At 37.9% G+C, this 137,786-nt stretch overlaps 7 protein-coding genes and 1 long non-coding RNA gene across 14 annotated transcripts; 4 read left to right on the top strand and 4 right to left on the bottom strand.

Annotated features, from left to right (window-relative positions):
* Nucleotides 1–6,676: 6,676 nt before the first annotated feature.
* On the bottom strand, nt 6,677–21,068 carry LOC109038951 (nose resistant to fluoxetine protein 6). The gene is made up of 12 exons (XM_019054229.2): nt 20,820–21,068; nt 19,634–19,851; nt 16,773–16,984; nt 16,363–16,481; nt 15,084–15,277; nt 14,468–14,619; nt 13,459–13,627; nt 12,431–12,624; nt 11,392–11,533; nt 10,681–10,870; nt 9,517–9,662; nt 6,677–8,891 (listed from the first exon to the last, which is right to left on the bottom strand). The coding sequence occupies exons 1-12, from the start codon at nt 21,031–21,033 to the stop codon at nt 8,739–8,741; spliced, it is 2,103 nt and encodes a 700-aa protein (XP_018909774.2). The 5' UTR covers nt 21,034–21,068; the 3' UTR covers nt 6,677–8,738.
* A 13,985-nt stretch (nt 21,069–35,053) lies between these two features.
* LOC109038952 (luciferin 4-monooxygenase) lies at nt 35,054–42,430 on the top strand. The gene is made up of 7 exons (XM_019054230.2): nt 35,054–35,258; nt 36,619–36,994; nt 37,584–37,746; nt 38,209–38,484; nt 39,520–39,747; nt 41,201–41,366; nt 42,256–42,430. Exons 1-7 carry the CDS (start codon nt 35,165–35,167, stop codon nt 42,417–42,419), a joined length of 1,467 nt encoding a protein of 488 aa, XP_018909775.2. The 5' UTR covers nt 35,054–35,164; the 3' UTR covers nt 42,420–42,430.
* Nucleotides 42,431–43,391: 961 nt separating this feature from the next.
* Nucleotides 43,392–54,886, bottom strand: LOC109039016 (nose resistant to fluoxetine protein 6). The gene is made up of 13 exons (XM_019054335.2): nt 54,678–54,886; nt 53,196–53,458; nt 52,226–52,443; nt 51,518–51,729; nt 49,828–49,946; nt 48,624–48,817; nt 47,765–47,916; nt 46,864–47,032; nt 46,104–46,297; nt 45,539–45,680; nt 44,491–44,680; nt 44,041–44,186; nt 43,392–43,547 (listed from the first exon to the last, which is right to left on the bottom strand). Exons 2-13 carry the CDS (start codon nt 53,437–53,439, stop codon nt 43,395–43,397), a joined length of 2,133 nt encoding a protein of 710 aa, XP_018909880.2. The 5' UTR covers nt 53,440–53,458; nt 54,678–54,886; the 3' UTR covers nt 43,392–43,394.
* Nucleotides 54,887–63,888: 9,002 nt separating this feature from the next.
* Nucleotides 63,889–75,816, top strand: LOC109038953 (luciferin 4-monooxygenase). The gene is made up of 8 exons (XM_072298335.1): nt 63,889–64,198; nt 68,623–68,830; nt 69,369–69,711; nt 70,886–71,054; nt 71,633–71,908; nt 72,572–72,799; nt 74,627–74,792; nt 75,311–75,816. The coding sequence occupies exons 1-8, from the start codon at nt 64,127–64,129 to the stop codon at nt 75,493–75,495; spliced, it is 1,647 nt and encodes a 548-aa protein (XP_072154436.1). The 5' UTR covers nt 63,889–64,126; the 3' UTR covers nt 75,496–75,816.
* A 143-nt stretch (nt 75,817–75,959) lies between these two features.
* Nucleotides 75,960–93,220, top strand: LOC140224253 (luciferin 4-monooxygenase-like). 4 transcript variants are annotated; one of them, XM_072298332.1, is made up of 8 exons: nt 75,962–76,102; nt 77,080–77,287; nt 83,965–84,340; nt 85,511–85,673; nt 86,574–86,849; nt 88,113–88,340; nt 91,650–91,815; nt 92,709–93,220. In XM_072298332.1, the coding sequence occupies exons 2-8, from the start codon at nt 77,194–77,196 to the stop codon at nt 92,915–92,917; spliced, it is 1,512 nt and encodes a 503-aa protein (XP_072154433.1). In that variant the 5' UTR covers nt 75,962–76,102; nt 77,080–77,193; the 3' UTR covers nt 92,918–93,220. The 4 variants fall into 4 exon arrangements, with proteins under 4 accessions (XP_072154434.1, XP_072154433.1, XP_072154435.1 ...); XM_072298331.1 differs by having other exon boundaries at nt 75,973–76,160; XM_072298333.1 differs by lacking the exon at nt 86,574–86,849 and having other exon boundaries at nt 75,960–76,160.
* On the top strand, nt 77,295–81,172 carry LOC140224254 (uncharacterized). Its single transcript, XR_011899555.1, has 2 exons — nt 77,295–79,847; nt 80,442–81,172. It is a non-coding gene; the product is annotated as an uncharacterized lncRNA (long non-coding RNA).
* Nucleotides 92,958–111,773, bottom strand: LOC109039015 (nose resistant to fluoxetine protein 6). Of its 4 annotated transcripts, none has more exons than XM_019054334.2 (13): nt 111,648–111,773; nt 108,004–108,299; nt 104,473–104,687; nt 103,206–103,420; nt 102,820–102,938; nt 100,791–100,984; nt 99,679–99,833; nt 98,671–98,839; nt 97,533–97,726; nt 96,700–96,844; nt 94,276–94,459; nt 93,832–93,977; nt 92,958–93,164 (listed from the first exon to the last, which is right to left on the bottom strand). In XM_019054334.2, the coding sequence occupies exons 2-13, from the start codon at nt 108,245–108,247 to the stop codon at nt 93,009–93,011; spliced, it is 2,136 nt and encodes a 711-aa protein (XP_018909879.2). In that variant the 5' UTR covers nt 108,248–108,299; nt 111,648–111,773; the 3' UTR covers nt 92,958–93,008. The 4 variants fall into 4 exon arrangements, with proteins under 4 accessions (XP_018909879.2, XP_018909875.2, XP_018909878.2 ...); XM_019054330.2 differs by lacking the exon at nt 111,648–111,773 and adding an exon at nt 111,147–111,627; XM_019054333.2 differs by lacking the exon at nt 111,648–111,773 and adding an exon at nt 109,968–110,212.
* A 1,629-nt stretch (nt 111,774–113,402) lies between these two features.
* LOC109038997 (uncharacterized) lies at nt 113,403–123,400 on the bottom strand. The gene is made up of 4 exons (XM_019054300.2): nt 123,362–123,400; nt 117,296–117,559; nt 114,852–115,235; nt 113,403–113,590 (listed from the first exon to the last, which is right to left on the bottom strand). Exons 1-3 carry the CDS (start codon nt 123,371–123,373, stop codon nt 114,879–114,881), a joined length of 633 nt encoding a protein of 210 aa, XP_018909845.1. The 5' UTR covers nt 123,374–123,400; the 3' UTR covers nt 113,403–113,590; nt 114,852–114,878.
* Nucleotides 123,401–137,786: the final 14,386 nt, after the last annotated feature.

Here is a 137,786-nt window from a genome sequence, read left to right as displayed (position 1 = left end):
GAGAGAATAGTTATCTATTAAAAACGCACATTTACCCCGCTCCGTAAAATTTGATCAATCTGATAAATGATTCTGGGAATTTAGTTGGTGCAGGTATCACCCATTTGAAGTTTACCTTCTATTTCGTAACATATGTAACGAACCTACTGGTGACTACGAATAGTTGTTTTTTCGTGATATATACTAAAGCTTTGAAAGAACAGGACTGAAAGTTTTTCATTCTCTTAATAACTTCTAGAGGAATTGTGACTTGATTTTGTTTGCAATTCAGCAATGTTTTTTTTCGTCAAAAAATATTGAAATAAAGAAAAATAAGGAGATTTCGTGTGACAATTAAACTCAATATAATATTAGCGGATTATCTGCCGCATGGTAAACTATAACCCCATACTGTGTTCCAATGTGATACTAATACACTGTTCAGTTTTCTTTTCTTCCACTCTAAACGGGAAAAACAGAGCCGATTTACGACTTGTTGAGTGACCAAAGCTGCTAATTACTCACTCTCAACTCGTAAAACGGATGAAATTACTGGCTGTGCCTCCAAAAGTGACTAGTTCAATCTGATTTTTCAAGTGCGTCGCGTAGTCGTTGCGAAAAATGGATTCAGGAATAATTTTAAAGATTGGATTCTTTATAGCATTTTTTTTGGAGCCATTTGCGGTAAGTTATCTATAGTTATAGGCTTCTTGTACGGTTTATAGATTTATCTTAACGATTTTTTTGGAGGGGGGGGGGGGGAGGGTCACAAATTATTTTTACGTCGACATTTTCAATCTTTAGAAGGAAGTCTAAAATTCGTTTTTACAAGTCATAAAAAAATAGGAGACAACGATGAAAAATCAATGATGAGTGATTGAGTGGAACACGAAATAATTTTTTCTGCAAGTAAATCTATTTCTAGTTCAATTTTTTGTTTTCATTATAGAAGAAATAAAGTTGGTTTGTCTCTCTTTGAAGAAATAAAATATGAGCGGAAATTTTTAATCACCGTAACGGAGATACGTTGCTCCTCATTTTGATCATTGATGTTAATAAAGGAGAGAAGGAATCGTCTCAACAGAATGAATAAAAGAGAGAAGGAATCGTCTCAACAGAATGAATAAAGGAGAGAAGGAATCGCCTCAACAGAATGAATAAAAAATCCGATTTGTGTAAAAATTATTAACAGTCAGGCAACGGAACGACAAATATCCTGTGACGATATGATTTCTTTTTAATGTGTGCTCACTGCCACAAATAGGTCAACTTTCCAATTTTTTGTTTTAATTTCGTCGTTACGAAATTGACCATTATCATTTGAAATATGGAGAAAGAAATTATGGTTTTATCCGCAAGGACATAGTTAGAGTTGCATCACTAAAAACTCAAATTAACTTTGGCTACAATCTAATATTTTCATAGTAAATAAAAACATGTATACAGTTATGCTTACCACGAATATCACGAATTCTGTTATGAACCATAATGTCGGGTCATATGCAAAACATGGATTTGGTTTTTGACTCGGCAAGATTTCGCCCATTACAGTTAAAGCCACATCATCTGTTTTTGCACGAGGGAAGGTTTTCGTTAGAGTTTGACTAAAATCAACCTGCTCATATTGATGCGATTATTGGTAAACGCTGCAGATTATTATCTAAGAATAGTTTTTGTATATTCGAAGAGTAGTGTTTCACCAAAATGACGTCGTCCTTCAGTCTATAATCATACTTTGGATAGCGATTTAAAGTTAATATCATTTTATTATAACTCTCTTCATACTGCTATCAATTACCATTTTCTCACACATAGTCCGAATTCGGCTTTTCAATTTTACTTTATATTGCTTGAGAGGAAATTGAGGTGGGATTTAAATAATATCATTACTGAAGTATTACAACACGTCATTCTACGTCAAATTACAGCATTATGAAGCTCGACCCGGCTAAGTATAAAATTCTAAGGGCAGTTAACAATTATTGCAGTAAGAATTAAATGTTCCGAATACTCTCCACTAAAAAACTAAAAAATGGTAAGTTTGGAAAATATTCGTTGGGTACATTCATGTCGTAACTTGTTCAAATGACTTTTGCAGATCAGAACAAGGTATACTGTATTTTCGAGGTATGGAGGAATATATCCTCATAGAAATTTATATTATTTTTCTTTGGACAAATTCTAGGGTTCAATAGTAATTCATGGAAACGTTAAAGGATTCTCTTTTTTCATCGGTTAGTAAGCTGATTCAAAAGAAGCATATTTTAAATTTTGAAAGTTTGCGTATGAAAGTACAAGGTAGGCTCTTGGTAAAAAAAATTCACTATTTTTCAGATCTTTCTCATCTGTTCTTATCATCGACAAATAATCGTCTGCATATTATATATTCAGCATTATATAATTTAAAAATTATTGCGTTGAAAAGAGCGAGCTTTATGATAAAAATAAAAATAAAACATCAGGCACAACATTTTTCTGATAATATTAAAATGGCGGCCGTAACAACGGTGGTTAACGAGGAGATAACGAGTGCACAAGCTTTTTTACCCATGGATTTACATCATAGTCGGTGTCCGAGATTATTCGGCATGAGAAAATCGAATACGGCATTGGTTTTTAAAAACGTCATTTTTTTCTAAAAATGGCATACGAGTATATTGACGAATACTTCAGCCATCTATCGATGAAATCCTGTAAAACCACTTGAGGCTTGTAGGCACAAGAGAACCAAATCCGCATAGCTATCCAAAATGTTTCTTTCTTTACACAAAAAATAAAACTGCCTTAAAACAGCCCAAAAAGGCATTCCGCTCTTCGTAATCTGCAACCGGGTGGTCTAAGAGAAATGAAATCTGAAGGATGTTCGTAGGTCAGAAGGAAGTGCTTTTTGCCATACCGAACATTTTGAGGGGGCTACTGAGCTTAACAGTTGGGGTGCATTGGATTCAGTTCAGTTGAACCTCTGTCCTTTTGGCTTGAAATATTCTATCCATACACGGAAGGTGACAAAGTAGACCGTACATTCATAGCGATTTGTCTAATTATAATACGTATGCGTGCACTCTGTAAAAATACTAAGAGGTCCAAAGCAGCGATTCCTATACACAATGGAGAATTTGCATGCAAATTTATTATTGCTTCATCTAAAAATACCTGATTTAGCTGAAAATACCCGATTTACCTGAAAATACCTAAAATGGCTGATTCACAGTATTTTTTATAATTTTTTTCTGATACCTATGGGAAATAGTGTAAAAATAGATTTAAAAGTGAGAAAATACACCGCTTAGTGACGTCATCTGGCGGCACTTCCCATTAAAACACACGTACCTATTTTAGCATATTAGATCATTTTGTCATATCTTCTCCAATAATTGTTCAATTCATGAACTAAGGGTATCCTTGTGTTCAGTCCAGTCAGTAGTTTCCACTTAAATACGAAATTCATCACATTTTAGACATGTGAAAATTCTCTATTATTTCGATCATTATCTAATAATATTTTAAATCTTCTCTGTTGCAGATTTCCGGCGCAGCAGTAGCTTCACACGAGGATACAAGCGAAGAGGGACATGCCCAAAAAGTAGCCCAACAGGGGACCCCAAACCTCGACCCAGGATCATCACAGTTTTCGAACGAGCATGGAGAGAGTGCATCAAGGGCCGCTCGACGGTCTGTTGAATCACCTGAGCCAGGCCTGACGGATATATGGGAAAAACTAGAAAACAGCCTAACGCGAGAATCTCCAGAGACCGTCTCTGAGCCTGCGGCAGATGTAACACACTTCTGGGAAGAACTTACACAAACATTAGCTCGAATTGCACAGGACGACACAGACGCAATATCCAAGGCATCTGTCTGGCAAGGCATAGAGGACAGCCTGACCAGGGTCTCCCGACAAGTGGATCCACCACACGATGCGACACATTGGGACAGTTTCGTACAGAGTGTCTCAAGAGTAGCCCTTGAAGATCCTCAGCCCAGTGATGTGGTCGAGTTTTGGAATGAATTGCTAAGGATGACACGGCATTCCGCCCCTCAGCAGGCACCCGGCTTGCAACCCTCGTCTGAATCACAGGATGCTACAAGAGCAGTCCGACATGCTGACGAGAGCTCTGCACCTGGCACCTCGAAACTCCGGGAGGAATTCAAAGAGTCAATCTCGAGAGCAGCGCGAGGAGTTGGTCAGACAAATTCGACGGGTCTTTATGAGGGTATGGAAAAAAATGCCTCGAGGGTGAGCAGACAGGCTAATCAACATCATAAAGAGAGAATATCCGAAGCTTTCGAATGAGGTTGAGGACTCCGTTTTAGGTGAAGTCCAAAAGCGTGGTTTACCAAATCCATCGTCAAGTGCGAGAGTGCGTCGGCAAGCTGGCAAACACTCTGCGTCTGATCCGACGACAGGACTGAGTTTCTCCCACCTTTGGCAAGAACTCGAAGAGTCTGTTTTAAGGGTGGCTCGAGAAGTTGGTCTGGACAACTCAACGAGTCTCTGGGAGAATTTAGGAAAGGCTGTTTCGAGAGTGTCGAGACAAACTGACCGCCAGTATGAAGAACTCTGGAATGAGTTTGAGAACTTAGTTTCGAAAGCAACCCGAGAAGCTAGCTCACCAAATGTAGCACCAAATCCGAGAGTGCGCAGGCAAGCCGACCACCATTCAGTGCCTGAAGCGATTACAGGACCGAGTCTTTCTCAGATCTGGGAGGGAATTAGAGAGTCTACCTCAAGAATAGCTCGAGAGGTAGGTCTATCCAATGAAACGAGTCTCCTGGAGGACTTGGGAAAGGCTGCCCCAAGAGTGACCAGACATGCTGACCACCAGTATGGTGAGAGTCTCTCAAAGTTATGGAATGAGATTGAAGACTCAATTTCAAAAGCAGCCCAAGAGATTGAGCTATCGAATGCGTCGGCAAATTCGAGAGTGCGCCGGCAAGCTGAACAACACTCTGCATCTGATACGACAGCAGAATTGAGTCTATCTCACCTTCTGAAAGAATTGGGAGAGGCTGCTTCGAGAGTGACCAGACAGATTGACCACGAATATACAGATAGCCTCTCTAAGCTTTGGAGTGAGCTTAAGAACTCTGTCTCAAGAGAAATCCCCGAGGCAGATTCATCAAATGCATCTCCAAGGACAAGAGTGCGCCGACAAGCCGATAAAAATTCTGTGCACGCCACGCCGATAGAATCAAGTTCCTCTCAGGTTAGGGAAGACTCTGAAGAGTCCATTTCGAGAGTAGCCCGAGAAGTCGGTTCTTCAAACTCAACGATTGCCCGGGAGGACCCAGAGGGAGGCTCTTCAAGAGTGAACAGACACACTGAGAATCAACGTGAAGACGGTGTTTCTCAACTCTGGCATCAGTTTGAAGAGTCTGTTTCGAGGATAGTGCGAGAAGTCAGTTTGTTTGATACAACAAATATCTCGGAAAACTTAGAAAAATATGCTCCGAGGGTGGCGAGAGAAGTCGTTGACCATCTCTCAGAATCGAGTCTTCCTGAGCTCTGGCGAGAGTTGGGAGAGTCTGTTTCCCAGGTAGCGGGCGAAATTGGTTTGCGGAATGTACGGGATGATATAGGCAAGGATACCGCGAGAGTAACCAGACAGGCTGATCCGAACTTATCATCGATCGCAGAGGAATGGGAGAAGTTTTTTGATCACTCGAAGGAAATATCACAAGAGGGCACGCCGATTGCATCTGATTCGGTGCGAGAGGGTTCGAGAATCACGAGAGACGCTGCCTTCAGAAAGAAGAAGAGGAGGGAGTCCCAAGAAGAGGCAGAGGAAATATCACAGGAAGACATGCCGATTGCGTCTGATTTAGAGCGAAAAAGCTCGAGAGTTACAAGAGACACTGCCTTTCGAAAGAAGAAGAGGAGGGATTCTCAAGGAGAGGAAGAGCAAACATCAGGGGAAGGCACGCCGATCTCGTCTGATCCAGAGCAGATGAGTTCAAGGGCCGCTAGAGATACTGCCTTCCGTAAGAAGAAGAGGAGAGAGTCTCAAGAAGAGGAAAGCGTTTCTCGGTTTGCCCGTGCGATCAATGAAACTGAGACTGATGGTTCAGGACCTGAGAAGTCGCGAATCACTCGGCAAACACCGGAGGGCCAACCCCACAGGCCGAGCGGTGCAAGATGTATACCGTGTCTCTTCGATTGCTTGCTGAATCCGGGCAATCCTAGTAGCACTCCTAGACCGACTGCCCCGGCTTCCAATCCAATTCTCGGCCTCTTCGTACAACAGGCACCTTCAAGACCGCCCCCGCCACCACCGCCAGGAGGCGGTAATTCCGGTGGCGGCCTCTTGATGTTGAAGTGCTTCACCAATTGTGTTATCTGGGACTGTCTCGCTAGCGGAGTAGAGTAAATATCAAGAAATACAGCCTCTCTCCAGCCTTGTCTCCACGTGACGTTTCACGGGATTTTTCCCAAGTTCGAGTCGCAGGAATGAAACTTCTGGGCTTGATTCCCGTTAACCAACACGACAACGTTTTTTCTTACTTTTAAATCGTTCCTGGAACTCCACAAGGACTCTTAGTTGGTACTGTGAGTAGTATTGACCAACTCAATATTTTTCCGAACTTCGCGAGTGAAATTTTTCCCGGGAACAAATCCTATGAAACGTCCCGTGGAGACAAGGCCTCAGGGAAAAAATACCACTTTTGGCCTAAAAGTGAAGATGTTGGGACTTTAGGACAAAGTGCAAGTTTCAACACTAGGATGATTTTTTTATTATCAGAAAGAGAAGGAATAGAATGGAAATTATTAGCATAAGCCTCTTTTGTTTGACGTAGTGTTTATTATAAACAGTAATTAAACATAAATTGATATCCCCAAGTCCATCGATGCAAGCGATAATATTAATACCTCCATTATCAGTTAAATTCCCGCCTTGGGCATTCTCTCTGGAACTGCAGTTCGAAAAGGAAATATGGTATCGTGAGGCTTTAATCAAGGGATTTTTTTTCCAAATCCTTAATGGACGTGGATCGACGGAGAGCATTTTATTATGCCGCCAGAAGCTCGTGCAAAAATTTTGCAGCGAAATTGACATGTCGACGGTGTAAGTCCGTAACCACGTATTTCGGTTTGCAACGTCGCAGACTTACTGTCATACTTCATTTTTTAAATGATAAACTGCTCAACGGCAGTTCTTGAAAACTGCTGTGATTTTTCTTCTCTGCGCGAGAAAAATTGTGCAAAAATCTCAAGGAATGATGTCGATTTGATCATCTTTAAAAAAATAAAGTAAAAACGGAGATTTTCAAACACCGCAAACAAGATACGTGGTTGCGGACCTACACCGTCGTGTACGTTGTGTTGCTGTGTGAAAGAAACAATCTTAGGACCAACTGGGATATCTTAAAGCAACCAGCAACCTAAGGTTAAATCTCAATACTTCTTAGATCTGAGACGATGATGTCATTACTAATGTTCCATTTAAACACCGAATTCCGACTTGATAGTTGCCTGAGGAGTTTTCCTGCTGATTGGGCGGATTTTGAAGGTGTTGCGTTTGACATGATTTTTTTTTATTCAACCCTTATTTATTATGAATTCTTAGGATCAATCCCTTTCGAAACAGCTCGTTATGCTAATAAATATGACTGAAACCATCCCATTTTTGCGTACAATTTCTGCTCATAGACAGTGGCCAGGGGTCAGGGTGGTATTATAATGCCTATCGATTCTATTCTATAACGATGTTGACATGACAGTGTTGTTTATATACTGTATATTGCTTATGAAATAATCATTTTAGAATCGACACTGGAGTCGATGACCATTCAAACTTCTTATTCGTGGCTCTTTTAACGTTATAACATAAATGGGAGGTGACGAACGAGAAATTTCGAACTACATTCTTTTGGTAAGTAGTATTTTTTTTGTTAAGGATGTCACAATCAAAGGGTTTGAGTTTCACGCGATAACAGTTTTTAAACTTCTAATTTTGTAGCAAAGAATTTGGAGAGTTAGCAAAGAAGGAGATGTAGGACTATACGACGATGTGTTCTTACATGTAGGTGAAACTGCAAAATTCATGTAAGTACTTTTACTTTATTTCGCTCTGCCTACATGGAACTATCAAATTCTTGTAAAGATGGCTAATGGAAATCTCCATGAATGTTGTGTACATTCAGAAATTGCTTTTGCTCAGAGTGAGATATAATAAATTAAATATTATTTTGCAACTTAGGAGGTCTTCATCACAGATTCAAAGTTAAAAGTTTGCGAACAGAGAGATGCAATTTATTACTGAAACGTAACATTCATATAATTTAACTCATGTCAAAATTGTAAACTAGCGTGCACTTTTTAAAGTCACAAACGATTAAACTACGCAAAAGCTTTAACACTAACCGTTCAGAAATATTATCATTACTAAGGGTTCTTATCATAAAAACTGCAAATCTCAATTTCGAAAAATAAATAATGTATTATGAATCTGAATTTTCATTATAGAATTTTGATTACAATGTAATTTCTCTTTCCTATAACGGAATCACTGTCTCAAAAATGTGTTTCTCTTTTGACATCTAGTATTTTTTCTACAACTTGATTAATTTCAGTTACGTTTTACCTCCCCCCCTTTTTTTTCTTTTTTCTTCCTTTTTTCCCCTCTTTTTTTGACTAATTTAGAACACTTTGGTTTGGATGTAAAAATTGGTTACAAAGAGATCACCAAAAATTGAAAGATGAATGAGTATGCATGCCTCGAGTCCGCGAAGTGTTTCACAAAATTTTGCCTTCTCCTGCATCATTCTTTTTTGTCAACATGCAACTGCTTTCTCGATAGGTACTTCAGGATAATCGGTTTTATATAGCTGATGGGTGCATCAATCAGCAAGTGACAATAAAGTGAAAGAAAATATGCCAGTGGGACATCACCCCAATGCTCGCCTCCATACACCTAGAAAAAGGGCCAAAACATTGATATGAGAGACGTGTGGAAGACAAATTAAAAGAACAAAAGGACAACAGAAAAAATTCAGCGTATGTGGCATTTGCGTTAAAATAATTAAATTATTCAAAAGTAAGTCAACGCCAACGTTATTTATTGTAGAATAGGATACCCATTTTCAACACCATTACACACATTAGACACGTAAAGTCTTCGTTGAAGTGAATTTTAGTTTCCTCTTGTGCAGTCCGAAAGGATTTTTTCCAGATTTACTGATTCTCTTTTTTGTTATTCTCTCCTATTACTAGAATGTCTCTATCCTGTTTCTCCAATTAAAGAAGGATTAAATTTAATAACTGGACAAAAGTTATAACCATCTAGAGATTTACCAAGCAGAAAATGATGAGCCTTAAGATATTGCATCATTTTAAATTTATTTATCGGTAATTTAAAAGGTTTTACACTGCTAGACGGTCTGGTATTGCCTGTCCCTCAATTTTTTCGTAATTACATTTAGTTTTTAATACTAAACGAATTCTAAAAGCTTTCGATGAAGGGAGAAAAAATTGATTTTAGTTGCATTCTTTAAAATGTTTAAACAATTAATCGATAATTACGTTTTAATCTGACTTACCATGTCTTCATGAGTGATGTGGATATGAGTTCTGTAGGAGCCAACTCTATTCATAATCAGTGGTATATTGATGAGGAATGCCCAAAAACTAAGTCTACTGATCGGCGGGAAAAGGTTTTGCGTCAGAAACAAAGAATCCAATGCACCTTAAAACATGAGGAAAAATTCGGCATTTTTATTTTTAGGGACTGAGCGATGTTAATAATAAATTCCATCGAATCTCGAAAATCTTACTTATGATCACTACTTGTTTTTAATTACTACTTCTATATGCCTTATATATTTGAGAGTATTCGTATTGATTAATCCCAAGGATTAAGAATTGTTAAATTTTGTATTAATCGATTTCTTTGAATAGTATCTATGAGCGATGGTTTTCTGAATAGCATGTTGACCTCGCACGTAAATATGCTTATGGGTGCTAAAATGAATTAATTACAAACAGTAAATGAAATAAAAATCGAAATCGAAAATCATTTCTCACCTCTTAATCTTAGCCAATGAGGAGACAAACATGGTGGAGAAAAAATATCGTGCATAATATTAAATAGTTTATCGTGCGGTGACGTGTTACATACAGTCGAAGTAAATGCATCCCATCACACGCCATGTTTTCAATTTCAATGGGAAAATAATGAAAGTGAAAAAAACACTCAAAAATTGATTTTGATTTTCACATGATATACGCCTAAATGAACAAACTAGGTACGCAACATCTTGATTCCTTGAATGCGGAAATGAGCATCAATCATAAATTTGATTTTTATTTTAAAATCTATTTTTTTTAAATAACAATTTTTTTTGACATTATATTATTTTTTATAGAAGTAGGGCTGAATTTTTGTGTATAAAATGAATCTATCAAACAACACGCGCAGCATGGAGTTAAAAACTTAACTTATCATGAATTTTTTCCCCGCCACGTGTATTTGCCCAAGGTTCTATTTAGGAGGAGGGGCCCAAAAGTGTGATGCCCTCGTTAAATTGAATTCACACCACCCTCAATTCCACACTACACAATATTTCTGAATAATTCCTTATTTTCTTTTTACATGGGATTTTTCTAAGAAAATTAAAGGGGTAAAATGAAATTACATATTTTTAATTTCTGACCGTTCTTGTGATTATGACTTCTTTGACAAGGTGCTATAATTTTAGTCTTACCAAAATCTGTAGATATTTGGATCACAGCGATGGTGATGACACCCGCACATAGAATTTGAGTGTTCAGACCAGCAAATAATGCATGTATGGTAACATTATATTCGGTAGTGGGAAGATGGAGCAAATGTCTGGCGATTGTGATGGCAGCAATCATTATGACACCAATAAAAACGCCTGCCCAAGCTCCAGCCTGCAATCAGACATACTTCAAGTCACTCATACGCACAGTCATTTTGAAGGCGCATCATAGCTTTGCCTCATAATGCTCTGGCGGAGACCTTGTAGACTTAATTCCTTGGTTTTGTGATTAAACAGTCATTTGACTAAATGATGTTTCAAAATGACACAGTTGACACAACCATTTTTAATTAAACGATACCTTTATGCTGATTACATTTTTGGATATTTCGGAGTGAAATCAAGAGTGAATTTCACTCTGAAGTTTATATCCCTAAAAGGCGTCCAGTGGACGTAATTGTGCTACACAGAACCACAGACAGGTGGAAAAAAGGGGAGTGCTCATTAGTTAAGGGCCTTAAGAATGAATCAGGATTATAAAGCGTCAGCGACGTCAGCGGTAACGGATTCGAGATCAGGGACGAGGCTCTTTAACTCATGAACCCCGTATCTTGACCTAAAAAGACATGAAAAACTGTGCTAAAATCCTGCTGTACTCATCGATGTTTTTCTATGAATTGTTAAAACACTCACTTTTGAAAGCGCGCGCCGTTCTGCCTGAAGATGTCTCATCCAAAATGCGCCTGCGATTCCGATCATGTAGCCTCCAAACCGGTTGTGACTTTTCATGTTGACATCCGTAAGCATTTTATGATTCCTCATGTTCCGATAAAAACTAGAAAAATATTATGAGTAAGACGTTATCTACTAAATAATTAAAAATCATCACAAAATCGAGAGTGTGGGAGAACGCTTTATTTGAAACCCGAAATCTGAAAGAACGTTAGAGCATCCGTCGGCATAGTAAAATGCATTAGTATTAAAGATTCGTCTATGTTAGGCTGAAAAAAATACATTGCAGGTCGTCAGCATTGAAAATTACGTCAGGCATGTGTATACATTTTTACATTAGTGTATTAATGGCAGCATGTTTTTGCCCTAGGTCGGAAAATGCTTTGATTTCTCTTTTTCATACATACCAAATTTCTAAAAAATCTAATATTTTCTAAAAATTGACTTTTCCAGGGAATACTTTAAATTTCTCGAAAATCTGGCGCATGATAGAGAAAAACCAAGGTCATTTCCAAGCTTCGCAGCCAAATATACATAAAAAGGCATAAGTTGCGTGTCCAGACAATATACATTATCCTCACTTTTCTTGATAACGAGGTTTTTCTGATTATGTACCATTATCTACTCTTATACCACAAAGTAAAATTGATCTGATTGCTTTGTTTAAGATAGAATGGAACATTTTTGCTTCCTAGGTCTATGATAAGGACACTCACTTTTTCTTTTTGCCACCGAGGTTGAAAAGTATCCTCAGATTTTTCTAGTCTCTTACTAACTTTCTGGAAAATTTAATTCTCCAAAGAATTCCTATTATATCTGCAAAAAAGTTGTATTTTTATTTTGTGAAAGTCGATTCAATTAAATGTAACTCGTTCTGATTTCGACTAAAATATTAGAACACAGATTGAACAAAATTAGTACTAACAGAAGTAAACAAGAGTAAATATTCATGAACAGAGAAGTGTTAATTTCATACACGAGGAATACGTTTTCTTCTTACTCAGCATAGATTTTCACGAGTCCCTCATATCGATTGAGATAGGTGATTGTGAATGGAATTAAAGCACTCAAAATGAGAGCAGACCCCAAGATAATCCACTTGAGTGACTTCCAGCGCCAACACAAGAAGACGATGATGGAACCCACGATGAAGAAGTGAACATCGGCGGCAATGTAGTAAAAATGCGGGAGACACTATAATCAAACGCGACAATAATTCGTGTTGAGAATCCGGTAAATACATGTATATCACATAAAGTAAGAGTGGAATAATCAGACGTATCAAAATTCAAAATTATTTCCCTCCAAACATCCATTTATTTATCTCTGATGATCAAAAAGTAAGCACCAAACACCGAAATTTGAAGCTCTTTAAACAAGTAAATCTTAAAATTTAAGGTAAATCCCTGGTCCTCGACGTAAATGGCCTCCTTGCTGATCGTCGTAATTAATTAACTAACTATCTGACTAATCAGACATACATTTCTGATTGGCGTATGCTACAGTCACAATGCATACCTATGTGGAATACCTTTATTTGATCGAGAAGAACCAAAAGACTTCGTCCTCTTTAACGACTTCGTGTGTATGGAAGGAAGAATTTCTCAAACTGGCTAATTCATTCTCATGGGTAAAAAAATGAGGTACCTACATATTTTTTGGAAATCGATTTAGTTCCTCTGCTTGTGTGGTAAGAGTTTGCATTTTACGTGCAGAATGCCATTTTGTCTGTCGACCAATTAAAATCTGTCAAAATAATTTTCACTTTAATACCCTCTCAAATAGAGGTAAAGTGTTGATTTAGCAATAGCAAGAAGTTAATGATTCCATACAGCAAAACATGTTTTCTAATTGCAGGAAAGTAGTAGAAAGAAAACATCAGGCCTGCCGAAACTCTAGGGTAAAATTGTAAGACTAGCTCGTTCCTGTAATGGAAAGGATAAGAAAATAAGAAGAATAAGAGAAGAAAAAAAATATCAAAGATTACAAACATTGGCAAAAAGCGAATTAAATTATGTAATTTTATACCCATTCGCCTAGATTAAAGTAGTTATTAATGAACAAAAGATTCATCCACCAATTTTTGCGACAGTATTTCAAGTCTGCTGCGGTTGTAGTTTTCCATAAAGGACCATCGCCTGAGTGCGGAAAAATGAAGATGAAGTAAGCCAGCACGAACATGTACGCAGGCATAACTCTGGAAAATAAGTCAAACGAGCGTGTTCAAAAGAATTGATTCTTTCAAAATTTTATTTAACATTCTAGTAAGAATTGCCGTTTCGTGTATCCAGCATTGATTAAAAAATCAAGTTATTGAGAAGTAATGAAAAAAAAATGTTTCGATATAAATTTGATCATGATGGGAATAAAAAAGAAAAATCGTAACATCAAGGACTTTCAGTTAGCATTTACACTGGTCCTTCAAGGGCAAAAATTAACGAGTCGCTAAGGTCTCTCTAGTTATCAAGAAAACCTAAACTTGCTAATTCATCAAGAGCTCAATCTTTTTCCTGTCTGTCAGTAGTTGAAAGTCCAGTGCCTAAATATGTATACTATTTTATGAATATCCTCTAAAACTCTTAAATTACTCCAATTTTTGGAAAAATATGTGACGTTGAAATCGAATTGCAACTTTTTCTTGCAATACTTTTTAGAAGCGTTTGAAGACATCACAAGTAACATCCATGTCTTTTTCCATACTTTTTTACTCTGGAGGTTGACGTAAACGGTGGAAAAGATGGCCCTCTCTATCCTGCAATTTCCTATTACTCTCTCTGCTTTCAAGTAGCTTTACCGTTATACACTTTCGGAATATATCGGGTTATAAAGTTAGTCTATACTCTTTTCTCAATTTCTTTCCTGGCCAATCATCTGTTATATACCTCTCACGCTCATTCTAAAGTTTTTCCCGTCACACATCATAAGGTTAATCCTGCTTCTCCAACTGTGCTCTTCAAGGTCACATACGTGTTTCAATATTTGCTTCATATGAAAAAAGTTCTGCGAAACTCCTCTGTGTTCACACATCAATACGTACCTGAGAAATTTATTGGTTGCGTGAACCCACACATTGAAAGTTTTGTTCTCCAACTGTTTCAGCATTGAAAGACACAATAAGAAGCCAGTTATTGAGAAAAAAATGTCTGGTATTGGCATTGCAACGTAAAATATGCTGAATTCGTGAAATCTCTGGCAAGGAAAAAAAGGAACGACTTGTTAATTAAAATTTCAATTGATTAATCAAACGTAGAATTGAAAATTTGGTGTACCCGTGCACGGTGTATGAAAGATGGATATCTGTGAACTTATTTGCACTGTCTGAAACTGCAGTTAAATTAAAGATAAAGTTGAGGGATTTATTTTTCTTAACTAAACATATAGATAAGAAAATAATGAGGATAGTTTAAAGTTCAAAATAATAGGGAAGTTAAATTAATTGATGTGACGTATAGATTTTTGCAAGATTTTACCAGACATGCTATAAGTGGCTAAGAGAAAAAGGGTTGATAAGTTAACATTAAATGAATCATAGATGTATGATTTTTTTAAAATAATATTTTGGTCTTTGATTTAGAGCATACTTTTCGCATAGATAGTAAAAAAGACTTGAGCCATTGACCAACACGTGACATCGTATACAAAAAGTACCTTACTTTTTCAAAATAGGACCAGTTTGTTAACGCCGCTCTCTCGGCGATGAACATGGACCGGTGCCCCACTATTGTCATCACCAGCAGCACGCATTTGATGCCATGAAGTATCTTGTAATCGTCCGAAGATGTGGGTGCAGCCAGCAGCTGACTCATATTCCGGTAGAAAGAGAATGGAATCAGCCATTTTGCTACCCCTGTCCATGAACAGAACATAGACCACTGTGTCAAACAGATTAGTTAGGCGCGCGACGTCCGTCCATGTACATAACCTATACTGCCGTGCTAAGGAAGAACGCCGTATGAACATCCGAGAGTTGCCAAATTTCCCCGAATAAAACATGTATTCTTGAGAAAAGTTATACATATTTTTCCTTGAAATTTTCAGATATTTTAGATTAAATCGTGAAAAAAATTGACTGAAAAATTTGAGGAAAAATATTCACAATTTTCTCAGTAAATTTCGTTTTCCTTCAAAGAAATATTGCAACGTCTGGGGGCTCACACGGCGTTCTTCCTTAGCACATAGAGTACATAGAGTCGTAATGTAAATGGGAGAGCTGGCACCATGTTCTGCTCGACGAGTTCCGAGCCCGGTGTGCGCAGAGTTCGGGTCACTTTTTCGATACATGTATTCGATCCAAAATGGCGGTGTAGAATACGTGGTAATTCCTATCTTCTTTCTTTACATCGGATGACCGGTTACCCGTGTATCGCAAACAATCGATCATGTATCGAAAAAGTGACCCGGCGTCATACAGGAGGCTCGGAATTCGGGACCTGGAAAATGCTTAAAAGTGGCGCCAGCTTACCTTCTTACATTAACACTCAATGTACTCTATGCCTCAGCGCGGCAGTATAGTGTTGAACTTACGAAGACGAACTATTGTGGCATGTTTAAATGTAAATGACAAAGCCCCCGGAACCCAGAAGGTAGTAGACAGTGGAGTGGTGTGCTTTGCGATATATCGATTGATTTACCATTTAAACCTTTGGAAAATGATCGACAAGCAGGATTAAACCTTAAAAATCCATTTTTTACCAGTTTCAATTAGGGAAATATCGATAGTCAATCATTCACGCCTTGCTACTGGTAGGAGGTACGTAACAGTGCCAAAGTAATATTTCAAATGTACAATTTGCGGTACAATTCTTATTTTATTCAATTTTTTTTAAACGTGATAGTTCCAGTCCTAGCAGCGTTACAGGTAACGCTCGAGAGGGCAAAGCTGCTGATTCATGACTCACACAAAAGTGACCCTAAGTTCGTCTAAAATCTCACCTGAGGCTTTCGTAAATGAACAGTTATTGAGATCATACTTTCCATCTTGTATTACTGCCAAAACAATGTCAGCCACAGAACAGAATATCAAGACAACTGTTGCGACCACCAGGAAAGACCTGAAAAACGATTGCATGGGTCAGAGGTACCTTTATTAATAGAAACAAAGATAAATAAAATTGAGGAAACCGCTGTGATTGTATTGAGCTGATACTCTAAGGTGATCAAGATTCATGATGAATTTTGAAGCGCGAAGTGTGTAAAGCATGGAGTCAATAGTTTTAAGGCCTCTTACAGTCAATCCAAGCAAGGGAGGCTTTCGTTGAAACAGATTTAATTGCTACAAAATAACTTTACACGTTCCGTTTTATTTGAATGTCTAGTGGCTCATAAATTATTCGAATACTAACCTCATTATCACATAACCAGCGGATTCGGGCCGGTCTCTTCCTGTCGTACAATGAAGATCATCAACGGTTACATTAAGATCGTACCCGAAAGGTTTTGTCACATTATAAAGCAGTACTTGTAAGGACGTTTGCAAGTCGTCTGGAGAGCAAGTACTCGGTATACAAAATGATAGACTGAAACGATTCTTTGGAACCTTGATCCTGCTTTCGGCCTGACAATAAACATCACAATATAAAAAGAGCTTAGAGAATGATATGGTTTTTTTTTATAATTCCAGAAGCTGGTAAATATTCCAACTCCTTGAAATTATTTTTGACTTATTTTTGATTTGGCATAAAATTGTATCAGGAGCTTTTGATTTATGGCAAAATTTAACAAAATGGAAACATTTCAAACTTTTAAACATAAAAGAGTGTATAGGAAACATTCTGGTGTAGAAACTAAAGAAAATTTTGGTATGCTCGAATAATTGTTGACTTATTTCCCATGGGTTATTTGGTAGTTCTAGTGTCTAGGATTAATCGATAGTTCGACTGTGATGGGCGGAAAATTTTCAGAGGAGAGTGAACAACATCCAGTTATTCATGAGCGAATTTTAAACGATCATGTTTTAAATCTTAATGAGGTGGTGTAAGAGCATGAGCGTATAACAAGGTAAAATCATCCACTAAAATCTAGCTCTTTACCCGCAGGGATTTTGTAGAATCGTTCAATGTTTTCAGTGGCATGCGTGTGCTTTGCGATGTATAGATTGATCTGTCATTTAAACATATGGGAAAGAATCGATAAACAGGGTGTCCGCAACGAACACCTTAAAAATCGATTTCTGCCACAGCTTCAAATGGGGAAATATCGATAATCGATCATTCACGCCTCGCTACTGATTCTCATATTAAAAGGATGAAATGAACAGCTTTGACCGGAATCCTTAGCGTGAAATGCAGCGTTTGACAATAAGTTTAACGATAAACAAGTTGGTTTTTGCAATCGCTAGCGATAGCAATATTCGTCATGGGAACTTTTGCTTCTGGGATATGAAAATGTTAAGGTACAGTTCGTTTGTAGTATCTTCAGGATTGAAGGGGCTATGTAATTTTGTGTCGACATCTCTTTTTTAACATTTTTAATTTTTTTTCTTTGCATACAAGAAAGCTGTTATATTTACCAATTACTTATTTTCGTTGGATTATGTATGGTTTTCGGAAGTTAACGCATTTAACTTTCAGTTTCGTTTTTTCGGCGTAAAGTATGATATTTTTACTCTACGCATATGCCCGAATACGCATCATAAGTGACCTATGTGCTTCCTAAGTTGCCATTTTTTTCATTCAAATAGATGTAACTGAAATGTTAGATGTGTACTACCTATACTACTTTCATGTCATTGCTTTATTTATTTATTTATTTACTTTTTGCGTAGGTATAAATTGTTATTTTTTGCTGAATTTTGGAGAAAATATTGCTTTAAGAACGTGGAATGTAAATTAATTTTATTGAAAAAAGAAAATACCATCATTAATTTGGGCGAACAGAGAAAATATACATCAATATTTGGGTCAACATCTCCCTGATTATATAAAGGATGAATATATTAGTATTTCTGTATCAAAAAACTTAGCTTTTGTCTTCAGAGATACAATGATTCTAGTCCCAGTCAATTTGTTGTATTGAAAAAACAAAAAAACAAAAAATAAATAAAAAAAAAAAAACAACTGAAATGTTAGACATACTATTTTCATGTCTTTCTATTTGTATCAATAGGTACTTTTTGCTTAACTTACGAACGTTGAATGCAAATTAACTTTATTGAAAAAAGAAAATAACGTCATTAATTTGGGGGAACATGTGGCTGATTATATGAAGGAGGTATATTCCAGTATTTTTGTTTAACATATTAACTCACGAGAAAATGTTCGTACATTTATCATCTAGTATTAATTATTTTTTGATGATTGGTCTAAAACATTCAATACAACCATTAAAAATTAACTCCCATCGTCGGGTATCGAACTCCCGATCTCCTATTGCCCGCACCTTATCAAAATATGAGGCGCCTCAGTCAACTAGGCTATCACAGATCAGCGACAGTACGAGAAAAAATAGCATTTAAAAGACTCGGACGATGGGCGGGACTTATCACAAGAGTTGTCCTTGAGCGATTCGGCGATTCGCGTCTTCGTAGCTTCTGGAGAAACGAGCTAAGCGCCTTTCTCTGTGAGACATTGTTTGCCTATGCTATCATGTGTCTCAAGGTTCATATCAGCAGGCATTTGCCATCGCGGCAGTAAGCTCAGGCAATATTTCTGTATTCATGGAATAAATCAATCAATCGAGTTCCGATTTTGGCTCATGTATCCGTAACGGGTCCTCCAGAGCAGTTTTCCACCTTGCACAATAGTTATAATTTCTTTATTTCTATGTTTAAAATTTGAGGTGGGATAATGGCGGCTTCTCAAGAGCAACGAAGTAGGCGATCTTTTGCACCAACGAACAGAAAACTGATGGCGAAAAATAGCCAATGAAAACCTCCCAAAAAAAAGAATTTGCCTAAAAACGGAACTTCGTGGTTCTGCGCAGATTTACCAGTCAGACACGACATCTCAAGGTGGAAAAAAACTCGCTGAAAGCGAATTTTAGAAATCAACACAACTTGACGTAGAGACATGATTGGCTAAAAAATACAACGGTTTTTGATACATCGGAAAATCAACCAAAAATCGGAGACTGGGCGAAACGCTCAAGGTCGCAGAGGTATAGGGAATCCCATAGCGAAAGCAACGGAACGATTGTAATATCATGGGGAACTCCGTTCCCATGACAACAACTTAACAATATAAAGCTTGACTACATATTTGCGAACCTGAAGCCTTTTCCATATGGGCTCTCTCCCATCATTAGACGATGCAGCAGGATTCTGAGTATCTTCTTCTTGAAGGATGGTAAAAGAGGGCAAACAGTATTGTGGGAAGAACCCCAGTTCGCTTGGAATGTTCGTTTGAAGGCATTCGTCGAAATTGCCTAGGCGATAACCATCTCCGACAAGAAAACCAGTCGGAATCAGATCAGATGCATCTAACACTGGAAGAAATAGATTTATTTATAAAATTTAATTTCAGTTGATTATTATAGGGGATATGCCTTCTGGCCGCTACGCGGCCCAACCCCCGGAGCGCTGAGTGCCATCAAAGGCCACCTCGCGGCCAGCGAAATCGTCCAAATCGCCTGTTGGCGATTAATGAGCAAATAATTTTAATTGAATAACAAAACGGCGTTTCAAAGAAAAATTCTCTGCCAAGCAATATTCTGAATGACTTTCTCCTTAAGCTAAATTTAGATTCCTTTTTTGGAAGTCGACCTTGACAGTGCCACATATAGCTGTCCATGACTAAACAAAGGCCTCAGAAAGAAAAGACCCACTCTATTAAAACTCTGACCTTTAAACTCTCCATCCTCAGTCCTACTCATGGACCGTCTTACTTCCCTTCCTCACCCCGTCCATCAAGCGTCTTAAAAATGATTTTATTAGAATAGAGAGGATTTTTGAACAGACACGCTACTTGACTCTACATTTAAGCACCAGCATACTTCAGTAAAATGACGTTAAAACAAGTGACTCACCGAAAAAATAAGGCGAGGGCACCTTTTTTTTTTTTTTTTTTTTTTTTGAAAAAACATCATATACAGATCGGACACGAGTCATATTTAGGACAAAAAAAGAGTGCATTGGTTTTGACTTTGAATCAGCCGCACATTCTCTACTGACGAAAATTCCAAGTAGAGTAATGCTCTTATAAGGTCATGGAAATAGACGTTAAAGTAACTAAAACGACCGCTCTATGTATTCATATTGTACAAATGCGGATCTAGCCCACTGCTTGAACGGAAAAGGTGAATTACTTCCTTGCTTAAACCTAAAATTGGTCAGTTATATATTTCTTTTTTCTGTCTCTGTTATTTTTTTATTGTTTGGAAAATAACGGGAAAGCCTCAAGAATCTAATTTCATTCTTTTAAATGACTTCAAAAACTAATGGGGAAACTACTTACTTTGCAACGCCCATGTGCTGAAATTTGCTTGATGCTGGCGGAAAATTTTGAAGTGCTGCATACAGTCTGGGTTATTTCTTGCCGTCATGGTGTAGTTCCATATATGATCGGAGAAAATTCTTGATATCCATTTTTCATGATTCTTTGTATTCAAAGAAGATTTCAGAATATTTTCCGAAGTTATAGCATGGACCGATACAACCAGAAAAGTCATAACAATAGGAAGTTTTACTAAGACACCTGCTGTCATTTTTCTCTTGCATGTATTGCTGAAAATTAAAGTTAAAAAGTGAAAATTGATGACGATATCTACTTGGGGGGGGGGGGCGGAGGCGTCACCTCATTCTACTGTTATTTGTTTCAATGAATGGAGATATATAACGTTTTTGAGTGTAAATAAAAAAACAGGCAAGTGTTAAAAATTTAGTAAAAAATTAGTTAAAAGAAAATATGATAATCTTACATCCCGTGGGACAATCTGAAAATTGAAATTGAGTTTAAATTAGTGGTATGGGAGAATAAACTGAATCCTCATGTTTATATTTATACCCCACTTGGTTAATTACATCATTGATCGTACCCGTAGAAAATAAAGAGTTTCATAAAAAAGCCAAAAATTATGCAAAGGTCTCGGAAAAAGTTTTGAATATATCTTCCCGTAATTGAACTTTTAAATACTCTAGATTGAATTGCAAACAAAATCCTTTTTAAGATTGGAAGAAAAATACTCACCAGAAGCCCCAAAAATTCGTCTTTTGTTACAGTTGATTTGGCAACGCTTAAAGGCTTATACGTTGTTCTTCCCTGGCATGGTAGTTTTGGTCTATTCCAAAAATTGTAGGCGAAATAACCATGTACGCAGTCACTTGCGAACTTGCGAGTCAATTCTGCATCCCCTAAATTTTACCACAAAAAATTGTGGGTAACTCACCGGGCGCTTCCTCACGATTCTGCTCCAGAGTTTTCAATGATGTTAATTTCTCCGAGCGCGCCTCATGATAAATAAAGTTGGTCACAACAATCCAAAGATTATAAAACGCCACTGGAAAAAAGTAAACAAAATATAATCAGAGAACCTACCCCCTTCTTCAGGAATTTGTTCCCGAGTTCTACACGTGTTTATCACAGAGAGCGTTTGATGATGAAGTTATTAACAACAATTCAAGTTATGCCACTGGATGTGCATGAATGGAGAGTCGGTATCACGCCGAGATCACTGGCCTCGGCGATTCCATTGACTTTTTCATGTCGGCAGAAAAAAGTGCGTTCGGCATTGGATAGGTTAATATTAATAGCTTTATTTTATCACTATTATTATTCACTATTTCGCTATTTTTCATTACTATTATTGTTTTGTATAGCTTTATTTTTATTTATTTATTTTTGTTTTCGCTTTTTTTTACAAAAAAAAGGGAGAAAAAAGATTCAAGTGATGGGGTTGGTACTCTTTTACTGCCAAAATAAGACAGGTATAGACATTTCGTTCCTTTTTAAGCACCGGGGGCAATCCGCCGGTGCTGCTCACATCAAATCCAACATTTTTTAGTTCCACCTCCACGCTTGGCTCTATTTTTTGCGTGTGTCTCTGTTTTTTAATGATGTTTAAATTTTTAAATTTTAATTTAATCAACTAAGAAGGGCGTTGGTGAGCGCCATAATATTGTGTGTTTTTTAGTCTCGCTCCCCGAAGTGTAAATTTAACTTTATGAGTAGCTGTTTACACCACGAGTGGGAAACGGAAGGAGAGATACAAGTAAAGGCAAAGAATAAAAAAAAAATATAGAATGAACTTTGGCCAAGCTTGGGACATGCAGAAAAAAATGAGGGAGAGAAAGCAAAAAAGTAAAAGATCCCCAGGCGGTACAGCCAGCCTACTCTTCTGGGTGATCATCGGAATACCGTAATTGCGCAGGAAGATAGCTATTTTTTGTGCATTTATTGAGAACTTCCCCTGTCATGTTTACAGTGCGTGATGACCTCACAATTTCTTCCGAGGAAATAAGTAATGCCATGAGCAATACTTTCATTGAGTTAATTTGAAGAAAGATTCTCAGTTTCGAGATGAGTGTTAAGTGTGTTGCCACAAAAAAACCAATTTACCAAAACTGAAAAATCGATACTTGATACATTTTTACGGCGTAACTTTTTAAACTTCCGTTTGAAGTATTATATTCCTACATTTTGTCAGTCGACATCTATATCATCGAATATGTTGATGTTCGGCAATAAAAAAAATGATAGGAGAACGTTCGTTGTACATGCAACTAAATAAATAAAAATAAAACAAATATAAATTAAGTAGGGCGCATCAAAGCACGTTCCAGAGGAATTCTAAAAAAAGTTAGACTTAAAGCTATCTTTTTGAAAATATTTTGTTTGAAAATGACAGACACGAATGCTAATTCTGTTGGAGAGCCATTTCCACTATTTAATATGTATGAACAATTCAAAAAAGCAGTTGTTGACATTTTGAAAAACAAAAAGAGCGCTTCGACGTTTTTCAGTGGCAAAATGCCATTTTGATTATAACATGAGTCATGATGATTTATTGGCAATAAAAACCTATTAACTTCATACTGATCGAGACAATTTGTTTCGTTCAAAGTGCACTTGTAAATCATGCAAATCACATATAATATGCATGCGAGACACCTTTGAATAAACCGATTAACCAACCAACCGCGATACTTTTCACTGTTCTTTTCGCAGAAATGCGCCCTCTCCTGAATCTATAATTCCTTCTTCACATTCCCATTCTCCATTTCATTGACACTCTCACTTTTACTCACATTCTCGTCCTCGCTGTCATCTTCACCTACAGTATTCAGGCCAACAGCTTCATTTTAGGATTAGACACTCAGATGTTGACATGACATCACGGTCAACGGCGCTTGTTCCTTTGAAATAGAAATACTCACCGCAAAGGAATGAACTCATTAAAAGTAAATTTTCCCGTTTATAGTTACACTGTTGGATCGGTATGTTCGCTTGCTATCGCTCGTAATAACCTCGACGTCGTGTTCTCGACGCACAGTGGATCGAGTTAATTAGAGAGGTTGAACATGAAATTTTCAACTAAAACTGCAAATTTTGACGTTTAATTCGTCACATTTTAAATTTTAAGGGGTGCTTTTGAATGAAAATTTCACGAGGAAACCAATGGAGCCACTTTTAAAACCTTAGAGTTTTATATGAATGGAGTTGTGAGCTTTTCAAGTTTCCAAATTTTGTCCGACCTCTTCCATTGACTCGATCCACTGTGCAACGTCACCGAGCTTAGGAGTAAATATCAGAAGGCTGCGCTGCACTTATGATGCCGATGATGGATCCAATTAGATCCGAAACGCGTCTACCGCTGCCTTATTGATTGGTTGTAACTAATGTTTCTCTAAACAGCTTAACTCTAAAAGGGAAAAATTATGCTAATTGAGTTTTTTTTAACTTCGTGATGAGAATTTTTCTCTCGCAGAAACGAATAACCGAGAACTGTGAGGTTGTGCATGTCAACTTCTTAGTCTCAGATCTGATATGTTATTTACACTATTTTACCTTCATTTTTAGAGTTTTTGAACGGACCATTTGAAAAGCACCATAAAAGTGACGCACTTCAATCAATATATCACACATATATTGGGATATTCAATTTCTCGCATTAGGCTACACTATTAAAAATCAATGATTTACTCTGAGTGAATAGCCGGCGAGAAAGAAAAATCTAGCGCGGATATAGCGCCGCACTCTGAGTGAATATATCAGAGCATGAATAGCACCAACGATGTTTGAATTAGTTGAGCTCTCTCAAGTAGCGTGAATTCACAGATCCCTATTTCAAGCGTCGAATGGCAAAATGATAGCCTTCTCGGGTTCAAATCCATGCTACGGCAGTTCCATTTTACATTTGCCCGTAAGATTTTCACTCCCGCCAGAGCGCGAATAACTAATTTCGTGCCGGATCCATTAACTCAGTGTAACTTGTGGCCAAAATAGCAACTGAGCAAGCTTGAATTTCGCACCGGGATTTTTAACAGTGTAAAAATAGGTAGGTGCAGTGTAGGTCCAAAGGTAATGGGTAGCCATGTCTGATTGTAGCAAAATGGGAGCTAGATCATTTCCAGTAACTCAGGCGTATGCACCACGCATGACTTTGATTATTTTATGTAACAGTGTGTGATAATTATGTGCTGTATTTTATTTCCGCGATGCGCTTACTTTTCTACTTTTGCGTTAAAGTCTCCGTTAAAAATGAATGGCTCTATGATTGTCAAGATGCACGATAGAGTTTCCTGACCGTAACGCTCTAGGCAGTCATTGATAATGTTGGTCTGGGGTCAATTGAGGAATATAGGAGGTTTATTTGAATCGCATTACTTTTTTAAAAAGTGGTAAAACGAAAATGAGATGAAGGTAAATAGGACTGGTGTCGACTCGACAATAGATTTTTTTTTAGAATCAGATTAAAAGACTTATTCTGTGCTCATCCCGATTTTCTTTTTTTGTAATACTCTCTTCATTCCCATTGATTCGGATATAGATTTTGGCGGTAATCAAAGAAATTAGGGGGTACGCACCTTGACTACTTTGCGGTACAACCCCCCGCGTTGCGCCTCGCGTCTCAGGCATTATGCGTTACGCGTGTTACTTTTATGATTCTATATTATAGAGTAAGATTTTGCTTTTTTTTCGGATTGTGTACCCTCCCCCTTTCGATTTTCTGTTTTTGTCCATGCTAAAACCGTGCCCTCCGGGCAGAGTAACACAAGTGCAATTCAAGCTTGAATGCTATGTTGTCGGGCGTCTCAGAGTTGTTTTGCACTTTTTTCATCAAAATTTTTGCATGTAATTTCATAAAAATTGTAGGAATTAGTCTCGATCACAAAACAAAGATTAGGTAAAATTTTTAAGTGATTCTTCTCATTATTTTCCCGTAATTTGGCACGTTTGAGAAGCGTGGCAACATTGTACCAAATTACAATCGGCCCTCCACATATTCTGCCCGGAGGGCAACGGAATATTCTCTCATGCGGAACCAGTGGTGAGGCGTGAATTATCGATTATCGATATTTCCCCATTTGAAGCCATAGAAAGAATCGATTATTAAGGTGTTCGTTGCGAACACCCTACATATCGATCCTTTTCCATAGGTTTATATGGCAGATCAATCGATATATCGCAAAGCACGCCACGCCACTGTACGGAACATTCTAGAACTGATCGAATATTCTAGTGATCGTGATCTTGTTTTAAACTCCGCGTCCGTGACAACATTCTGTGTCTCTCACCTTTTTATCTCTCTTCAATTTTATTTAATTTTAGACCCACGTCAATCGTCTTCGTTTGGCAAAAAAAAGTGCCGTGCTCTAAAATTGAGGGAATTGAATATAGATACATCGATTATGTGCACATGTCATATACTTCATTTTTTAAATGGAAAACTACTCAACGTCAATTCTTAAAACTTCCTGGCTTACACCTCTCTACGCCAAGAAAACTCTGTGAAAGTTTAATGAATAATATTGATTTGCTCTCCTTTAAAAAATTAAAATGCGAGCGGAGGTTTAAGCACCGCAACTTATAGGTACATAATTAGGAAGTTTCACTGTCGATATTTCTTTAAGTATGAATATTTAAACCTGACCCTCTTACAACAAACATTTAACTCATAATGCTTTCACATGAAACGTGTCACTTACGCCTTTTTGCATTTTTACCTATGCAAGCGTTAAAGTCTTGAAGTAAATTTGAGGACACCTGTTCATTTTAGGTACTCCGTTTACCTTTATAGCGAGGAAAGTAAAACGTATGTGTTTTTTCACAAATCGTCGAGTGAAGTCATATGCGCTCTAAATTACAAAAATATGCTTTTTCAGCTTCAAAAGTATCAATAAACAAATAAAAATATTTGTTTTCCTGTGTTACTTTAAGTTAACATAGGAAGTAAAACGCACAGTTTGCGGTGAATTTAGCGCAGAAAACAATGGAGGGACTGGGAAAATGCATTCTCCCGATTGCGACGTTGATTTTCACCACTCGTTTTTTATTGAATTTCTTCAAGAAAACTAGCTGGCAATTTCTCTTAAAATTGTCAACCGAATGGCTCGGATTATTTTCTGTTTTACCCCTCGTATTAATTAAACGTTTGTGTTGAAATTTCTCTCTGTGTATCATGCAATTTACACCATTGATGCAGAATTTGCGCACTCAGTTATGTACAAAAATCAGATTACCTGTTAATGGAGCTGTCCTAAAAATATAAGTCAAAACAGCTTAAGATGCGATGAATAACACGATTACGTTGATGAAACCCAGCAATCAAATGAATTCACTCATGAAGTAGTCCATTATACGTCAAAACGAATGATCCAATGGCGGTTGAGCAGCTACCGGTATTTTTTCTCATAACAATCACTCAGGTGGGAGGGCGAGGGGGCGTTTCTACCAGTGTCAGATTAGCAATACATATGGCTAGCTCTTGCTTGCTTGTATTGGTTGTCATCCTCATCAATATTATTCATATAACGCTGTAAGTTGCTTGAAAGTGAGATTGACGTCTTAGTTTTATAACATCTGAGAGGTCTTGAATGACTTTTGCACCGGTGTTCGTAAGGTGTAAAAATGCGAGTGTCGGATTATATTTTGAATATCATCGAGTCTTATGGAGCAGATACCGCTCAGGTAAATTACATTTATATAAATGACTGTCTTGCAGTCAATCATATGCGTACCTACGTCATTTTGCTAGAAAGGTCATTTTGCTAGGGGTTGAGTCCCCCCCCCCCCCAACTCCGTCCAAAGGGAGGTCCGGAAATTTTTGAAATTATACATCTATTTGGACCCATTTTTAAGCTCCCATGAAGAAGATTTTCCATCAATTTCTACGGAAATATTAAGTTTATTTTTTTACTTTCAGCAAAGAATACTTTCAAATTGTTGCGTATCATAGATCCGTAATTTTTTGACATTTTAAATCTACTTGGACAAATTTTGAAGCTTCATTGATAAAAGTCTCAGGAAATACTAACTGAATGAAAACGGTGTTTTCATTTAACAATGTGCATTATGATAGATAATTTTCCTCGACGAAGGTTTTTTCTCACCATCCAGATTTTTTTTTTTTTTTTGGAGAGGGAGGAGGGCAGATAGTGCTATTTTCAATTCTAGAGGGGCCAGGCCCCCTTGGATCCCCCTTTCGTACGCCCATACAGTCAATGCTTTGTGTACTTAAAAAAGAATTTTTATAAACCATAACCTGAATTTAACTAATTTATTTTGTATGTTTAGTTTCCTTCATTTCTAACTATGCTCTTGGGCTTATCCACTGCGATTTTTGGTTTCGTTCAGCAAGTCTATCAATTAGCTCTATGTAGTTCGCGGAGAATGCTGCCATTCTCTTCTCCCACAAATATGCAATCTATGAGAATGCTTTGTAATTTTACTATTGCCATTCTAGAACGATTTTACAAGACAAACTTATCCGTTTTTATGACGGATTTCCTTTTGTACTTCAAAGTGGTGTACTTCAGGATGAATGTCCACTTCAGTTGTAACGTCAATGTAACTTCATGTAACGTGCAACGACTCAAAATCATTTACCCTGTGAGAGCTTGTCCTTATTTGAGGTATTCTTGAAAGGTTTTTGCCAGATTTACCAGCGCAAAGTTGTGAAGTTTTGCAGTTCTCTCGAATAATTGCTCATTTTCGGTCCTAAATTATTTTATCCACCTTGAAGGAAAACAGGATATAATTAATGTATGATACGAGTTTTACATATATATCCAAGTAAATTACAAGAGCAAATATGTATGAAAATAAGATGATAAATATGAGGAAGATCATGTGTTCAATCGCCGATGAATCGTCTCCATTTTATTTGTATATCTATTATTAATTCACTTATTTCTTTTTCTTCTACTTGATTATATATTCAAAGCGCCCTATTTTCGTGAAACGACGATGTATCAATTCAGTGAGTGACACATTTTGTTATCACAAACGGGAAAAATTGTAGGCGTTCCGGCTTTTTGAATGGCTAGGTCTGGATACAACTATTCGTGTTCTTGGGATGTCCGTGTTGCATACCAAACGAATTGCAGGCGCTCTGGCTTTCTTTAGCAGATCGCACGACTGCGGTTGTTAGTTCTGAAGGGTTTTCCACGTTGAATTTACAGTCGTGTTTACCACGAAGTCCTCGGTGTTCGTGTGGCATAACAGTAACGTTGTCATATGGTTGAAATTTTCCACCAAAAACATTTCCACAAAGGCATTGCGGACACGTAATTTACTGCCAATGATGTTTCCGCATATTGCACCATGTTGCAAAGTCATAGTGCCATACGACTTATCAGGCCCGGATTTACATATTTGCCGCTGGGAGAAACGGGAAAATTGCTGTCGTTCCTAACTTGCGTGGAACGTGAATAAGTCGGGGGGGGGGGGAAGTTTGAAAATTACTACTAGCCACCAACGCAAAATTAGAAAGCCATTTTCAACAGAAAGAATGTTTTAAAAAAGTAGAAAAGTTTGAAAAATGCACTATTGGAATATAATTTGCCGGCGCCTCATCAAAAGTTCACATGGAATACCTACTGTCAGTTAAACAAGCAGTAACTCCAGCGCACTGCCGCTGGAGAGCGGCTCTGGACCGCTCATACCCAAGAAACATACTACTAGCCGTGTTCAGCGAGCTGTGCGAGCTGTCACGCCTAGCCGGGGAGTGCCCCTGGACCCCCAGTTCCTCGCTTCGCGATGAACTTGCGACTCGTTCCGCGAGCCGCCCCTCATAGCTATTAACTTTTAAAAGAACGAATTTACTTTTTTTTAACGAAGTATGGTGAATAGTGGCGAATATGTTATCTTGACTTAGCATTTTAGGCCACGGCCGCCATCTTGGATTTTGAAATTTCGAAAATCTGACCAAAAATTCGAGTTCCCCGTTGAAAAATACCCCCGAACACCGAGTTCCACGAAAATCGAGTGAACAGGAGCCGACTTAGCATTTTAGGCCACGGCCGCCATCTTGAATTAGGTAATTTTGAAAGTCTGACCGAAAATTCGAGTTTTCCGTTGAAAATTACCTCCGGATACCGAGTCTCACGAAAATTGAGCGAACAGGAGCAGACTTAGCATTTTAGGCCACGGCCGCCATCTTGGATTTTGAAATTTTGAAAGTCTGACCAAAAATTTGAGTTTCCTGTTGAAAAATACCTCTGGGTACCGAGTTTCATGAAAATCGAGTGAACAGGAGCCGACTTAGCATTTTAGGCCACGGCCGCCATCTTGGATTTTGAAATTTTGAAAATCTGACCAAAATTTGAGTTTTCCGTCGAAATATACCACCTGACACCGAATTTCAGAATAATCCATCGAACAGGAGCCGAGATAGCATTTTAAGCCACTTCAGTCATTTCGGATTTTCGAATTTTGAATTTTTTGAATTTGGACAGATTTTGATTTAGAACGCGTAATACTCAAAATCAAAGCTGAGATTCGGATTTCTCGTGAAAAATCGATGCGATTTCATGTATCATACCCTGACACCGAGTTTCACAAAAATCCATCGAACAGGAGCCGAGATAGCATTTTTAGCACGTCCGTCATTTCGGATTTTTGAAGTTGGAAAATGTGACTTAAAACGCATGATACCCAAAATCAAAGCTCAGATTCGGATTCCTCGTTAAAAATCGATGCAATTTCATGTATCATACCCGAGTATAGCGTGAAGGAAAGACACGCAACGAACGTAGGCATATTGATTCGAGCATATGAATGCAACGTGGCAACATGGGTAGTGCTCAGCGGATCAGCGGAGGAGGAAGAAGAAGAATTTATCGTGAGGAATTTCTCGGGACGAAACCGAATGCTAAGCGCCGGCCGGCGCCTCCCCGTTCGGTTGTATCCAGTTAGACAGCAATATTTTTAAAAATATTTTAAAAATATGCACCTTATTTCAAAAATATTTACAGAAAATATTTTCTTCTTTATATTTTTAAAACATTTCAAGAATGTTTTAAAAGTATTCCAAAAATATTTTTCAAAATACTTTGAAAATATAAAATATGACATATTTTTGAAATATTTGTGGAATATTTTTAAAATATAAAATGTAAACATTTTAAAAATATTATAAAATATTATTTTTAAAATGTTTTAAAAATATTTTAAAAATATTAAAAGTAAACGTTTTAAAAATAATATCTTATAATATTTTTAAAATATTCCAAAAATACTTTAAAAATATAAAAAGTAAACATTTTTAAAATAATATTTTATAATATTGTTAAAATATATCATAATTATTTTTGTTAATATTTTAAAAATAATATTTCATAATATTTTTAAAATATTAAATTTTTTAAAATGTTTGAATTAATATTATAAAAATTATAAGAAAAAAAAGAAATAATAACAATAAATAAATAACATAAATACATCGACATAAATTCAAACTAGAAAAAGGCCCAAATAATTAAAACTGGAAAAAGACGCAATTATAAAAAACGTTAATTTGGTTTAAAAAAAAATAAATAAAAAAAAAAAAATAAAAAAAAGAGAAAGTTAAAAAAAATGAGAGTTAAAAAAAAAGAATGAGTTAAAAAAAAATGATACTTTAAAAAAAGAGATAGTTAAAAAAAAATGAGAGAGAGTTAAAAAAAATGAGAATGAAAAAATTACATGATGAAATAAAAAACAATAAAAAAATAATAAATAATAAAGTCTGGTAAAATATCATAAGAATCCGTCAATAAACAAACATATTACGGACTCAGAGGCCTGCGATAGTTAAGAGATTGAATTTAGGGGCCCATCTGTAGGAAGCTGGCTGGTCTGGTGGTAAAGTACTGGACTACGGATTGCAACTCCAGCCCGAGGCGTGGGTTCTAATCCCGACTAGGACGGCGCGGATTTTAAAGTAAGTCACAACTCTACGATGATCCACCACCTGGTAGCAACGCATATGCACGTTCGGAAGAACATTAGTACCAAACATATCACCTAGAGAGCGCGCACTCTAGGATGCAATACTTGTGCAATATTTTTAAAATATTCTTACAATACTTTGAAAAAATTCAAGAAATATTTTGAAAATATTCAAAAAATATTTTTCAAATTAACTGAGGTTAACATGAGTAGATTTTAAAAATAATATAAAAAGTTTTTAAAAATATTTTGTGAAAATATTAATTTAATATTTTTAAAATTTCTTAAAAATATTTTTTGTCTAACTGGGATCTCGGGCGACCGACGCGGCGGCGTACTTCAAAGGGGCAGTACGACAGAATCTATACGCGTCGTTAAACCTTTTTCCTTCACGCTATTCTAACATATGATACATGAAATCTCATCAATTTTTCACAAGGAATCCGAATCTGAGCTTAGATTTTGGATATTACGCGTTTTAATCTATTTAAAATCGTAGGAGAAATTACAGAATTGTCCTTGAAAATTGATCACACATTAGTGTTTTTTTACCCCGTTTTTCCTCTGCGTTCACGTAATGAAATTAGACCAACAGTTGACACATTGACTAGTCTAGTCTAATCCCCCAGAATCGGTCTAAAGGGCGAACGATTTTATCAGATAAGATGTGCGGTCCTAGTTTCCGGGCAATTGCGATTTGATGGAAGCTGCGATGAGGAGAAACGGAAGATATGCGAAACTCCGGCGGATATTAAGTGAAAAACAGGAACGGGAAAGTTTTTCTTCCCGAAAAATTTGTGCTCGGGCCAACTTATGTGGTCACTGGAGCATTGTATCGGAGGTTGCGGGAAACTACTTTTTTTGCAGCAACAACCAATTGGATTACATTTTGCAAAAAGGAACCAAGAGCATTTCAATGTTGCTGGGATTGTGCAACTTTGGTACAACAACCGAGGTACATTCTTTGCAAAAAGTAAACTTTACGACGGTAATTTTCGTCTTGAATTCATAGTTTACTGGGAGTAGAGGTGAAACTAGTTTAGATGATCGTTTATGTTTGCAAGGTAAAAAAAGTTGCACAAGCTTAGCGACATTGGAATACTCTTGGTTCCTTTTTGCGAGATACAATCGAAGTATTCAAATAGTTTTAGTCATAATCTTGGCTTTTATAAGTATTTTTTCAAGGTGTTTTCTCTTGATAATAGATGTATAAATGTTAATTTTATTTCAAAATTAAGTTTTTAACTTAGTCAAAGGGACAAGTTTTCTTGGATTCAAAAATTCCCCGAATTTTCAGATGCTGAAAAAAAAATCGGATTCAGAAAAAAAAATTACAATCGAGAAAAGGTGAAAAAATCTCTTATTTTCTGAGTGTATAGAAATGTCTAATTTTTTTGTCTTTCGGTGATATTAGAGACAGCACCTTTAATTAGTCGTGTAAAGAGAGGAACCAAACACGGAATTTGGCCTGTAACGGCGCGGCGAAGAGAGCAATAATGACGAGGACTTAAGATGAAAAGGAGTAGCCCTCGGTGCAGCGGTTGTCATTTAACACATATTAACGCCTACAAGACTGCATGAATACTTCACGCATTGCGTCAAATACAGTGCGGTCAGCGTGAAACGCATAGCGCCTACAAGGCTGCATGAATACTTCGCGCATTGTGTTAAACACAGTGAGGTCAGCGAGGCGCGGCGGCGAACGTTAAAATAATTATTAAACCACAATTATGTTTGTTCTTTCATAATTTTCTCGTTCATCTCTCAAAAATAGAAGGCCTTGACCACATAGAGATAGGTTTACGGAACTTAACTTCCGCGCAAAGTTCCTTGAACTTTTGCTAGTGGTGTTGACAGGACAGGGTTTTCGCAAAAAATGTTTCCGACACGAGTGAACGAGTCTTAATGCATGAGACGCCGTCTTATGCACCCCTCCTCCTCTGGCACGTTCACCTAATATTTTTTATTGCTGTTTCAAAACGAATGAGAAGGGGGCGGCTCACGGGCGGCAAGTAGGTAAATCCGGCCCTGAGCGGATCGCAAATTTCGAAATTCCAACGGTCGTGATTTGCGGGGCTAACATCCTCAATGCTTTCGCGGAAATGTTTGCGGCCAATGGTGTGCGGAAATTTTCACTGATTTTGGCGACTCTCCCGTGACCACGGTGCAAAACGACTGATTCGAAGTTCAGAATCCGAGAGTTTAACCGTTAACACGGTTGTAAATGCATCATAGACAACTCTTGAAACCAACGGTCGCATTCATACGTTGTCCGTAAGAACGCCAGATCGCCTGCAATTCGTTGTGTATGCAACACGGGCACCCAGAAGACACGAATAGTTGCATCCAAACTTAGCCATTGAGAAAGCTGGAGCGCCTTCATCTTTTTCGCTTGTGATAACAAAATGTCACTATGTGTTGCATATTGCATTCGTGAGTCGTCGTTGCACGGAAATAGGGCGCTTAGAGTATTTAATCAAATGGGAACACGAGCATTTTAAGGGTTTCTTCCCCTCTCACTTATTCCACGAGTGCGATCACAAAGAAACTATAGAGCATAGAAAGATTAAATGCTCCAAAAAAATTTAATACAACAGGTAAAAAGGTGGCAGAGGGTAAGTCGAGAAACCTCGGCTCACAAAATGAGTGAATAAAAGGGAAGGATGCCGAGAAAAAATTAAAATAGAGGACGGGCACAGAGAAAATTTCTCAAGGAAAGCAAGGAAATAGAAAATAAGAGGACACACAAGGAATTAAGGCGCATGGGTCGTTTCAAATAAGCTTTCATATTCCACGTTACTTCCATTTTTTTGCATCTAGTTAATCGATTTTTTTCCCCTTCTTCTTTTTTCCTATTCAAAATTTTACCCTCTATCTGATTCTGACCTCATTCTTCCCAAAAATCTTCCATTTCTAATATTTTTTGGGCCCCAAATGTCCAAAATGTCATTACCGTAACCTGTTACTTTTCTGATTTGGTATATTTAGTTATTTAATTTTTGAATAATATCTTTATCGCCATACAGGACTTGGTTATATTCACTCGCATGGGTATTTCATTTTTTAAATTACATTTTCATAACAGTGTAGGACATCACCGCAATAATATTTCTGGGATTTCCTTTTATTCTCTTAGAAAGAAAAAAAGGAATTGGAGAATGATCGACATCGCGATATTCTCCAAAAGGAGTCCTCATCTGAGGTTTGGGGATACATCTTTTTTCATTGCGAAAATAATGTCCCAACAAGCGTTTATGACACAGTTTTTGTGCTGTCGATGTGTGAATACTAGTCATTTTTTAACTATTCCTGTTCAGGTTGACGCTGAAACTCACAGGAGGATAAATTTCAATGAGATTCGGTGCAAATGCGCCGCATTAGCAAGATGGTTCCACGCAAAAAACATCGGCAAGGGGCACACAGTTGGCTTGATGAGTTCAAATAACGATGACTTCGTTTGGATTTTATTAGGTGTTTGGACCAGCGGAGCAATCTGTCATTTAATCAGTCGAAAGTCAACATTACGTAAGCTGTATCCCTTTACATTCGTTCGAAAAATAAAAACTTTTCTAGTCGGCTGGATTCATAACTTTATCAGGTGTTTGTTAAGGTGATTCGATGGACGCCATATTTTGTGACAGAACGGTATGCGATATATCGCATCAATTGGTTCCATTTTTCCAGCTATTCGTCATTATTTTCCAATTTTGAGATCGCAATTCTGTTGTCAGGAGACTAAAGCACTCAATAACCAATTTTAACAAAGAAATTCAACTTAATAAAGGTATGATTTTTTTAGAGAGAAAATATCGCATTCGAGTGCAGTTCCAATATCAGTATCGAATGCGATGTTTCCTCTCTAAAAAAACCACGCCTTTATTACGATGAATTTCTATGTTAAAATTGGTAAGTGCGAGTGCTTCAGTCTCCTGACAACAGAATTGCGATCTCAAAATTGGAGAAAAATGACGAGTAGCTGAAAAAATGGGACCAATTTATGCCATATATCGCATGCCGTTCTGACACAAAATATGGCGTCCATCGAATCACCTTAACTTATTGTTTCATTCACTTTTTAATCTTCGGTCCTGATTTCTTACTCTTCTTCTAACTTGACTATGACGTCATTTCGGGCCTTCTTCAGGTCGTGGCGGTCGCGAACAAGTTCGTGTGTTCGCGACCGCCACGACCTGAAGATGGTCCAAAGGCCCGAAATGACGTCATAGTCAAGTTAGAAGAAGAGTAAGAAATCAGGACCGAAGATTAAAAAAAGTGAGTAAAACAATAAAAACTTCTCTAATTTTGTGATATATTTATATCCAACTAGGGTGTGACTCACCCTGGCCGCTGCGCAGCCCATTCATTGGGTCATTGCGCTCCCCCTAAGGCTGAAGGAAGTGGCCAGTGAAATCGTCGAAATCAGCCTTTGGCGGTTAATGAGCAAATAATTTTAATTTACCAACAAACGATACCTACGATGTCTAAGAAAAATTTTCCGCCAAACAATATTCTTAATGACTTTCTCCTTGCTCTGAATTTTGATTTCTTCTTTGGAAGTTGACTTTTGGACCGTCTTACCCTCCTTCCTAACCCCGTCCATCGGGTGTCTTAAGAATGATTTTATTATATAGAGGGGTTATTTACCACGGTTCAAAACTTATCACTGGAGGGTTCAAAATTCTGTAAAATCAGAATTACGGTGACTGTCTCATTGAACTTACGGCCTCTGACGGCTGGTGCAGAACGGCTGGTAAGCACGTGCATCTAAGTATCTGATAATTCCGACGATCAGAACCATATACTTTTTTCTTTTAAAAAAATGAAGAAGAAATATTAGTAAACTCAAAGTAGAACTAAAGAAAAATTTGTTTTATATTTCTTGTAGATGAGGTCATGCATAATCTTGACATAGCTCCAGTTGATTGCTTACTGTTGCCAAAGGGTGAACTCAAGAGACTGGCCTGCCCAAAAATAAATGCAGCAAAGTATATACTCGAATTTGGAGAGGACAAGACACCATGTAGCGAGGGAGCGATTGCATTGGAAGGTGCGCTGAAAGAATTTCAAATAGACGAACAGTGTATTCAATTTCCGCAGGTGAAAAAAAAATTGCAGAATGAGACTGAAAATGAAGGTATGCAAAGCAAATCCAGCAATATTCCCGATGATGTTGCTCTCATTCTAACCTCTAGCGGGTCTACAGGTCTACCAAAAGGCGTTATGCTTACACATGATAATATCATAGCGGCTCTGAAATTAAGGTAATGATCTTTAAGCTTCGAAATTAATGCTTTCCCTGAGACAGAAATGGCATTTTAGTTGAGAAAAATCCTTGTGCATGCTGCGTCTATGAGCTCTCGTTTTCACGGTTCATTAATTGAGATTTAATTTGATCAAAACTGAAATATTTATTGATGTTAAAGTAATTCTCAAATGAGGCTAGAAGACAGCTCAAAACCATACCTCAGATACATTTTAAAATGATGACGCACCGTATTTTCCATGAGAAATTACTTAATTTTTCTTCAATAATACCTACACTCTGTGTTGCTTGTATCCTAATTCTTTTTAAAAGACAACAGACGTCGACTCATACAAGAAGTGCTGTGATATCCGGAAAAATCATTTAAAATTGCATAGAGTAAGTAGTGTTTTTTTCACATTTAAAAACAAGAGGTCCGCAACGTAGCAAACTGAGATATATTTTTTACACGGAGTGAGAGTAATTGAACTTGCCCATCGCGGAAAGTTTATATTTTGATTTTTCATGAGTCATCTTACGATGGAGATTTTAGGGTCGGCTTTCTTTTCGTATGAAAACTCCAATTCTTTAAATTTCATTATTTTCAGTCATCAATACATCGGAAAAAGTACCATCGCACTTGGTTTAATGCCTTACACCCATGCCTATGGCCTGATTACAATGCTCATGTGTTTATGCGAGGGTGCACTTATTGTAAACATGGCAAGTTTCTCTTTTCTCAGTTGGATCAACACAATTAAAGAATTCTCGGTAAGTCATCGTTTTAAAGTGTGTTCTACTTGTCTTTATGATAGTTAATCATTCTGAAATTTTATACAAGTCTGCTCCTAGCCAGGACTTTATTGCGGACTATTCTGCCATTATTAAAAAAATTTACAAATTCTAAGATTACATTCAATAGCAAATGCTTAGCTCAAAATTAATATCGACCCTGGATATGAAATATTCGTCTTAAAATTGAATTCATCACACAAGTAAATTCCCCAATTATTACATTGGATTATCAAATAATCATTGTTTCACTCTTCAATACTATAGATTCGTCAAAAACAAGGCTTCAGAAGCTCCTTTATACGTATATACGGTCCTCTAATGATTATTTTACATTTTGATTATTCACAATTGAACATCAATTAACTTCTAAACACTCATGGAAACCCCGATTATAACCAGCATGAAATCATTTTCACAAAAATTCCATATGTTTTGCAGGCAAGTCATCTGCATTTAGTGCCATCTCTATTGCTGTCCTTACTGAAGTCTAACTCGGTCAATTTTGGTGACTTGCAATCTGTGCGGAAAATTTGGTTGGCTGCGGCTCCTATTCTGGAAGAAGAATGCTCAAAGCTAAAGAAGAAATTTTTGCAGCCGGTTCAAATTTACAGGGCGCTCGGTCTCACCGAAACAACTTATATCACTGCCGTCGGGGAAATCGTACCCGGAAAACCAAGGCGTATCGGAAAAATTGTCGAAACTATGCAATGCAAAGTGAGATTCGTGCTATAAAATTATTGTGCAGAAATTAGAGCCAATCTGTAGCACAGAGCGTATGCACAGTCTGCTTGTTCACTGCCGCATGCATGCCGGTCAGATCTTGCACATTGCAGTAGAGGAGAGGTTAAGGAAGTCAAAACGCCTTCACTCTTGGGTATATGCAACTTACACACTGTCAGAACACGAATAGTTGCATTTGAATGCTTCTATTGAAGTGATTCGATAAACACCATATTTTGTGTCAGAACAACATGTGATATATCGCATCGATTGGTTAAATTTTTTCAGATATTCGTAACTATTCTCGTATTTTGGGATCGCAATCCTGTTGTCAGGAGACTAAAGAATTCACGTACAAATTCAACGTACTATAGGCGTGGTTTTTTCAGAGGAAGAATATCGCGTTCGATATACTGATATCGAAACTGCACTCGAATGCGATATGTTGCCTCTTAAGAAACCACGCCTTTATTACGTTGTGGTAAGTGAATTCTTTAGTCTCCTGAAAACAGAATTGCGATCTCAAAATTTGAGAAAAATGACGAGTAGCTGAAAAATGGAACCAACCAATGCGGTACATCGCATGCCGTTCTAACACAAAATACCGCATTCATCGAATCACCTTAACGCTACACGTCGTTGTCACTTGTCTGCAAACTATGCACATGACGTTTCATGCATGTGTTTCTTTAGCTATAGGTTCGTTCTGTAATGCAAGCACCATAGAATGAATAATATTCACACAACCACTCTGATTATTTATGAATGACGTCTAGTTAAGTTAAGAAATGGAGTTTCATACTATTCCATATTGTACTTGAACTGCATTTTATAATGCAATTACAATTTATGGCTTATACGTAAAAACACGTTCCTAATTATAAAAACTAATGATACGTATGTTGCATCCATAGTGAGCTAGAGATTGTTGTTCCTGATCGCAAAATGTGATCCCTTTGTCGCTGTGTAAAATGTGTGTGTGGCATGGCTCGCTTCGTTTCGCCTTTCTTAGTGCTAGCACTGTTTCAGATAATCGATAAGGACAGTGGGGATGATTTGCCCATGAATGCAGTCGGTGAAGTGTGCTTCAAGGGACCAATGGTAACTAAAGGCTACGTGAATAATCCAACAGCTACAGCCGAGACCATCTGCGCGAGCGGCTGGTTGCGAACGGGTGATCTCGGGTTTCTCGACGAAGATGGATGCTTGAACTATGTTGAGAGAATGAAAAATATCATAAAATACCAAGGGCAACAGGTAAGAGCAAACTTCCGAGACATAGTTTCATGAATTGTATGGAGAAATTGTCTCTAAATTCTGTTTACCCCTTCAAAAGAGAACTTCCAGTTGAGGCTACATATCGACGGTGTAAGTCGGCAATCACATCACTCGATTTGCGACGTCGCAGACTTCCTGTCATACTTTATTATTTAAACGGAAAACTATACTCGACGGCAATTCTTTGAAACTGCCGTGATTTTTCTTCTCTATGCGAAGAAAATTCTGTAAAAACTTCGAGGAGTTATGTCAATTTGTTTTCCTTTAAAAAAATAACATAGAGGCGGAGATTTTCAGACACCGCAAACGAGTTATGTGATTGCGGACTTACACTGTCGATATATTGCTAATTTCAAGGTTTCATCCCTGAATTACCTGGAGATTTCGCGCAGGTTAAAATTGACTTTTCGTATCTAATTAAAAAAAAAAAAAAAAAAAAAAAAAAAAAAAAAAAAAAAAAAACTTATCCGGGGACAATATGAAGTCAATTTTTAAAATAAATAACATTCTTTTCCGCACCCACTTGTGCGTAGGTCTATTATTGAGGTACGCGAACGGCTGATGATGCGGAGGTGTAATTACTCCGAAAGGCGTCCCCAAATAATAACCCTATATGCAAGTGAGTGCGCAAAAGAAACTTTTTCATTTTACTTTTTTATTACTCCTAGTAGTTATTGGTTTAATGCACAAATTATAATAGTTTATTTTCAGATCTTAAGGATTTTGATAACAGGAGTAATTAGAGGTTTTTCCCGGTCTCTAGGTAACCTTACCCAGTCACCTTCATGGACCGTTTTTGAAAATTTGAAGCTAGCGAGCTCATCTAGAGATACTTACAAGCTGATAGTCACACAATCATAGAGATCAGCCGAATAGATCTCTACATGTAAACATCTATGACAAGATACTGCAAATAATGGGGTTAAAGAGCTGAAAATAAGGACATTGTGAACCTATAGCTTGACCATAACCAGCTTCATTGAGTGTCAGGTTACCGAATTTTTTCTGATATTTAATTTTGTAAACAAAAATCTAAACAGCTATATACCTTAAAAATTTGTATGAAATTTCCCCCAATTATGGAGAACTTTTTTGAAAAATTTCAAGTCAGAACGTTGCTTAGGTTTTTTTTGTTGAAAACATGAGAAATGACAGGGAAACAGACAACTCGTGTCGTATTTGGACTGATTTTATAGTTAAATCCGCTCAGCTGATTTTCTGCGAGAAAAATTTCTCTTGCAAAAGCTTCCCACCACAAAATTGTTAAAAGTATTTTCTGAATGGCTATCCGTCATGTTGGTTTTTCTCACGATTGAGAAGCCCCGGAGATGTTCAAATCCTCATGCTGATCAGTGCTGGTACATGACATGTGTTCGGTGTTGAGGTTCTGATTGAGACTGTACACCTGCATAATTTCTGACGGATTTTTCAGATTTCTCCTTGCGAATTACAAACAGTTTTAAACTCTCATCCGGAAATAAAAGATGTTGCAGTTATTGGAATCCGTCATGAAATATTTGGAGAAGTTCCTCGGGCGTTCATTGTACCACAAGATCATTCTAAGATCATCGCCCAAGACATTCATGATTACATGAAAGGTGAATTTGGTTTTTGCTACTTACTTACCCGTTACTTTTGTTAATTAATTTCACTCAAGATGAAAACTCAGGCGAAACTGGTGCCCCTAGAAATTTGTGAGTATTTCCGTAAATTTTTCGGAAAATTTAATTTGCAATATATTCAATCTAAAGTATCTAACTGAGTCTGTCGTATCTCAAAATGTCAAGGTTTATTTACTTAATACAAAAAACACGATGAGTCAGCAGAATAGAGACGACAAACTGGACAGACTATTGGAGGTCACCGAACTTTACGTCGTCTTTGCCTAGCTATGAATTCTTTCTATTTTACTCTGTAATAAAAAATCCTGAAATAATGCGTGACGCATAACGCTTGAGACGCGAAGAGCTTCAGGGGGTTGGACCTTGTAGCGGTCAGGAGACGCATCTATTATTCCATAAAATTGTCATTTTGCAACAGTTAGAGCACCGGCCGTTTCTTTAAACTCGTATTTACGGAAATGCGCATCAACATGAGGAAATATAAAAAATGTAGGACAGTTATGGTGGTTTGTGTTACTTTGTGCCTGTGGACAACCAAAAATTATGAAAACAGACATTGCTGGAGCCATCAATGTTTATTCCGCTAACAGAACTAATATGTGACATTATTATGAGGCCACTTTTCGCACCTTCAACCCATTGCTGCAAAGTAAAGTCGTCGACTGTCGTATCATTTCAAAAGCTCCATGTTAGTCTCAAAGCTATGACATGAAAACTTTTGATTGTATTCAAATATTTCTGAGTGCCTATGGAAACATGCTACTTTTTCAATTACAGGTATGCTCTGAGGTTGTTAAAATTGATCGATATATGCATATTGTAACTAAATGAGTGACTAATTTATGTTTAATGATTATTTTTACAGAGATGGTGGCTCCGTCTAAACAGCTTAGGGGAGGCATTGTTTTTCTCTCAGAGCTTCCAAAAATCACAATTGAAAAGTTTAATAGAGGAGCGCTACTTGGTTTGGAGCCTGAGACAATATTTTATGATCAAACTTCACAAGAAAGAAGTGCATGCACACCATGATTTTTAGTCTTGCAAAAGTTGTGCGAGTGTGGGAAAGATTCAACAAAATTATCATTATAAGGGAAGCCTTCCTGCCAAAAATCAGCTGATATTAATTATTTGAAAAATTGAAAATAGTAACTCCTGGATAAAAATGCCCTTTCAGTACTTATTCTTTGAACCAATAAATGTTAATTTCCCTAGCATTTAGAATCCCTAAAAAATTGCAAGTAAATTGCATTTTACCCTCCTATCAGCATGTTTTTATAAGTACCACTCCTCAAAATATTTCAACACAATGGGAATAAGTTAATTAAAGAATACAATCACAGAATTCAACATTCTGTTTCATACATTTCAACGTCAGCTATTATCATAGAGGAGAGATTCCAATTTGACTGATTGACATAGAGTCAAATCATCATTATTATATGATTTTGTTTTCTTCGCACAAGAGTATTATCTGAAGCAAGGAACAACAGCAAAAATAACGTGAATGACAATAAATCGTTCATTTTCACGATCAATTAATCTGGAAAACGATTCTAGATTTACTTACAAATAATTAAGATAGGGATAGGTACAGTCGATGATTGATAATATTTGTGTCGTGGTATATGGAAAAGTTAGAAAAAAAACTTCTACGTCAAAGCATGACAGAGGTAATGTTGTCCTAGAGTATGAGCTCGGACAGAATATCATATACAGAGTGTGGTTCATCATGTTCGGACATTTTAGACAATTTTGAAGCAAAGAGAACAGACATATGTTTTATTGTATTTTAATTGTGAAGTAGGATATAGGACTGAACTACTTTCAAAGATCAAAATATGACATTGCACTTAAAGAATGTATGGGATCGGTGTTTAAAAAAGTATAGTTAGTGTTTATAGTGATGAATTAGAATTGATTATGAAGAAAACGCTTCAAAAAAGTTTCCCAGAATATTTGGAATCAAAGAGGCGTAATTCTCCCCTTTAAATTTTCCCCTCCTTATCACTCCGTCTTCTCAGTATGTGGCTGCTTCCTTGAGAGATGTTTCAAGATAATCGGTCTGACATAGCTTATGGGAGCATCAACCAGCAAGTAACAATAAAATGATAAAAAATACGTTAGTAGCACATCACCCCAATGCTGGCCTCCATATATCTAGAAGAAAACCAAAGGAACGGGTTAAAAACTGACGCAAGGGATTTTGTGTGGAAAAATAATATGAGAATATGAAAGAGAAAATCTAAGCATATCCGAGATTTTTGTTTAAAAATTGGATTATTCAAAATATTGTTTTAACAAACCTCATAGGTGTTAATGGACGGTTATTTCACCATCGCACAATAATCGCACGCATACACAGGTGACAATGGGGGGGGGGGGGGTGTCCAGTTTTTTAGGTCAAAGCTTCAGCAGATTTTTCGTAATTTATAAGACGTTGAAATGATAAACAAAAAGGGATGCATGAAGAAAAAGCCTTAATTTATAAAAACACCTCTTAATTAAATGTTTCATTGTTTAATTTCTATAGTATTTGGCGAAAGGAAAGAGGCGAAAAGAAACTGGACTTGAAGCTGAATATGCATGAAAATGTAAAAATTTAATCCACATCAGTGGAATTTTAATATCAGAATGTTATTTTCTAACTTACCATGTCTTCATAAGTAATGTGGACACGAGTTTTGAGGGAGCCAATCATCGCCATGATGAGTGGCATATTGATGAGAAATGCCCAAAAACTGAGTCTACTGAACAGTGTGAAAAAGTTTTGCGTCAAGAATAAGGAATCCAAGGCACCTGAAAAATATCAAAAAAATGTCGAAATTCCTGATGACTTTAATCCTATTAGAAACCTCTACATAATTATGTCTTGATTAAATTTTTCGGAAAACCCAAAGTTTTTCTCTTTTACGCTTCCCAAAATCAGCTTTAAGAATAGAGAGAAATCTCTCAGGTTATCTCAGGAAACTGGCATGACTTAACATTTGCTGGCCTATGAAATCAATAAAATTAAGGAGTCGTTATTTCGACAAATTCTTCATGTATTCCGTCCTTGGCATATTGGCTAAAGCTTGCTCTTGAGATATTATGTGAATCTTACCGAAATCTGTAGTAATTTGGACCACAACAATGATTATGACACCTGCAGATATTATCTGAGCGTTCAGACCAGCGAATAATGCGTGCGCGATCACATTATACGCAGTAGTTGGAAGGTGGAGTAAATGTCTGACCCATGTGATGGTAGCAATCATCGCGACACCAATAAAAACGCCTGCCCAAGCTCCAGTCTGCAATTAGCCGAACATTCAGTAAGTCACATACAGTAATGTATGAAGGCGCATTGCTGTATCTATCACAATGCTCTGATCATTAATTGCTGGCTCTATATATTTCTTTGATTTGTGAGTTATCTGCTGCCTGGTTTAATTCAAACTTAGTATGACATGACCATTTTCAGTTGATTTATATTTTGGTAAAGGGCAGTTAACCACCTGATCCTGCGATTACAACTTCACCCGTTCGAACAAACGAGTCTATCTGTTCTGGAAGGTTCTAGAAAAAATCTACCTGTTTACATGATTTACTGTGTTTTTGTATCATATATCAAGAGGGTGTGGGCGAATTTTTTTTCTAAAGCGCTCTCATAGATGAATGACTAAACGGTGCAAATGACATGACTTGACCTCAGACAAATAAACTATTTTTTTTACAGCCCCTCACACTTTTTTAAGTTTCTAGTCTTGTAAAGTGCTTTCTTCAGAGGTCTATAGCCGCCGTCAAGAAAGAGAGAATGGGAAGTGAAGTCGGCGAGGCTACGACTTAAACGTATACTCACAAAACTTACGATCTGCAAATCGATTTAACGCAAATCATTCTATTTGTACATCTTACATGTTGAAACCCGTGACTGTAGTGCATTTTTGATAGCTTTATGATGTGAAGAGTATCACAGTTATTTAGGTTATCGGCAAAGTCAATTGTAACAAAGCAATAACCCACATACATTTAGATTCATTGTAAAATTAATAAATTGGCAATTTATAATGTTTAACCTTTTGACTCTCTGATAAAAAATATTAAGGAGGATTAAAAAAAATGAAAATCTACAGGTTTGATTAAATTATGCAATAATTGTTAACACTCACTTTTGAAAACTTTAGACGTCTTTCCTGAAGATATCTCATCCAAAACGCTCCCAAAATGCCAGTTATATATCCACCAAACCGATTGTGACTCTTCATATACACATTTAACAGCATATTGTGATTCCTCGGACTCATAGCAAAACTGGAAAAAATAGACAGTTTCATAGTCTACCAACGAGAATACTAAGACAATCGAATGTTGGCTGAATCGTCTGAAAGGCTGCTATTAAATGTAAACCCAGCATTTGGATGAGTACCGACGAACCGACGCATTTATTAAAATATTACTAGATTTATTTAGTATGATTATGACTCATCAATGTGATAAACACATACTTAAATGTTTGTCGATTTTTAGCAAGTCAGCATTCAGAGTTAGACATTGTCTCTTTGAGATGTTTTGGCTTTTGAGAATTTTTGCAAAATAGGGACTTTTTCAATTGACAATTTCTATGTTGATTACACTAACTCGCACTGATTTCAGTTCGCATTCATGCAAAATAAAGCGAGAGAAAATTGTTGCTAATAATACTTTCTGCGTAAACGTGATGCGTTTTGTACTCACTCAGGATAGAGTTTTAAGAGTCCCTCATAGCGATTGAGATAAGTGATCATCAATGGAATCAAGGCACTCAAAACAAGGGCAGAACCCAAGATAATCCACTTGAGTGACTTCCACCGCCAACAAGAAAGGACAATGAGCGAACCCACGATGAAGAAGTGAATATCAGCGGCAATGTAGTAAGAGTGCGGGAGACACTGAAATCAAATTAGACTGTATTTCGTGTTTAGAATCTGGTGAGTGTAGCGTAAAAAATTACACTAAATCGATATGGAGTCACTCGTTGAAATATGGTAGTGTCATACTGTTTGTGTGGAAATAAGCCATTTTTCGGTCTAGTTGTACCGTAAGACAACGTCTTAGGCGACTCCATCTGTGTGCAGGGATGCGGGCGGACTGCGGAGGCCATCTTTAAAAAAAAGCTGAATGCGAATAAATTTTTAGAGTAAACGAGTTGGAATATTTAATTTTTAAAACTGTTTGAGCTGCTTAAGATAGTTTTTACCAATAATTGCTAAAGACGATCACCTAGATGCATTAAGTATTAATTTTGCATTGTCTATATGCCACTTACTCGATTAGTCGAGAAATGTACATTTTTTTAAATTATGGTTACACTTACGGCGTCTCAGTTTGGAAATACTCTCGGCGGTTTCTGGGGTTAAAGTTGCTCTACCGAAATGAGAAAGAAAGAAAAGAGAAGGAGCAAATTCACAAACTAGCATTATTAATAGACATTATATAAAAACATGTAAATTTCTACCCATTTGCCTGGTTTGATATAGTTGTTGATGAACAGAAGATTCATCCACCAATTTTTCTGGCAGAATCGTATGTCTGCCTCAGTCGTCGTTTTCCAGAACGGTCCGTCGCCTGTGTGCGGGAAAATGAAGATAAAGCAAGCCAGGACGAACATGTAAGGAGGCATCACTCTAAAATATATTTCAGAGGCAAATCCTGTTTTAAAAATTATCATGGCAAAAAGAAAGAATATTTAAACATGCTTGGAGAAGCAGCAAAAATAAAAATAAATTTAAAAATAAAGAAAAGAATTGAATTTCTGACCATTTTGCTGCAAAATTATTAAAATTATTATGCTGATGATGGCGCAAGTCCGAAAGGCCTCAGGGACAAAATAAACATTAATAAATAAAAATGGCAGCATAATGGTCATAAATTCAATTCTTTTCATTATTTTTAATTTTAAAAACAACAAAGGAAAAAGTTAAGTCCGAGTCAAAGTTACATTTTTTTTACGCTTACAGTATTTTTTCTCGAGTTACTTCACTTTTGGAGTTTGATGATCCATGAAATGTATTTACATGCCAATTTACACGATTACTTTACACGGGTTAATAGTTTGTGAATACTTTTCCAGATTTATGCTGTTGACATATTTTCGCTTCACATTCATTATAAAGTAGGCCTCATTTTGCAAAAAGGGACCAGTATTTCTGGCTCATCTAAAAGTACCCATCTGTACAAGGAAACTAATGACATATGCATTGTTTCTAAAATGAGCCTGAAATGATGGTTCCATAATCCAAAATTTAGTGGACTTGTGCCGCCTCAACCGCGCATTTATTCGGAGTAATATCAAAACTTAAACATTTGATCCAAGACAAGACTTGTAAAACTCTTTTGTGTCAATACGTTACGCTTACCTGAGCAACTTATTTGCCGCGTGTACTGACACATTGAAAGTTTTTTTCTCTAATTGTTTCAGCATAGAGAGACAGAGTAAAAAGCCGGTTATTGAGAAAAAAATGTCTGGTATGGGCATTCCAACAAAGAAGATGCTGAATTCATGAAATCTCTGGCATGAAAAGAAAAAAACAAATCAATTTTGGAATTGAAAAATATGACGCACAGCTCTTCTACAGTCTACTCTGGAAGAATATTCATGAAGTTATTTTACCGCAGGCAAGCTACAGTCGTAGTGTTGAGAAATTAATTCTTTTATTCGCTATGCGGTTTAAGTGGTGATGAATTGATAATGAATTTTGAAAATTAATTATAAAAAAAATGAGAAAATTTAATTTCCCCGAATTATCATTTTTTTCCACGATTTGGTAAGACTAGATTTAAAAAGATGCAAGGAAAGATCATCGAACTGCAATCAATGCATTGCCAGTTTGTGACATTAATAACTATTGTCAAACAGGAGTGATCACGGAAAAAAGGACTTAGGGGTTGTTGGTTGATATGGACATTTCCAATTAATTGTGGTAGTGCTCCAATAAATTAGGTTGCTAACCCAAATGTTGTGGCACTACCCAAACTTGAGTTACGGTTCCACGACAATTCCATATCATCCAAAAATTCATTCAAGGGGGTACCTTCTAACACTTTTTTCCGTGATTTATTGCATGAGATCTTGGATAATCATATTCCCTAAACTATGTATGTAGTATCATATGTAAGATATATAATGTTCTAATAAATTATATTGCCTCGACTGAGGATGCACATGATGTCTCTAGTGAATTAAGTTACGATTTTGGTCAAATATATGCACTTTACCCTTTCAAAATAAGACCAGTTAGTTAACGCCACTCGCTCAGCAGTAAACATGGATCGATGTGCCACTATTGTCATGGTCATCAGTACTGTTTTGATGCCGTTAAGTATCTTGTAATCGCCCGAAGATGTGGGTGAAGCCACTAACTGACTCCAGTTCCTGTACATAGAGAATGGTATCAGCCATTTTTCTATCCCTGTTAATGAGAAACAAAAATGAAAGTAGGGTAAGAGAATCAAAGTCATAACTTTCAAGATATAGATGTATGTCAGCATTTCATAAAAATAAAATATAATTTGATTTTGATATATTATTAATTTCGGCACATTCAATTGCGGTTTACTTAGGAAAATTCTGAAATGCATATTTGCTTATACTCGCGTACTTATACGACTCCATTAGTCAAATGAGTTTTATTTTAGATCACTTCATATGAGAAATGGGAATACCTAGAAACCTTTCTACTGAACGAGATTCATTTTCAAAGGCGTGTACAGGAAGGCATCCTCAATCAGTGTTGGAGGGTGAAAATCTCTAAATTTTGAGTCTGTGTACTTTTGACTTGCTCGTGCTGTAGATTGCGCTTTATCGCTGTAGGATATTTTCTTATCCGCAGAACGATAAACCCTCCAAAACTTCCAAGTTAACAAACTGTACTGATTACTCTTTAAGATGGCGAAAAAGAGGAGGCGGAGGCGGAAGAAGAAGGAGAAGAAGGAGAAGAAGGAGAAGAAGGAGGAGAAGGAGAAGAAGGAGAAGAAGGAGAAGAAGGAGAAGAAGGAGAAGAAGGAGAAGAAGGAGAAGGAGAAGAAGGAGAAGAAGGAAAAGGAGAAGAAGAAGAAGGAGAAGAAGGAGAAGAAGGAGAAGAAGGAGAAGAAGGAGAAGAAGGAGAAGAAGGAGAAGAAGGAGAAGAAGGAGAAGAAGGAGAAGAAGAAGGAGGAGGAGGAGGAGAAGAAGGAGGAGAAGAAGAAGAAGAAGAAGGAGAAGAAGGAGAAGAAGGAGAAGAAGAAGAAAAAGAACGAGAAGAAGAAGTAGAGGAGGAAAAAGAGAAAGAAGAAGATGAAAACGAAGAAGGAGAAAGAATGTCCACTGTTCTCGTATCAGCTGCGAATTATGAAAGATGCAATTATTTAAAGAGAAGACCCATAAGTGAATCCATTGAGTGAAACGATACAAAGTTGTTACCAAAGTCGTCAGAAGTCTCACCTGAGGCTTTCGCAATTGAACAATTATTAATATCATGCTTTTCTCCCTTCGTCACCGCCAAGATAATGTCTGCTGCAGAACAAAATATTAAGACACCTGTTGCGCTCAACAAGAAATACCTGTAAAATGATTTTAAGGGAGATAATATAAGCGACAAAACAGTCTTTAATGGACCACTAGACAAAGGACGAAATTCAGCATTCTGATGCAAGTTTCTTAACCAAAATTTTACGTAGAATACGATGCGCACAACGAAAATTACTGAAATTAACTCCTTACGAAGATATTTAATGATTCTTGATGCGTAAATTCAAACCACCCGCTCATGAAAACTCAATGTTCTACGTGATTCACATCGCGCGCTAAACGTTATCATGACAGTATCTGCGATTTAAAAATCTGACAGCCTCAATTATGACGCTTTGGCTCAGCTATAGCAAATTGCTCATAGTTTGAACAACACGTGGTAGGAAATGAACATTGCTCGATTGAGAAGCTTGCTGAAACCGTTGTAGTGCGCGATTTGACTCACGTAGAGCTTTGAGTTTCTTGTCAGCGGGCAGTTCAAATTCCTCGTAACCAATGTGAAATAAAAACATTAATATCTTCGTTAGCAGTTGGTTTCAGTAACTTTTGTTGCGCGAATCGTGTTCTACGTGAAATTTTGGTCAAGAAACATGTATTAGAATGCTTAAATTCGTACCCTGTCTAGTGGTCCATTCATGAGGATCATTAAGCCGTTGTTGAAACTGTTGCGTTTTTTATTTACTGTTAAGCGGTTTTTTTTTTATTTTTCTTAATGAGAGTCGCACGAGGTAGAGGTTTTCTTGACTTACCTGATGAACCACGCAAGTTCATAGGTCATATTTTGAAAATCATTGGAAATATACAAAACAAAGTTGGAATAGATTAGGTTTGTTGAAAATTAATGAGTGACACATCTGATGTGCTTTTTTTGCTAATCAAAAAAAAAAAAAAAAAAAAAAAAAAACAACAGGAATAAGGAGATGCCAGTATAAGGCTTTTGTTCCGCAAAAATCGAGATAATTGGCTATTCAGAGGACCCAACCGATTAAAACAAACCCATATGCTAATTTTAATTCAGCAGAGACACGTTAATACCGCTCGCAAGCACAGCATTGGCAGGTTGTGTGGGATTAAACTTTTTTTTTCTCTTCAAGGCTAAGACGTGCCTCACGTTGAGATCGAGATTCTCACGAACTTAAAAACATTGAGAGGGCACAGCATGGAGTTAAACAGTGAAGAAACTTACTGAAAATTAACTGAACTGAAGAATACAATTGAAACAGGGACAAATATTACGCGTCAATAAAAACTGTTTTATTCCAAATGAAGCGATCCCAAGAATTTCATTACTTTATGGTACACTGCCGTGCTAAGGGAGAACGCCGTATGTACATTCGAGAGTCACCAAATTTCCTTCGATAAAATGTTAATTTTTTAGGAAAGTTATGAATATTTTTTTTTAAATTTTCAGAATTTTCAGATAAAATTGCGAATTAAATTATCTGAGAAATGGGGAGGAAAATATTCATCAATTTACCGGGAAATTCGCGTTTTATCGAAGGTTATTTGGCAACGCCTGAAGGTTTTTACGACGTTTTTCCGTAGCGCAGCAGTATAAAGGTATTGCAATTTTCGGCGACTCATGATTCATCCGCATACAAACCTCATTATCGCATAACCAATGGATTTGGGCTGGTCCTTCCCTGTGGTGCATTGGAGGTCATTAACAGTCACATTAAGGTCGTACCCAAGAGGCCTCGTCAATTCGCGGAACAGTCTTTGCAAGGAAGTTTGCAAGTCGTCTGATGAACAAGTGCTTGGTATACAAAATGACAGGCTGAAACGATTCCTTGGAACTTTGGTTCTGCTCACGGCCTGAATGTAACACCACATACCAAAACAGCTGTGCAATTATTGTGAATTCCACACTGCAAAAAAAGTCTCTTGGATCTAGAGTCCAGACTCTTAAAAACATTGAAATGGAAAGATACTTTTGATTCAATCGGACTTTTTGCTTGAATCAAAAGGAAATTCGCCTAAATGAAGGGTTCGGCTCTTCGATTCAAGGAAAAATCGGATTGAATCAAGGTTTTTTTATCTTGTCAATGTTATTAAGAGCCTGAACTCTAGATCCAAGCGACTTTCTTTTTCAGTGCACATTTCCAAAAATGACGACAAAAGTTTCAGAGGAGATTTCAGCAAACATTGCAGCAAAAACTTTATTTTTTTTTTTTTATTTTGCTACAACTTGTTCCGATTTGACTTAACGTAGATTCATGTTTTTTGTTCAATGCAAAGTTATACATCAAAATTTTGATACTGCATAACATCCCAGATTTATTGACCGAAGAAGAAAAACTATTCTTTATACCTGAAGCCTCCTCCATACGGGCTCTCTCCAATCGTCAGAGAATTCAGCAGATTTTTGAATATTTGTCTCTTGAACGATTGTAAAGGAAGGTAAACAGTACTGCGGTGAAAACGCTAGTTCTTCTGGAACGTTAGCATGAATGCATTCATCGAAATTGCCAAGTCGATACCCGTCTCCAACAAGAAAACCAGCCGGAATCAGATCAGATGCATCTAACACTGAAAAATTAAACATTTTCAGCTACTTGCAGTTTAGCAGTTCGTTGTTACCAAGAAAACATTTTTTCTAAATTTCAACGGAGCAAAATTTCCTCTCGCAAATTGTTTTTTCTACTAAAAAACTGTGGAGAGTTTCTGATTGAAAATGTGAAATTTTTTTTTCGGAAAACAACAAAATTATTATCAGAAATCGCTTGTAAACAATTGCATTGCTTGAGACAATTGTGTAACTTTGGAGTGAAGTTGTATATTATTGTTATATATAGTTACCTTCAGCATAATTTTTCTGGGATTTGTGGGGATGAAGAAAGCAATATTGCACGTTTTGCGAAAAATAGTATAATAATGTCAGATGACGGAAAACTGGATTAAAGCATTGACAAAATGGTGCCAATAGCCTCAAAAGTGCAATCATTAGTTACACTTGGAATTTTTCCCCTACAAAAAAATGGTGAAAATTAGAGTTTCATTTTATTTGAGTCTGGGGGGCGGGGGGTTGTTGTGTAGAGGCTAAATCTTCCATGAAAAGGAAAAACTTTCAATTTTTAGAAATCCTTTCAAATCGATAATTTTTTTTATCAAATTCCATAGGCGGCGTAGGAGAATTGATTTTCTCTCATTCCATATCGACACTCCTGGTTAAAACACGAACGCACTCTTAGATTACAGAACGAATGCTTCAGGATTGTATGACATTAATAGAATGAAATTTTAATGTTTATGATCGCAAATAGTAATGGAAAATATCTTACTCTGCAAAGCCCACGTGGTGAAATTTGCTTGATGCTGCCGTAGAACGTTAAAATGTTGCGGGCAGAGCGGATTTTTATTTGACGTTATATCGTAATCCCAAATACGTTCAGTGACTACCCTCGATATCCACATTTTCGAATCAAAATCACTCATCTGCCTATCTCTTGAGGTTAACGTAAGCGCTGCTGGTACAAACAGAATAGCCATCAAAGCTGAGGAAAGAATAAAGGTATCGTGGGCCATCTTTCTCAAGCTCCTAATGCTGAAAAATAAGGGTTTGAAATTTATATTTATGGCAAGTTTTTCTGTGGGAGAGGTGGATGGAGAGGTACAATGTCATCTAATTGTCTGTTCAAATTACCGCAATAAATCCTTTACTGTCTCGTTTCATTTGGTTTTTAAACGGTCAAAGTTTTTTTAAGTATAAAGGACATTAATGAATAAATTGAAGTTTGGAGGAGTAAAACTAATCCAACGTCCCCGGGTACATCTCAAAATTTCAATTTCTGCAAAAGGAGCAAAATAACATTAAGTGGATCAAAGGCCTTATATTTTTATGTATGCTCCCCCTGATAAAAATTGGCGATAGGAGCTGCGTCTCAAAATACCATAGGAGTTCTTATAGCCGACTAAAGAAGGCTATTGAAAATCATATAGCTGGCTGTAGAAAGTGGAGCAAATCATATAGCCGGGCTATACGAAGCTATGAAAAAGTATACTGTCGGGCTATAGTTCCTATCGCCGGGCTTTACACTTTATTGCCATTGGCTATAAAAGGCTATAAAAAATTGTGTAAAAATTCGTGTGCTTTGGAAATCATTAAGTTTGATACGGAACTACCTTTATACTTACAAAACACACATTATATTTTCCTTTAAAACATATTTTTTTTTTCATCAATTAAAATGAGAATAGTCCATACAGAGTGTGCAAACATTTCAAAATCATGAGTTGAAAAACGCTGACTCCGCGAGATTAAATATTAGAGCCTAACACAAAGCGGAGCGGCGACGCACTGGCGCCTACAAACCTAATAGGGATACTTCACGCATTGCGCAATGCGTGAAGTATCCCTGTTAGGTTTGAAGGAATGAAGGCGCCAATGCGCGTTCCGCGCTGGCTGCCCGCCCGCCGCGCCGCGCCGCGCCGCAGCGTACCACGGCGCTTGAAGCAACTAATTCACACCAGAGGGATTGCACAGTATCATAGGCAATTGAAGGTTCTCCAACATATTAAGAATGACGGGCATCCTTCACAAGTACGAAACTTTCTAAAAGTAGGTCTATAGTATTTTGGAACACACATTCTACTGCCAATTTTTACCAGGGCCCAAAACACAAAAAAAAAAAAAAAAAAAAAAAAAAAAAAAAAACCGCTATACTGTTCGATTAAAATTTGTATATTTAAACGATTCTTGTAACGATTCTCCGATGTCCTCGGCAATCGATTCTGCGTGTCATAAATAAGTGAATGTAACTTACACATAGGGGAACAAAAGGATGTAACGTCAATTTTGGCACGAGCGGCAACATACTTGTCTACTGATTATAGGATTCGAGACCCGTACGACCATCACTTGGATTGTTGTGCCGAGTAGGTATACTCATGTAAGAGAGTCCGGAAGTCAGTGGCACTTGTCGTCCATCTGAAACGCTAATTTATTAGCAGTTTAATCGCTGAATACAACTGCTAGCTGGTAACAATTTGAATATTAAAGCATTACTTTGAATAAACTCCAGTTTAAAATACATGTCTTATGATCGGAATGAGCTGATAAAAAAGAGGAAGGAGAAAACGACAAAAAAGAACACGATGTGACGAGATGCAAATTCTCTTAATGTGCCTGGACTAGGTATTCCACTCCGAATGTAAGGATAGTATTTGAAATCCAGCATTGTGAAATTTTCGCCAAAACAGCCTTCCATGGAAATGCTCGGTCATGTAAAACCTTTCAGGTAAACTCGAGACAGATTGAGTGTAACTAGTCATTTTTGGGGAGTCATAATTTTTTGACTTAAATTAAGCGTTCACACATCAGTGCTGTTAACATCAGTGTTTGAAGTCGACTTTAAATTTCGATTGATGCTTCCCTCTTCTTGACTTAAAATACTTACAATACCCCCCCCCCCCCCACCCCCTGGTAACTTTTGAACGGTTAGAGATTGAAAAACGAAACTTTGGGAATGTTTCTATCTCAAAGTGGACCATCTTCTAAGGGGGTCCAAATTGTTGTCCTTCCGTCAGGGGGAGCGGGAGGGGGCACCCGACTTTCTTTTTTCAAATGGTAACCCTTATCTTGTGATACATCATTGGCAAGAACATAAAAAACTAAGCATTTTGGCGCGAACTCTTCAAATCCGTTTTTCGATTTTCGCTGATAGAAGGGGTTGCGATTTGGGCCGAAATCGGCCCCTCCACGGAATTGAAAATTTTTTGGGTATATGGAAGTTGACGGTGCAAATTTGACGGAAATAATCGAGTTTTGCCGATACTCAAGTTTTTTGGCTATGAAACAGGGGCCTAAACATGGCTCCGGAGCCGAAAATAGCTGAAATTTCGAGTTTTTCGCGGTTCTACCTTAAATTTCGACCTGCGCCCAAGGGCGACGGGTGATGAGCTTTGAATATGGTGTGAAGGACACCTAGACGAGTAACATACTTGAATATGATCAACCGTCGCCCTTGGGCCCAACTTCAAAATCGAACTTTTCCAAATTTCAACCCGAAATATCTGAATATCAATGTTTTCATACTGCATATACATTTCAAGTAAGATTCTTGAATATGGTCAACCTTCGTCTATAGACATAGGTAAAAATTAGCCTACAATTGCGATATTTAACCTTCTATTTCGGTATTTTATCTGCGTCTAAATAGGACCGGTCATAAACTTTGTTTATTTTTTGTTCGGGACTTGATAAATTACTTTCTTTTGAGATCGTGGCCACGTGTTTCCTTTTCGTCCAATGGGCCTGTTGCATGCAAGAGATACAGCCGTGCGAATAGACTTTTCATAGGGTAAATGACACGAAAATTACGATGGTCACATTAAGAAAGTCTGAAATACACTCCTTACTGCGCAATTTGTGTTGTTAAGAACGCGCTTTTTCAAATTTCCCGCGTCTAGGGGCAGTTTTCTAACGGAAAGTAACGGCAACTCGCGGCTATTTCCGGTCAACTAAAACTGACAACATAACCTGAAAATCGGAGATCGTGATATCGTGAAATGAAATGTAGAAGGATTGCGTTGGATATTTAAAAGTTGATTAATTTAGTTACTGCATAAAGCGTATGTGGACCACTATGAGAGATCACGTTGGGTTTGTAAACAAACTGAAGGAAAAAAGAACAACAACAACAACGACTCGGCATCTTCCGGAAATCACCGAGCCCGCCGTTTGCTCGTTTCCGGTGATTAGAAAACTGCCCCCAGACGCGGGAAATTTGAAAAAGCGTGTTTCTAACAACGCAAATTGCGCAGTAAGGAGTGCATTTCAGACTTTTTTAATGTGACCATCGTTATTTTCGTGTCATTTAACCTCTAAAAAGTCTATTCGCACGGCTGTATCTCTTGCATGCAACAGGCCCATTGAAAGAATTATTTCATTCCTACTCTAGTAAAAGAATACATTTTTGGCGTATGATTAGAATTCGTAGAAACATGGTCATGAATTTTTTATTATAAAATGTCGAATCACTTATACCCCTCAAGCAGAATCACGAGCAGCTATTTCGGCCTAAAAATTTGGAAAAGTTCGATTTTGAAGTTGGGTCCAAGGGCGACGGTTGACCATATTCAAGTATGTTACGCGTCTAGGTGTCCTTCACACCATATTCGAAGCTCATCACCCGTCGCCTTTGGGCCCAGGTCGAAATCTGAGGTAGAACCGCGAAAAACATGGATTTTCCGCTATTTCGGGCTAAAAAGTTGGAAAAGTTCGATTTTGAAGTTTGGCCCAAGGGCGACGGTTGATCATATTCAAGTATGTTACGTGTCTAGGTGTCCTTGACACTATATTCGAAGCTCATCACCCGTCGCCTTTGGGCCCGGTTCGAAATCTGAGGTAGAACCGCGAAAAACTCGAAATTTCAGCTATTTTCGGCTCCGGAGCCATGTTTAGGCCCCTGTTACGCGGCCAAAAAACTTGAGTATCTACAAAACTCGATTATTTCCGTCAAATATGCACCGTCAACTGCCATGTATCCAAAAATTTCTTAATTCCGTGGAGGGGCCGAATTCGGCCCAAATCGCAACCCCTCCTTTGAGGACTTGAAAACGCAATGTTGAACTAATGGACCAATAGACAAGGTACGAACTTAAGCATTCTAATACATGTTTCTTGACCAGAATTTCACGTAGAACACGATGCGCACAACAAAAATTACCGAAATCAACTCGTGATGAAGATATTTAATGATTCTTGATGCGTGAATTCAAACCAACCGCTCATGAAAACTCAATGCTTTACGTGACTCACATCGCGCGCTAAACGTTATCATGACAGTCTCTGCGATATACAAATCTGGCAACCTTAATCTTGACGCTTTAGCTCAGCTATTGCAAGTTGTTTATAGATTGAACAGCACATGGTGGGAAATGAACATCGCCTGATTGAGAAGTTTGCTGAAACCGTTGTAGTGCACGATTTGACTCACGTAGAGCTTTGAGTTTCTTGTGAGCGGGCAGTTCAAACTCCTCGTAACCAATGTGAAATATAAACGTTAATATCTTTGTTAGGAGTTGATTTCGGTAATTTTCGTTGCGCGAATCGTGTTCTACGTGAAATTCTGGTCAAGAGACATGTATTAGAATGCTTAAATTCGTAGCTTGTCTATTGGTCCATTTTGAACTTACCGCGATACTGTTGAGGCAGAGTCAGGAGAAATTGGCTCATTTCGCAGGAAAATCGAATGACCTTTGAACTGCCTTATTTGGGGGTCTAAACCTCCCCTTACAATTAGTTTGAAATGATTTCTATGATTTTTACTTTTACCGTAAATTTTCCCGTTTTATTTTTGTCTCTACGATAATTGACTGTCAGAAACAACATATTTTCCCCTGAGTTGTTTTCTCTTTTGGTGCTATGGGAGTCTATCCGGCAAGTGCTACGAAAAGTGGGATTGTGTGTGTAACACACACATAAGATCCGATTTTCCTTTTAATTTCCGCCTAAATTAATCCGGCCAAGATACGACGTGTAATTTATCCACAATTATTCTCATGAGTTAGTGTTTTACCGTGTTTAAATATGCAATAATTCTAGTAAAAACCACTGTAAGGAAAGAGATTTTGAATGTCACTGCAGCTCCAACATTTGGTCGGATTAAATATTTGAAATTTTAATTTTATAAGGAAAGCTATTGAATTATTAGAAGCTATGTTTCATGTATGTCTATCTTCATGCCATCTAATATTCGGTCTACAAGACATTGTGTGTAATATTTCTTGTTTATAAATAGTAAATCTGTGAAACTTCTTCTCATTGAAATTTGAGTTGCCAAATGAGAATAGTACTACCATTAGTATAGAGAAAAAGAAACAAGGCAAAACAAGTTGGATTTTGCAATCGCTAGCGATAGCAATATTCGTCATGGGAACGTTAGCTTCTGGGATATGAACATGTTAAGGTACAGTTCGTTTGTAGTATCTTCTGAATTGAAGGGGCTATGTAATTTTGTGTTGACATCTCTTTTTTAACATTTTTAATTATTTTCTTTTTATACAAGAAAGCTGTTATGTACCAATTATTTATTTTCGTTGGATTATATATGGTTTTTGGAAGTTAACGCATTTAAGTTTCAGGTTCGCTTTTTCGGCGTAAAGTATACATAAGGTGTCCCAAAAGCACCAGGACTTGTTCTGTAACTTCGAAAGTAAGATAGATACAGACATGATCTTGATCTCATTTTAAAGATCAACTCAATACCTATCGATTAAAACCAAGATCAGCTCAATCGGATAAAAATTGACCGAGTTATGGCAATTTGAAATCAGCGAGGAAAGTTTACGGCTACGGTTTTTAAGGAAGATTCTTCATCGCCGTAAATCGAAAAGTCGGCCGATAAAGTGATGCTTATTGTGTTTTTTTATTTTCGAGGTGTCATTTATCAACATTTTGTACCATAAAACACAACGGTCGACAGTGCGTATTATTGCAAAGTACTAAAGGAGTTGAGAATGCACATTTCCCGGAAACGGTCGGACTTGAAAGCTTCGTGGATACTCCATCAAGACAATGCGCGGCCTCACACATCGAGCTTAACACGTGAATTTATGAGTAAAAATGGAGTTGAAACAATCCCTCATCCCCCTTATAGCCCTGACTTGGCTCCATGTGATTTTTGGATGTTTCCTACGCTTAAAAAGGAGCTTCGCGGACGAAGATTCGTATCGAAGACCGAAATCCAGAATGCAATTCAAAACTTCTTCAACTCCATCCCAGAGGAAGAATTCAGGAAAACAATGTTGGATAAGTGGCAAGAGCGCATGAAAAAGTGCATCCGGTTTGATGGACGGTACTTTGAAAAGCAAAAGGAAGTTATGGAAGATTCGGAGGAAAGTGGATACGAATATTAACTTGTTGAATCCTGGTAAGCGAAAAATCTTCCTAAAAACCGTAGGGGTAAACTTTCCTCACTAATTTCAAATTGTCATAACTCGGTCAATTTTTATTCGATTGAGCTGATCTTGATTTTAATCGATAGGTATTGAGTTGATCTTTAAAATGAGACCAAAATCATGTCTGTATCTATCTTACTTTTGAAGTTACAGAACCAGTCCCGGTACTTTTGGGACACCCTACGTATGATATTTTTACTCTACACATATGCCCGAATACGCATCATAAGGGACCTATGTGCTTCCTAAGTTGCCAAGTATTAATTATTGTTAGATGATTGGTCTAAAACATTCAATACAACCAGTAAAAATTAACTGTCCCCTACGAGATTCGAACCCCCGCTCGTGTAAAATGGAATACCGACGAAGCGATAGAGTGATGTCGAAGACGACTGAGCTATCTCGGCACCCGTTGCGACCGGGAGAAAAAAGAACAATTAAGGGATCTCGGACGCTGAGCGGGGCTTCACAAAAGGCGTCCTTGAAGTTTCGGCGCGGTTCGGCCCTTGCGGTAATATGAGACAACGGATTAAGCGCATTTCTCTGTGAGACATTGTTTGCCTATGCTTTCATGTGTCACAAGGTTCATCTCAGCATGCATTTGCTATGTTTTATCAGATATCCTGCCAGCTGATCTGCTAGTGCGACGAGTGGCAGATAGATATAATTTATGTGATCCGGTGCGCGCACAGGTGAATCTAATGTGACGATGGCATCGGAGGTGGTCTGAAAACCCAAATGATGTGGCAAAATGGACAAGAATACTGATCCCAGATCTAGATGTGTGGTGTCAGCGATCGTTCGGCTACCCTAATTATTTTACGACACAGCTATTAACCGGTCACGGGGTTTTCGGTAAATATATGTGTAAACTGCACCTTTGCGATTCGCCTATGTGCGGATACTGTGGTTTGATTGACTCAGCAGAACATGTGTTGTTTCACTGCCAGCGATGGGGTCGGGCGCGGCGTGATTTGTTTTCAGTGATTGGTGGACCGTGCTTGCCTGGGGAGCTGATAGGGGTTCTCCTGGAGGAGCGGAAATACTGGCGAGCTTTCGAGAAATTTGCAGAGACTGTTTTGACGGAAAAGAGACGTGATTTTGCGCCTAAGCGAATTGTGGTTGGCCCGAACATTTGATTTGATTATTGTATTTGATTCTGTTCCCTGTATTACTGACACTGTACATGCTTCTGACCACCTACAATGTTTGTCTGTGGTTGGTCGGATCGTGAGAGATACCGAGATTTTTCCCACAAGGTTTTTGCTCGCTCTCATGGTTGGTCCGCCATAAATATAAATATTTAATACTTACACAAATGTCTACACAAATATTTACACACAGTATTATTATTCACAAGTGTTTGCTCGGGATTGCGTCTTCCGTTCCTCCTGGAGAGCCCCGGTTGGTACCCAGGCTTACAATTTGTAATAAGTTTTGTGGATGAGTTGTGGAAATAAGTGTTGTAGTAAATGACTTGGAAATACACATACAGACATAAAGTCGCGATTATAGCGCCGCCTCGCGCTCTGCGACGCCCAATCGCCATTGCCCCCTATCCTCCCAGAGATCATCAGGCAATTGGCACCTTCTGATCTCCTCCTCCACCCCTTGTCGCCAACCTTTCACAGGACGTCCACGCCGTCGCCTTCCGGGAGGAACCCAATCGAAGACCTGCTTGGGCAACCGATCATCTGCCATCCTTCGCACATGTCCATACCAGACCAACTGCTTGGACCTGATATCGTGCACGATGTCCTTTTCCACACCCATTATCTCGCGTACCCTTTCATTGCGGATACGCTCTCTTCTCGATATCCCAGCAGACCTTCGCCAAAAGTCCATCTCGGTTGCCCTAAGCATGTCTTCAGTTCTTTTCTTAAGTTGCCAGACCTCACTCCCGTAAGTTACGATACTCTTCACGATGACGTTGTAAATTTTCCTTTTGGTCTCCTTGGAGATACTCTGGTCCCAGAGAACCCCATTTAGCATCGCGATAGCTTTCCTGCCTTGCACATTCCGATCTTTAATGGCCCGATCCAAATTTCCGTCCTTAGTTAACCAAACTCCGAGATATTTATACTCTTCACAGTCCAGGATCTTCCGGCCATCCTCCAGTTCAATGCTTTGCTGATCACCACCGATAACCAACTTCTCCGTCTTAACCACATTTACTTCCATTCCCCACTTTCGGTATACTTCCACTAGCTTCCGCGTCATGTAATTCGCATCTACTTCGTCCTGAGCTATTACCACCTGATCATCAGCAAAGCACAGAGTATAAAGGGTGCCATCTTCACGTAGCGGGACGCCCATTCCCGAACAGCATCTTTTCCATTCCTTTAAAACTTCTTCCAGGTACACTTTAAATAAGGTTGGCGACAAACAACACCCTTGTTTCAGTCCTTTAGTAATTAAAAACCCCAACGATAACTCCCCATGCGATTTAACCCTAGAGAAAGCCCCACCATAAAATTCCTTAATAGCACTAATTAGTCCCCCACTAAAACCCCTTTTGTTCAAGGCTTCCCAAAGTTTCATCAATGGCACACTATCGTAAGCTTTCTGGAGATCCACAAACACTAGATGTAATTCCTGGCCAACTCCCTTCTTTTTCTCTATGACGTGGATGATGGTAAATAAGTGATCAATCGTTGACCGACCGGCTCTGAAACCTGCTTGCTCTTCCGCTTCATGTTCTTTCCACTCCTCTTCAATTTTTGCTTTCAAGATTTTTCCATACACTTTGCTCAGGGTACCTGCAACCGACAGTCCTCTATAGTTATCACACTCATCTTTTCTACCCTTCTTCTTGTATATAGGTGACACCCAAGACTCTTTCCATTCTGTCGGTACCTTTCCACCGTCCAAGCAATCTTGCATCAGGTATCTCAACCGTTGAAACAGCTTGCAGGTTCCACACTTGATCAACTCAGCAGGGATATTTCCCGGACCTGGAGCTTTATCGTTCTTCAGCTCTCGTACGGCCTTTACCACGTCCTCCATATGGATCTCCAAGTTATGATTATCGTTAGTATACTCCAAGCTTACGCCTCCATCTTGAAATTCAGGTCGCCTTTCTGTCAGTAAATTTTTAAAATACCCCTCCAGTTTATCAATGGATATCGGAGATATTAAGTCACGCTTCATGTCCCTTCGCAGCCCTTTCAGCAACTTCTAGCTCTCAGTGCTTTTCCTTCCTCCTATGTACGTGTCTATTTTGTTACAGCTCCTCTCCCAAGATTCGTTCTTTTTCTTGGTTATGAGCCTTCGTACCTGCGTCTGAGCTTTTTTATACGCCTCTTTGTCTTCTGTTTTTTTAGAGGAAAGGAACTGATGATATTTTTTCCGTTTCTCCTGAATCTCCTTCTCAATTTCTTCGTCCCATCAGTAAGGTTTTTCGCTAACTTTCCTATCATCAGCGACACCAAGAGCTTCCATTGCTGCCGAGTGAATGCAATCCTTCAGGAACTGATACTGCTGTTCGGTATCACCGTCCCTTGATTCGCCCAACTTCTCATCCAAGCGCTTTCCATATAAAGCCCTTACACTTGGATGCTGCAAGCTGTCAATGTTATAGTTTACAAGCTTGACACGATCTTTTTGTTGGTGAACTTCTTCCTGTGCTTGCCTGGTCTCCTGGCTCCCTTTCACTGGGAAAGCTATTTTCGCCCCGAGGAAATAATGATCACTGCCGCAGGAAAGACCTCTCCACACTCTAACTTGCTGAATCTTCATTCCCGTGTCTTGTCTGACAACCACATAATCAATGATTGATTTCAATCCGCGAGTAGACTGAACCCAAGTAAATTTATGGATATCCTTGTGTTGGTAGAACCCATTGAGCACCTTCATGTCCCTTTGCTCACATACGTCAATGATACGGGCTCCAGTTTTGTGGATGAGTTGTGGAAATAAGTGTTGTAGTAAATGACTTGGAAATACTCCCGGTTTAAAGTGTGTGCGACTAACGGATGTAATGCGTCATCATTTAAAGAATCTCTTATCAGTTTTTGAATCCGGGATTACTTTTGCTCCAGTTCCGACTACTTCCTACTATCGATGTGACATCAGTGCGAACTTCAGTGCCTCACGATGTACACGCGTAGTTCAATTATTTTAGAGTACTTGACTGTGATCCTTTAGAATGGGTATTTTGGATAATCGTGTTGAAAGTAACTACTCTGAGCGAAATGGTAACATCTATCTACAGATAGACTCGTTACCGTACAAGGATTTTTCATAGTCGCCCTTTCCGCCTTGTTTATATTTTATTTGGTACGTAAGTGGTGTGTCCGTAACGAACAACAGCATGTGCAAAGTGCTACGGCCCTGCGGGCCCTGTCGGCGAACGGGGTCTCCTCCGCCTGCTAAGGTTCTTTCGGTGAGTTCTGTATGTAGTGTCTAACAAAGTTTGTGTTAGTTTTTTTAGATTGGCAGTTAGGGGGAAGGGTAGAGGTTTTCTCTTCCCTTCCCCTTGTTAACGCAGGGGATCTGTCTGTGGATCTGGGGCTTGACGCTCCCCCGTACCCGAGTTAGCCGGCAAATTGCTAGAGATAGTCGGTCACTCTATACCCCCGTAGACTGTCACCTAGGTGACTTTCTCGGGCTTCTCCCCCCGCCTTCGGGCGGGTTTGGCACCCCCTGATGACGCCGCTTCTCTGTGCCTGCGTCCTCGGTTGTTTGCCCATATCCTGTCTGATCCACGGCGTACAGATCAAGCGGAATCGTTGACGTGTCTGGCTCCGTGATTCCCGCGCCCCCCAGGATTTCGGAATGCGGACCTTGAGTCCGCGCATCCGTCCCTGGTGGTTGGCGGGGGCTGAAAGCGGGCCGGACCGGAGGAGCAAGTCAAGTTTTGACTAGTGCTTCGGAAGGGGATGGCCGGCCGCGTCCCTCGCTACTAGTAGGGAGGGGCGCTGCGAAGTCTGGGTCCCATGGGTGGAGTGGGTAGGACTTGGAGTGTCGGCGTATAACAGGACTCCTTGGAGTCCTGGCCGAGTGCCACCTGGAATCCCCCACACACTCACGGGAGGTAACCTTTCCGCTTCAGAGGTTCCAGTGCTGACGGACCCCTAGGGGTACGGATTCCCATCCTTAGAGCTACTGGGAGGTTTAAATCCCTCCTGGCGGGGGTTAGGTACTCCGGAGGCATCGGGGTACTCCTATGAGGATGGGGGCCCGGCTGGACATTGTTGCGGGGGCCCTCTCGCCTGACGAGGTAATGACCGCAGGTTGACCGTTGGGTGGGAATTCAACTCGGACAAAAGGGGATGCGTAGTGCGGATGCATCTCAAGGGGAGTGTTGTTAGTGTTTGGCGGCCCACCGTCATAGGCCAAACCCACATAACCATTCACACTCCCAGGCCGAGGTCTCCGGGCAGCATATTCCCAAACCCCGCGTTGAATGTGAAATCCAGTTTAGACCCCAACCGCAGCCCCTTGTGCGGGCTCCTCCGCACCAGCCGCGGCTCGGCTCGGCTCAGGCTGATCCCTCATCTTTTGAACAAACCAAGGTTCCACTTTTGGCTTCTCTATGCAGCGAAAATATTTTTAAAAGCAGAATTTGAGGACTTTTTCGGCAAAAGGGCGAATGGAGCTTGCTATGCTGCTATGATTATGTAAGTTTCATAGCGTTCGCGGCAAATGAAATTCATTCACAGTGAATGTACGTTCTTACAATCGCCAGGAAAAACTCAGAGCAGATTCAACGAAAAATTAATAGCAAAACAGTCGGATAGAGAACTACGTTACACAATCTTAGCAGCATTGGACGTCTCATACGCCCTCTTACCGAAAAATGCCTCAATTAAAAGCAGTGACAATATTTTTAATGCAGAAAATTTCGCAATGCGGAGTCATGCCGTCACCTTCGTTGATCGCATGATGAATAAACTTGTCTATTGACTATGCCTGCCGTTTTGTTCTTTGTAAAAACATTTCTGATGGGAAATTCTCGGAACATTTTTAGAGCAGTACAATGCATATGCATCTCAGAAGCCTCTTTAATTAGTGGAATTTGCAGAGCTTCTGCACTGGGAAAAAAATGATTATGTAAGAAGAGATATTCTTGAATTTGCCGCTATAAGAGGAGATTTCTCTTGACTTACGCTGCAAAATGCGTACTTCGAGAAGAAAACCGCTCATATCAAGCAGGATTCGGCTTTATTCAAGTGATCTTATTCTTAATTCAAGGGCAGTATTCTTGACAGAAAATTCAAGTAATTTTTTTTTTCTTTCTTTCTTTCAAATGTTTCCTTTCTTTTACTTATAGTTCTGCGCAGCACCTATCACCTTGCTTGAAAGGATAAACAATAAACAGGTGGTGAAGATGAGTTATAAAAAAAGTCGTCGCATTTGCGAGGATGAATAATATGCACTCGGTGTATCACCCGAACCAATAAGAGAGATATTAAAACCCCATTAATGAGGAATAGAAATTTACATGAAAAATAAAAATGTTTCCTAAAAAAAGTCCATCATTCAACTTCGTTATTTGAGAGACTGGACATTAATATTCAATGAATGAAGGCAGAAACCTATAAATACTGAAATTTCAAATGAAAATGATTTTTTAAAGCAAGGTTGATCAATTTTTTCGCGGTATTTGGAAACATTGCAATGAATCAAATCAGGTACGAACATCCCTTGGACACTGACAAATTAGGAGGCAACACGCCGCCTGCATCAATATCATCGATCTTCGGTATTTGAAATCCATTTCGGAAGAGACACACGGTATGATTTGACTCTGACCTGAAAAAATCATATCAAGTGGGTCGAATATTCACGGTTTTTCTTGAACAGGTCAATGGTACATTTAAAAATGCACTCAACATGTGACAACTCTGCGAAGGGCTTGTTTTGAGGAGTAAGACGATGTTTTCTAGAAAACAAAAAGAGTGGACCGCGACGTCACCCCCATTCATTTCGGAGGGTTGAAGAGACAATCAGACGGGAGAAAGGAGAAAGGATGGCCGCAGTGCCCAAGGCCACTTGCTGAAGAGCCTCATGCCGACCGCGGGAGAGCTCAGAAGGCAGCGGCTGAGGATTTTGAAGACAGGCTAGATATTTCACATTTCACGCGGGGTTTGGGAATATGCCTCCGGGCAGCGGTGCCCGGGACGTTACACTCGGTCTGGGCCGCGATTGGTATCTGGTCTCCCGGGAGCGGGTCTGGAAAACCCCCCCGGGCCCACCGGATCTGGGGGCACTGGATCCACGGATCTGGTTCCCCCTCAATCCAGTGCGGGAGAAAGCAGATTTTCACTTCCGTTTAAACAAAAAAAAAAAAAAAAACAAAAAAAACATGCATTTGCTATCGCGGCAGTAAACTGAGGCAATATTTCTGTATTCATGGATTAAATCCATCAATCGAGTTCTGATTTTGGCTCATATATCCGTAACGGGTCCTCCAGAGCAATTTTCCACCTTGTACGATGGTTATTATTTCTTTATATCTATGTTTAAAGTTTGAGGTGGGATAATGGCGGCTTCTCAAGAGCACCGAGGTAGGCGATCTTTTGCACCAACGAACAGAAAACTGATGGCGAAAAATAACCAATCGGAACCTCCCAAAAAAAAGAATTTGCCTAAAAACGGAACTTCGTGGTTCTGCGCAGATTTACCAGTCAGACACGACATCTCAAGGTGGAAAAAAACTCGCTGAAAGCGAATTTTAGAAATCAACACAACTTGACGTAGAGACATGATTGGCTAAAAAATACAACGGTTTTTGATACATCGGAAAATCAACCAAAAATCGAAGACTGGGCGAAACGCTCAAGGTCGCAGAGGCATAGGGAATCCCATAGCGATAGCAACGGAACGATTGTAATATCATGGGGAACTCCGTTCCCATGACAAAAAAATTGAAGGAGGGACTGTAAGTATCATGCCGGAATTACTGTCTAATTTAATGTAAAATGAGCGTGACAGATTGAGCAGAATGATGTATAAATGACATACGGAAGATCAGATCATGAATATTCTACCGCCAATGTTATATCTTATGAGATTGCTTTGCATAATAATCCGGAAGATGAGTTTCAATCGCTTTGAAATCATAAATATATCTTGATTATTATTCTCTAACGGTCAGTTTGATGTGAAATTTCTATCCATACATTGTTAGTTAAAATGCGTGCCTCTAGGTATGTTCTTGAACATATTGTTTCCTATGGACTTAAAACTGCTCAGGTACTGTCAGAAACTTATTGACTTTTTGAATCTAAATCTCAACCAATACTCACAGGTAACATGGGTTAACGTTGGATAGGAGACAAGCCTTCCAATTGAGGGTAGTAGGGGTTTTTCATCGCTGAATTTAATAACATCCGTTGTTCATTTACGCAAGAGTTTTTGGAAAAAATCCTTACGTTCTGCGGAAAAATGAAGGCATTTGTCGGATTTAGCACTAAAAGTTTATCGGAATACATTCTTGTCTCTATCCAAAACACATTTTTTTCACAGCTCTACGTAAGAGTTCGCATACACCCTGAGAAATGTTAAATTTCGCCCTTACGGTGAATCAACCAGACAAAGTAAAATAGGCTCTCATATGTATATCGTCTCCAATTTTTTCATGCCTCGATATTGTTTTTCTGATTGCCTTAAAATTTTCCAAAATTATAGATATTTTTCCATGAATTCCATGGATATTATCTTTGAAAGCTCGAATAATTTACATTTCCTCGTTACAAAATTACGCTTCTCAAGAGACTGGAAGCAATCGAGCAGCTTTTTTTCAACGGGAAATAACTTTTTATGGTTAAAGTAACGGTCTCGTAATACGATTAAATTTTCTAGGTCGATGCGGAAACAAGGCGAATCGTGACTTTTGATGAAATTCGGAGAAAAAGTAAATCTCTGACAAAATGGCTCCGCTTACATGGGTTTGGGAGAGGTTGCACGATCGGTCTGCTGAGTAGAAACAGTTTGGACTTTGCGTGGATACTACTTGGAATTTGGGAGAGTGGAGCTGTATGTCATCTCATCGACTTCAGATATACTTTACGTAAGTACGAGCAAATAAACATGCAGTAGATAATTGCAAGTGAAGCGAGAATACGGGTCGGTCTTTTGAACGACAAGCACACTTACTCTACCGCTCAGATTTTCTTGCGGAAAGTGATCCCCCCCCCCCCCCCCCCCAAGAATTATTGAACACATCTAGTCTTATGACTGTGCAGTGAAAAATTTCGGTATATCAGTGTTTTGAGCATAATTTAAGAAGATGATTTGGTGAAAGAACGAACGACGTTGCAAGAGCTCATTAGAAGAAGTCAGGTAAAAATGATGTGCCTTCAGCATAGCTTAAAAATTCATAGCTGTGGAATGATTAGTCGATGTCAATTGTTTCCCCCAGGGTATTTGTATGTAGCAGCTTAGAAAATACTTACTGTCGAAACGGTCCCTACATAAACATTTATGGTCATTAAGAAAAGATTTGACGAATTTAAAGGGAAAAATTGATCCGAAACTTTGAATTTTTCCTGACTCTCCACTTACATCTTCTGCAAAGAGATTCACATTAAATGACCTTATGTCTACAGGTGAGGTCATCCATGCCCTTGAAACGGCCCCTGTTGATGTACTTATACTTCAGAGAGGAGTATTCCAGACCCTAGCCTGCTCTGAGACCGAACAAATCAAGCATATTTTTGAATTTGGCGAAGAAAATGTTCCATACAGTGAAGCTGCCACACCGCTTGACACTATTTTTAAATTCGACATTAGTGTCAATTGCATGGCTCAACCGAGCGAGGACAATACAAGTCCGGAAATGGAGAATGAACCAGACCCCCTGGTTCTGATTCTGAGCTCAAGTGGAACAACAGGACTTCCTAAAGGTGTTATGCATACCGAAGATAGTATTTTTGCAGGCTTAAAACTCGGGTAAATAAAATAATAACTTAATTTTTGCCACTTTGAAGATATGAGGTAAATAATAATATCGAGAAAATATGATTTAAGCCATAATTGAATCAGTGAGATCGAAAACACATCAACTCGGTACCTTGAATATGCTCATTTTTCTTTAAAGACTGTCAATTTTTATAAAGGTCATTGAAGTTAGCGCATCTGTTCCAACTTGAGCCTCTAAAATGTCCTTGAGTGCTTGTATTTCGGCACCAAAAGTTTTCTTCTTGGACTAATTCTTTCATCCACTGTGAAGTTTTGTGTGTGACTTGATTATTTTCATTTTTCTGAGTTTAGTTGAGTTAGTTCTGAGCTTTAGTTGGTGCGTTTTCGTTCTCACTAATTCAATTAGGTATTCATTTCTTCGAAGTCAGGATTAGCTCTCTTTATGACTGCTTCAGTGCAGCCAACATATCCTCTCTCTCTGTATCGATCTCTCTTTTCTGAGGTGTTAATGACTTTTTTTGTTATGGCGCCTTTAAATAAATGTATTTAACAAAGGACCATGTCTTACCAACCAATAAACTCTGTACTTTTGCATTATTCCAACGATCACTGAGACTGCTCATGCTCCAAATACTAACGAGCTTTAAAAGCGCAAAACTTTTCGCCCCGCAGATTGATAAAATGGTCAAAGAGTCAAGATTGAATCAATAATGAATGAAACCAAATACAGATAAAAGTAATATTCAAACGCATTGTGTAAGGTTTTGAAAGAGCGCATATTGCATATAAACTTGATTGGGAGAGAGTAAGGTACGCCAAGTAGATGCATAAAGTACATTTTATTTACACAGATGCATTTCGGCCCATGGGGCCATCTTCAGTGGTAGACATATGGGAGCTTAGCATACAAGCAGATATACATGCAAAATCGAAAGGTATGCAATTGAAAATAAAACTACGCATACTAACTACATTATAGGTGGCACAGGTGGAAAGTTAGTAAAATAATTTACAGGTTAGGTGAAAAAAAAAGACAGAGAAAGCCAAATTTCAGCATTAATTATTAATGAAGCAACAAGCATCAATAATTGGAGTGGCGGCAAGATTCAAATCCATTTGGGCATCATTCAATAAGTTACTGTTGTTATGAACTGCTTTTCTAATTACAAAGGATTCAGAGGATTTTTTTCTCCTTGTGTAACAGTTCTAGCAATATCCTGGTCCAGAATTATGATAAAACTATCGGGTTATTGCCATTTCATCATGTGTACGGTCTCTCGGTCATGCTCAATTGCTTGTGTGTAGGCGCTTTAATGGTTGTGATGCCCAAGTTCTCGCTGCCTTTTTGGATTGAGACGATTCAAACTTTTTCGGTGAGGAATTTTGGTCGATGATCACTTTAAGTTTGAACTTAAGAGATGAAAGAAGGTATATACTGAAAGTTTAGGGCTGAAGGTTGAAAAAGGATTCAAAATTTCAATCTTATAAAATCTATGTCTTTCTATTATCTCCGGTAAAATACTCGAACACCATCGAAAAAGGCATTTTTCCAGAGCGAACTTTAATACTTATTTTTATTTGTCTGCTCGGTTGTTTTTTCATACGCATCTTTTTTCGTCTTTTTTTTCTTTTTTTACGAGAGACGATCAAAAATTTTACAGTTTACACAATATTCACACTTATAAAGGAAATTATACTTTCGATTTAGGGTATAGTCGACTTTTTTTGTTTAAAAGAGTTTAGTATAAGATTAAAACATATTTAATCCAAGCTGTTGCAAGCTGGCAGCTTGAGTTCCATGTGCCTTGAGTACTTCTGTAAGGGGTATATTTTAGACCAAAAGCTATATATGAGTGAGGTCATTGAATATTTTTGGAGTATCAAAAGATCATCATTTGCTTATATTTTTTTACTGTCTAAAATATACGCATAATGTGTACGTTAATTGCAGATCACCCGGCTACATTTGGTTCCTTCCTTGCTCTTGACCCTACTGAAGTCAAACACCCTCGATTTCAGGAACCTTTTATCAGTGAAACACGTATGTGTTGGTGGTGCTCCAATGTTCGAGGATAGTATTGAAAGATATATGGATAAATTTCTACAGCCAGTCGTGATACAGAAAGTGTATGGCTGCACCGAATGTTTCCACTACCTATTTTCTCAGGTGTATGATGCTAAAAGACCAGGACCCCTTGGGAAAGTCACTCCATCGTTGCATGTAAAGGTGAGCAAAATCTCAACAAATCAAATGCTGAGCAATTTTGAGATATTGCCAAGAGACGTTGCTATGAGATATTAACGGCATGTTGTTTAACATAAAACGTCCGACTCTAAATTTAAATTACTTAACTCTATCATACTTTTTTTAATGAGCAACCTGGCAGCCCTAAAATTACGGAACCTTTTCATTTTTCGGCTGAGCTGCTCACTGTCCTGGCGGAAGTAACTGATAAGTTGCCCAAATCATGAAGTAATCCAAAAGGGTTGGTAAAAAAATAAAATGTGACAACTTAATCATACTACTTGAGGTGAAAATGTTTTTATATTGTTCGCAGGATTAAAGATATTCCGCATTGTGATTCTTAGAAAAATGAAAACATGAAAGACCTTAGATCATCAAAACGTAGAAAAAACTGATTCTGAATTTAAAAATTGGTTTGGCATGAGAAACTATTTAATTCTTATTTGCATTTGATTTCCCTGTTATCTTACTACATAATGTATGACGTCACCAATTCGATCCTATTTTAACTTCATTTCTCCCTAGTCGCGAGACCAAGCCTTACAAATGCACGTAAAAAATGAGAACTACAAAAATCTCGGAATGTCAGCTAAGTTGTATGACGTGTGTAATCAATTGCAGCAATTAATATTTTATTTGTTTTAGATTGTAGACTTGAAGAGCCGAGAGGTTTTGGGACCTAATTCTGTGGGAGAGATTTGTATTAAAGGCCGCCCTGTTGCCAAAGGCTACATCAACAACCCAAAAGCCAATGCTTGTGCTTTCGATGCGGATCGTTGGTTTTTGACGGGAGATATTGGCTACTTTGATGAAGATGGCTACTTTTACTTTGTAGATAGGTTTAAAAATATCATCAAATACCAAGGAAATCAGGTACATACTGTGATAATAGACGCTGACAATGAGTGTATAAAAAGGGACTACATTTTACAATAATCAACTATATACTAGCATTGGAATGTTGCTAATATTATGAAATGTTTATGTTTTCAATAAACCAACTACAAGGAGGCTGAGACCTATTTTTCATCCGATGCACAAATTTTAGTGCAAAAATAGAAAATTTTTAAATTTTGAGTTTTTTCTTCGTGATGGAAGAAGTCACACATAAAGTTGCAGCATTCCAATGCATATAATTTCTTACGGGAAAGCACGTAAAGCTAATCATCCTTGTTTTTGTTTTAAAATAGCTTTACTCTTGGGACAATTTTGTCTTGTTGAAAATTCAGTAAGAAGTATTTAAAAACTGACGGATCTTTCCTTTATGATTGATAATTTGACAGTGCTACTTTACTAATGGAATTGAGACTAACTTTACACTATATCTTTGCCATGTCCAGGATTAAGCGCATATTTTAGTTTCGGTAAATGTGTTTAACGACTGGAAAAAATGCCCTCCTAAACTCTAATTTTTTAAGATTTATATTTCTTTTTTTTCTCCAAGTACAAGAGAGTGACTAAAATAACACACATTACATATTAGCTCAAGAATTCCGGTAAAAGAACGTTTCTTCCAAAAATTCAAATGGTTAGCAATTCCCTCTCTCAAATTTTCATGAGCATGTTCCTGTACTTCGTTTATGAGAAATCGTACTCTTCTTTAGCAGGGCCGGATCGACCTACTTGCCGCCCATGGAACGCCTGTATTTTTCCATCCACTTCTCATTTGTTTTGAAACATCAATAGATCGTATTCGACAGTGGTTCGATGTATCGTTTGGTTCAAAACAATAGGACATAGCCTCAAACAAAAATTTTAGGATTTAATTTGGAAAAGTTGAAAATGAAAAAAATTCTTAATAATTTCACTTTTCATTGCCATTTGGTACTCGAGAAAATGTAAATAAGATCACATAAAACCCGTTACCTCAGATTTCTAAATTGACTTTTGAGGCTGTGGTTATATATTGAAGCAATCGATATAAATATAATCTCACCTGTGTGATCTGTCGAATACGATCTATAAAATCTATCAAGTGAACGTGCCGGTGGAGGTGGGGTGTATGAGACGGGTTTACTCGTGTTGGGCACATTTTTTGTGAAAGCCCTGTCAACACTAACAAAAGTTCAGTTCCTTAAACCCATCCCTGTTTGGACAAGGCCTTCCGTTTGTAAAAAACGAGCAAAAAATTATGAAAGAACAAACATAAATGTGGTTAAAAATGTTAACTTCCACCGTCGTGCCGACCGCACTGTGTCGGTGCAATGCGTGAAGTATTCATGCAGTCTTGTGGGCGCTTGCGCTATGCGTTTCACGCCGCGCCGACTGCTGCTGACCACAATGTTTGCTGCAATGCGTGAAGTATTCATGCAGTCTTGTAGGCGCTATGCGTTTCATGCCGACCACCGCGACGCTCCGTTCCAGGTCGTGTTTGGTTTATCTCTTAACTCGACTAATTAAAGGTGTTGTCTCTTGTATCACCGAAAGACGACGAAATTAAAAATTACTATACTTTTGCTCTCAGGAAATGAGAGATTTTGTCGCCTTTTCTCGTTTGTAATTTATTTTCTGAATCTGATTTTGTTCTCTCTTTTTTTGATACCTACATTCAAAAAGATTGCAAAATTTGCCACCCCCTACATTTTGCCGACATAGGCCGCGGCCCATGTGACCACCCCCTTAATCCGGCCCTGTTCTTTAGTGATTCAACCACAAAAACTTGTCTGTAGTTGCCTTATTAATCGAGTGATTTTGTTACAGGTGTCTCCAAGTGAGCTGGAATTCGTTTTAATCGCCCATCCAAATATTGTCGAGGCAGCAGTTATAGGAATAGAACACGAAATCTTTGGACAGGTGCCTCGGGCATATGTTATCCCTCGAGAATGCCACGATAACACAGCTCAAGAGATTCATGATTACATGAGGAGTAAGAAAATCCCAAAAATACCAGGCGTATATTTTTTATCTGCAATATTAATATAAATTAAATGGATTCTAGTAACAAACCAACAAAACCAAGTTCAGCTTAACATATAGACATATAGACTGAGATTGCTGACGTGGCAAATAGCATTATTTTTGTATAAACATGGATACCAAAAATGAAACTAATGAATACAGGAATTGATTCAATGATGCACCTGAAAACGTTTTCCTGACAACAATTGCAGTGTGCCTTTACTTTAAAACTCGAAAACAAAGTATCATTAACGATATATAGTATACTACAATGGTTCAAAGATTTTGAGAATACTTACTCTATTCGAATTCATCCCATTCGTAAGTGGTTAATAATTTCTGCAGACTCCTCTATTTTCATTGTTAGGTAGAGCTAATAAAACAGCCACAAGCTTCTTAAATGATTTTACATTGTATGGAAATCTGACCGTAAAATTTCTCAATTTCAGTATGAATAATAATATTTGGTGTGTATCGTCTTTCCAGGTGTTTTGGCTCCGTTCAAGCTCTTGAGAGGAGGGTTGGTCTACACTTCTTACATTCCTAAGACGAGTACTGGGAAAGTGCAAAGGCACTCATTGCACAGTATGGTAGTGCAAAAAATACACTTTGATCTCAAAATGAAAACATATGATCAAGCTGAAGTAGACAAGAAATTACAAAGAGCTTGATATCACAAGCCGACAGCTTGAGTGAAAAGTAAAAACATAATAAGATATTTTCTGCCTTCATCTCGTTATGTTTTCCTATTTATATGTTTAATTTTAATGTAAATGAAAATAATATAAAATATTTGCTTTTGACTATGCTCGCCATTTTTTTTCGTACCATTCAACTAAGTACCATTCTTCTGAATTGAAATTTTCTAAGTATATTTTTGATAATCGAAAGGTTATTGATAGAGGTTTTTAAGGTATTAAGTTTTTAATCATGGCTTTTTAAAACAAAATGAAGTGAAGGGGAAGTAGTATACCTAGGTGACGTGGAATGCAGTCAGACTGTTCCTAGTTAAATCTATCCAAATAACATGCGATTACGTAAGCAGCGGTTGTTTCTTTTATTCCGTGAGGTCTAAATGATAAGAGTTTAATGTAGTAATCTATGTGTTGATCTTACGATTGGAGCCTATTTTGACAATTATTTTCAGGACTATCAATAAGCAGCAACATAATACAAATATATGTATATAAATAAGTCAGAGAGGAGTGACGTCTCAGTTGTATTGCACCTCAGAGGTCTTGACAGAACTACAAATGTACGTCCGTAATATGTAAAAATGCAAGTGTCAGATTATATTTTAAATTGTATTCAATCTTACGGAGCAACTACTGCTCAGGTAAAATGCATTTTAAGTATTTGTCTCGCTACTAAATAGACTGTACGTTTTAAAATTAATTTTTTTGAACACTTCACTCACATACTGATTGCGGTGGACGCACCGGTCGACAGTAAGATAGTATGTTGGCTTCTTTATTTTAGCTAACTCTTCATCCTAATAGTCAATAATTTGGTAGCTATAGCTGTCAGCGTACAATCCACTTAAATTTTCACTGGTCATGGGGCTCTTGTATTGCATTCACACACCTTCAAAATTCAATTCTATCTCATCTGTCTTTTCTGCGGAAAAGTAGTTACAGTAATCAATATCCTAAATTTACCAAGGAGAGCCGAAGAGTTGAATGCATCCTAAATGCTGTATTCTCCTTGAAAACGTATTAGAATAAATGCTCAAAACAACGAAGGAAAAATGGAATTGTATAAACCGATTTACAAATCACGTCTTTGACTTTAGGCATAATTATCTAAGTCCTAAACAATCCCCTGAAGTAGTGCTTTTTAGCGGTATTAATGTCACATCCTGAACCAAATTTAAAAATTAGGTTAAAGTTAGTTTCAGCCAGTTAGTTCCCCTATTTTAACCCATTGTATGGATTATGCATAGTAAGAGCCAAACTGGCACCTTAACTAGTACCCGTCTGTTTTGCTGCGGTCCGGACTCCGGAAAAAAAGCATACGAATGATGCATGTATTAAATTGCATCAAGTTTCACTAATTTCTTCCAAAATCTCGCCGAAATTTTTATTCGTGCGCAGATAGTCTTTGATTGGGAACCCACGGATTTGGGCGTTTCCTGGGCAAGTTTAATACAACTTTGTCCGAAGTATCAACGGGACAGTAATAAACCGTCGCGCCAATGACACTGCTACTATAACCATCATGCCTATTTTTGATTTTTTAAAATTAATTTTTCTCAGGTGGACGCTGAAACTCATAGAAGGATATCTTTTGATGATATAAAATGCAAATGCGCTAAATTAGCAAAATGGTTCCGCTCGCACAACCTCGGCAAGGGGAGCACTGTCGGTCTGATGAGTTCAAATAACATTGACTTTATTTGGATTTTATTAGGCGTGTGGACCAGCGGGGCAGCCTGTCGCTTGATTTGCCCAAAATCAACTTTGTGTGAGTGTTATCATTTTGTATTTGTCAGAACAATGATAATTCGTTCGTTTTTTACCCTTGTGTATGGGTTATTTTTTTGGTGGCCTCTATAAAAAAAAAATGTCACTGTTGAAAATCTAATTGGACGTGGGCGAAACCTGTACTTCAGTTTTGACCTATCACCTCTAATTCATGTAGCCCTTGACATTTTAAGGGTCATCTTTTTTTTAAAGAAAATGATGCTATCAGAATTGATAATTTAAAACTTGTATACAACTATCTGTTGAAATTCAGCCATACATGATAGGGCATAGAGAAAAAAAAGGGAGGTGTTTGCATCTTGAGGTTTGTTTACCCTGTGACGTAGGTCGGTCAAAAGGTCGGTGCAACCTGGCAAGCGAAATCCGGAAGTCGAAGTGTGAACAACGGACCATAATGTCCTATTGTCCCATTTTTTTGCTTAAATCAACTCATGATATAATTTCGAGCACTTTTTGTAGTCACTGTGCCGACCTGCGTCATCAAAAGAATTCCAAGATGCCCGAAATGCAAACACCTCCTTTTTTTCTCTACGATGATAGGGTATTTACTCACAGCCGCAAAAGTATCGATATGCAAATAAGTATAGTTTTAGTCATATGTCTGTCATGAAAGTACACTGAAGCAAAAATGGTTCATGCAGCCAGAGCCACGGTTAGAGTTTCAGAATAAAGAGCTTACAGCCGCTGAATCCGAAGCGGACAGAGGAACCTTACGGCCTGCATTTATGACTCTCAAACTCGGAGTCTTCTAGGTGAATACAACGAAATATGTCGTTTTATGTCGTTTAGTTGTTTACTGTTCTGTATAACCGTGTAGGAGTGAATTTAATGTTTTTTAATCAAGAGTGGCGGTAGCCACCCCCGGTCGAGGAAAATGACGTCCTACTAAAGTCCCGATAACAAACGGGTGGCCGACACTCTTAGTCACAGGCAACTCCCTTAATCTGAAAATTGATTCGATTTAGAATGGAATTCAGAGCAAACGGCGGCACGGATTCCAACGATCTTGGTGTCTATGGACGCAGCTAAGTTAGCCGGATGGCGTTTAAGGGTTTCATTAAGATCCATTAGGTTTTCAAAAAGTTATAAGCACTTAATGACCCAAAACGACGAAAATTTTACTTTTCACTTTGCCGGGAAATTTGAATTTCAAGAATCCACGGTCCTGAGAAAGTCACTCAAACTCCGCGATAACGATAAACCTTAGACCCATAAAAGTGGGTACCTAAAGAATCACCATGTTACCGTGTCCACGGGTTTTTACAGTTTTTTAACATTCCTGGTGTTCTAAAAGAGAAATTACGGAAAATACGACTAAACTGCCCGTCATGACCATCTTTAACAACAGATTTCTCGCTTACCCGGCCGCAGATCGTAATGGAGCCTATATAAAGGGCACTCCGTGAAGATGTGAGGATTTCATTTTGCCACATAAAAAAGCGCTTTATCTCACGGATAATCCAGCATCCGCTTACATCCTTCAAAATTTTAGCTATAATTTTTGAATTTAGAAAAAAACCAGTATTATAATGGTTCAACGCCATTGGTTCATTCTGTTCAGGTTCGTCCGAGTTTCGGGAACGAAATTCCTGTCGTCGTTATCAACCTCCATCTACTGTATTTATTTGTGAATAATGAACAGATTTAATTTAAAAGTTCAATTCATTTTAGATCCTAACTAATATTACACACTTATATTATTACGCCCACTTTGATCCCGATACACTACTTCATTGGTTTCTTAAAAATCTCAAGTGATTTCTGGTCGGTCGTTACCAACCTCTTTAACTAGTTGTGAATAGATTTACCTAATTTGGATAAGAGTTTAATTCTTTGTAGATGCTAACTACTATATGTACGTACTCTTATTATTACGTCTCACGTGTTCTACTGGAGCCCGATATACCTTAATTTCTCTTAAAATGTTCAAGTGATATCTTTATTTTATTGAACGATATGTGACAAAATTTTAAGTGAGGTTATGTCGTCATGTTTATGTCAGTACCTGACCGAAGCGATCGATGTAATTCCGGTAAATTACGTCAAAGAAATTACACCGAAATTGTGCCAAACTCTCCAAAGGAAGCAGCATTTACATCACAGAATGTATTCTCACTACTAAAGTCTAAAAATTACTGGAATATGAGCCTCGGTCTTCACATGCGACTGTCACTGAACTTCGACCAAAATTTATTCGCTCTATATCTTGCCATCAACCTATGTGCTCTGGAGTGATTATGCTTCTCTGAAGTGTATGTTATTTACATTAAGAACATGTTTCCTTCATGATTTATCTTGGAATCCTCCTATCTCTTCTACCGTTCTTGTTACGCGCGGCTTGCGTACCTGAGTATGTGAGGCACAATTCCATCCCTTTTCGGAACAGTTCAATCATAGGTCAACTGAATGTCACATAATCAAAGGTCTTTGACTGTGAGCATTTGCTCAAATTGGTTTCTTCTGAGTCTCTTTGATTTTGCGTCAGGAGTTGTTAGAAACATCATTTTGCCCAACTTTAGTAACAAGGTCTTTAATGAAAGGTATGTACTCGTATTATTCTCATAATTTCATAAGTTGATGATGAAAACACAATGAATGCTTCATTTTCTTGCATCGATTACCGTGTGAAATGGGTGCGTCCATTCTTCCTCCGTACAAAAGCGACTTTCCGAGCAGTCCAAATACCGAATTACACCCCCAGTTCCTACCTAGTTCCATTGGAATAAGTGCGATTGTGTCAATCAAGGCTGAATACAATTATATTAACAATTATCTTTTTATCCAGCCAGAAGTATGTCTTCATGATCCTTACTTTGTCTATGAGCCTTGCCTGATCGCATCAGCCCCAGTAAGTGAGAGGATATACCCACCTAAATCGGAATGGAAAGCTTTGTTTAAATCGCCGCCCCTCTTTCTTGCTGCTTATGTGAGGGGATAATCTCCACCCTGTTAATGGATATTTAATCTCAGTTCTCTGTTTTAAATGAGGACCAGTTTGCTAGAGGGAGCCTCTGTGTCATTCACGTATTGAGTGTTTGTTTACATCAAGTCATAAGGTTATGTTTGCACCCACTTATTGCTATTTATACTTATTACTAGATGTGTTACTGAAGTATTATTCCATTTTGACCTAGCGAGTGCTTTCTAAGCTCAGCTCCCAGCATGTAATTACTCCAGTGAAACAGTGCACGTAAAATATCAGGTGTTCGGAGTTCAGTATTGACCTACCTAGTTTCTGCACCGCTAATCTTCCAAGGCTGAATGTGATTAGATCAATTGGTATCATTTATGAGAAGAAATGGAAAGCTCGCATATCACCTTCCATATATTAACTAAATGCTCTTATCAAGAGATTGCCGTTTCGGTTGATGTCTGTCAGTGAACCTTAAAAACTCAAGGAAACTAAGAGGTAAATTTTGCAATATTTTACCCAAAAAATACCTGTATTACGACCAAATACTTTCTTCGTGGCTATTGCATTTTTTAAAATAACTTAAGGCACTACCTAGGTGGGCAAGTATATGATTTGACAAATTTTATGGTGAAGCGATATTATTCTAAATGAATCCAAGAGAAAGACAAGCTATTTCATTGCATGCGCAGGTATTTTTTTGCAATGGCCGATACTTAATAAGGTCAGTGAGAAATTCTCTTAATAGGTATTCATTGTCAGAACCTGCAGCCTGATTGTCGAAATTGTGTGTTTCTCGGGTAGACATAGATGACATAGGTCAAAAGGCGGTACGTGATTGGTCGGCGCTATGTCTTGTCGCTGTTTTGTCGTGCCTCTGATGGGTGGAACCCTAGACAAGCTAAAGGCATCTCTTAAGTTTCTGACAGTATGTTGTCCATTCCACCAGACAAAGGCACGATAAAGCAGCGATAAGACATATTTGATCAATAACGCTCCACCTTTTAACCAATGTCATCTGTGTCTACCTTTCAAACACAAACTTTCAACAATCAGGCTGCTGGCACCCTCAAGTTAGGAAGATCATTTTATGCGATAAGTATGCCTGTTGCCAAATTTTCAATGAGAAATTAAGTATTCAGGGGAAATGAAAATATTTCTCATTTCATTGCAATCATCGACAATTTTTCTTTTACAATGCTCCTTAGAGTATGGTGTACCTAGAGTCTGTAGGAACAAAGTTTGGATGTTCGGATGCTCTAAAGAATAATAATCCCAAAAGTCATGAAAATACCTAGCTGGTTTAAAGTCATGCCACACCAAATAGACTCATTTTGGTAAAATTTGTGCTCTACTACTTCATTCACTGGTTGTTTCATGAATAATTCATCATTCCATACAGAGTACCTATGATTTATAAGGCAACGCTCTCATGAATTTCCATTATCATCTGATAGGTTGCTGAGTGATCAAATTCAGTATCGAAAAACTTGCTGCTAGCATTAATACAAACATAGGTGCGCTTAAGAGGGATGATGTGTGTAGTTGAAACAAATGAGCAAAATTATTTTATCACTTGGAATAAGCTAGCAGTGTAATGCCTATGACAATAAGTTATACTCTTTTTCCATTAATTTTCTCACGCAGGTAAATGAAAACTCGATAGCTATTTAACCCCTCCCCCTCCCCTGTCACCCTTTTCCTGTGAGCCTTTCCAATAGGTACTGATACATTTGACTACCTTAGGTAGCCCCACTACTTTCAACTACCTATTTCCAGACTGATCACAAAGTCAGTGGGTGCTATTAAAATTTCCGCTGAATGTATTAGTGCTTTAGCAGATGTTGTTTACTTTCCATTCATTCAGGATTTTCAAATAGCCAATAGTACCTACTTAATATTTTATGGCCACACCTTTCTCCATTCAAAAACGAGCTGATATAAACTACAAAAACCCTCAAAAACATTTTCGGGCAAAAAATCCGGTCGAGGAAATTGACGTGTTACATCTTATTAACCAAAAAAAATTCCCTTTCACCCCTCCAAGAAGGTTGATAAAACCAAGTAAGTAACTATGAGATGGCAAAAAGCTCTCTTTTAAATTCTCAGGGTCCATCAAGGCCACATATGTCCAAAAACTTACTCTATATGGTTTAAAAAAAAGAAACAAAAAATAATCCCTTAACAATAAGAAAATTTTAAAAAAAAAAAACAAAAACAAAAACCGATTATGTGGTTCACAGATATGTACATAAATCCTTCGAATGAACTTGAAATCACAAAATCGGTCGAGAAAATTTAAATGAATTTTCTCCTTCAATTATGAGTTCCACAACAAGCACGACTCGCTTGAAGCTTACCATACACGAGCCGCAAGAAACTAATTTCTTCTTTCTTACCTACTGATTGTGAGGAGAGCGGGAGCATTTACTTTTTCCTTCATTTATACAGGATGCAACAAGCATGACTCTTGCGTTTGCAGAAACCCTTTCATTAAGGAGATCGCGAGAGCCTTTACCGCGTTCATTTCCAAAAGGGATTACTCCAGAATTTCATGCATTTTAATAATTTAAACGATTCATCTGTTCTTCTCTTCTCTCCTTCTGTCCATTGACAGAGATACACAATTTTTCCGACTCACTGACGCGACCGGCTCGATGCGTAAACAAGTGTGGATTACCTCTAAGGTATAAAAAAAAAAAAAAAAAAAAAATCAGAATAACACAACACAGCATGGGTGTGAGTTTTCTTATATCGAAACTTAATTCAATTTCTTTAAGTAACTCCTCTTGTCAAATGGGACCCATTTCGTGAAAATGAAAAAAAGGAAAAGTAAACGAAAACTTTTAGCCTTCTCACCATCCAAATCATATGGTAAGCTTACAGTAAAAGCAACCATGATTTAGATGCAGCGAAGTTAATCGAAAGAGTCTGAAATGTACCTATGTGGTAAAATGGGTCCACTGGTAAAACTGAAGCTGGCGTCAGGGATAAAAAGGCATCGTTTCACTGAGAGCATCGAGCCGGTCGCGTCAGTGAGTCGGAAAAATTGTGTATCTCTGTCAATGGACAGAAGGAGAGAAGAGAAGAACAGATGAATCGTTTAAATTATTAAAATGCATGAAATTCTGGAGTAATCCCTTTTGGAAATGAACGCGGTAAAGGCTCTCGCGATCTCCTTAATGAAAGGGTTTCTGCAAACGCAAGAGTCATGCTTGTTGCATCCTGTATAAATGAAGGAAAAAGTAAATGCTCCCGCTCTCCTCACAATCAGTAGGTAAGAAAGAAGAAATTAGTTTCTTGCGGCTCGTGTATGGTAAGCTTCAAGCGAGTCGTGCTTGTTGTGGAACTCATAATTGAAGGAGAAAATTCATTTAAATTTTCTCGACCGATTTTGTGATTTCAAGTTCATTCGAAGGATTTATGTACATATCTGTGAACCACATAATCGGTTTTTGTTTTTGTTTTTTTTTTTTAAAATTTTCTTATTGTTAAGGGATTATTTTTTGTTTCTTTTTTTTAAACCATATAGAGTAAGTTTTTGGACATATGTGGCCTTGATGGACCCTGAGAATTTAAAAGAGAGCTTTTTGCCATCTCATAGTTACTTACTTGGTTTTATCAACCTTCTTGGAGGGGTGAAAGGGAATTTTTTTTGGTTAATAAGATGTAACACGTCAATTTCCTCGACCGGATTTTTTGCCCGAAAATGTTTTTGAGGGTTTTTGTAGTTTTGTTATTTACAGATGAGCTAATCCATGCTCTTGACATTACTCCCGTCGAGTGTTTACTGATGCAAAAAGGTAAACTAAAAAGATTGGCCTGTCCAAAAATATCCGCAGTAAAGTATGTATTAGAATTTGGAGAAGAAAAGACACATTGTAGTGATGGAGCGATTACATTAGAAGATGCGCTGAAAGACCTAAAAGAAGACGACCATTTTGATCAAAGTCTGCAGGTGAAACCAACTGTGCAGAATGAGACACAAAATGTAGCTGCGCGAGACAAATCTAGCAATATCCCTGATGATATTGCTCTCATTCTGACCTCAAGCGGGACCACAGGTCTACCAAAATGCGTCATGCTTACGCATGGTAATATTATAACGGCTCTGAAAAAACGGTAATATTTCATGAAGTTAAAATTTAATGATTGTGTGAGGAAGTGTGGAAGTTTCTTACGGAATAAAAGAATTGATTCTCAATAATTTGTAACAATTTAATTTGTTGGCCAAAAAATATTTAGAACTGCTGTTCTGCCGTGCTAAGGAAGAACGCCATATGAACCTTCAGACGTTGCCAAGTTTCCTTCGATAAAAACCGAATTTACTGGGAAAATTGTGAATATTATTTTCCAGCATTTTCAGACAATTCTATACGCAATTTAATGTAAAATATTTGAACATTTCAAGGAAAAATATGCATGAATCTTGTCACAAATACATGTTCTATCAAGGGAAATTTGGCAACTCTCGAATGTTCATATGTTCACATTCTTCCTTAGCACGGCAGTGTTGGCGTGAGCCTGCAATGTGGTTTGTGGAAGCTCTTTGGTATAACTTGGATATATTTGAAAAAATGACTCCAAATTCAAATTCAATGGAAAAACATTTAGTAACTTTAATATAGCATGAACTGCATTTTCTCCTATATTCCGTAGACGGTGATACATTTTGATTCGAGATTCTTAGTATTGATCTGGGTTATATTGGAAAATATCTGAGTTTTACTTCTTTAATTCAAGAGCGAGTAATTTTAAAAACAATGCTTGTCTTATCCTACCATGATCATCATGTGCTTTTAAATTCGACAAAAATGACATAATCTCTCAGCCTTTGAGCCCAAAATTGCTACAATAAAACTAAAAGAACAGGTATCTTGACTGCAAAGTTCCAAAATTTCTGCTATTGATTCATTTTTTTCAAGAGAAAATTAACGGATATTGACAGATATATGGACATTTTACCAAAAATTTTTCTCTTAGATAAAATTTTTTAATTGAATTGATGATTACATTGAAGAAAAGTAATACAATTTTACGATAAAAACGGCCAGTCTCTTTTTATTGAATCGAATGTGTTGAAAAAACTGTGGCATCAAAACCGAGATATCTGGCTTCCGATATCGTTTCACTAATAAGTAGGTAAAAATAATCACCTGTTAAAAAAACCGTTTAATACCTTTCATCGTACGGTAATTGTGGAATTCACTATTCAGAGCTTCTCCGTAATGTCTGTTTGTGTTCTTGATATCTCTTTCCTGTAAAAATTCTTGCATTTATTATTATTTTCAGTCATCTATTCGTTGAAAAAAGTGCAGTAGCTCTTGGTTTAATGCCTTTCCGCCATGCCTATGGTCTGATCACCATGGTCATGTGCTTGTGCGAGGGCGCGGTATTGGTAAACATGACAAGTTTCTCATTCCTCAGGTGGATCAATATAATTAAAGAATTCTCAGTGAGTTGGTTTTTCAAAATATTTAACTTCAGCTAAGATAAGTAGCCAAATTACGCTCTATATGATTATGAGTTGAATCAGGACCGTAGAGAATGGAAGAATTACGAAGGATCCTTCTGAGCAATTGCATGAGGACATAGAAAATAAGCGAAACTACAAGTTTTAATGGATGACTCGAGGTCTACTTAATCACTAAAAACAGTAATAATTTAAATATATCGTTTAAGTTAGTTAGTTAATTTTATTTAACGACGATCAGCATCTAGGCTATTTACGTCGGGGACTAGGCAATTTTAAATTTTTAAATTTAGTTTCTTGAAGAGTTTTAAAATTTCTGTTACTGATTCAAATTTCTCTCTTAAATCAAGGGAGATAACGGTTAGTCATTTATACGCGTGCATAACTTCTGTTTGATGTATTAATTTTCTTGATCTGCTTTTAGACGGCTTTCAGTGACTATGCATCATCAGTAACTTTTAGATCCCATTCGCCCTATATCCTTACACGACACCAAAGTTTTGGCAAAGTTTGTGAGTGTGTCGCACTAGGTGGTTTTAAAGTTTCCAGGGAGACAACCAGATCCGTAGACACTTTTTCCTAACAAGAAAATTGCACAAGAAGAATTTGGAAGAGCTTAAAGAAACTAGACAAATTATTATTGAAATTAATCAAATAATTTTTTATCATAATGTATATATAAACGCAATCCATTCCTCTAAAACAGGCAAAATGTACTTCCTATTCCAGTACAATCCACATGCCTGACTAATCGACAGCGATCTTATAGCTGTTCTGATGATCTTATGTACTTATTGTCACTTAATAATTGATTCTCTTACTAACATCTTATCAGAATTTATGAATTTAACTAGTATTAGATCATTTCCAAACTTTTTGCAGGTGAGCCATTTGCACATAGTGCCATCTCTCTCCTTGTCCCTGTTGAAATCAGACATAGTCAACTTCGAGGACCTGCGATCAGTGCGGCAAATTTGGGTGGCAGCGGCCCCCATTTGCGAAGAGGCTCATGAGAAGCTCAAAAAGAAGTTTCACCAACCGGTTCGAATTTACAAAGCGTATGGCCTCACCGAGGCAACTTTCATCGTAGCCTTCGGGGAATTCGAGCGCCAGAAACCGGGGTGCATTGGAAAAATTGTCGAAACGATGCAATGCAAGGTAAGTTTGATGACTCAAAATCATTGAGTGAGACGAAGTGAGAACCGTTTGGTGACATAGAGTCAGGAACAATATGTTTTAAAGACCATATGCATTAGTTAACTTTCTAGAGAACGTAAGGGGGTGAGGCAAAAGCTGCTGACTTGTTCCTCCTCAAAAAGTAAACTAAGAATGGAGATTTTGAAACGCCACAATGAAAATACGTGGCGTTGCACTTTAGCCAATGATATGTTTTCTCTGGGCAGAGTGCCCAATGTACTCCTTCATTGGCCCAAAATCTTGCCGGCGACGTCAAACCCGACTGGCCGCACCGAGATGTAGGCCAAGAACGCCAGATCGCCTTAACTTTTCTGAGTATGCAACGCGGACGTCCATCGAGCACGAACAGTTAGTTGCATGTAGGTGCTACTATTAAAACTCCGTCATGTGGGTACGAAGTGAGCACGCACGCTCTCTGCGTATCCTTGCTAGCACAGGAATATATATATATTTTTTTTTTCAAAATGAAAGAAGTACGTTTGTGCGAATCCGTATTTCATAACGATGAATATCATTGAACATTAGAAGCTTAAGCCCTTTATACTTAAAAAGCTAAAAATAAAGTAGTAATATCAAAAGGTACAGATAGGAATATTAAAAACAGCCAAAGGCAAAAAGAGCAGAGCGAACGTGTTATTGTACAGTTCACGGGTATTTTAGGACATTGTCTGAATTTTCTTTTATATTGAACTTCAAAGGATATCCTTTAGCACAATGGACTTACATTTCTAGTATAGGGAAATTACTGTATAGTAGACAATGTCCTCTTCAAAGAATTAAAAGTTTTAGGAGGAGCATGTAAAATTAGAGCGAAGTAGAGATATCTCCCTTTTCATTGATTGTCTTTTATTCTAATCTACAAATATTAATGGAAGGAACCTTTACTTGGGGATTTGATACGTATTTTTCATGAATTGCAACAATTTTTTTCATATCCTTGTTGCCTGCTAAACTCCGAGTTAAACAGCAGTACACTCATTTCATCAACAGTGTCAGCGTCAACAGTGCTTCATTTTAATTAAACATCGCATTAGTTGCTTGCTAAAATCGTTATCCAGAGCGTTACTCTACAATTCTAAGTAGGAAATTATCAGGGTTGAGAGGTAAAGCTCCGAAAATAGAAGTTCCTCCACGTCAAGAGGCTAGTAAAGGCTCTTTGTTTGTCCCTACATTTAATTTTATGTCATGACTCCTTTGATTCTGGCCATCTTATCAATGTTTTAGATAATCGATAAGGACAGTGGGGATGATTTACCCATAAATAAAGTAGGCGAGGTGTGCTTCAAGGGTCCAATGGTGGCTAAAGGCTATGTGAATGACCCCGAAGCCACAGCTGAGATCTTTTGCTCTGGTGGCTGGGTGCGGTCGGGTGATCTTGGTTCTCTCGATGAAGCTGGCTGTTTTTACTATGTTGACAGGATGAAAAATATCATTAAATATCAAGGACAACAGGTAAACGCGAGTTTAAATTTTTTAAATATTTTAAATTGAAAAAATCTTCTTCCTTTGATTGTACGAGGGGCGTTCGTAAAGTAAGTATATATCTTTATTTTCTCCGGAACTAATGAAGATAAATTAAAACGGTAAGAAGTGTTTTAACCGTCATACTTTCAGCTTTTCAAAAAACCTTCGTTTTTTAAATTGGTCCACCCGTTCGCGAGTGACGTCATTTTTCCCGCGCCCATCTCTCGTCACCGCGTGTCCAAAATATTCGAACGCGGCGGAGTTCCTCAGACGAGTGAGTACGCACGTTTTCACTTTAAAAAAGGTTGTAACACCATTAATTGGATAAATATGTGAAACTTTCAGGCTTTGAATTGTCTTACCTTGCTTTTCGACATGATCTCCACCCAGTTGAACACATTTCTGATTATATGTTAGCAGTTTGTGGATTCAATCTTCAAAAAATTGTGCATATCCTGTCGTTGGAACCATTTTTTTTACAGCCTCTTGCAACTCTGCGTCGGTGGAGAACTTTCGGCTACCCAAGCTCTTCTTTAACGTAGGAAAAAGATGAAAATCGCATGGAGCAAGGTTCGGTGAGTACGATGGATGAGGAAAAAGGTCCCATTTGAATGAGGCGAACAAGTCTCTAGTCACATGAGCCACATGAGGCCTAGCGTTGTCTTGAAGGAACAAAACTTGACGAGACAAAAGATCGGGCCGTTTTCGCTTGATCGCTGAATTAAGTTTTTTCAAAACTTCACAATATTTTGCGGCATCGATCGTTTTTCCTCTTCCTAAGAAATCGATCAGCAATATTCCTTGAGCGACCCAAAATCCCGGAGCCAAAACATGTATTCGTCTGAGGAGCTCCGCCGCGCTCGAATATTTTGGGCGCGGGAAAAATGACGTCACTCGCGAACGGGTGGACCAAATTTAAAAAACGAAGGTTTTTTGAAAAGCTGAAAGTATGACGGTTAAAACACTTCTTACCGTTTTAATTTATCTTCATTAGTTCCGGAGAAAATAAAGATATATACTTACTGTACGAACGCCCCTCGTATATTAACGCCGCATCAGAAAAAGAAAACAGCGATTCGCTAAACTTTTTTTTGCTTATTCCGTCTGAGGAAGATAATGTAGGATCAATTAATTCAATTTGCTGACTTAATGACTGTATACATTTTTTGTAATCTGGAATTAGAATTCAAATGACTTGTATAGGGAATTTTGGCCACATACACATATCAAATTAGTTTAATCGAGGATTTGAAGAAATAAAGCAACGGTGAAAGAAAGGCATTATCCGGTTACTACGCGGCCGTACCCCCGACTAGCTCCTCGGAGCAATGGAATTTTGGTCTTGATCAAAATTTCAAAATTTGATGTTGGTGAGCGCAAATCTAGAATATTACAGCATGTAATATCCTGTAGTTCCAATAGGTATAGATATATACTTATTGATGGTAGAAAAATCACGGAATTCTGTGAAATATATCTCTTTACACAAAAATAAAGTTACAGAGCTTAAATCAAGCATGATATGTTTTACCCAATGGATCGTTTGGCCACAAAATCTTGTCATCACAAGTTTGTTCAGCTATTCTCCTTCAGTATGGCTGGTTTCAGGACAATTTGTCAACGATTTTTTGTCCGCGCTTCTTTTTTGTCCAGTGGTTCACGCCCGCACGTAAAATAAGCAACGGTGACTTGGTTCAAGCGTTATATTTTAGTCAGTATGTAAAATTATATTGACAATATCGAAATGAGAAATTGAGAGAGAAGGAGGTATTGTTATGGTTGCTCATTTTCTAAAGGAAATTTTATTACTTTCTCCTTTTTAATCATCTTTTTAAATTGTCATTGGTGAATATTTGGTTTTATTTCTATCCTTAAAATATTCGATGTACAATATACCTTATATATGTATAGGTACTTTTTTTATTTTTTTAATATTTTCCATACGAAATTATTACTTCATTTTGAAAACATATATATTTTTAAAACGTGACAAATATTTGTACAACCTTTTCCAAGCGACATTAATCTCAATAAGGTGTAGTTGTGCCGACAGAAACTGCAAAAATGAATAAAAGAGGGGAAAAAACCAAGAAGCACGGAGTTTTAACCCATTTGTACATCGATCTTTTAGAGTTAAATACGTCAAATTTTGAGCGTTTGGTTGCGCGCACACCTCGCTGCAGCACGATGAAAGCACAATTTAAATAAAAGAAAAAATTAAAAAGCTTTGGAAATAATTAAAATTGACACGGAACCACCAATATTTAAAAAAAACACATTATATTATTATTCTCCTTTGATAAATTGACACATATTTTTCCCCCTCAATGTAAATGAGAATAATCAATGCAGCGTGTGCAAACATTTCAAAATCATGAGTTAAAAAACGCTGACTATGCGAGTATAAATATTGAAGCCTAACAGAGCGGAGCGGCGTGCTACCAGCGCGAGAGGCTCACTGGCGCCTACAAACCTAAGTGGATACTTCTCGCATTGCACAATGCTTGAAGTATCCACTTAGGTTTGTAGGCGCGTTTCGCGCTGGCCGCCCGCCCGCCGTGCGGCGGCGCCTGAAGTAACTATTTCACAACAGAGGTGTTGTACAGTATTATACGAAATTGAACGTATTAAGAATGAGAGGCACCCTTTAATAGCACAGATCTTTCCTCGCAAAATAAATCAAGATACATACGTATCGTACACTGGAAAAATCTATAAGAACCTTCAGCTGAGGCAAACATAGAGGTTCATCCGGTTCAGGTATAACAAGGTGGGAAATTCTTGAGAGATAATTAAGTCCTGTTACACCAAAGAGGTGTAGAGAGTTTTAGTGAATTTTGTCTCATGGAATATTGACGCTCCCCCATTTTTACCAAAACCCTCAACTATTATATTATTCTCCTTTGGACCAAACAGACAAAACAAAAAAAAACAAGCAAACCCTCATTCTTCCAAGACATTTTACATTTTCATCCAAAAAAGTCGTGAGCAATTGCCGTTTGTATTTACATGTGGGCCAATTAACTTTGGGTCTCAACTGGCACGTGGACCAAAACTCCCGTGCCGAAAAAACGCGTGGACGTAAATTACTGGAAAAACAGGTGCGCGGACAAAAAATCGTTGACGAAATCTCCTATAACCGTATGGCTATTACTCACGGTTGCCTCTCAAGACTGTATAGGTTTTTAAAGATGCATTATCCTGACAACTGATGAGTTGCTCCACTGGCTATTTGATTTTAAATGATTGGTACTAAATACATAATTGAAGCAATATAGATTTTGACGGACTTTTCAGATTTCACCTTGTGAACTGGAAACAGTTTTGATCTCTCACCCGGATGTTAAAGAGGCTGCAGTAATTGGGGTACCTCATGAGATATTTGGAGAGGTGCCTAGAGCGTTTATTGTTCCTCTTGATCATTCTAAGGTCATTGCACAAGACATCCATGATTATATGAAAGGTAAATGTGTTTACTACACTTATCAGTCGTTGATCACCATCGATACGTGAACATATGAGTATTTGTAGCTCAATCAATTCGCCATAAATATTGACTGTGCGGGCGAGAAGGATCAGTCATTGAACTTGAAACTCAAGCTTCAGCTTGTGTTGACTTTTTCATTTTACGACTTTGCGGGATAGCCATAAATTTATTAAGACACTCGTAAGGTAAATCTTGACCTCCCCCCCCCCCTCCATCCAATCATCATCTATTCATTTGAGAAAGACAAACTTGCTGGAATTATATTAAAACAGATCGATATTGTATTATATAATTCATGTAGTCAAGTTATTTTAATTGAATTAAGCTCCATTAACAACTAAAAAACAAAAACAGGTGTTTTCAGAGAAGAAGTTATCTGGAAATATTTAGACGATGTAGTTTTCAATTAAGCTCAGAAAAATTTTCAATTTTTTTTTTGAGCTTAATGGAATACTTTTCAAACTTTTCAAACGGAGCAAGTATTGTTTCTCTCCCTCGCGAGAATAATTCCCAATTCCTTCCTAATTTTGCGAGGCACTAGTAGAAATCCTCCTCATCCGTCCTCCAGCCCATTAGATGTCTCATGTGATTTATGGACGGTCCTGTGAGTGCATCTCTTAGAGTATTCAAATATTTTTCGTCTAAATCAAGAGATAAAACTATTGAGGTCTCCAAAACATCTTGCGAAAGAAAAGGATAGATACAATTACGAGACTTAAACAATCGGCTCAATTTTGTCCTCTTGAGTTTCTCTCGAATGTGTTTCTCTTATTTAAGGCTTGTGGCTGTGAATTTTGTCGAAAATGAATAAGATTTTTTTTATAATTAACCGATAGTGAATAACTTGTATTCCGATTTCATTTTCGCAGAGATGGTGGCTCCTTTTAAGCAGCTTATAGGTGGTATCGTTTTCCTCACAGAGCTTCCAAAAACCGGACTTGGAAAAGTTAAAAGGAGCACGCTTCTCAATTTTGAACCCAAGACAGTGTTTTATGATGAAATTCGAGGGAAAATAAGTGTGCACTCACATACCTTAGAATCCGGCGAGAATAGAACGGAAGCTGTCACGACTAAATAACAATGCAATGTCAAAAACTGTCCATGAATTTCACAAAAAATGAACATCTACAATAAATTTTATTAGGAAAAACGAAAAACAAACATCAATGTCATTGGTTCTTTTTATCGGTTGGGGACGGAGATCCTGAGATGAATCGCAGAATTTTTGGTTTCAGGTGAGTAATTGGCGCTTCAATTGTTAAATAGCCATATATTGCGAAAGCGTAGATAGGAAAGAAGTCTCCCAGATGTCGGCCCAAAAAACCCTAGAATAAACCAAAAAAGTCTATAAAATGGCTTAGAATATTGTGCTCACATAGAATTTCTTTTCTTATCTTTCATGTCATCTCACCTTCCTAAAATTCCGGAGAGGACTTTGAATGAGGTTAAGAGAAAGAGGATGACTCTCGACAAAAATATCCATCAAATTTTGTTTAGGAATTTTTCAAAAGTTATCAGAAATTCCATGAAAGCCTGAAATTCGTTGACCAGTCAGAGGGTGAAACGTTTTTTTGTAAGAAATTATTGAGATGGCAATAATATTTCTGCATAGGTACTCCGTTATTAGAGTGCTACAACTGACGAATCCCGTGTGTGCCTGAGGAGGTGAGAGAAGCGAGAGTGCCTTCAAATGTGAACATGCAGCACGCTCATCCGTGTAGCACGAATAATTGAATCTAGGTGCCACAACCAACTCAGGACGAGATACTTTGTAGGCCTAGATAATCACCGATCTGATGAAACTGACTCGCACTCTTACTCATATCATCATTTTCCTCTGTTTATAATTTAAGTTATGAATCATGATTTATTTATTTATTTATTTATTTTTTTTGGGGGGGGGGGGGGGGGGTTTCATCATGCACATACAATTAAACGTTATACCCTCATAAATTGAAAAAAAGAGTAATTTTCAAGCGCAAAAAATCTCACCGTCTCTTCGTAAGTCATGTGTATGGGTGTCTTCAGGGAACCAATCAGGGCCATAACGATGGGGACGTTAAGAAGGTATAACCAGTATGTAATCCTACTAAACGGTATAAACACGTCTTGAGTGAACAATATTTTGTTCCAAGCTCCTGAAATTAAGAGTAAAAATGATTTGAAGGAAGTTTGAAGAGTAATGAATAACTCATGACATTACCATTGGTACTTTGAATTTGAATTTCCCCTTAATTCTAGGGAATAGCCACAATTGCTCTGTGAATACTATGGAGTCATTACATAGGTACATACATTTTCGTAAACATGAATTAATTCGTGCCATAATGACTGTTTAATTACGGCTGGCCTAATTTTTAGCCTCAGTACCTGACTACCAAGAGCTGGGACGGTAAGACTTAATACATACATATAATGAGATAATTTTTCATTTACCGAGATCGGAGGTTATTTGGATGACGATGACAATCATGAATGCGCCGCCAATTAGCTGAGTGCTCAATCCAGTGTGGATAGCGCGGATCATTAGGCTTGGCGATGAGTTGTACAGTACGTATTTTACGAGCAGCGTTCCAAAGAGGATGCAGACAGCGACCAAAACGCCTGCCCACGACATGCCCTGCAACCAGCCGTACACAATCTTGACCTTGTGGTTTATGTGTGACTAACCGATCAGTTTTATTTTTTATACAAGCACCATAATGTCTAACATTCAGCAAAGGCTCGAAATGACATCAGTAATATTTTGCAATATAAAATGGTATAGGGTAAAACAATGTGCACGTTTTGGTACCGTGACGAATATAACTTTATTCAGAACTAGCCGTTCTGGGCGCGCTTCGCGCGCCCGTCACGCCTAGCCGGGGGCTACGCCCCCTGGACCCCCGGTCACTTGCTGCGCGAGTGACATTCGGCTCGCTTCGCGAGCCGATTTTGTAGTAGTTGCAAATTTTTTATCACTATATTTTGAAGATTTCATAGAAAACATTATGAAATTCTCATTCCACAATTAACTTGTAGAATAATAATGGCAGGGCAAGAAATAGACTATATCTTATGGACGGTTCCCACTTAGTAAAACAGCCAACACCACGAGAAGGTGAGGAACCATTGTTAGCCACTTTTTTTACTTTTCTGAAAAAATTTACTGAAATTTTAGTTGCGTCCCCTAAAAGGAAACACGGAGAAAAAAAATTTGTGCATGGAACCCGAAGCTGAGATCATATGGATCTCTGAAGTTTCCGGATCACGCATCCGAAAAGTTAAGGTCCATCTGCCGAAGTTCGGGTCAGACAATTGAAGTAGTTCGGTATATACCGAAGGTTTCAGGTCACACATCTGAAGTACTCGGTGCATACCGAAGTGTTTCAGATTTCTGACCCGAATTTCGGCAGCTGGACCTCAAGTTTTAAGAGATTCATATGATCTCAACGTCGGGTCCCATGCACGAAGTTTTTTCTCCGTGTGAGTATTAATATAAATTTCAACACAGTCAAACACAGTAGAGAACCAAGGAAATCACAGTAGAACAGAGAAAAAATACCGTCGAATAAATATTCGCTGGCGTAGGTAATCAATGCGTAGCTGCGTAGGAGCATGAGCGAGATTTATCATCAACTGACCGCTGGCCGGTAGGTACCTGGGTGGGCGAGCGACAATACGTAAGCGGTGGCATATGGTTCGATTGACAGAGGAGTGGGGAACGGTCAGACGTAGGGGAAAGGTTCAGGCTGAACCGTTCAGCACAGCGCAGCGTCAGTCACCGGGTGGGGAAGAGAGTCCGGGAGGGGACACTTCCCCTCGAGTGAAATAGAAAAAGGCAGAATCCTTCGAAGTTTATATTAATGATGATATTTTGCCTTGATACTGTCCCGGTTTTATGATTATTGTAAACTAATAATAATAAAAATAATATTGATTCGTGATAACTGTCTTGGTTTATAATTATCACACATATCTAAGGATCGTCTGTTACATACATTTTTCATTTAGGTAAAGAAAAGTATTAAGTTCTGCTGGAACGCCAGGTTTTAAATTAAATCATGGTGGGGGTACCATCCTTTAAAAAGACACACAAACTCGTGTATATCAAAATAATCAAAATGGAGTGCATTTGTACGCGAGCCTCCTTCTCCACGGGTATTCACACATGATAGTGTCCTTAAAATATTCGCGCCCTGACTTCTGCGCATCAATTGCATCATGCGTATAATTTTCAAGGGAAATCATATTAGTATCCTACCTTTTACTAGGATATCGATGTTGAGACTTTCAAACCACGTATCTTAATTTCCGACGTCGCATACTTCCTGTCATAGTTTATTTTTTACACGGAGGACTACTCAACGTCAATCCATAAAAACTTCCATGGTTTTTCTTCTATGCCTGAGGCAAATTTTGAGACAACTGTAAGGAATTATGTTGATGTGTTCTCTTGTACAGAAATAAAAGAGGAATATATATTTTTAAACACAGCCATCGAGATACGTGGTTTGGGAGTTTCACCATCGATATTTATCAGTGGCAAGACGTGAACGATCGATTATCGATATTCCCCCATTTGAAACGATGGTAAAGTATCGATTATTAAGCAGTTCGTTTTGAACTCTCTGTAAACCGATCCTTTTTCATAGGGTCAAATAGCAGATCAATCGATTTATCGCAAAGCACGCCTTCGCCACGCCACTAATATTTATGTTTCCTCTTAAAGCCGCCATGTCCTATCCTAAGTAATCTTCCTTGAAATCACGTGATATCCTTCAAATAAAGTCACGTGGCTTGACTTACTACGCATTACACTTCAATTCCGACATAAACTATCCTAACATGTTTATTACTGTAAACTGCCAGAGTTCTTACCTTTGACAATTTGCAGTCAGTTTTTTTGAAGTGCCTCAAGACAAATGCTGCTGTTATGCCAACGATGTATCCACCAGATCGACAATGGCTCTTCATGTAGACATGTTGAACCTCCGGTTGCTTCCTAAATTGATCTGTCAAGAATCTGAAAGCGATATGGAAGGCATAGGATAAATAATAAGTCATAAAGTATATAAGTTGCAAAAATAGGTGGCTAATAAAGCAGTACTACTGAATCAGTAAATTATCTAAACTTTTAAAAAGATTAAACAGCACAGTGATCAGAATTCGCCGAAGTTAGCACTTCAAAACTTTGCATTAGGTACCGATATTTGAGTGAATTTGTATTATCATTTTGCAGAAAATACCTAAAGTGGAATGCGTAGCTTAGTAACCAAATAAATATATTTATAAAAATGCATGAAAAACTGCAGGAGATTCACTCGTTTTACGAATAGGCACTTTGCTTTTCAATGTTTCGAAACTGCCAAGTCACTAAATGTCACTTATCCGTAGTATGGTTTCAATTATTTTGCTTTACGTATTAGTAACTGGTAACTTACGTAACTATCACAGCACTGTGTGAGAAAAATCTTCACTTTTGAAATCATGTCTGAATCTAGGCGTTCCGCTCTGATATAGCAGAATACGCAGAAGTATTTTATTTTCCTATTATTCTCTCACCAGCTTCACTGTGCTTTTTTGCGATGAAATGATTGGAAAAATCATAAGATTTTGACTGTCTAAATGGTTCAAGACGTAGTCAGTAACCACTGATTGAGATGCAGAAATTACTTAAATACTACTTCCTAACCAACTTACGTTCAACTTACTCGTAGTCTAATCTTAGGAATCCATTATACTCATTCCGGAAAACGGTCAAAAAAGGCAGTAAAAAAGTTAGGAAGAGCGCAGAACCCAATATTACCAATTTGTATGGTGCCCACCGCCAGCAAAGATACACTATTAAGGAACCTACTATGAAAAAGTGCATGTCAGCAGCAATGTAGTAAGATTGGGGCAGACACTGAAACACAGAGTGATGCGCGTTAGTAAAGTAATTTCGGGTAAATTATAAGTAGATAAATAATATTCTGCTGCTCGTTGGAGCTTTATCCCTGTCAGTCACCGTGTTTAAAATTCTACGTAATAAAGTACGATAGTTTAAATGGAGCTAATAGGAAATCGAAAAATTAACTTTGGGTCCCAAATGAATCGATACGGTCTCAGACGCAAACATGCACAATTACAAACAGTTTTTGGGCAATAATAACATTCCACTGTAAGACTTGAGAAACATAAATAAAAAACTGAAGATAAAAAAGTCTTCAAAAATCAATAGAAGCTTACCCATCACGAAATTAAAATACTTTTTTTTACTAAATGTAGACTCAATACAGACACTCGCCGGCAAATTAATTGTTCAAAATGGAAAATTTGCATGCACATTTTTTATTGCTTCATCTGAGAGTACTGAAAGAGCCGATTTCACATTATTTTTTATATTTTTTTTTGTGATATGAAAAATAGTATAAAAATAGACTTTAAAAAAAGTGAGAAAATGCACCGCCTTGTGATGTCATCTGGCGGCATTTCCCGTTTAAACACACGTATTCTGGCAGATTAAATAATTTTGTCATATCTACTCCAATAATTCTTCAATTCATGAACCAAGAATATCCTCGTGTTCAGTTCACTCAGTAGTTTCCACTTAAACACGAAATTTGTCAAATTTCAGACACCTGCAAATTCTCTTTTACGTTTATTTTAAATTTATGTTATACACGAGTTCATAAAATTCTAAGTACAGACGTAGCAAAAAATTGTATGTAATGAGCTGCATGAGTCATACCGACTTCCCCGGAAGTAAATGAAATATGAACAAAATTACTTATTTGGCTGCATAAACATTTTTCAGACTTTGTTTTTTTGGGGCGATTTTTTAGGTCATAAGTTAATGCATAAACTTACCCACTCGCCTATTCTAAAATAGTTATTAACGAAGAGCAGATTGAGCCACCAATTATTTCGACAAAACTCCACCTCTGGCTCAATAAAAGTTCTCCATATGGGTCCGCTACCCAGGTACGGTAGGACGAAAATCATGCACGCTATGACGAATATGTACGGCGGTAGGACCCTGGAACGAATAGATCCTCGTGATACAATGATCACTCCTAAATTACAATTTCCAACATCAACAAGATGACTTTTGAAAACGAAAAACACAAAAATATTCAAGGAATAATTGTGCTTAAGATTTCTTGAGTTAATGAGCTACCTGTAAGTAGCTACACCAAAAAGTTTCTTTATTCTCCAAAGTCGATGGCAAGTTTACTCGCTGGCACATATATGTCCACGAGTAATATTATAGCATGTCTAACCTTGAACGTAAAACGTATATGGTTAAGTTTTGGTACATATTTTCGCTCCTCTGACGTAAGGACGTATGTCAATTTCTTCGTGATCTCTGTACTCCGTATAACTACATGCATTCCACGGCTCATGTGGTGAAGGAGATACGCCCTTACATCAGAGGAGAGACTATATCATCTCGTTTATGAAGTGGACCCGTTTATGGAACTCATCTCTATCGAAATTCTAATTAGTCGAGAGGGGGATTTTGACATGAGTGAGAAAATTCATTTGATATTACCATTATGATTTCCATCAAGATCGGGCAAGTGAATGTGAAGATATTAAAATCATAATTTGAGGATTTTTTGATACTTAAAGGAGCAAAATTTTCATCGTAACCGACCGCAAACTTTTTCTTTCAAGGTAGTAATTGAGAACGTAAATAAAAATGTAGTTATATCACCTACAGAAAACACTTATTTTGTGGTGATATAGCTGCGTTTTGCGTACATCGATCAACCAAAATTTTTAAAATCTTTTCGTGATCTTCTCTGATATTGATTTAATTCAAAACAGTGATGGATTCAATGAATTAGTATGTCTCAATAATGCGTATCATACCTCAGCAATTTATTTGCGATGTGGGTGCGAACATTAAAAGAGCCCTTTTCCAGCTGATTGAGCATTGATTGGCAGACTGTAAATCCTGTCATACAGAAAAACACGTCCGGGAGAAGTCCTCCGATTATATATGTTATGCTGGAGCGCGCCATTTTCTGCAAAAGGTCACATTTTGTAAGTAACGGTCGTGACCAACTGAAATACAGAACAGAAAACAATGATGTTAAGAGTTTTGCGGATGAGTGAAATTTGTCTAGTTGTGCGTCTATTTTGACCAGAAAGAAAATTTTGGTGTCCGCAATGATAGAGTGCGTCCGATCACGGGAGTCAAAATGACATTGTCGACATATTCGACATCATGACTAGACAGCTTGTCTGGTATTGTCATGTTAATAGGGTGACGGAAGAAAGGCTGCTGAAGAAGATGCTTGATTCGGTACCTCCTTGGAGGAGACAAAGGGGACGCCGTACGCCCGGTGAGAGGAGGTTAATTTTAGAGGAAATGAGGGAGTGCCAACTCCCTGAAGAGCTAAGGGAGGATAGAGGACTTTGGCGGCTGGGTATCGCAGAGCGTTTAAGAGCGCTATGAAAGCGGTTTATTTGTACGTAGAAAATTTTTGGAACGTAGAGAAACACAAGTTGCAAAAACAGACTTGTTACTGTGATTCGAGGATATTGATTCTTGAGATTTTTTAAAAATAGTCACCCATAGAGAACGACAATCTTAAAGATTTTCACTGCCTTACCTCTAATTACTATCGGATATTGCATTACTTCTTTGATTAATCGTGTATGGCATAGCGTTACGAATTCGTAACAATGTATTTGTGGGGTCTTTAAAATTGAATCTTGCCCCTGTGGCATGATTTAGCAAATTTTCATTAGTTTTTTCTTTTTTTTATGAAATGATTCCCAAAATTTTAAAATTTTGAAAAAATATGGTCCTCTATGTTTTTTATGAAAGCTCCAAAATAGAATAATGTCCTCCAGAAACTGATATTTAAAATTAATTTATGCCACAGGGGGTTAATAATAATCAAAATTTATGGGTATTTGTGTACTTCCCGCACGGTGATTTGGTGTGTACGTGTGTCAATCCAATTATTACTCACGTCCTCTGTGTAGCTCCAGTTGACTAAAGGCCCCTTCCCACATCGAAACAGCGCGATGTGCGCCATAATAATGAACATCATTAGCGTGGCCTTGAGTCCATGCAAAATCCTATATTCATCTGGAGAAGTTGGTTGTGCCGTTAGTTGAAAGACGTTTCGGCAGAGCGAAAAAGGTAGAAGCCATTTCTGAATCCCTAAAACACAGTATGAAACAAAAAAGTGAGATGATTTTCTTTGAATTGAAAAATACGTTTCTTTGGAAAAAAGTAACGCTCACCGCGGGCTGCAACTTTTTTTCTGGAGAAGTATAGTACAACTAACGCTAAGTCTGCAACAATGGCATAGAACGAATACTAAGTTGACAGATAAGACTAATCATGTGTCATGTTACGATATTCTTAATTGTTTGATAATCATAATCATAATCATAATCATCATCATCATCATCATCATCATCATACCAATATATAATTCCATCAGCCGTATTCCGTAAGTCGATCCGAGCGCGGCGCGCGGGCGGTACGGGCTTGACCGTCCCGGTCCACCGATGGCCTTCATTTAAACAAATTGAGAAAATGAGTGAACAAATGAGTGAACAAAAAACAGGAACATTTCCAAAATCCTTCGATCCCAGGATTGCAGGCTCGCGGTTTGAACACCAAAAGGCAACGAGGATATATCACTCGACGTCGAGCTCGAGGGATCGAAATCCTAACCTTAGATTAACTCCTAACCGTGATGATACCGTTTTTTATGAATAAGTTTAACCTTCCCGGCATGTAAGAAAGAATAATTTACTTGGCTTAAATTGCACGCCAAACATCATTTTGACAGTCTTAGCAATATGAAAATATGGCATCCTAAATCTTGACACTCAGCTCAAGTTGTTCACACTTTGAACAACACAGCGTGGGAAAGAAACAATGCTCGATTGAGTAGTCTACTAAAGCCGTCGTAGTGCGGAATTTGACTCGCGTAGGATTTTGTTTTTCCTGTGACCGGGCAATTCAAAGTTCCCGTAGCCAATGGACAGTGAATACGTTAATATCTTAGCTAGAAGTTGGTTTCAGTAGTTTTCGTCGCGTGAATCGTGTTCTACGTAAAATTCTAGTGATGAATCATGTATTAGAGTGCTTAAATTCGTTCTTTCTTTAATGGTCCATTCAATCTAAAAAAAAACGAACGTACAGAACTTTCCTAACTTTTCTCAGAGAAAATATTTCATAGGGAGAAACGAGGCAACGTTGGAATGTTCATAAGGCATCGAAACACGACATGGACCTTGCAAGCCCCATTGTTCGATGCCGCGATTATCCTATCGCGAGTTCAAATAATCGCGCCAAACATGGTGCGGTCGGCAAGGCGTCGAGCTCATATCAACGCCTGCAAGACTGCAGGAATACTTCACGCATCGCGCCAAACGACACGGTCGGCGTCGAACGCATATTAGCGCCTACAAGACTGCATGAATACTTCTCGCATTGCATCAAACGCTATGCGAGAGTTATTAACGATATCTATTCGAATACGGGTAAATACCGCTAGCTGGATTGAAGACACATCACACTGTGAAGATGATTTGACACTCGACCTCGCTCCAAGAACAAGAACAAACAAGAACCTACGTCAATATTTGGAGAAAATTCCACGAAGGTAAGTCTGTGCTGATTGTTTCAAACAGGCGTTCCAATGACTGCTTCGTCTTGTCATCTCCATTGGCATCGGCCATATAGTGGATGTCAACTATCCATGAGGCGACCAGAGAATACGTGTTATTTTACCGCTGATGTTGGAAATCCTGTCGTTTTTACCCGTCAAAGTAGGAATTATTTAAGCAAGACGACGAATAAAGAAACAATGGACTTTGCGTTCGGGAAAAAATGCCATAGGAAGAGGATAGCCTAATAACGCTTGGCTTCAGGACATTAAAGTGATTCCTATAGAAAATATAGTCCTGTAATTTTATTTTAAACGTGCTATATCATGTGTAACAACAAAGTATGAGGAAAAATATGCATGCGTCTCATACCCACAGCTTTTGAAAAAGAGAAATTCGTGATATCATAATCATCTCCACGAGCACCAGCCAGAACTAGATCCGTGATGGAACAAAACAGGAATAAACCCGTCAATCCAACTAGGAAATACCTGTAAAAAGAAATGAGGATATACGACTATTATATGGAAATTAAAACTGCGTTGATAAATGCAGTTTCTATCTTTTTCCTTATTCTCTTTATCTTCAAAAGATGAGCTGATTTGTATGTGTTTCCATGTTTTGTTCTTTTTTTCTTTCTTTTTTTGCAAGATCTTTGATACTACCGCTTCTGCATATTTCATATACACAACGAGAAAATTGGGGCAATTGTTAAATCCATTCGAAAATCATACGCTCATAAAAAAAAAAAAACTTACTTCATGATCATACTACCAAGAGATCCTGGTGGTCCCTCCATTGTGGTGCATAGTAAGTTATCTAAAGTCACATTAATATCGTAGGCTGCCTCCCTGAGTGGCACTTCCAGTGAGCTTTGCAGAGATTTTTTCAGATCTTCTGATGAACAAGTACTCGGAATGCACAGGGCAAATGTAAAACGGTCTTTTGGTGCTTTTCTGCGATCTCTAGAATTCTGAAAAATTAATATTAATTTGGATGAGAATGTTTTATTTGTTCTATTATAAATGTTCAATGATTATATTTCCTGTGCATTTTTGTGCAATAAAAACACTATCATGACTAGAATGATGATCATGATTATCATTAGATTGGAGAGAAAATCGGTCTGGCTGAGCATAGGAAGTCTAGAGTTTATTTATAATTTATTTTGAGGGAATTTTATTTAAGTATAACGTAACGACTACAAGTATTTCCTTCTATCTATCTACATGATTTCTAAGTAAAACCGAACGAATTTCATTAAATTTATACTTATATTTAGAGATGGTTTTTTATTTCTTTTTTAAAGAGCCCTACTATCGAGGATTAAGAATTGACAAGATTCAACTAAGTTCGCAAAATTTTGAAAGCAAAAGAGTGAGCTAGAGTTGTCATACACGAATACAAATTTGATTTTGGCTTGCAAAAAAATTCACAAGGACATGAAATCACAATATATTTTTATTGATTTTCATGGTAATATTGGATTTAGGTATAAATGGACTGCATTTTGCAATTTGGAACTATAAATTCTCGCCCGGTTTAAAAACAACGTAAGTGCCATTAAGGTCCCTATGCACACAAGTGTTTTTCCGGAAGAGCCAGAATTTATAGTTCCAAATTGCTAAATGCAGTCCAAATAACGATCCGAATTGGGTGGGAAAATCACCTGACGTTTTTGAAAATAATGATTGACTTTGTTTAAGGACTACTTCCTCAGATAAATATCATTTACTCTGAGAAGCTCCAACATTAATTAGGATTTGCTTTTTTTTCTAGTCCTATCAATAGAAAAGATTGGTCTCGAGGTCGGGAATATAGTGAGGAAGCCTGCATCTATAATATATCTCTTGCTCAATAAAAATATTGAAAATTTTGAATGATTTTTTGGTATCCCAAAACAAATTTTCTGGAATAGAAATGTGATTCTCCTCCTCATTAATACTATAAAAATAAAAAATGTTCAATTTATCTTACAGAAACCGAAGACTTGACTAAAAATTATGATCATGAAGTCATTATTACCAGGATTTTGATCCACACTGGATCTTCCCACTCGTTCTCATTTTTAGTGGATACTTCCAGATTCGTCCGATTAAAATTAATAGTAGGCAAACAATACTGAGCGGTAAATCCATATTCAGTCGGAACTTTTGTATTAATACATTCCTCAAAATTACCCAGCTTGAATATGTCGGCTGCTAGAAGTCCACTTGGCACTACATCTGAAGCATCTAACACTGCAAGAATGCAATCATAAAGGAAAAATAAATAAATAAAATCCAACTTATTGGTTAAAACTTATTCACTATTGTCTGATACTATCTATAAATTTCAGTAAGAATTGTAGTATAAGATACTACAAATATTCTATATAATATATCATTGTGATTCAACTGTAAAAATTAGATAGGAAATAAACTTGCGAGCAAGTAAATACAAATTAAGAAAATATTAAAACATATTTGATGGAATTGGGCTCTAGGCTCTATTTCCAAGTCCCAGTAAAATCACCATGAAACATATCGTGAAACTACTTTTCTGATTAGGCATTGCTGTCCGTACGTGCTTTTTCATTTTTGAAGTAGGTCATCCATAGTTTTTTTACACAATTTTCACGCAGTGCTTTTGAGGTGTAGCGAGACGAGTGTTTCTTTTAGGTTTCGTCATCGTTTCCAAGACAGAAGGACGTAATTACATTTCAACGTTCCATATTATCCAAATATCCACTCTCACTCTCATTTTGTATTTTCAATAAGAAACCGGTGCACGTTTCCTACTAAAACTCATCAATTTTTCTTGAAATTATACGTAATAATCAGCCAAATTTCGAACAAGAGCTGCACGGTCATACACTTTTGAAAAATGTAATTGCTTGAGTCAATTTTGCAACCTTGCCGTACAGTTACGTTTTTTCGTTTAGGATACGACAAAAAGTAGCGGAGAAAGACATTTGCAATGAAGCGGAGGTGGCCCATATCGACGGTGTAAGTCGGCAATCACATAACTCGATTTGCGACTTTGTAGACTTCCTGACATACTTTATTTTTTAGACGGAAAACCACTCAATGGTAATGCTTAAAAACTGCCGTGATTTTCCTTCTCTGTGTGAAGAAAATTCTGCAAAAACTTCAAGGAATGATGTCAATTTGTTCTCCTTTAAAAAAAAAAAAAAAAAAAAAAAAAAAAAAAAAAAAACACACACATAGAGGTGGAGATTTTCAGACACCGCAAACGAGATATGTGATTGCGGACTTACGCCGTCGATATAATCAATGTGGGTAAGAGGTTCTAAGTTAAAATTCCTGAAAAACTAAAAAAAATAACATTTCAAGAGGGGAAAAATTAGGTTGCCGAATCCCTACCCTATTTGTCATGTGTCTGTAGACAAACCCAGCCACGCACACGGAAAACGGCGAATGCAAAGTGCATGACTTAATCGGAACGGGACCTAAGGCTGAGAATCATTCCCTTTAACCAACAGACGTAACAACTTAAACCGCATTAGTTAATTATTTACTTTCCTACACACGAGTTGTAATTTCGCAATATCAAGTTCAAGGTAATTCGTACGACGGAGCTTTTCAATGTCGGCGATTTTTCCTCATGGACGCTCGCACACTCGTGCAGCGCTCTCGTAAGTGCGGCGCATCTCATGGCATGGCAGTCTTTCAGCAGTTATTTCTCAAAGCTTACGAAGGAATGTTTTACAAAGGGGCAAATTATTTTAGACACCATACCCTAAAGCACTCTTTTCGGGATATTTTCACCCCCCTCCCTCCAATCGTCCGTCTATTCCCCACTTTCCTTTACTCGAGCATTTGCGAGGTAGCCTTCCATCCGCCTTCTCTATACGCGACTGATGTTTTATTTGGATTGCATTTTGCAAAAAGGAACCCGAAGAATTGCAATGAAGCTAAGATTGTGCATTTTCATCCTTTGCGATGTAATTACTGAACCCATGAAAAAATATGAAATTTACAGGGTAATTTTTGTCATAAATTTACAGTTTTTAGCGAGTAAAATAGAGACTGTTAATGGATAATCAGGTTTTTCTTCCAAGACAAAAGAAGTTGCTCAATCTTGGCAACATTGCAATGCTCTTGGTTCCTTTTTGCAAAATGCAATCCATTTTATATAGACGGCCTCCAAAATGTTGGAGAGTACTTGATGGGCTTGGAGGACAAGGCGCATAAATGCAGTTTTTGAAAAAATTGAGATATCAATACTTTCAAGTGAAACTAGTCGCTAGTCGCCAGTCGTCCAGAGAATGGCAGGAGACAGGTTGCCGAAGAAGGTCCTTGACTGGGTTCCTCCTGGGAGAAGACGCAGAGGGCGCCCAATGAAAGGTTGGAGGGAAGGGATTGAAGCGGAAATGTTAAGGTGCTCAATCCCCCAAGATTTGTGGTTTGAAAGAGAGCAGTGGAGGTTAGGAGTCGTAGAGCGCGAGGGAGTGCTGTAAAGCGACTTATATGTATGTAACTAGTCGCCATTCATATTCTGTGAAAAATTCGCAACCAAATTCTACTTTTTAAGCACTAAAAAGTCGGTTTGAACTTTTTCTCTGTCATAAGTATTCATGTAATTTCGAAACTTCAAACAGGTATTTCTCGAAATAGCAAAAACTGCACTTATGCGCCTCGTCCTCCGAGCCCCTCCTTTATAAAGTAACAATGTGGCGGGACTAAATTATAAACGACGTGCAATCCCAGCCTTAAGAGAGCATACTACGTGATGCATTTTTACTTCCCTCCACCATGTAACGTATCTTAACATACACACTAACCCCTATAGGAAACCACACAAGTAACGTTCATGGCGCGGACTCCCTCGCCCCCACAGCATTTTCTCAAAAATAAGGGAGAAGCGTAGAGATAAGAATTAGATAAACGCTGGGGCGTTTTGTTTTACATTTCAATGAAGCACTGTTGAAAAATGAAGTTATGTGAAAGCTGAAATGATTTGATAAAATAACATCCTCAACTTGCATTCGGATTTTTGAGAAGGTTAAATAGGTCACGTAGGGATGTACGATGTGTTTAATTGTTTCCTCCCTCTAACACGGCGTACCGTAGGCTCACCCCCTCCCCCTTTCCCTTGGTATCCATCCCGTAATACAAGTACGCTTCTAAACGTTAACTGTGTTCAAAAATTATCTTATTCTATAGTATAATATCATGTGAGTAACGTGTAACTCATAACGCCTGTGGCCCGAGGCGAGAAGTGATCGCGCAGGGGGGGGGGGGGGGGGAAGCAGTCAGCGGCGTACCTACTCGTTGATGATAAAATCGAAATATACTTGCGGATTTAATCATAAAATATTTAATGAAATGGAAGGGATTGAGTAATATGGAGTGAAACAAAAGGGTTGGAAGTATTCATCCCGTTGAGCACAAATGCGGAAAATGGATGGAAATCGGTTCACATTAGGGGGTTCGGTAAACATTTACTCTGCGTAACGCTAATCTAGGCATTCACTAGTTTTCTAGAAAAGCACGTGATCAGGAAGATAATCCTGGAGTGTTTGATTTTTTTTCCTTCTTCCAAGAGTCTTACTTTGAACTGCCCACAGTGTGAAGTTACTGAGATGCTCTCGATAGATATTGAAATGACGGGTGCATTCCGGGTTCTTCTCCGAAGTGAGTTGGTGGTTCCATATGTGTTCTGAAATAGCTCTAGCCACCCATTGTTGAGGAGGGTTGAGGTTTCTGTTTTGCTCTTGTACTGGAGATGGTTCTGCTATCACGGTTGTAACACACAGGAAAGCTGCGATGGAAACTGTTCGAGCACTAAACGCCATTGCCTCGTACGATAATCAAGAAAGCGAAGTAACTTGGGGAGGCTCATTTGAACTGGAATCATCAAAAATTAAAATGGTATTTATTTATTTTAGGGTAAAAAGATCGATATGAAAATGAAGTAGGTCAAACGGTATTGTGTGCGTGGGATTCTAGTGCCTTCTAGATTTTTACTTAATTCATTATAGTGCTTAGTAAATTCTTTTAGTGTACATCAAATTACGACACTGAGTTAGATAATTTAAAGCAGTGGAGCAGTTGAAGGGCCAGAGTATACATTCGGTCTCGGAGCCTCGTGAATCATTTCTCAAATAATGAAACTCCGGAGGCAAAAGCTATTCAACTCACTGATGAATATTCAATTTATCATGTTCCCCAGTCTGCATGATGCTTCTCTCGGTCACTTAAGACCTGATGTTTTTACAAAAATAAATCATCCTTGGAGTCTCAACAATTTTCACCCCTTTGATGGGTATTTTTAAATTAAATTTAAGGGTGGTTGTCAATTATTTTCCATGCCTATCCCCGTAATGTAAGATCAAACCACTTCATGTACCTACCTTTTTACCAGGATCTACTGAAAGGATTATCAATTTTTTTTGTTTTCCTGATTTTGTAGAATGTCTTCTTTCATTTGACATGTAATCTTTTTGATTTATTGAACAACCGAATTTAAATTGATTTTAATACTTTGGGGAGGAAAAAATCAATTTTTTTTTAAAACATAACGATGAGAATTCAAATTTTTAATAAATCAAGAAGATTAAATGCCAAAAAAAGGAAACAATTCTGATGAATCAGGCAAAAAAATTGAAAATCCACAAGGTGAAAGAGAAATGAAGTGGTTTGAATTTTACATTGTGGGCATAGGCACAACCGACACCCCTTGAAGTTCTATACGTATGTAGATCGACGTGAAGAATTTCTTTTACAGAGTGAACAGTGCGATGAGGTATTCAGTTAGTGCGATTGCGGGTTAGGTCCCGCTCCAGGTAAATGTCCATTTTATAATTCATTACCCGGAAATATATTTCAAAACTTGAGTTACAAGCATCAGCTGAAGACATTGAATTTTACAGAATTAATTATAACTATTCTACACTGAAAAAAGGTGACTGGCTCAAGCATGATGATTCTTGAATTTGCTGCCAGGAATTGTTTTTATCTTGATTCAAGCTAAATTTTTCTTGATACAAGAAAAATAATGCTTGGGTTAAACAAAATAGAAGTTTATATTAAGCAGCAAAATTCTTGATTCAAGAAAAAATACTTCTTAGCGGCAAATTTAAGATTTTTTTTTTCAGTGCATAACTTAAGCCCATTCTGCCGTGCTAAGCAAGAACGCCGGAAATCTATCAAGATTTTCCCTCGTTTTTTTCAACTTAATACATTATAAAATAAAAACTGGTTTACCCGTGCACTTTAAATTTTCAAGTTAAGTTCTTGATAGTATTTGCGAAAGAATTCTGTAAAAACATTGTCCCAAGGTACACAAGTTCTTTCGATATGATACGTTGTTTCCGAAAAATGTAAAATGGCGTTTACGGTGTTTTTGCGTTCTAAGTCAGCATTTCTTTAATACAAATTAAGAGTTTAGTCAGTAAAACAAAAGAGGTGTAAATGGCAAACCTGAAGCATACAGTATGTACCCCTGGCACTAGAAAAGCGATGAATTAGCAGTGAGAAGACACACGCGGAAAACTGCTAAGAATGGTTAAATACCTGCGATGCAGCAAAGTCTATTTCACACTCCCACAATAAACAGACTGATTTACGTACACAAGTTCACAGGGTCAGCGCGGTGGCTGATTGCGGACGCGCGTTTATTAGGATACGCTCTCGGCCCGGTGCACAAAAGTGCATCATATACGCATTGCATTGGATGATGCAGCGAAGTGCAAAGATGACGTCACGGGACAATGAGCTTGCAACCAGCACCTTAGGTGGGCAGCTGACCTCGGCGAATTATCTTTGATGATGGATTACTGAGGACATTTCACCTTACGTTGAGGTCATTTATTAGTTTTTTTTTTTAAAGAAAATACGACAGATTATATGAGGGGTTGGAGGACATGGCGCATAAGTGCAGTTTATGAAAAATTGAGGTATAAATGATTTCAAGTAAAACTAGTCTTACTGCATATTCTGTGAAATTTTTTTTCGCAAATTCCAATTTTTAAGCATTAATAAGTCAGTTTGAACTTCCTTTCCGCCATTAGGATCCGTGAAATTTTGAAAATTCAAACAAGAATTTCTCAAAATAGCAAAAACTGCACTCATGAGCCTTGTCCTCCAAGCCTCTCGTATAAAAATTTTGTTTTGTGTTTAAATAGAAAAATGCACCCCCACATTTTAAGCAGACTAGAGCGGGAGAAAATCTCAAAAATTATGAGCAAACAATGAGGCTCATTTTGATATATTGAACAAGGTCGCCATTGAAATCTAAGAGCTGAAGTCTGATCCGCAAGTTTGCCAAGATCATTAGGCTCATACTTTTCTTACTGAAAGGCTGTACATGCCGGAACAAGGTTTGTGGGTTTTAGTTTCATTCAGATAGAAATCCATTCGAGTATACGTGAGTAACTCGCTTAACGCTTACATATTGGTAGGACCAAAAATAAAATGTCACACATCGTCATTTCGGAACATCTGAAAAGATTAAGTCAAAAATCCTTTCCAATTTTGGCACTGGAGTCGAATTAAACTCCAATTCTCCGCGTGTGTCTTAAAGTGTCAGTGCAGTAACAATTGAATTCCAAGCCCGCAAGATGATAAGAGTTTTAGAATAGTTTTTCCATACTTTAATCATTAAAATTCAAAAATTTTATTTTTTCATAATTATTCGAGATTTAATCTATTTTTTGTAATCAATCAGGCTATTTTCTGTAGCGAAGAATTTACCTCAGTTAGCCTAATAAATTGAGAAGTTTCTTCTTGATGATTGAGCACCTCAATGACTGGAGTTTTAAACGTAACAAACAGCTACTTATGTACAATGATATTTTGATGAATCTGGCGTTTAAGAGTTTTTAGATTTACAACATCAAAACACATTTGTGAGTCTCTTAAATTATAAATATTCGATTTTTTACCGAACTTTAGATATACTCTTAAATAATAACTGAGATCAGAGCAAATTTTAGATCAAACTTGTACTTCTGGTCCAGTAGCAGCATTTAAATTGACGATCACACATTTAGATTCAAACCATCCCATAAGTATTCAACTAGCAAAGAATTCAGCTTTCAGACGCACGTGTCAGGCCAACTTCTCATTTCCCTTTAGAAATAAATATATTCATTTATTTTCAAATTGGCAATATATAAAAACGTATGAGGGGGTTGATTCCACTTCTTCATACGTCTGAAAGGATTGCTTCACAATAAATCGGGTGGCACAAACTTTTCCGGTAATTGGGTAGGGATGGATAATGGCATCATCACAATGAGAACGATTCACTTCGAAACTGAGAGGCGATTCACAATTGCATCACGGGCAATCGAACTGGTATTATGCACTGGCAGCTTTAGAATCAAGTGCAGCGCGTATGCAAAATGCTTTGAGGAAGTTTCGCACCAGATCGCGTCGATCAAAATATCGACTTTATTCTCAAAGTTGCCAGTTTGGGCCGAGTAACGTGATCTTTAACCTGGAATAGTATGCTCGAATGCAACAATCCTCATTAAAACATTAATCAATGCGAATTATCGAGTCTAGGTGTCTGCCCCTCGTTGAGGCATCCGTCTGGCACGTCTGGTTGTTCTTTAATTGGTAAACATGATTCTTTAGTTCACAATAGACAAATCGCCGCAAGGCCATGCAATACAGTTCAAGGTCAAGAATGATAGATAGACATATGCTGCGACGATCGCGAGCCAGATTGAATATGCATAAGACATTTCGGCTGACCATTGTGCATTTATGCGGGCCGTTTTGAACGGTCAGTGAGAAAATTGTACCGCAGAAATTACAGCATACGAACTGTCGTTGGGTTGCATTTTGGGGAGAGACTAGAAACTCGCTTATTCGTCTTTTCAGGTTTTTTGTGCTTTCATCTTTGCCACAATTGAATTCCAAGACGAAAAACACTGCGCAATCGGGCTCACCATACAGGTTCAATTTTTAAGAATTTTAAAAAGCAACAGAATGCTTAAAGGGTAGCACCTTTACCTAGTATTTTTTGATACCCAAAGTCCTCCTCTTCTCGGGAAATTCACTTCTGTTAATATTAGGATTCACTTTTTTAGCTATGAAAGACAATTTTATCTTCTTTTTGTGTCGGCATCTTTATCAAGGTTAGAAACGTTCACAGGAGACACCTTTCTTCGAGGTCCTGGTCCTGGTATTCCTTCTGAAGCATATTATTGACGACTCATGTCAGAGCTTTCATTTGAACGTATTTCTATCAAACGGAACTCTTTGCATTAAGACATGCGCCCTGAGATCCATGAGAATATGAGCATAACAGGGCTCACGTCATAATGCACATAGTTCCGTTTGGTAGAAATACGTCGATTTTATCTGTATCATGAGTGAGGCTTCGTACATCATACAATTTCCTGAAGCTAACAATGTCGTCACATCATCCAGGAAAATCACATCGTAATATTTTAAATGGCACAAGAGGAGAAGACAGTTTAAAGCTTTTCCACTCAACAGCTTCACAATGTTGTATGTACAACATGAGCAGATACTTCTTTATCGCGTAGTCTAAACATTCGTATTAATAGCCAATTAAAACTGAAATTTTCATATATCATTGTTTTGCTTGTTTGTGTCTAGTGGCCTTTTACAAATAGCAAGTCAGTCTTTTCATAGCTCATAATGAATAATAGAGGCACGCTACCAATGAGTTTAATTATTCGACTTGTGCGAATTCGCCTCTACAAAGAGATAGCGGAAATGGCGAATGTGCAACAGAGGAGAGATATTTTTTAATACAGGCAGAGAGAATATTCGTATTTCATTAAAAAAAATATCAGGTCCTCTCTATTATTATTCCGTGATCTTGATTAAAATTTCTGGTTAAAAAGTTCTCAGATGGTTATAAGGTCCAATTCATGGAAATCAACCTCTCGTTTTCTATCCTAATGTAAATCAAACCGTGAATATTACACTGAAACCTGGATATAGGATTCAAGAATAAAGCAGAATACATTTTGGTAAAAAAAAATAATATTTTACACAATAAAATACAACAATTAAATTAAACACTAAGAATGAATACAAAAAGACATAGATTAGAGACTTGCATTTGGTAACTTCAATGAATTGGCAGTAATCGTAACTTTATGAGGATTCTGTGATATGTTGGATGACTCATGAATGGAGATGAATGAGATGAGCTGTAACAAAAATCATAAAAATATAGTACGTGCCTACATGAAATCTATAAAACTAAGATAATGGGAACACCATTGCATTCGTTCCGTTAAACTTACGTAAATTTTGACGAGGCTGTATTATTTTAATATGCATACTTAATAAAAGTTTCCAATCACATTTACCAATTCGCCCAGATTTATTTTACATAGATTTAATTTAGAATTTATCCATTACGCGGTGAAAAAGAGACACGAGTAGTTTTTTGCAAGGAAGTTAACAGCCCGTCGGGACCTCTGAACGTATAGTGGATGCAAAAGTGTTCTAGAGAGTTTATTTTGAATAATTTGAAGTCTTTCGCAATTTTTAAACTTCGATCATCATTTGAATTACTTCAGATGAAGCCGCGTTGTGTTGTATCACTGGCAGGGCCAGAAACCAAAACGCCTTCATTTTTTACGCGCACCATACACACAACCGTCGAGCACTAATAGTTGCATCAGACATCAACATTATCGTTGAGCCATAACAATCGAATGAAATAGTATCTCATCATATGATTCATTTTTCTCGGTACTGCAGAGATTCATATGATCAGAGGTATACATCCAGCGAATGAAGTACTCTTTAAGATTAAATATTTTTAGTTCATTCTCTAAGATTTCACTCATTTTTGTGCTGACATAGTATAAAAAATACAATCTGTTGCCCCATAAATACTCAGAAAACTTCCGTTTGATTCAATAATGTCGCCCGATGAATTCTCTTCAAGCTGACATCCTCTTTAACACCGGCAGGATACTTTTATTCTGATCTGAATTTCTTCGGTACAACGACAATTGCATTGTGCAGTTAATACTCATTGGGCGTTCTTACTGATCTCATTGAACATATCATGGATCACCAGAAGGAGGAACATAATGAACTTCAACCTTGAAAGAAGTTCACTTCCTATTTGTGGGTTACCAATGAATCATCGGGCATTCCTAACTGAAAATTTCATTGGATATATATTTCTACTTATGGAAACACGCAAAAATCAGCAAAAGTTTGAGCAGGAATTTTACAGCTATTGTTTTTTCTTTTTTGTAAAACAACAAAGTTATTTAAACGATTATATAACCTTGGAACGTATTCACGTTTTCTTGTTCAAAAAAAGACTGTATCTTTCCAATTGGTCAGATTTCTTCTTTCTTTTATTCGTTCTTTCGAACAGAGGAGACCTTACTGAAACCTCTTGACTACTGAAATAAAATTAAAGTCGTCAAAAGAGTTGGAACTTACATGAGGATCATATGTGAAGAGCTTAGATCACCAGTAATTGTGGTACGAGTGGTACGGAGCGTGGGCAATGATGGGCTTAGCAACGGGAACAGGGACTGGATGGGACACAGCCACAGGGTAGGGCTTGACGACGGGGACAGCGTAAGGCTGAGGGTAAGGCACTGGAACCGGTTTGGCGACCGGGACGGCTACAGGGTGGGGCACGGCTACCGGGTACGGCCTGTCGACTGGGACTGGTACGGGTTTCTCAACCGGCACGGCAACGGGCTTGGGTACAGCTACGGGGTACGGCCTCGGGACTTCCACTGGGTAGGGGGCGGCTACTGGGTAGGGCACGTGCTTCTCTACTGGTACGGCAACCGGGTGGGGTACTGGTACTGGCACCTAAGGATAGACAACAAGAATATTAGAAATAATTTTAGAATATAAGAAAATTAGTGCGTTTGCGGTTCCATGGAAAAAAAAAACACATTGGATCTGGAGTCCAGACTCTTGAAAACATTGACAAGAAAAAATACTCTTGATTCCATCAGATTTTTGCTCAAATCAAGAGAAAATCCGTTCAAATTGGACGTATTTCTGTCAAACGGAACTAAGCGCCAATTTGAGTTCCTTCTGAGGAATTTAGAATCCCGGATAGCGCGTTCTGTCAAACGGAACTAAGCGCCATGGAAAATCATTGCGAGTATAGGACGGAACGAGCAGGACGCCCGTTTCCGCCGCCAATCCAAGCCCCCCTCTACCTTCCTCCCCCTATGGCGCTTAATTCCGTTTGATAGAAATACGTCCAATTAAGAGGCTTGGTTCTTGATGTAAGCAAAAATCCGATTGAATCAAGAGTATTTTTTCTTGTCGATGTTTTTAAAAGTCTGGACTCTTGATCCAATGTGTTTTTTTTCCAGTGTTGCCTCCCTAAGTGGTCCCAACTATAGTGTTGCACCAAACAGTGTATCACTTTTAGGGAAAATTGTGATCGAATGAGCTTTTTTCCTCCGTAATGAGACTTTTTGTCACGCATGTTGGCTATTTTCTGACATTCTTTTCATAAGAATATTAGAGGTAATCAAGTTTTGATGCTTCAAATTGGACTAAAAGAGAGATGTAGAGAAAAAGAAATTGAAAAGACTCAAAATTTTAGAGTTATGCGCCATGTAAGGAAATTTCGATCTCCTACGTAGAAATTTTTTATATCACTCTTCTTAAAAGAGGAATAAAATTACGCGTTTTTAGTATCTTATCGAAAATGCTGAGCTCTGCCATATTTTTTTTGAAACACGTGCACTACTTGTTTTTTTTTTTTTTTTTTTTTTTTTTTTTTTTTTAAGAACACAGGATGGCTTCAAATTTTTGTGAAAACGGGAAGATCCGTAGATAATGGTGTATTAAAAAAAAAAAAAAAAAAAAAAAAAAACTACTAAAAAGGACTCAGTATTTTTTGATCAGGCTGTGGCGAGTGTGCGTCAGATCGTGCACGAGCCATGTCACAGAACGTGTGAGAAAGTTTGTCGCGCCGAGTGGCGGCAAATGCGCATCCGGTCAAAATCTGTTTTGGGAATCACGATTAGAATAGACACATTCTCACTTTCCGATCAGCTGGTTGCAACATCGTGTATTTTTTTGTGTAGATCAAGAATACTTTAATTCTATGTATGCTATTATCTACAGGGAAAAAACCCTTGATAGTCCACAAACGCAAAATTTTCGGGTTATTTTTGATAAGATGAATCAACAAATCGAAATTTGAGTCACTCCAGGAAAACTGACACAAAATATATTCACCCTCGAGCATTATGAGCCAAAAAAGGAAATACTTGCATTTATTATATAACGAAGGGAAGAGGCGAGGGTTGCTGGATGATATGGACATTTTCAATTAATTATGGTAACACTCCAATAAGTTAGGTTGCTAAACCAAATGTCGTGGTTCTGCCACGACTTGAGCCGCGGTGCTACCAAAATTAATTGGAAATTTTCATATCATACATCAAATTGGGGTAGTACCACAGTTTTAGGGGACAATCCTTAACACTTTGTTCCGTGATCGAGCAGTTTTGTACTTCAATATATTGCACATTAAAACTAGATGTCTGTCAAAATCACGCACATATTTCAGATAGTATGATTTAAAATGCCATAGCTTCTGGTTGGTTTGTAATTTGTGGATATCTTTCTCAGTCCAAAAATATTTACAGAACAGCGCTCTACGGTTTGGTATCAATGACTAGATTCGTTGCTTCTCTGGCAGAAGAACGTAACTCCATTTCAAAAATTAAAAATTAACTTAAGCAATTCAAACATTTTACAGAATTATGACTGTGTAGCTTCTGTCCAAAAATTTAGCTAATCTCTGTGTGTAATTACGAGAAATCAGTGAAACTTTCATTTTGATACGCTCAACAGTTTCGGCAGCTTCCTTGTTTGCAGCTATCAATTCTTTGACCTACCTGTTTCGTGATGGTGGTGTGGATGGATGTGGGGTAGGCGCCGTAACTTGCTCCGTAAAGTCCGTGTCCAACGACAGGTCCGTGTCCACCGACAAGTCCATGTCCGGCGTAAAGTCCTCCGAGGGTGGAGTGACCTAATCCTAGTCCGCCGTAGCCGTAGCCGAAGCCTTCATACGACCTCTTCTCATTCTTTTTCACTGATTTTGAGTCTCCGGCTGATTCCTCGGCGCGAACGACCGCGAGGGCCAAAATTGAAAAAACAGCCTGAAAGGAAAAGATGCACATGAGCGAAGGGTGACACTCAGAGAGAAGGAAAAACGTAGTAAAAATAGGGTGGCTTAGTATTGTGCTAACAAAATTTTTTCAGAGATCAATCAAAACGGTGGAATGGGAACTTCTAAGTTTTCTTGTAAATCCAACACTGGAAAAAAAAACGCATTGGATCTAGAGTCCAGACTCTTAAAAACATCGACAAGAAAAAGTACTCGTGATTCGATCAGAATCTAGCTTAAATCAAGAACCAAGCCTCTTAGTTTAAGCGGATTTCGTTTTGATTCAAGCAAAAATCCGATTGGATCAAGAGTATTTTTTCTTGTCAATGTTTTCGAGAATCTGGACTCTAGATCCAATGTGTTTTTTTCCAGTGAAAGGGAAACAGTGATTTTTGAGTCAAGTTTTTTCTATTAAGTTATTGAAAAGCTCCTTGAATGTACCTAAGCTACATTTTGCAACATAAAATTACTTTTTCTGGCTCGTTTTATGAACGACGCATATGCCATTAGTTTCCCTATTCATATAGGTGCTTTTATGAATGAGTTGGAAATAGTACTTCTTTATTGCATAATATATCCATATGTTGTCATGTAATTCAAGACTTAAACTGGCTAGAAGCTCAATCTTTATCTCATTTGAAAAGTCGACTTCATCATTATTACTTGAACCCAAAATCTGAAGAACCCATCTGCTTGCCAATTGACAAAAATATAATGTATGAGGAGAGACGGACTCTGTTGTTTTCAACCTATCATAAGTATTTGGACTGAACGCTATAATGATAATGACATATCTAAAGTCGGAACACCACATATAATATCAAACATATCTGTAGTCATGCCGAAGAGACGCAGAGTATGAAAGAGCCTCGTTTGAAGTTTCCAAAACTTTTTTTTTAAAATATCCCCCCCCTCAGAGAGTTGGCACTCCCTTATTTCCTCTATGAAACCATCAACTCCTCCAAAATTCTCTCCTGAAATTCTCTGAAGGGCCTCTGGAGGACAGGGGACTTTGGCGGCAGGGTGTTGCATGTCGTAGAGCGCTGTGAAAGAGGCGTTTATATATGTATCTTAAAATTTTCTTAAATTTATTGTAAAAAATTTCCTCGCGTAAAATTTCATAACTTCTCCCAATGCGGTAAGGGCAGTTACATTCAATCGTTAAGGTGGTGTTGACCATTCTGTCTCAACGTAACGATCCGTTTGTAAGAGACGAAATGACGAAACGCACGCTTGTGACACGCGCCGGCGCCCCATCGCGGTGCGTAGTGGCGCGTCGTACCTGGGAGTTGGCCAAGTGTCGTATGCGTTACTTAAGTGCCGCAGTCGCCGCCGCGCTACTGCCCAGCTATTCCAAAGATGATATAAGTGCGCTCGCGTCGGAATACTGATCAGGGTCCGCCAGGGAGAAATTCGCTCACCATTTCACTTCGACCGATAGACTCAAAGGGACAGGCCTCGCTCCTAGGCAGGGTCAGATTTACCAATGAGCTACGTAGGTTGTAACCTACGGCGCAACATTCTGAGGGGCGCAAAATTTTTTAGAATTTTTTTTTTTTTATTAAACGAGTCTTTCGTTACTTTTTATTTTCCAAAACCAACTTGCAAACGTAAACGCACCTCAAAAATGTTTAAAATCGTGTTTTTTTTAAAGGTGAATTTGAATATTTTCCTGACACCTAACATCTTCCTTCTGATCTGGAGGGGAGGGGCGTCCGGGGGACTCCTCCCCCCATGAGAGCGCCTACTTTTAAGGGCGCCACCCACCCTAAGTTTAGCCTAGGGCGCTAAAAATGAAAAACTGGCCCTGCTCCTAGGACGCAAGGACGTAACTGCATCTCTACATGAGCCCTGACGCTCGTGTAACTACATTATGTTCAAGGCTCACGCGAAAAAGCGTTTAACGCCCCAATTCTAGATTTGATTTTCATGACTGAGGAACAATACGCGCCCTTCTGCAAACTGACAATTTTTGCAGACAGAAGAGAAAAATTTGCCATTTTCTAAGTTTGCGAGGTTAGATTTGCAATTTTTTGGCAAAACATTACAGGGTCATTACAGCCGTTTCCTGCAGAATTGGAAAGAAACTTACATTATCGGCTTGCTCATTTTATACTATAGAACGCGGCAAAATTGTTAACTCATTTTGCAAAAAATTGTCAGTTAGAAGGTATTGTGCCTCAGCCCTCAGTATGGATTATATGGGCAGATTTAACCAGAAGCACCCTAACTACACTGCCGTGTTAAGGAAAAACACCGTATGAACATTCCAGAGTTGCCAAATTTCCTCCGATAAAAGAGTTATTTTGGAAGGAAGTTTTGCATATTTGTACCAGAAATTTGCAGATATTTTAGTTTAAACTGGGAACAATGTTGCCTGAAGAACTGGAAGAAAAATATTCATAACTTTTCCTGTAAATTCGTATTTTATCAATGGCAACTTGGTAACGCCTGAAGGCTCATACGGCCTTCTTCCTTAGTATGACATTACACTGTTTTAGTTAATAGTAGTAAAATATCGATTCCTGGGTAAAAAAATGCGTGTTCTTTTTGCAGTGTTTCAAATTCTCTGATTTTTAGGTTGCGGATTTCCTCACGTGTCTTATTTTTTCACAGACAAGTAAGCGGCACCTTGGCTTCACAGTGTGTAAGGGTATTTGTTATAAGCTGACACAATTTGGTTCTCTGTTAGAAGTAGAAAATCTGAAAGAAAATGAGTCAAAGCGAAATGCAGAAAGGCTGATTGTGGTTACTGACGTGACGCGATCGATTTCGAGCAAGTGAAAAACGCTTGTTAGTGTAGTGATAGTGAAGGGTAATTTAAGAAATATCGAAGCTCTGAGGGGAGGGGAGTCTGAACCTGCGTTATAGGAGGAGGAAGAGAAGGGGAAAGTTCAGGGCCGCGTCTCTTAACGAAGAAACTGGAGTGTAGCGCCAAATTCTTGAAAAAATCGAAGCGATGTGGTAATGGAGATGTTGCATGTGTGAGGAATTTGCGATTTGACTGTTGATTCTTATGTAAAAGTTTGCGAGAAACACGGTAGTCCCACTGGTTTTCTCTGAAATCAACTCCCAAGCTCAAAAAAGCTCTCAAGTTGAGGCCAAAATGGAGGGGATATCCCACGCTATCCTGAGAGTCCACCTCTACATCAAGACAAACCCTCCATGCAAAGGATAGGAAGCAAATACATTGACAGGGCTACCACTTTATTTGGGGACTCTAGGGGTCTAGGTAAAAAAATACGTATCCCTGTTGTTTTGTTTGAAAATTTCTGATAATTTTTAATTTTTCTCTGGCAGATCTGACCAAATTATATTTTTGAGATTATCTGTTAATATTACTCAGTGAGTAAAGAATATTCACAGATTATTTCAAGAAAAATTGTTAGTGAGTTTCATCCTTAAAAAGAAATTTAAAACAACGACGGAAATTTATATTGTTACAATCAGAGATAGCATGTCCTTACGAAAGTCAATGATATTTTAGAGACTCAATGAATCTTGAACTTATTCATCGTCCTTTAAAATTGATGGTATTGACAATAAATACCACTGTATGTACTTAGAAAATTGTCATTACGATGATTTTTGTTCAATTTTATTTGAGCTATCGAAACATTAATCCATGGTAAGTGCAGCTAATATATTATGATCTCAGGTTGACTGTCAACCGTAAATAAATAAATACGATGTTAACGTGCAAAATTACGTTTGCCTTAAACCACAACTGCCCAATTTTGAGATGTCTATGGTATTCAACTTACGTTTATATTATTATCAAAAGAATTTCGCAAAATATGAAAGAAGTTAACCTCACTCACGTCACTGAATTTCATTAATCGTTATTCAATAACCATCAGTTTATATGTTTAATCAATACATTCGCAAAACACAACAAACTTATAGGAAGTTTGTTCAGTAATTTTAACTATTGCATTTTTGAGAAGTAGACAGTGCATTTAGTTCACATAAATTTTTGTGGATTTGTAAGATATTGATTCAATAATAACGGGTTCAAAGTTGGATTGTTTGAGCTTTCATTTAAACGCGCACGAGAAGAAGTAAAATGGCGTTTGAAAAAAGTTCCTTAAATTACGGCCCCGATCTCAATTGCACGTTACCCCTGCCGCGACCCATGATCCGACCAACTCCGCCATAATAGCGAAGAGAGCAGTAATAGATGAACCTCGAGAAACATAAAAGCATGAGCTAACCATGGCTCATACAGAACAGTGGCGTGGCGTGAATTGCGATATATCGATTGTTATGCCATTTAAACCTATGGTAAAGAATTGATTATTAAGGTGTTCGCTGCGAATACCCTGTTAATCGATCCTTTTCCACAGGTTTAAATGGCAGATCAATTGATATATCGCAATTCACGCCACGCTACTGATACAGAAATGCACTTACTTCTCTCGTCGCTATCACGGCAGAACTGCTATCAATGGACGACTGCATAAGCCATACATCCCGACAGAGGCAATAAGACTGAAAAATTGTTTTACGAGATCATGGGTGAGAAATTTCCCATGAAAGTTGGGTTCAAATGGCTTCACTATGCAGAGCATAACTCAGAGAGCTTATGTTAGTCAAAAATCGCATAAAATTATCCCCATACTATGGGCGTTGGGATTCCAAATATCATATTTTTTGGTGCGAGAGAGGGAGATGTTACTGAAAGTAGTACCTAAATCCTAAAAATACTACATTGCACATGATCACACTCTAAAATTTGACGAAATTGCTTACATTTTATGATTTCCAAAATAAACATCGCATCGCAAGTTAAGAACAATGAGATGAGTGCACGAATATAGAAAAAGAGGATTAAAGAAGGGATGGAATGGCGAGAAGCCGTTTTGGAGGCCAAAACCGTCACGAGATTTGGGTGTCATTTGAAAAGAGGGATAGAAAATTCCACGACTCGCAAATATTAAAACGTAAATTATGTAAATAAAAATGAAGAGGAAAAAATTGAGTGGTTTATATTTATTATCTATGTTCTTTTTATTCGTCCATTATGCTAAAATTCATTTATTGCTTTGGTCTCGCGAAAGAAATTGATGTTTCCTAAGCGTTACATATAAAATTATTTTTAATTTATGATAGTGAGGACGAAAACAAGATATCCAGCAATTTGTATGAGAGAGAATGAGAGCTACATCTCTTCCTCTTTTACCACCATTTGTAACGGAAGGCTTACAGTGATAACCATTCCGGAAATCAAGATTGTTTAGGGCAAAGTAAGAGTAGATTCATGCTGCGACATTTTCCCCTTAGAGTGAATGTTGGAACGTGGTATTGATTCTGGACGTGTTCTAAGTTTCGTCTTTCCTAGTCGTTACCTCAGGATTTTTTATATACAATTGCTTAAATATGACTCGATTATTGAAAAGGAAGACGAAGGGCAAAATACGCGATCCGAATTATTTAATAGGGCATTTGCATCTGCCTCAAACGCCACTCGACAGGAGCAATTAAAAGGTCACGATCAAAGACATAGGACACAGGACGAATGTTGAAACGTGGTATTGATTTTTGATATATTCTTTATTTCATCTTTCCTCGTTACTTCAAGATTTTTCATTTACAGTTGCTTAAATTTGAAACGATTTTTAAAAAGAAAGACAAATTTCAAAATACGAGATCCGAATTATTTGATAGGGCATTTAAATCTACCCCGAACGCCGCTCAATAGAAGCAATTAAAAGGTCACGATCAAAGACATAGGTCACTCCGTAGAATACCGAAAGCTATTATATGTTAGGACGATAAAATTTGTTATACTTACTATGGACTTCATGATGGTTTAAGAGGTTAGACACACTGTGAGGGGGTCGACGTCCAAGCAGCGTTTTATAGATCTCCCTCCCTCGCGAGCTTTCTCAGGTCTTGCGTGTGGCCACCAGCGCCTTCCCCTTGCGATTTCGGCCGTACTAGTCTCGCGCTGTTGCCAATAATGCGGAGGCAAAATATCACGTTTATCAATCCCATTTCTTAACTCCTATCCTTGAGAGACTTCTCTCTTCCACTTTTCTCCTTCTTTTTTTTCGATCCGCGTCCTACCAAGAGTTTTATTTGGCCAATTTCCAGGATTTTTCGGTTATCGGCAGTTTATAGCCCCGCTGTATTCAAAATTTTAAATTATGGCCCATCGAAAGTGAACTCAATTCATCGGAGAATTACTGCATAGAGACTAAAGGAGAGAGCCTCATCATCGATGAGTTTTATGTATAAAAGGGTTCTGTTATAGTTGAACTTAAAATACGGTTTTTTTATCGCAAGATTCTAAGCTTTTTGGCTCTCTTCTCATTCCTCCGGCAGTAAAATAATGTCTGCTTTCGAGCAAAAAACCGAGCAAGACATTTTGTTAGGTTGCAAACTATGAAACAAAAGCTTGTGGTTTTGTTCAATACATTAAGTAGCAATACAATGTCCAAAAACGACCTTACACTGATAAAAATCTTTGTGTCCTCATGTTACTGTTGGTTAATACACGAAGTAAAACACAAACCATCACAGATGTAGTGTTGATTTTGGTACAGTTTGCGGTTTATTTAGCTCTGAAAACAATGGAGAGACTGGGAAAATGCATTTCTTTGATTTCGACGTTGATAGTTACACCACTCGTTTTTTATGAAACTTCTTCAAGAAAACTAACTGGCATTCTTTCTTAAAATTGTCAGCCAAAAGCTAGGGTAATATCGTATTTTACTTCCCGCATCAACTTAGCTTTCATGTTACAATCCTTTTTGTGTGCAGTCCCAAAAAATGACGTTTTGAAGCTTTGATTCTTGAAATACTCGTAGACGCCTTGACTTTCTTGCGAGCTTTTTTAGTTTTTTGGTGATGAGACCAGTTTTCAAGTCATTTCCAGTAGGCCAGGTAGTTCCTTTTCTTATTTTCATAATTAAAGACATTTTGTCTAAATTAACAATTGTTTGATATCAAAGTTTTTTTTCTTTCTTTTTTTTTCACTGAGCACGAAGATTCAGATCCGAGATATAGCTTCTAGTGCTGCCATAGGCTCAAAGAACCTTTTTCTTCCCTGTTCTTTAACAGAAAGACAATTAGACGATTTTAAGTTACTGAGATCAACGTTTGGCAACGCTGTGCGCAAAGCGCACTTTGAAGTCTGAGTTCAGGTGTCACTGGATCAGTCGAGTATTTTGCTGATCTGCCTCAATCCGTGATCCTCCTCCGTTTGATCCAGTTAACTGTCTGCTAACCAGCTAAACGCGTCTCACACAAGCTCCTAACTCACGTGCCTTGTGCCTCATGTATTGCCATTCGTTTAGGGTTTACTGTGCTTCGATGTGGCTTTGTTCACCTCCAGTAGTGCTTATAAAAATCTTTAAAAGACAGGATATCTTGGCTCAGAGAACTGCTTACAGCCTCTTCATCAGATGTTGACAATACTGCCGTGCAACGCAAAAACGCCGTAAACGTCATTTTAAATTTTTCTGAAACAATGTATCATAGCAAAAAAACTTATGTACCTTGAGAAAATGTTTTTACAAAATTATTTCTCAAATGCTATCAAGAACTTAACCTGAAAATTTGAGGTGCATGGGTAAAACAGTTTTTATTTTATAAAGAGTTAAGTTCCAAAAAACGCGAGAAAATCTTGATGGACTTACGGCGTTCTTGCTTAACGCGGCAGAATAATGGTTAAGGTGTTTTAGAGACTAAAAATATGTTTTGTCATAATGTGCCAATGTTCGTATTAGCATATATACAACCATGAAATTCTTTCCTTTTTTCGATGATTTGATTGAGAGTCCATCAAAACAGTCATAGAGCAGTTTACACGAATTTATCGCAAATTATGATATTGATGAAGTCATTCTTTTGACAAAAACAGAGGACAATTTGTCGTCAAAATAATTATCGTTGGTTCAATCTTCAAGTTTTCTTTATTTAGCGCATTTGATTAAGCTTTGCCAAAGTTTTGCATCCTATTTTCTATTAATTTAAGGGCTGATCACAAAAATAACTCAGAAACGAGGTAAAAGAAATACACGATGTGTCACAATTATTGCTATCGCCCCATATGAGGCTGTGGTAAAGAATCGATTATTACGATGTTTGTTGCAAACACCCTATATCGATCCTTTTTCATAGATTTAGTGACAGATCAATCGATAAATCGCAAAGCACGCCTCGCTACTGCGAGGGATATGAGCCAAGGACGTGTGTCGCGTATGGGTGCCAGTTGAAAATTATTGAATAACATGCAAAAGTTATGATTTTAAATTGATGCAAGACATACAAAGAATTTACAATGCAATATTTAAAAGTTTTCAGATTATAATAATAAAACAAAATAGTTTAAAGGTAGCCTGCTAGTTAAAATGTATTTCAAATATGTCAATCTCCATTTCATTTTTTATTCTAATATCAGAGGTCTTTTTTACATGGGATATTTTTGTAATAATGCTGATTCTTTCAAATGTAGGAGATAATCGAACCTAATTTTGATAGTTTAAAAACAATTAAGTGACATATATAAACTGCTTCTGGTGGTAGGTGGCAGACATTTAGTGTGGCTTTATAGCTCTTTTTCTTATCGCTGCGTTAAAGTCTCTCGGTGGAAATGGCGTCTAGGGCGGAATGGTATCTGAAAAATAAATACGCTGCCGATTTTTGAGGATGTTTTTGCTTGATCTTGATTCTTTTATCATAATGCCTACACCCATGCAGGGTTGCAATTTTTCATGAAAAATAAAATCTTGAAATTTCACGTGGAATATTTCATGAAATTTCAGGAATTTATGAAGGATACTGAAAATACCGAATCCATTTCATGTTTCGCGAAACGTAAAAATTGTGACTTTCTTCTATTTGTGTGTCTTTCAGTGCGGGTTGCGTACTCTAGCCCCTGAAAAATATGAAATATTTCACAGCCTCGTGAAATTTCATTAAATATTTCACGGATATTTCCAATCTTTCATATTTTTCATTTCACGCGTGCAACCCTGCACCCATGGTGTCTATTTTCACATAAATTTGATTACCTTAATCCATTTAAGCTCGAAGATCTAGGCTAACAAAATCCTGGTCGTGAATTGAATATTTTAAAATCGAGTCTACGTCCGTGAAGTCACATGTAAACAAGAAATACTTATTCATGACCAAATTCGTAGAATTTAAAAATATTACATTTGGAAACCAATGATTTGATTATAGAATGGAATCGGACATGACTTCGCTTGTTTAAATACAGCTGATTTGATCAGTTATGGCCTTATTAGGTGTCAGTGCATAAGTTCATCGGAACAACAAGTATTGACATCGGTTCATCCTCACCTAAGACCATCCTTCACTATGTGTTGTTGCGCTATCAGATTGTTGCAACTCGTCGGTGGAATGTTTCTATCCTAGACAGGTGACATTTTTTTTTTCATTCTAGGGCTTCGGTTTCAGTTGGCTCTTTTATCATCTGTTAAAAAATCTCAGGTATTCACCGCAGCTATAATTTGATCACCATAAATCAGTTGACTGGTCCCAATTAGGCAAATGAAGAATCCGGGAATCCTGTTAATTCGTTTTATGGGATTTTATATGAAGTGCGATTTTTTTTTCGGTCAGAAAGACCCTTCAACCTTTAAGCCTTCGACCCCTCTGCAAACTTTAAAATATAAAAAGGTGTATCTTGAAAGGTGTGTCTATTCATTGATAAAAAACAGACTTCTATGATCATTGGTTTGCTCATAAATTTGCTCATTTATAATCTTATATTCACAAAATTAATACCAACAAACGAATATAAAGCACAACACCATGCAAAAACGTACTAAGACCTTAATGAATATGGACAATGATTTGACTTAATTTGATTTTTGTCTTATTCGTTGAGTTTTTGGGACCTTGGTTCGAACCAGAAATTTTTATGCACAAAACCAAAGTTGCGCCAAGGTTCCAGCATCATGAAGTCTATTTTGGATATTTCAGCTTATTCTTAGAAAAATAAAGAAACGAAGGAATACTAATTTATTTCTTAGAGCAAGAGTCTTTAGGGGATATTTTTAGTACAAAAATAAAAGAGATAGTGTAAGTATTAAAGCATTAATGGGACTTAAACTTGAATCTCAGAGATGACTCAACATAAGCACCATTAAAATTGCATGAGAGTAACCAAACGCAGGAAGCTCACTGAGTTGGGCTCCGTCCAAGTCGAATTTTTTCTCACCTCCATCGGCAAAGTTGCCGAATTGCGAATGGATTAACCAATTTACAATTTTGAAGTAATGCGGCTGCCTAAAACTACCCTGCAATGTATAGATATGTACCTGCATCAAAAAGTAGATTCTGATCGAAATATTGTTGATGGTCTCTAAATTTTGGAATATTCCTTCGACTATTTTTGCAATCATTGTCTTTATTGAATTTTTAAAATTGAATGATTGGTATGGGCATTGAGGTGTGAAAATAAGTTCAAGAGATATTTTTTATTTTAGGTTGAATTTTTTTGCATCCTATTGACTTTACGATGCTAGTTTTCGCGTAAGGCTCATGATGGGAAAGTGAAAGAAAGATAATGTTGACTAAAATAAATTTTGCATTCATAATATATAATTGATAATATATAATATATATAATAATATATAATATATATAATATAATAATAAGTTTTTTTTTAATTTTATTTAACGACGATCAGCATCTAGGCTATTTACGTCGGGGACTAGGCAATTTTAAATTTCTACATAATACATACAATATAATATATATATAATATATATATTTGATAATATATAATTTAAAAAAATAATAACTTGTGCCTTTATCAGAGGCAATGCCAAAGAAGAGATCGTTATTAGGATCTGGTCCGCTATCGGAACTTTATACCGAAACAGCAAATAGATTTTCCGATATTTGGGGGTATTCTTCACCTAGGAACCTATTCCCCTGCCTTGAGGAAAACTTTTCCTCGATTTTGGTTAGGATTAGTCTTCTAGATAAGCGTGCAGCATAAAAAAATTAGCCGTAGTAATTTTGTCTAAGAGACTGAGATGGATGATTGGGCATGGAAACCACGTCATAAGCACTCTGACCGAGACCGTTTTTTGGCGTTAAGTTAATTTTCACTATAAAGAGTTGTAAATTTCAATTAGATTCTCCCCTTTATACAGACGCTATTAATGACACGTCATCATAGGGATTCTCCATAGTATCGAATTGGATCCAAACAATAGCATTAGCATAACCTCTTTCAATGCTACCAATACGAAAAAAATCGGTATCGCTTTTCTGTGACGTAACACTAATGGCGTCTATATAAATGAAAACAGTGCAAATCATACGGGAGCAAAGAGAGCGCAGAAATTTTCAGCACTCTCGTTTAAAAGTTCTCAAACTTTCTAAGTTGGCAACAATGTACGATGTTTGATGTTGGTGACTGTTCCTTCCGTTTCCGAATTTCTCAACTCGGAATCGATTGTTAAACTCGAATGAACTGCAAGACTCTCTCGGAATACTGATTGATAGTGCTTAAGTTCATATCCTCCAATGGTCCTCCGTCATCACCTCTCAATACGTGGATTTTGAAACATTCGGAAAAATCATATCCATCATTTGGTGGGGGGTTTTTGTAGATTTTCACCCCAAAAATTTATATTTTTTTGTGACGAAACATTGTCACATCTAAGTATCCAAATCACGTGACTCCTCCTAAACGGGTCGCTAGCGATTTTGTATGGAGTAGATCAGACCCGTGCTGTAGAGAGGCAGGGGCCGAATTTTGTTGGTCCTTCCACCGTACTTAAATATACTTAGGACGAGTCTCAACTGCACTTAAGTCCGGCTTAGCGCTACTGATTGGCCAGCGGTGCAGTTTGGACTCATCGATGGATGTTGCACCTCTATGGGAAAGAACCGACAAAATTTGGCCTCAGGCGTCGGCTTAGGAATCGGAAGCCATGCAATCCGATCGTTCTAAAATATCCAAATGAAGCATTGTTCAAATTTTTAAACCAATTGCTAAACTAAATAACTCAAATCTCATTAATCGGCCCAGTTCATTTTCTGATTTTATGAATATGTCAGTGTAGAAACAATGTCAGATAACATTCACGCATGATGAATATATTATTCGAAATCTGATAGCTAAATACGGATATATGCCACTTAGTATGTCATCGGTCAGTAATTCAAGGAATGTAATAGAAAAACGCAGCAGTCCGAAGCGAAAGATTGACTACAATGAATAGTGATAATTTTAATTTATTTTTTTCAGTCGAACTTAAAACAAAGCGAAAAATTCAAGAGTACTTATGTATAATAACCGAATTAGTTTCTTCTCAAAATTTAATCACAGACCAAGGCGTTTCCAAAATTAAATGATTTTACATTTTTAAATGTTGCTGAATGACAATCACTGGGAGTATTATATATGTTATGTATTTTTTATTTATTTCTGCTCACTCGTCTGACACCAACAATTACTCGGCCAAAAAAGTACTGGTCTTTCACAGGGAAAGAAGATCTCTCATTGCGAAAGTCTCACAGAAATCAAGTGAATGTCTTTTGGAGTTCACTTAGATTTGAGATGCTTCGTGAAGTATTCAGATCAGCGACCAGAGACGGCGCAGTAATAGTAAATCTCCTCAAATCATTTCCTCCGTCGTCTCATTGTGACTGGTTTTTACTTCATTTTAATTAGTAGCCACCTTTTTTATAAACCTGTGAAAATGGTCGCGAGTTGTGGCTCTGTGTTCGACTCTAACGAGTATGTATAATGAGGAAAGATGTAACTTTTGCATAATACCAGTGGTGAAGCAAGCGCAACCGCTTGAGAATTTTAAGGTCTAAGTTTAAGATGAATCTCACTTCAGCCGCCGTTTCTTAGGCCAAAAATATGCATAAAAATAGATTATCAAGTATTTTAGACCAACCTTGAATGACTAGACTTAGGTTAATTCAATTACTTCTAGAGGCGGATCCAGCAGTTTTGCAACACCGGATTTCCTCCAATTAAATCCATGATGAATAATCGATTCTTGTCGGAGCACCTGGCCCCTCTAATAATCGATACATTTTCATAGGTTTAAATGGAGGAGATCCGGTGTTGCCAAATGCTGGATCCGCCAATGATTACTTCCATGTAAACATCCGAGCTCAGCTCATTGAACCTAATTTATCTATATATTTAATATCCTAAGGCCTTTTTTGGCCTCCAACAGTTTGTGCTAATTCGATCTCAGAAACTACTGGACCGATTTTCCTCCGATTTGTTTTAAATGAAAGCTCTTACGCCGTAGACGTGCCAACATCTCTTGGTTTTTCGATTTGCGCGACCGACGTTGCAAAATTTACCTCGATTTGATAACGACATATTTGCATTTTTGACGCTGGACAGTTTGTGCTAATTCGATCTCGGAAACTACTGGACCGATTTTCCTCGGATTTGTTTTAAATGAAAGCTCTTACGCTGTAGACGTGCCAACATCCTTTGGTTTTTCGATTTCCGCGACCGACGTTGCAAAATTTACCTTGATTTGATAACGACATATTTGCATTTTTGACGCTGGACAGTTTGTGCTAATTCGATCTCGGAAACTACTGGACCGATTTTCCTCGGATTTGTTTTAAATGAAAGCTCATAGGGTCTAGATGTGCCAAGACCCCTTCGTTTTTCGATTTGCGCGACCGAAGTTGCAAAATTTACCTCGATTTGATAACGACATATTTGCGTTTTTGACGCTGGACGAGTCATATGGTTGGGGGACCTCCCACCCTCTGATTTTCCGTTTCCCTCTCCACGTAAATCCATCCCTACCTGCTCACAACACGTGTCACCCTGCTACCCTAGCATGGGTCCTACGGCAGTTTCACTCATGTCGGGGGTCGGTTCATGTCTTCTTCCAAGAGAATTGGTGATTTATCTTCACCCTTTCGCACCGTTACATTTTCAAAAAGTGTTCTGATTTTCTTTTCCAGGAGTGTTATTTATTTTTCAAGGTTGTTTCTTTTTCTAAAAGTAGGTAATTTTTAGTTTCCTATTCTTCGTTTTTGAATTTATTATTTTGCCTCCAAGAAGTCCTCTAAGCACTGGTAGTAGCAAAATTTGGCTCGCGAAGCGAGCCAACAGTTACTCGCAGAGCGAGTAACTGGGGGTCCAGGGGGCTTGCCCCCGGCTAGCGGCGCAAGCGAGCGTAGCGAGCTGAAGCAGCTAGTCCATTCTAAAATTTTTAAATCAAATTGAATCAAATCAAGTTAAGGGGGAGTTTGTGCCAGTGATACTGGATAGGGTTTAATTAGATGAAACTCTAAATACGGATCTATTTCGTTTGAAAGTGAGTTTCTTTTTATATGTTTTGTTGGGACCTCTTTAAGGTCCAGCCGAGGCCTCACCGGGCATTAAATATAAAAGTTGTTTATTCATCAGATTACTCGGGAAACATGAAGATGATTCTGTCACTGTCCGAATTATCTGCTTCAAGGAAAAAAGAGGTAGGGGAGATGGCCGTAGCGTGCTTCTCAATAAATTGATTGATTTGCCGTTTAAACCCACGGAAAAGGATCGATGAACAGGGTGTTCGTAACGAACACGTTCATAATAGATTCTTTATCATAGCAATATCAACAATCGATTGTTCACGCCTCGCCACTGAGAAGGAGTTGTTGGATGCTATGAACATTTCCAATTAATTGTAGTAGTATCCCAATAAATTAGGTTACTGACCCAAATGTTGCGGTACTAGCACAACTAATTAGAAATACCCAATATCATCCAACAGATTGGGGTAGTACCGCAATTTGAGGAGTTGACCCCTAACACTGTTTCCGTTATCTATCACCACCTCACAAGGAAAAATGAGAAATGAATGCCTCCATGAACGAACAGCGTGTGCAAGGCTAAGTTATGAGTAGTAAGAAGCATATACCCCACAAGACAAACAGATCAAATCTTGGAAGCCATTAACTCAAATACACGGTTGGGCCGCAAGACCTATTTGACCGTTAGTACTTTCCAATGATGCTAGATCACGATATTGATTTCCGACAATCGACACATGAATGCGAATGATAATAGGGAAAATGGCAACAGTGGAGTTTGCTCTATTCTTTGAACTCTGCTCACAATCTTGTCCGATCAGAAATCGCCAAAAAAGGTCGCGAATGCTTGACTGGTCCTCAATGTAAACTCTGAAAAATGAAGTAATTATTTGACGTTCCAAGGAGCCTGCACCAATCAGCGCGTTGCTATCTGCGCGCGAGATCGAGCATGTCCGTTATTTGTGGTCACGTCCAAAGTCGCTAATAACATTATTAAGTGTACCAAGGTGACCATTTGTCAGCCGATGCGGTGCTTAGTATCAAAGAAGCAATATGAAAGATCACCAATTTGAAATAAAAAAATCTCAACTTCTTCTATTTCCGAAAAACTTAAATTAATTTAACATCGTATGACAATGATCATTTATAGAGAATACCTAGAGAAAACATGTAAAAAAAAACTGAATTTTTGGCTTTGCTTGCATAAATGATACAATAATTTGTTGAAGAATGTATTCCTGATTTAATAATAGTTTTTCCCTTATCGTTTCTAAACTCATGACCAAAATAACATTTAGCATTAAGCAATTGCTATGAAAATAACAGCCGGAAAGCCCCGCAGGCACAGTGTCTTGTTATTAGCACCACTCATTTTTTTTGGATGTAACTGTCTGAACAATTTTCCTGCTCAAATTTTACCCATGTGTTGCGAAAAAAATGTTAAAAATAGGAGGGAGGAATGGAGAGGAAGGAAAGGATTGGTTTGATCTAAATTAGGAACCTTCATCGGAGTCCACCACATACCAGCGAACGCACTGTGTTTGGCGCAATGCGTGAGGTATTCATGCACTCTTGTAGGCGCTACTATGCCTCCCGCGCCGACCAGCGATTGCACTGTTTTAGACGCAATGCGTGAAGTATTCCTGCACTCTTGTAGGCGCTATGCGTTTCGCGCCGACTTGCGATCGCCCTGTGTTAGACGAGATTAGACAAGATTTTTCCCGCCTCTCCTTCCTTTAACTGGACTATAGATCTCGTCCTCCCAGCCATTGCCTATCAGGCATGGAGTCGAAAATGGGTTTCACAGGGAGCAAGTTGCTAGCCGCACTGCCAATACTTCTGCCTCAGCCCGGACTAAGGATCGGCGCCGTGGTAGCGTCACCTATACTGCCGTGCCAAGGAAGAACGTCGTAAGAACATTCGAGAGTTGCCCAATTTCCTCTGATAAAATGTTTATTTTTGAGGAAAATTATCTTAAGTTTTTTTTGAAATTTGCAGACTTTTTAGGTAAAATTACAAGGAAAATTACCTGAGAAATTGGAAGAAAAATATTCACAAATTTTCTTAAAAATTAGTGATTTGTTAAAGGAAAGTTGGAAACGCCTGAAGGCTCATACGACGTTCTTCCTTAGCACGGCAGAATGGCATGACTGAAATAAGTATCTAAATTAATGGTCCATGATCCTGAATTTTTCACGAACTTCAATTGCAGGGAGTGAACGGTTATTTTTCCAAATCATGATTTGTTTTTTCATTATATTGATTTGAGGAACTCCCCGCCTCGTAAAGACGGTTGGCGTGGAAAACCTAAACGCCTTCATTTTTATGTATATGCAATAGGGGCATCCGAGAGTACGAATTGTTGCATCGAGACGTTCGTTGTCATGAATATCGCGTAGTTTTTCAACTTTAAGTGCCTCGTTGAGATGGATAGTTTTCTGTAAGATAGGGGGTGACTCTAGATCTACTATAATGATTTATCAGAAAATATTTTTCAGTCAAACTTAATGATCGGGTGCCTCTACTTTAAGTTTTAAAACGAGTCCCATTAGCAGTAAATTGCGAGTGATTCAGCTCATTTTCAGGCCAACATATAGTCCATCTAACTATTTTGCATCCCAAATATAGCGGATTTAAATAGCTTTGTATCGAAATGGCAATACCTGAGATGAAGACTTCATACCATTTTAATCCTGATTAGACGATTTGGGGCCGCTTGTTCCAAAATGATCGTTGGAAACTTATATGATCTCCAATTTCGATCTCTAGATTTCAAATGTTCGTGAATTACGGTCCCATTTCTCATGAATGATCTGATCACTGGGTTATTTTTCGCGAAAATTGGTCAACGGATACAGATCCATGCCTAAATAGATGTCGAGTAGAATAGGAAATATTGACCACTCTTGAATCGTTCTGATGCGTTCGTATTTGTATCAAAACGCAAATCATTGATGAGCGAGTGCCGAGAACTCAAGGAGGCAAATGGTCAATGAAAGTGCAAGTGGATTAAAGCTCAGCTAGCACCACCGCACAGTAATGAATGTGCAAAATATAGGGAACATCGACCTAAATGGGCTGTACAATACCCTCACGGATGGTATCTAAAATTCAAATGTTCAATTTCTATGGCACACTGGAAAAAAAGTCGCTTGGATCTAGAGTCGAGACTCTTAAAATCATTGACAGGAAAAAGTACTCTTGATTCTATCGGAGTTTTGCTTGAATCAAAAGAAAATCCTCTTAAATAAAGAGGTTTGGCTCTTTGATTCAAGGAAAAATCCGATTGAATTAAGAGTACTTTTTCTTGTCAATGTTATTAAGAGTCTGAACTCTAGATCCAAGCGACTTTTTTTTTCCAGTGCATATTCGGTTTACTCTTACATAAATTTTTGAATACAATTCTCACAGTGTAAAATTTCTTGTTTATCAAGCACGTATACGATTTCGTTTCAAAACGATTTATATCACGAGCTTTAGTTGTTCCTTTCCGACCGTGAAAGTCATATCTGCTGGAAAAATCATCATTTTTTTGGATAAGATAAGCCCTTTTTTTCGGTGGGAAAAGATTCAACAACTTTCAAGGAAAGAAACCAATTACATAGTTGGTTCTCTCTTTAATTCTCTGGTGAAATCGATTTAGAGAAAAGAACCAACTGATATTAATGCTTGTAGAGTTGCTCCAGACAACTAATAAGTACACCTCTTGATTGCAAAAATAAATAAATAGGTTTTCTCTTTGAAACTCGATGCAATACTCAGTACAAAGTTATGAAGTTGAAGCGCTTCGAAATTCGTCGTTCCCCGAACGAAGGAACGGAACTCCACTCCAAAGTTTCGAAAATTGACTCAAGCACCGCAATTTCTTACAAGAATATACCTAAGTTTGTGTCCAAATTTTCCTGATTTTTGCATAATATTAAGTAGAAGAAAAATCAACGAAATTTTCAGTTAGAAACGCCCAAGATTCTCTCAGTATAAACGCAATATGCAAGGGAAAAGCAATATTGAAATCAAGTGACGTTCTTCCATGGCGAAACGACGAATTTATTGATGAAATAATCTCTTATAGTTTTTTCTAGGACGAAAGGCTGCCGAAAGGCTAGGAGGAAGATGCGTGATTGGGTTTCTTCTGGTAGGAAACGAAGGGGATGCCCATTGCCCAGTGAAAGGGTGGTGACAGGGGGTTTTGGAGAATTGAAGGTTTGCCAACTCCCTGAAGGGCTTCTGGGAGGATAGGGGACTTTGGCGGCTAGGTGTCGCAGAGCGCCAGAGAGTGCTATAAAAGCGGCTTTTCGCGATGCTCGAATTTCTCTCACTGTGCGCTGTGCGAGTGGCGTCCTCCGTATTGGCCTTGATTGAGAGCAAAGAGCGGACTCTGTAGGTCAGCCATGACACCTTCCTCACCGCGTGCCCCAGTGAACTTTCTCCCCGGTTACATCTGGAACCCCTCGGTCCCCCGTTTTGCAAGGACCTCAGATCTCGGATCTGGGCTCAAAATGACACCGCGCACACCCTCCCCCCCCCGCCCTCGGTTAATGTGTAACAAACCGTTTATCCGACGCTAATGAGCAGTCGAACACTGCCCATTTGCCGTGCCCGCTTGTAATCGGGCGCTACATTATGATGGAGGTGACTGAGCTTCTATGTTATTGGGGCGTGTGAACTCACGATTAGGAATGCGTTTCAGGCCAAATAATCTTTTAGTACCTTCGAAACATACGTGCAGCCGCTAAATTTGGGGGAGGGGGGGATCGGTGAGGTCTCACCCATTTTCGCAAAATTTTGAAGGAAAAGCGAAGACTTTTGAGGCAAGAGAATATGCTGTTGAAAATCTGATAAATGTATTGGGTCAGGATATGTTGTGGTTTCTTTCATTTCGGTCTCATCTGTAATTCAACAAATAAAATTCGGCAAGTCTTTGCTGTACCAGTGTACAGGAAATTCGACGTGAATGACCGCAGTAAATAACAATTCACTTTGTCTCAATTATGATCTCTAACTCATTCATATTTTATTAGAGATTCAGCGATTGAAAATATTCCGTTTATTTTCAGCCATACTTGCGAAGTTCAACCATCGACTTTTTAATCATTCTTCAACCTCTCGCTTGTTTGACCTTGATTGATGACTCTTCACAATTTTACAACTGCACACTTCCTAAATTGTTTAAAAATTCATAAAATGTAAATTTCTAACTAAATTTCACTAAAAATGCCTGTTACAGTTTACAGTATAACTAGTTAATGTATAAATTCACTTTTTATGCTTTAACGCTAGAATTCGTCTACCATCAACCATCATTCATTTTTTTCATACTATGTCAAGGCCCTTCTCTGCTCTGACGTAAGGGTGTATCTCTATTTCCGCTTGAACCCTGGAAAGCATAGAGTTATACGGAGAACAGGGTTTACGTGCAAATCGAGGTACGCACTTACGTCCGAAGGGCGACCAATTAATAAGTATATTTTAACCCAGGCGCAAAGCAATTTGCGTTTTTAAAAGCACAGTGCAGTAATTTCTTAACTTTATTATTTCTGATGAAGTTTTGGGGAAAAAGTTCGTCAGACTGATTTAATGCTTTTTTTCAGAGTCTAATTTTTCTTAGTTTTCTTGCATTATACGAAGGACGGTGTGAACTGTTAGATCGTTCCTACTATATTCACGTAACACTCATAAATCAAATTTCAAAAAATATTGTGTACTTCCCAGACCGACCACGCATCACAATCCACTTACTAGCCGTCCATATTGTTGCCAAATAGACTTAATTTAACCTTGTTTTTTCTAGTTTTTCGCTTGATGTTTTACAGATGTTACTTTTCTTCATACGTCACGGGTTCAACAATGGCACATCAGACATCGGTAAAAAAAAACAACTAAATGGTAATTCTATCATGAATTCCGATCAAAAAATTCAAACGTAACGAGTCCAT

This window comes from Bemisia tabaci, chromosome 3, assembly GCF_918797505.1.
Source record: "Bemisia tabaci chromosome 3, PGI_BMITA_v3".
In the NCBI taxonomy this organism is placed as follows: Eukaryota; Metazoa; Arthropoda; class Insecta; order Hemiptera; family Aleyrodidae; genus Bemisia; species Bemisia tabaci.
The sequence above is the reverse complement of the archived record's forward strand: the minus strand, read 5'-3'. Positions and strand labels throughout refer to the sequence as shown.

What these genes read in the sequence shown, in the direction of transcription:
- LOC109038951 (XM_019054229.2), bottom strand. Translation starts at nt 21,033, where the DNA reads ATGACTTTTCTGGTTGTATCGGTCCATGCTATAACTTCGGAAAATATT. An exon ending in ACTTTAATCTAGGCGAATGG is followed by an intron (nt 12,625 to 13,458) that starts GTATAAAATTAC and finishes GTTTGATTATAG; the next exon opens with TGTCTCCCGCATTTTTACTA. An exon ending in ACATCACTCATGAAGACATG is followed by an intron (nt 8,892 to 9,516) that starts GTAAGTCAGATT and finishes CCCTTTTTCTAG; the next exon opens with GTGTATGGAGGCGAGCATTG.
- LOC109038952 (XM_019054230.2), top strand. Translation starts at nt 35,165, where the DNA reads ATGAGTTCAAATAACGATGACTTCGTTTGGATTTTATTAGGTGTTTGG. An exon ending in ATAGCGGCTCTGAAATTAAG is followed by an intron (nt 36,995 to 37,583) that starts GTAATGATCTTT and finishes CATTATTTTCAG; the next exon opens with TCATCAATACATCGGAAAAA. An exon ending in TCGAAACTATGCAATGCAAA is followed by an intron (nt 38,485 to 39,519) that starts GTGAGATTCGTG and finishes GCACTGTTTCAG; the next exon opens with ATAATCGATAAGGACAGTGG.
- LOC109039016 (XM_019054335.2), bottom strand. Translation starts at nt 53,439, where the DNA reads ATGGCCCACGATACCTTTATTCTTTCCTCAGCTTTGATGGCTATTCTG. An exon ending in CACCACGTGGGCTTTGCAGA is followed by an intron (nt 52,444 to 53,195) that starts GTAAGATATTTT and finishes TTAATTTTTCAG; the next exon opens with TGTTAGATGCATCTGATCTG. An exon ending in TTCAATTGCGAAAGCCTCAG is followed by an intron (nt 48,818 to 49,827) that starts GTGAGACTTCTG and finishes TCTCATTAACAG; the next exon opens with GGATAGAAAAATGGCTGATA.
- LOC109038953 (XM_072298335.1), top strand. Translation starts at nt 64,127, where the DNA reads ATGTGCAAAGTGCTACGGCCCTGCGGGCCCTGTCGGCGAACGGGGTCT. An exon ending in CGCCTGCTAAGGTTCTTTCG is followed by an intron (nt 64,199 to 68,622) that starts GTGAGTTCTGTA and finishes TAAATTTTCTAG; the next exon opens with GTCGATGCGGAAACAAGGCG. An exon ending in TCAAATACCAAGGAAATCAG is followed by an intron (nt 72,800 to 74,626) that starts GTACATACTGTG and finishes ATTTTGTTACAG; the next exon opens with GTGTCTCCAAGTGAGCTGGA.
- LOC140224253 (XM_072298331.1), top strand. Translation starts at nt 76,101, where the DNA reads ATGCAAGTGTCAGATTATATTTTAAATTGTATTCAATCTTACGGAGCA. An exon ending in ATATAATTAAAGAATTCTCA is followed by an intron (nt 85,674 to 86,573) that starts GTGAGTTGGTTT and finishes AACTTTTTGCAG; the next exon opens with GTGAGCCATTTGCACATAGT. An exon ending in CATCCATGATTATATGAAAG is followed by an intron (nt 91,816 to 92,708) that starts GTAAATGTGTTT and finishes TCATTTTCGCAG; the next exon opens with AGATGGTGGCTCCTTTTAAG.
- LOC109039015 (XM_019054334.2), bottom strand. Translation starts at nt 108,247, where the DNA reads ATGGCGTTTAGTGCTCGAACAGTTTCCATCGCAGCTTTCCTGTGTGTT. An exon ending in TTCCTAAGATTAGACTACGA is followed by an intron (nt 96,845 to 97,532) that starts GTAAGTTGAACG and finishes TATCGCTTTCAG; the next exon opens with ATTCTTGACAGATCAATTTA. An exon ending in ACATGACTTACGAAGAGACG is followed by an intron (nt 93,165 to 93,831) that starts GTGAGATTTTTT and finishes GGTTTATTCTAG; the next exon opens with GGTTTTTTGGGCCGACATCT.
- LOC109038997 (XM_019054300.2), bottom strand. An exon ending in ACACCACCATCACGAAACAG is followed by an intron (nt 115,236 to 117,295) that starts GTAGGTCAAAGA and finishes GTCTATCCTTAG; the next exon opens with GTGCCAGTACCAGTACCCCA.